The 143,046-nt window shown below is 43.8% G+C and overlaps 3 protein-coding genes and 2 long non-coding RNA genes across 8 annotated transcripts; 3 read left to right on the top strand and 2 right to left on the bottom strand.

The window, feature by feature from the left end:
• The first annotated feature begins 60,878 nt into the window (after positions 1-60,878).
• On the top strand, positions 60,879-86,917 carry YWHAZ (tyrosine 3-monooxygenase/tryptophan 5-monooxygenase activation protein zeta). 2 transcript variants are annotated; one of them, XM_053973727.1, is made up of 6 exons: positions 60,879-60,982; positions 63,192-63,495; positions 78,568-78,691; positions 82,064-82,227; positions 82,317-82,412; positions 85,856-86,917. In XM_053973727.1, exons 2-6 carry the CDS (start codon positions 63,202-63,204, stop codon positions 85,913-85,915), a joined length of 738 nt encoding a protein of 245 aa, XP_053829702.1. In that variant the 5' UTR covers positions 60,879-60,982; positions 63,192-63,201; the 3' UTR covers positions 85,916-86,917. The 2 variants fall into 2 exon arrangements, with proteins under 2 accessions (XP_053829702.1, XP_053829694.1); XM_053973719.1 differs by lacking the exon at positions 60,879-60,982 and adding an exon at positions 61,080-61,171.
• Positions 68,446-70,387, top strand: LOC128805198 (uncharacterized). The gene is made up of 3 exons (XR_008436324.1): positions 68,446-68,662; positions 69,703-69,773; positions 70,313-70,387. It is a non-coding gene; the product is annotated as an uncharacterized LOC128805198 (long non-coding RNA).
• An 18,152-nt stretch (positions 86,918-105,069) lies between the features above and the next one.
• Positions 105,070-109,882, bottom strand: LOC128814061 (uncharacterized). Its single transcript, XR_008439257.1, has 3 exons — positions 109,804-109,882; positions 109,475-109,629; positions 105,070-105,133 (listed from the first exon to the last, which is right to left on the bottom strand). It is a non-coding gene; the product is annotated as an uncharacterized LOC128814061 (long non-coding RNA).
• A 10,964-nt stretch (positions 109,883-120,846) lies between these two features.
• Positions 120,847-136,512, top strand: PABPC1 (poly(A) binding protein cytoplasmic 1). Of its 3 annotated transcripts, none has more exons than XM_053972796.1 (15): positions 120,849-121,538; positions 126,049-126,242; positions 126,335-126,450; positions 128,180-128,310; positions 129,586-129,680; positions 131,208-131,345; positions 131,442-131,537; positions 131,969-132,241; positions 132,429-132,522; positions 132,692-132,802; positions 133,613-133,767; positions 134,189-134,273; positions 134,426-134,556; positions 134,843-134,938; positions 136,072-136,512. In XM_053972796.1, exons 1-14 carry the CDS (start codon positions 121,346-121,348, stop codon positions 134,933-134,935), a joined length of 1,905 nt encoding a protein of 634 aa, XP_053828771.1. In that variant the 5' UTR covers positions 120,849-121,345; the 3' UTR covers positions 134,936-134,938; positions 136,072-136,512. The 3 variants fall into 3 exon arrangements, with proteins under 3 accessions (XP_053828780.1, XP_053828771.1, XP_053828763.1); XM_053972788.1 differs by having other exon boundaries at positions 128,180-128,319; XM_053972805.1 differs by lacking the exons at positions 129,586-129,680; positions 131,442-131,537; positions 131,969-132,241; ... (5 more) ...; positions 134,843-134,938; positions 136,072-136,512 and having other exon boundaries at positions 120,847-121,538; positions 128,180-128,319; positions 131,208-131,298.
• A 2,443-nt stretch (positions 136,513-138,955) lies between these two features.
• LOC128810026 (swi5-dependent recombination DNA repair protein 1 homolog) lies at positions 138,956-142,256 on the bottom strand. Its single transcript, XM_053982545.1, has 2 exons — positions 141,788-142,256; positions 138,956-140,802 (listed from the first exon to the last, which is right to left on the bottom strand). The coding sequence occupies exons 1-2, from the start codon at positions 142,210-142,212 to the stop codon at positions 140,763-140,765; spliced, it is 465 nt and encodes a 154-aa protein (XP_053838520.1). The 5' UTR covers positions 142,213-142,256; the 3' UTR covers positions 138,956-140,762.
• Between the last annotated feature and the right edge of the window lie 790 nt (positions 142,257-143,046).

The following is a 143,046-nucleotide window of genomic DNA, read 5'->3' as shown; positions in this document are numbered from 1 at the left end:
GACATTCAATAGTGATTGTTATAGTTTGAATTATTTCATAATGTTCTTGTCTAGCTTTTGCCAAAGCAAAGCTTCCCTATTTGTTACTGGGCTGTTTCTCTGGATGATTTTTGTATTGATATTGTACCTGATATTTTTAATGCCTCCAGAGCAAAGCCAGAAAACTCCTGCATCAGTGCTGAAGGTAGCCAGGGAGAGTGAGTCAGCTTTTCATTTCCAATCATAAAATTAAGACTCAGTAACCAATGAAAACCTGCTAATCAGGGTAATCACCTTGCCATTTCCTTAGTTCTGAGCATGTAATTTCTATTGAGATACAATTCTTACAAAAAAACATACTAAAAGAAGTATGTTTGGATGCTTCACCACCCAAAGGCAGGATGATGACCTTGCACCTGGGCACCCCTTCAGCAGAGCAGCTGAGCAGACCCCTGTGCAGCTGCATTTCTTTGCCAGCTTGCCAGCACACGTGGTCATTGCTGGGACACGTGCCCAAGGCCAGTTCATGGGAATGTCCTCAGCTGTCGAGCCTTGTGGATGGATTGGGGTATCCACAACCAGACAAGCCTGGTGTTGGGACCCAAGAGCATGAGGGAGGACAGCAAGTGTTCAAGACAGGGGTATTGACTGCCCCACATGACATGGGATGTCCTTGGAGTGAGGTGGGCACTGTGAGGGTTGTGAAAAATAATAGCTCTGATGGTTAGGCATGAATATGTAACATCATAAATTCTTTAACACATAAAAACTACTAGGAAACAAAAAAATGTGTAATAATCATGTGCACTAGTTTCCAACCTACCATTTGAAAGCTTTCCCTTTCAGTGTCTGAAAAGCAAAGTGCCTGGATTGAGATCTTCCTTTGGTCAATGGGAGAAGACACATCCCTGAAAGGTACAGCTTCATACCCAAGGTAGGGCTCAGGATGGGGGAAGATGTCTTCTCAAGGGACCTCACTCCTGTATGGATTTTGACAACTAGTTTAGAAGAGACATGACTTCTAGAAAGTCAGTGTGCATGAGAGCAGTCCTGCTCCTGAAGTCTAAATAGCTTTAGAGCATGCCCCAAGCTCCTGGGTTTTATGGATAAGCAGGAACACTTTATTTTTAAAATACAGGTAATTTTTAAAAAGTATTTTCCTTGCTAAAGTTTTTTTTTTAAGACTTTTTTTTAATCAGCTGTCTGGCTGAAGCTTCTCCAAAGCCAGCCAAGCTCTTGTTGAGCAGAAGCAGGGGATATTGCAGCTCTGCAGTCCCAGTGGCAGGCTGAAACCCAGGGCAGGTGGCACAAACCAGCCACTGATGACCAAAGCATGCTCAGGCCATCCTCAGGCCAGAGATGCCTGTTGCTGGATGTGTGAAATGGTGTCAGGCCATGCAGCCCTGAGGTTTGGGGAGCCTGAGGCTGGCTGGCAGGAGATTGGAAATGACAAAGAAAGCAGAGAGGGGACAAACCAGCAGCAAAAACTGGGACGGTAGGTGAGGATAGGGGGTAATTGACCTAGAGAAGAGCAAGGAAATGGGTACAGGTTGAATGACTAGAGACTGACATGAGTGGGGAGTTGAAGGAAGTGGAGCGTTCCTGAGCTGGGAGCAGGTCTTGGCACCCTCTGGGGATGTCTCCTCCCAAGCACAACATGGAGCCCCAGGAGTCCTCTGCTGTGAGCAAGCTCTAGTGAAACTGGGTGCCTGTGACAGAGCAGGGTGCCAGGACCATGGATTGGGTGCTATGTACAGTGGTCCTGACCAGCACTGGAGGGCTTGTTGAGTTCATTGTTTGGTGGTCGAGGGGTTAATTCCAGATATGAAACCCTGTGGAAAGTAGCAACACCAGACTCCCACAGCTGGGAAATACCACCTACACAAACCTAAATTCAGTCTCTGGAAACCAGTTACTGTGATACTGTCTCTAACGACAGCCCCGCAGGCATCCGTCGCTGCAACGCAGGGCCAGGCACACTCCCTGTGGTCCCATGGCAAAAGGAGATGCAGCCCCCCCACCAAGGACACATTATCTAGCTCAAGGAGAGAGGCAACCCCATTCTTCCATCACTGCTTCATTAGAACCTGATGTAAATTTGAAGTGATGAAACCATCAGGGGTTGACAATCATTCAAGTTGGATTTACTGCTTTCCTTTGTTTTCCCCAGGACACTCTCAGTTGCTGGTCCATCAACAGGGGAAGGCACAAGCCCTCCATAGATGCTGGTGCTCAACCCTGCCCTGGTCCCTGGCTCAGCAGCAAAGCTCCTGCCAGCTTAGGTGTGATGGATGGTACCTAAGCTAGATTTATGCTCAGGGGAGTTCCTGAGCTTAAAACCCCATTTGGTAGTACCCATGTTACTATATAAAAATCAGAAAGGACATGACCAGCAGATCACCAGTTTCTTCTCCAGCAGGCCTTTAGGTAGCTGACCACTAGCAGTTGATCCTCAGGAGCTGTGTGTAAAACATTTTTTCCCAGCAAAGGGCTGGTGTTAGTTTGTTATGAGTTCCTTGCATTTCACTCCAAGGCAAAAAAAAGCAGACTTGGCCATAAGGTGTGACAAACTGCTGGAGCGTTTGAAAAATCAAACAAGAAGCTCCTAGAGAGTTGTCAGATGCTTGAAAATGAAACCTTAGGTTTTATTTGGATATCTGAGGTTATGACTTGGTTCATAATTTCCATGTAGCATCCCCACTGCCTTGGGCTTGTGAAGTTAAGGTGCTCTGTCTGACAGAGGAGTTAGAGGCTGCAAATAAGTGAGCTTGGGTCCTGGTCACTGGCAGACCAATGCCAAAATGCTAATGGTGGGACCAAGGGCTGGTGCCTGCTTCTACACTTCAGTATCTAGATGGGTGCTGCCAGTTTTCTGAGCCCAAGGGTCAGAGGTGTAAATCTGACTGACCATCCCAGGGGCTGTAAACAAGGTCTGGCCTGTGTAACACGGTGCTTTTGGGGTGAGCCAGGGCCAGCACAGCCTGGCTAGGCACAGCTCTGAAATCAGGTATCCTGTGACACCATCAACCACCTAGCACCAACCACTGCTCATGCATTTAAGAGAGCTTGAACCTGGAGCTGGTGGATACCTCCAGACTAAGAAGGATATGCTCCTCTCACTGGGTACTCAGGGCTGGGCAGGAGAGATGAACAGACCAGCTGGAGAACCAAAGGAGAGTTTTGGCATCCTCTGGGAGATAGTAACAGTCCAAAAATTTTGGCTTGACACCCCTTTACATTATAACTCTGCTCTTTTACCAGCCAAAGGCACAGGGGAGGCAACACTCTCCAAGGGCTCCTATGGGCTGCACTGCTCCCATCTACCTGAGATCTCCTGTGGGAGCTGCCTCAGAAGGGGTGGAGGTTGTGCTCTGCACACAGTGAAGGGGAGCAGAGGGATGCTGTGCTTGTGGCTGATTCACGAGCTGGCTCAGCTGAGCTAGTTTGTTCCTCATTTAATGTTAGATTTTAGGAATGCTGGATGTATTGGATTGTCAGAAAATTAATCGTCGGGGTGATGCAAGACCTTTGTGCTCTTTACTACTAATCAAAGCTAAATATATAGAGAGTTTATTTCTTGAACATTACAACTTTAAGATTTGCCCAAGTTCCCTGAATGTTGCCATGATGTGGTCAGCGGCACTGCTCTTGCTGGTGTATTGGCATTCTTTTCTCATCCTTTCTTCTTCCCAGCTCATTCGTCTGCTGGGACCCTCATGGCCCCACTCCCTTGAGAAAACTTGTCTTTATGCCCATAACCTGCTCAAGCTTTTCTGCTTTTCTCTCTCTCTGCTTTTCCTCACACAGCTCCTGGACCAGGGATCCTTTCCAAGCTGCCCCAGACCTCTCCAGTACTACACTACCTTTCTGCCTTTCCCTCAGTGCCTCGGGTGCCCAGGAAATTTCCTTAATTATGGCATGCCCAAATCCCTCCTTCTTTCTGAAAACCATGAAAGAACTCACCTACATAGCTAGAGCACAGAGCCAAATCCACAGGGCAAACCAACCACTCAGCCAGTGTTCTGCCAACCAGAGTCTGCAGTAAGGCAGGACTTCCCCTCCTGCCCTCCCCTCCTTTCACACCCTCATTTGGCCTCAGAGTTCATTTCAGATGGCCCCAACATGGGCTGCACAACAACACAGCTCTGTGAACCAGCACCCATGGCACATGCCAGCATCTCTGAAGAACATGCAACATTCTGGCTGGCATCCCACAGTATTCCTGATATTTGCATGGAGCTAGGGCTCCTGCACTGTGTGGTGTAATGGAAGGCAGTGAGGGTTCAGGGTATCAGCTTCAAATAAGGTTATTGAAACTTTCCTGTTTTATGGCAAAAACTCTGCCGAATGCTACAATTTGCATCATGATGGACATGGACCAGATGCTGCAAATAGGGCTTAAGCTACATACCTATTGCAGACTCAGGGCAGTGAAGCAGAGGAGGTTGAAAGTATCCCTTTATCCTTTGCCTTCACTGGAGAGCTTTCACATGGTGGCATGCTCTGGAGCTTGCAGAGTGCTTCTGCTGGAGCCTCAGGTCAGGATCCCAAGATGCCAGTCTCCCTGCCCTGATGAAGAAGTCTCACCACAGATGCTTCATGCAGAAAGAACAAAAATCCACTGAAATCCACCTTCCTTTGGTATTCCTGGGTCATAGTGAACCTGGTGTGGTACTGGCAGAACAACCAGTAATAGACAGTGCTGTATAAATAGCTACAGAAAAACCCAAGAAAAACCCTTTTTTGGCTAGATTTGTCCGAAATGACACAGCCAGTGTCAATCCTGTCTTGCAGCAAGCAGCCTGATAAGCAGTAAGGTTTTCCAAGACACTGCCAGCTCTGTTTTCTGTGGATTCCATTTGTCAGTCCCTCCTGTAATTGTCTCATCTTCAGTCTGGGGCTCTGCCCGTGGTTGGGGCTCATCCTCTTGCATGACCAGTTCCTCAGAGAACGGCCCCTCTGGCTTAATGGGGCCAGGAGGTGCTGGCAGGAGGTCCCATCCTGCCGGCAGCTCCTAAGGATGGTCTTGGGTCTGTTGCTGGCCTTCTGGAGCACAAAGCCAAACTCAGGGGAATGTGCAGTATATCTTTCCTTGGTAAACATGTTCCTGGGGAAAATGGGGCAGCAGCACTTCAGCACACAGTGCCTTAACCTGGAGAAGGAACTGCGGCTTCGGGCGAAAGGGCAGCATTGGCTCGTGGCAGTCACAGGCTGCGATTAGCAGGCGAGGAGGGCAGCGGCTGCTGCGTAAGCAGGTGCTGAGCCAGAGGCAGAGCATCTCCACCTCTGCAGTGAGGCAATGGGCTGTGGTCCAGCCATTCCCTCAGCCAGCTCAGAGCACAGTGGCCCCAGCCCCAAAGCCCCCGGATCGCTGTGGAGAGGGAGCGGGAGCCTGCTTTTGCTCCAGGCAGTGACCAGCACAAGCTCCAGAAAGGCAGCTCTCTTCTCTTTGCATCCTGCCCTCACACTTCTGCACCATGTTTGACAGCTCGGGCATCACTTCTGAAGGCTGCCAAGCTGACAACAGCAGCAGAACCCAAATAACCCACGTTTGCTGGAGCTGAGCTCCCACCCTAAGTGCTGCAGAGATGCTCACTGTTCTGACTCACGTGGTTTATCAAAGGGTCTCTCCTCAGTCACTGTATTTCTGCAGAGCAAATACCTGCTCCCTGCACTCTCCTGTCTCTTCTACCTACCATCTCTTTACTTACCATATCTAATACATATTATTCTGACAAGATTATTTTCATGTTGCCAGAGGTCTCTGGTTTAAGAAGGCCTGTATATCTAGCCTTGGTCTACAGTAGCAGTTCTTCCTAACCTCACTCGCTGAACTGTTTATATAGCATAGCCAGGGTTCAGCAATATCAAGGCCTGTACAAATTTGTTTTGCCATTGAGTTCTCATAGCAGTAATTAGTTTAAAGAAACCAAGGGGTTATGAAGTGATCCCATGAGAGCAGAGGTAACTTGGCTTAGGCTGCTGCCATGATCTCTTGCAAACAGTTCCCTGGAATATCTCTGCCAGCAAAGCACAAGGCTAGGAAACAGGGACTCCTCCAGACTGGCTTACTTGTCAGGTGTCACCACCCCCCTTGCTGGCCATGGCAACATCTCTGATCAGAAGATGCTTCTTCCCACAAGACAGCTGAGGGATATGCAGGCTATGGTGCTGGGACAGCTGTGTCTCTTGGAAACCAAGAAGCTGAGTTTTATAACCTGTATTCAGCAAGTGCCTTTAGGTAAGAAGGTGAGGTTGATCACTCGGGGTTAGGCCAGCTGGGCGTGGGAGCTGCCTGCAGCAGAGCCCATGTGCTGACAGGAGCAGGGCACACCCAGGAGGCACTTGTCCCAGCACTCCTCTGATTTCCAGCCATTTTCAGGTGAAAAAAACAAGCCACAGTTGGCTGACATAGTCTTTTTTTTTACTTCGTGCAAATTTCCCCTGAGCTGCGCTGTTGTTAGTTATTGTGCAAAAAATAGAGCAAGATATGTATTAACTCTCAAAGGAAGGGAACTAGAAAAGCAAGCAGGAGAAGGGCGCCCTCATTAACTCCTTTGGCTGAAAGTGGGGCACTCAGCTGCAGCAGCAGCAGCCTCTGCCTGGGCTGGGGAGAACATGTTGGGGCCACTCACCCATCACCCATGGGCACTGGGTAGGTGAGAGGGGCTGAGGGTCATACTGACATATCAAGCCATAGCCCTGCTGCAATCCCAAAACATGAGGGACCCTGAAGGGCCATGGCCTGGCTGACAATCCCACCGGGTGCCACAGAGGGCAAGTCTTGGGTCTTAGGTAGGGATAGGCAGGGCTGGGTGTCTAAAACCATTATACCCTGGTTCTGGGGCACGTGGTGTTTCCATCGAGTGCTCCAACAACCTTTTCTTACAGCTGAGCAAGAATAAGGGGGTTTCAGTGTGATGTGGCCTCTGTTCTGTGCAGCCCCTCTGTGTGAGTGCCAGTGGGGAGGCAGCACGAGGGTCCCCCACCCCCAGGCAGGCTGAGCTGCACCAGCCATTAACCAGCAACACTGCTGCTGGCAAAGCAGGCTCTGCTCTGTACAGCATGGGGCATGTCTGCTGTTCCTGAGACACCTCCAGCACCCCATGGCCACCTGCCTGTTCCCTTGTCCCTCCATAAAGCACAAGCCCGGGCTGAAACAAGGCCAGAGACTCAGCTGACTCGAGCTGACTTCCCTGTCTCTAATAGTTAGGTGTTACCAATATCCTAAGGGCCTCTTCTAGCTCTGTTTCACATTGAGATTCAAGGGCGTGGTACTGCTGGAGAGCTGCAGCCAGCACCTAAGCCGGCTCAGCTCAGAATCTGGAAATCAATATGGGTCAAATTTTGTTCAGGTCCATTAGCAATTGCTCTGTTGGATGCCATGATAAAAATAAGGATGTGCACTCAGCTGGTGAATCCCCGCTTTGTTTTGTAGTGGTCTTCTGGAATCAAAGTTACTGGTGGCTGCATTTACTTTTTAGCCTAATAATGGCAAAATGTTTAGCAAATTTTATATACTCCGGACTCAGCTTTAGACTTGGGTGACAGACAGTGCTTCCCAGGGAAGCAGCAGCCTTTGAGCAGCCCAGCATGATGCATTGCTGCAGTCTGAGAGGGGATGTAGAGCAGAGCTGGAACAGCAAAAGAAGCAAAAGAACAGGAAAAATAATGAAGCTGTAGCACAGTTTCTGGTTATTACATAAGCAATATTTGGCTGGGGTATTCGAGCTCCCATATCTACCTCTGTGAGAAGAATTCACAGACATTTTACTCATACATAAACTACCTGTCTTGAATAAACCAGGAAAACTCTGCTGGGGCATTACAAGGGAGAAGAAAAATGACTGTAAACCCAGCAGAAGGTAACTGAGCACCATCTCCTCGTGTTCTGGTTTGCTCAGCCATCTCAGGGAAAAAGTGGCTCAAATACTCACAGGAGGGGCTTTAATTCCCCGCAGACTTGGGGATTGGAGCTCAGGGATGCTCAGCACTCTCAAGTGGAGTACAGGTCTCCAGCATGGGCACTGCAGCATGGGGAGATGCAGGAGCAGGGTACAGGGCCTGGAGACACCCTGTGAAGCACTGCTTTCCACCACAAAAGCACTGCTCTGCTTTTGCTTAGGATTTTGTGGCTCTCCCTGGCTATATGTACACAAACATTTAATGGGATTTTTGTTTGTTCTGACAGGAGAACATGATACCATGCTGGGACCCCTCAAAATTCATCCCCTGGCTAAAATACTGGGAATTATTGCTACTATCTGCCACCTTCCAAGGTGAAAAGATAGCACTGCTGGCAGCAGGGCCATGGGCTGACAGGGGGCACAGGCTGGGTGGCGTTGATAGGTATTAGCCCCTGCCAAAAAATACAGCCCAAGAGCTTGCAGGGCTGGGGCTGCAGTGCCTGCACATGCTGGGGAAGCCATACATTTGTTTACTGCAAATGTCTCCATAGAAACTCCTCCAGGGCTGAAGATGTGGATCCTGGAGCTGTGTGAAGCGAGCTTTCTGCCCCCAGCACACCTCGAGCAGCCTTGGCAGTCTTCATGGCAGGACTGTTTGGCAGGAAATAATTCAGACTAATGTATCCCCCTGTGCTCCTAAAATTGTATGGAATTTAAAATGCTAAATGAACTAAATCATTCTAAGTGTGCAAGCAATGTAATTGTGAAGAGAGGCAAAGTATGCCTGCCTGTTTCCAGTGCTTTCCAGCTATAATTCTTGAAACCATCTAGCTTCAAAACAGAGTAATCTGAGAAGCAGAGGAACTGCACCCACAAAGAACTGCTCCAGGCTCTAAAAAGGGACAGCAAACGTAGGACTTTCAAAGGACAGAAAGAGCTGGAATGGTTGAATTCCTACCCCTTCCTCAGACAAACAGAGTGTGCCATGCTACCAGGAAGGTCCCAGTTGCTGACATGGGCATGATAAAAGTGCCATACCACTTCTTAGCCTGTGATTGACCCAACCAACAAGAGAACACATAAAGCAAAAGAAAACAGATGAAAATGAACAAGATATCTAGAGAAGCAAAGGTGGTAACTGAACTGAGAAGTAACTTTTCAAGAGGCTGCACTGGGAAAGGGAAGATGAAATGTATGAGAGCAGGAAATTTGGTGAGCAAGGCACAGCCTTGGGTGTCAGAGGGTGCTAGGGGCTGCAGTGCCTCAATGGGATCATGAGAGAGAAGAATGCAAAAGCCGAGGGCAGGGGAGGGAGGCAGCTGGCATCCCAGGTAATTAACAAGCAGCAGGAGAAAGCACAGTCCAGTTCTCCTTTGGACTAACTCTTTTAAAAATAAAAGAAAACAGTTATGGCCCTGTTCCATGGCTTCTTCCTCCCAGGGGAAGCCCTGAGGACAGGCAGGGTCCCCGAGGCAAGGAGCAAAGTCCAGGAAGCACATAACCCTCTTTCCTGGGTTACACAGCCAGGTGGCTGCTGCAGCACTGTGCCTTCACCTTCACCCTTCACAGGGCCTTGCATTTGGAAAACTGCTTTCCTGTTTTAGACCCTTCTATTTCACTGTCTGGAGAAAGAAAATGAGGAAGCTTGTAATGCAATAACCCATAATAGGGCTGTGCTCTTACACCAGGCTGTACTGCATGATAGCTTTAAAGATGGTACCATGTGGCAGCCCCGAAATGACCTTTTAATTCTGCCTCCCTCTGCTTAATTACTTTATACATATATATAGATCTGGATTGTATCTGCTTTGAAGTCTCAGTTGCCATCATCTCCTCCTCCAATCCTCCTGACCCCACCCACCCAATGTTGTCTCCCCCTGAGCTGGGATTTCACTGTGCCATGCCTGCTTGTGGACCTCCCTGAGGAGCCAGAGCTGCCCAGCAGGAGAGATCACACAAACATAAATGCTCAGCTAAAAATAAAGCAATAAAAATTAATAATGTTAACAAGAAGTTTTGGCCTCACACAAGTGCCCACAGTAGATCACAAGCTTGTCTTTGCCACATTTGGGAACAGGAGCTGGCCCTGGATACAGGTCTTTCCCACCAAGCCTGACAGACATCTCATGGCAATTGGCAGTGCCCAAGCCCTGTCCTTCCACCTCCAGGGGACAAATCCTGCCTCCAGTCCCTGGGCTGGCTGCTGGCAAGCTGTGAGCAGGAAGGAAGGGAGGAAGGTGAGAGCCAGGGAGAGGCTCTCCTTTCCCTGCCAGCCCTTAGAGCAGCTCCACCATCCTTGTTGCCACGACCCCTCACCCACCCAGAGTGGCACCTGGGCCTCAAATGCCCCTTGCCCAAGAGGACAGCAGACCCCCACCACTCTGTCCACATAGAGATGCCAGGCACAGGGAACTGAGGGGGAAGGCAGCTAAAGTGACACACACTCTGCCAATGTCAAGTCACTCCTTGACCCCTCCTGGGGCTGGAAGCATCACTGACACAGCAGGTGCTGGGCCCTGCTGCACCTTGGGCACCAGAGACAAAGGTGGATTTGGCAGGACCTGCTGGGGCTATGGCAGGTGCCACTGTGAGCAGCTCAGTGGGTGCAGTACAGTCAGTGGCACTCAGGCTTGGCCCCATGTCCCTGGCAGCTGCCAGCCTGAGGCAAGGAAGATGAATGTGGCTGCTTTTATTTTGGTTCCTCATGGTTCCACTGCTTTCAGCCTTCACCCTGACCAACATGGGCCTACAAGACAGAAATTAAGCCTGTCTGGGTGTTGTCTTCCCCTGCTGTAGGTTATGCACCACCAGGTTTTCCCAGGCTGGTCCCTGGCCATGTCCAAGTGTGAATCTCTGCACCCCCAGGAGGTGCCACACCTGCCTGGTGGTTCTCCCATAGGTCTGCAAGCTGCTGCCGGTGACAAGTTTCCCCTTTTCATGAGCCACATGGATGTTGACAGCATCACACACACCCTGTATTGCAAATAGATTCTTTGTGGGCCCAGCCTCCCTCTCATCAGGTACTAATGAGGTTTTTGTATACAGCCGCAGTGCCTCGCGTGGCAGATGGTGCTGGGTTAGATTTGGATTATTCCTGTTCTGCTGGTTTGTCTCTCCAATATGCTAACTCATGGATAGCTTGACTGTGCTTATTGCAGGAGCTGCATCAAGGATCTTTGCAAAACACATCTGCCCAGGTGTTTGCTGGGAGCTGCAGCTTTGTCTAAAATGGAGAGCAAGGCCTTCTGGTAGTGCTGAAAATAACTATTCAGCTCAACTGCTGCCTGTCTGTCTGTTGAGGCACTTGGAAAATATTGATTTTCACTTCTGCTAAAATAAACAGGTTTTATTGTGCCTTGTGATTTCCTTGTCTGGAAATCACAGGTGGGCCACCATCCCTGTGCCCAGCTCTGGGGCTGAGTCAATCACCACATGTCCATTCCCACTGCTGGCAAACAGAGCATGGGCAGAGCACAGAACTGTAGGGCCCACATAAACACACCATGATCTCTTGCTTTGGAGTTCAATACACATGCTAGGGCATTCTGACTCTTCTCTCTCTTCTGTCTTTAAAAATAAAAGAAAACATAATCCTGTAGCAGCCTGCTTGAAGTGTGGATGAACAATCCTTCAACACAACCTTGCTTTGCTACCCAATAGAAAACACCCAGAGCACACCAGGAAGCTGACCTGTGGCTAGTCCTCAGTTGGCTTTGTCTTCCAACACCGTGACACTAAAGCCTGGCATTGAGAAAGCTGGGCAGGAGGCCCTGGGCTGTGGCCAAGCCAAGGGCAGTGGGCAGGATCCCCCCAGGCACCAGGCTGGTGGGCAGCTCAGCTGCGCTGTGCTGCAGGCTGCCCTGCAAGGGACAGGCTCCCCGAGCAACTGGCAAACTGCTGGCATCTCAGGTGATGCCAACAGGCACTGTGCTGTCCCCTCGCCTTCCCAGGGGCACCATCCCCACATCACACTGGCTGCTTGCTCGTTTCTCAGCAGATTGATTATGCTGCTTGATGAATTCATCAAATTCTTCTGTCAGAGTCCTTATTTTTTTCTGTCTGCTACTGCTACTGACATGGAGAAAGGCTTTATCAGTCTCAGAGACTTCACCTGTCCCATAGCTCCTGCACCTTACAATTAATTAATACTCAAATTGTGGTAACTCTCATAGGCATCAATCTTGTAACTAACACATAAACAGAATTACCCCAGTCTTGCAAACAATTAGGATATTTGAACCAAACACATTTTTTTTCAGGGCCAATTAAAACTGTGCTGTAAACTGATGGGTTCCCTCCAGGACCTGGGAACGTCTGTGGATGGCTCATACCTATCCTGCCATGAGGCTATACTTTGCTTTTTAATTTGCCTCCAGGTTGAATACTGATGGCTAATACACAAGAGGTTTGGCTCCTAAAGGGTGCTATTCAAACAAGCAGTGTGATGTGCAAGACACAGGTGCAGATTCTCAGGAATCTTAAGTCCCTGCAAAAATGCTTTGAACAGGTCATCCCTCCCTGTCCTGTTTCCCTACCTATCCCTCCAATAATGATTGTACAAACACCAGCCTTGCTCTCCAGGCTCCTGCTCTGTGTCTCTCTGCTGAGCTGGCAAAAACAAAGGGCAGGATTTGTGTGTGTTGCTGGGAAGATGGAGCTCCTATTCCTTGAAATCCACACCACCAGATTCACCACAAATCAGCAAGCTGCTGATGCCTGTGCTATGTTCAGTGTAGGGACCCAACCATCCAAGGCCTCAGGATCACTGGTGATCTGCCAAGCCCATCCTCTCTCCTTTCCTCCATCCACCTCTCATTTGAAAGTCCCATTCTGGCTCCTGCCAGTACAGTTCACAGTCATTTCAGGATAAGCATCTATTCGTTATCATTCATTCCAGGTTGCTCACTCTAAGAGGGAGGAGAAACAACTTCTGCATCAAGAAATAGCTTGCTGCTGGGGTCACATGCCTTACAAGGCAATTTTTCTTCTGTAAAAGTAACCAGAAATTCATCTGAGACTGCTTGACCTTGATTGCGTAAATCACCTCCACTTCAAAATCAAACAAATACTCCCATTTAAAATGAAAAGTTTCCTAAAGACGGTCCTAAAGCTGCCTATAGCTGGAATAAAGCAAGGCACCCATGCTCCCAGGGCCCTCAGAAGTCCCCCTGGTCACTCTATTTGTGTTATAATCAGTCCACTCAAGAATAAGTTTTGCAGGCTGAGTATCAAGATAAGAGGTGCTCCTGACTGTGTGTGGAGGTGAACTTCAGTTACATGCCAAGCACTATCTCCATGGGAATTCTGCAGACTGCACAGCAACAGCCTCTGCCTCCTGCACAAGAGTGCTTCCCCCAGCACCTTCTGCTCCAGCACAGCCCCAGAGACCAGGCAGGAGAGCACTGAATGGGCCTGAGGCTGCCCATGCTGGCCAATACACCGTGCCCTGAGAGTCCTAATGTGCAGAGCTAGAAAGTGCTATTGTGAAAAGAATCTGCTGGCCCCAAACATGTGCTAGAACTTAATCAAAGCCAAACCTGATTCAAAGGGCTGCATTATCCAGCCTGTTCAGATTAAATATATCCCACCACACTGCAGGCTCCACAGGAAAAAGTCAAATAGCAATTTTCTTTACTCCTACACAGGCAAAGTCAGAAGGACCTGCAATAAAAGCAGCTGATTTGCTCCAGTATAAGTAAAACCAGCCTGGTACAGTCCCACAGCTTGAGAATTAGGTGGTATTTCAGTGTCCAGAGGTTTCTTCTGTTCATGGGAGGAACCAAGGTGCAGAGTTGGGCAGCTGTGGTGCAGCTGTCGCAGCAGCTGCTGGCCCTGCTGCATCCCTGGCCATTGAGGGGGCCCACAGGACAGAGCTGCTTCCCTCAGCAGCACTGAGCAAGGACTCTGTCCCCCAACTCCCTCAGCTCCTACAGACCACTGCTCCTGCCTGTGTGTTCACCTCCTCTGCCTTGCTTCTCCAGTAGCAGTGTCTCGTGTTCCTCCAGTGGCATCCAACACCCTCCCCAGTGCACGTAAAGAAATCCTATTACTCAATTTCTCCACATTAGTCTGCATGTTGAAAAAGGCCTTGATTATCATAGAATCATAAAATAGAGTAGTTTGGGTTGGAAAGTCATCTAGTCTGAGCCCCTACAATGAGCAGGGACATTTTGCAATATGATATTTTATTATATTGTTGCCCTTCTTAGCTGAAGTTCTGTACAACTGCTGGCTGCAGCCCTGGCAGGGATGGCTGTAATGCAAACAAAGGCCTAAGGCTGAAGTCCTTATCCAGGTATAGCCAGAGCTTTGATCCCAGCAGGAATTTTGCCCAAGCATCTATCAGGGTTTTCATTTGTTCATTCCTGGTGAAGCTCTACCAGTATTTCACATCAGAATAAACCTAAATTGAAAGCACATGTAAAACTCAAGAGTTGAGACTGAAGAGCAAATGGAACTGGGAAGGGAAGTGCAAGAGAGAGCAAACAGGAATAAGTGCAGGCAGCTGTTGTCATGATGCATCCCACATGCCTGTAGTGAGATGGTCATTGTCTACTCATGCTTTAGTAAAACATTGGAGACAAGACAGAGCTTGAGGAAATATGGAGGAGGCTCATTTTTTACTCCTGATCTACCTGGGAACAAATTATGACAAATAACTTCACCCCAGTCTGGTTATGGAAAACTGTATCTCATCCTGTGGCAAGGCCAGGCTAGCAGAGGGTGCTACACAGCCTCTGGCTACTGAGCCAGACACCCCAGGATCCTGGAAAGCCACACCGTGGGAAGCTCACTCCCAGTCTGGTCTGGAGAGACATCTATCAGACTCTGGGATGGAATGTCCATAGTTTCACTACTGCCAAGACTTGCTGCAAGTAGATTACTTGTGCTTGTGACTGACCACCATCCAGCAGCTCTGGGGCACTGTGAATGGGGGCACTGTGAATGGGGGCACAGGGCCATTAAAGTGAGGTTGCTAATTACAGCTGGTGGTTAATGACATGGCCTCTTGAGTTACTTATTTTAAACAATCACTGAGTGCAAAAATTACAGCTCTAACTATGAGAGACCCACAAAGCCATGGGTATCTCCTGCAAGAATCAGCTGTGTAACTCAGAAAAGGTGATTTTAAAGCAGCACAGTCAATCCAGGAGACTTAAAGCTCTCTGTCATTTTAGGAACACCGTCTGAGATAGACCAGGCCACTCTGGGTGAGCCTGTGTCCTTTTCAAGAGCTTCCACTTTCTCTTGAGGCTCATTCAAACTAACAAAAAAAGTATGGGAAAACACCTTATGGTTGCAAAGATATCTTTAAAAACAGCATGAATAAACACAGGGGTGCACACATGGAGAATACTGGTTTGCATACCAATGATCTGCCCAGTTCCCCTCATGCTGGTCAGCACTCTGCCCCTGGTTAATTATTTTTCCACCCTATTAACAGGTAAGGACAAGTGCTTTGACCTTGCTGTAAGTGGTATTTTGTTTCTCTCTCATAGCTTGATAGAGCTTGAGTCAATCAGTTTTGAGTGTTGCCACCCAGGTCTGACCATGGTGCTGGGGAACAGGATGCTGGGTGGCAGGAGCAGGAGCTGCTGCCCCAGGGCACAGCCCAGTGGCAACCCCAGAACACCCAGAGCTGGGGCTGCCCTGACAGGAGCAGTGACCTGTGTATGCAAACAGTGACGCTTCAGACTCTGGTTGGCAGCTGTGAGGAATACAATCACTGAATGTCACAGTGAAAGCTCCTTTGCTGCTGCTCTCAGGAGCTGGGTTAGCAGTGCTGCACACACACATGCATCCACATACATGTGCTTACCACCAGCTGTCTCTTTCACAGTTTTACCCCACCTGTACAACTAGGAAGAGCTGCGTGGAACATGCATGGAACATACCTGACCTCCAGGCAAGCTAACCTGAACCATAGCTTGACAACTATTTTGAGTTAAATTACCTCCATGATTTCTCTATTGTCCCCTTGGTTTTGTTTTATTGAAAAAATTAATGTTTTTCTTGTTAAACTGCAGACCTTGGATACAGTAACTCTGTGCTGATTTTCTTCTGCCTGTAGCACTTCTGCAACTTAATGCTTCCAGCTTTCATTCTCCCTTTTTGTTCCCCAGTGACTCATCTAGGCAGGTATTTTCTTACCATCCTATGCAGCCTCTTAAGAGAAGTTGTTCTTTCCAGGTATCAGCTGAAAAATGCAACTGCTCAGAATAGAGCAGAAATGGGAAGGCAATCTGTCAGTCTGGAATGAGTAATTCAGTTCTTTGCAAAGCAGGGGTTGTTTTTGTTAAAAGCAAAAAGAGGGTGAAAAGATCTTAAAGGCAAGACACCTTAACAGCAAGTTTTACATTCTTGCATTCAATTCACTCCTCAGGTGGAGTCAGAAGCAGCTCTTACTCTCCAGTACTCTGCAGTGGCAAAACAATAAGTATCCATAACTCCTGTGTCATTCTGCCTGCCTTAACATCCCAGGAATACAATTTTTAAAGAGATAGGTTCTTCCTGGAAATAAAATAAATAAATAAATTTCTTATAAAATTTGAAATGCCATTTCCATGTAGTTAAGACCACATATAAAGTCATCTCCTTAAGGAGCCATGCAGATGAAGAGTACAATATTCTGCTTTTACACATCATATTAAAAGAGGATCTCAAATGCTGTCTTCTGGTGTCCAGGTCTCAGCGTGAGCACTGCCACCCACAGCACCAGCCACAGGAGGTCTCATGCAGACTTCATCCTGGTTTTGAAGGATTTTTTCCTGTAAGATTACATCATCCAAACAAATAAAATCCCAATTATTTTGTAGTGCATGCTAACATAGAACAGGAAGACCAGGCCAGCCTTGAGCCCAGATTTGCTTGTCTCTGATCAAACAGAAATAAAAATTACTACTAAGCCATGGGGTTTTCTTGCTTGGGCAAATTCTCATGATGAACAACCAGCAGTGCTGAGGTCCCAGCCAAAGACTTGAGCTCCCACATTTGATTTAGGGCACATAAATCAAGATGGCTTATGTGATGAAAGCACTTGTATTATCTGTCCATGCAGAGCTGTCTTGCTTTTTTAGTTCTTTTTTATGGAGAAAGATTGTAAAGCCTCCCCAAGTGGAGAAAATTACATCTCTTATTTCCTGATGGCATCCAGAATGAAGATTTTCTCATAGTTTTTAAATTATAACCAAATCCTAAATTAAGCCTATCCATGGATGTTCCCAGTGTGGTATAGGAAGGCTCTGCAAAGGAGGTAATCCTACCTCACATAAATGTCTTAGAGGAGTTCAGCATATTTTCTCTGGAGGCACCTGACAGCTGGAACCAGTCCATCCAGTTGTGCTCTGTCTTAAATACCTGGCAAGTTTCCTGCCTCATTCACCATCCTAATGAACATCACACTTTCTGGAAAAACTTACTTCAGCTCTCTGAAGATGCAGGGGAGCTGTGAAAAACTTGAATAAGACTCTTTACATTCTTCAGAGCTCTGAAGAGAGGGAAGATTTCCAGCTCCCTGACTAGCAGCTCCCTTGCTGAGATGATATTTGGCACTTTCTCCTCTTCTTTCTGAGGAGAGGCAGCCAAGGAGGAACCAGCCTGCTTCTGCTTGTGCCCTGGAGATGTGTTCACACGCTCACACACACACAGAGATAGCACACTTGCACACTCTGCCATGGCTCCCCTTCCCCCAGCTCTTCCTGGCACTTTCCCTGTGTATGGCAAATGAATAAAATGAAGAACTGTGGCTGCTGTAGCCAAAATAAGGCAAAAACATGGGGAGGGAAGGAGCAACAAGAACAGAGGCAACAAAGGCACAGCAAATCCACGAAATCAGGCCAGGTAAGGGGAAGGAATGGGGCTAACCTGACCAGATTAACTCCTTTGACTCCCAGCAAAACAGCATGGCCTTGTTGGAAGCTCAGCAGATAAAAACCTTGCTCAGAATGGCATCGTTCTGAGAGGGATGTCAGGTTTGCCATGCCCACAACCACCACACATCCCATTTTTGGCCATGTTACCCCAAAGCCACCCCACCAGGGGCTTTCTGTGCAGCTCCTTGTTGTCCAGCCCTGTGGTCACCTCCATGCCACGGCCACACTCTGTCAGGTGGCAGAGGCCCTGCTGGGTCAGTGTGGCTTCCAGGTTTCTCATGGCTAGCACCCATCAGCTGTCCTGTAAGTGCCTGTTCCCACCCAGATGGAGAAACAATTGGCTTGCACAGGAGCACATGCCCCAGCCAGCCTCAGGCTTTCTGCAGGAATATGCTGCACCTGGCCATGCATTGTGGCAGCTCTTTTGGGTCGGAAAGCAACCCACCTCCATTTCTTTCACAAGCAGTTCTAATCAAAAAAACATGAAAGACAAAGTTGGAAGGGACCTCAAGAGGTCTTTTATCCAGTCACCTGTTCAAGCAGAACTGCCACTAAGTCTAGGTCTTTACAGTCCCTTCTAATCCAAACCATTCTATCATTGAGAAGCTCCTTGTTTAGGCAAGCAGTTCTTCCCCTGAAACCCTTGGTCTGACTACTCAACAGGAAGTTATGTTTCTCAGCTCTTGGTGTTTTCTTTAAAAGTTGGCCAGGCTCTTGGCACCTTTTCCCCACTGGTTTCCAAATTTATTCTGCCTAACAATTCCCTAAACAAGCCCAAATCTGCTCTCCTAATTCTGCAGCTTGCCTACTGAGTCTTCCTCCAGAGCTTGCACCCAGTCACCTCAGGATGAGGAGATGGCCCCATGGTCTCAGGTGTCAGCTCGCACACCATTAGTGATTTTCTTTCCTATTTTCATTACTCACTGAGTTTAGCTGCAACCTGCACTGATGTTTGGCATTTCAATGCTAAAAGAGGTGCCTTTCTGAGCACTTCTCAATGCACACTCACAAGGGGCTGTGTTGTGCTTTACCACATCCATGTAGCAAATAGAGACTGAGCAACCAAAGGTACAACACTAGCAACTCTGACAGAATGTTAAAAATGGGCAAGAAAACAAACCATTGGTGCAAATGGTTTGAGAAAAGGTGCTTCAACACTCCTTACCGGGGTACCTGGAGGGATCAAGACCTGGAGTCAAAGAGCAGCTCTGCTCTCCCCATAGTTTGAAAGGGAAATAAAGTCCCAGTATATTTTTCTCACTGGACTTCTCTGCCCCAGGAAGAAGAAGCATTTAAATTACAGTAATCCCACATTACAGTGCTGCCAGCTTTGCACTTTTCCTTTTGCTACCTGGTTGTCACATGCAGTCCTCAAAGACCTTACTCCTCTGGTTTCTGCTATGAGAGGGCTCCTGCTGCCAGAAGCTACCAAGGGTTAGTCTGACTCAGAATCCAGGCCCTGCATAGACTCCTCAGGTTTCTCTCTGAATCAGCAGACTTGCCCTTTCTCAGCCTTCTCCTTGCAAAGCAGGACACACAGTGACTGTGTGTACAACTCAGTATCCTCCCATGGGGCTGCATCATCTTTGCTGCCTCCTCTTCCAGGGATCAAGCCTGATGTAACTGCTTCCACCTGCTTTTATGCCAGGGTAAATCTGGGCCATAATTAACCTATTTTCTGTTATGTAACTAGCTACACCCATGAACAAGAAATAAGATGGGTTTTATTCAGACCTCCTGCCTAGGAGCCTGGCCTCAAACTGCCCTCCCAGGTCTCCAGGAAGAGAGCTTTTGGTGGTGCTATGTTCTAGGAGGCAGTTCCAGTTGCTGGCTCTGAAGGAGCTGCTGTTGGAGACCCAGCCCTCAGAAACCCAACTCTGCAAGCCTGTGCAAACAATTGACCTAAATGTCTACTGGCATTTGGTAAGGCAGTGACTGAACCCGAGGGGCTGCAGCCGACAATGTTCACCCTGAAGACTAATAGCTGGGGACAGCGTGTGTGACATCCTTCAGACTTCCCCACAGACACCCACTGCAGCATCGACAGAAAGGGAGATGAGAGGTGTCAGAAAGACAGGCAGCCTTCTCCCTCCTGGGGAAAAGGTATCTCCTGCGAGTTTGGCATTGCCCAAGGCAAGGGGAGGCAGCTTCTTCTGAGAAACCTTCTAAAGGGTGGCAGGGAGGCTGGCCCCACGAACCTGCCTTGAGGCAGGGAGGTACATGCCTGAGCACCAGGCACAGCTGTGTCCATTTTTATTTTCCTGTTTATTAGACCAGCAGGTGCTTGATTTCACTATGCAAAATATGAGTTTGGGAGCACTTACTCTCTCTTCAATGGTAAGAGCTGATAGCCCAGTTGGCAAAGGGCTCTTGTAGCAAATAGGGATTCAAATTTCCTCCAAGAAGGACTTGCACTCCATTGGAAAAGGATTGGTGAGGCATCCCTTCCATTCTGAATGGCCTGGTAGTTCCTCTTGTCTAGGTTTTGAATAAAGGTTTTGGGATGTAACTTCAAGGGGAAGAGAGAGATAAGGGCAGCAAATTCTGAGTGCAGGATTCATATCTCCCTCAAATCTTGATAATGGGCAGAATCCAGCTTCAAGAGCTGTCCCACATGTTTCCTGCAGGTCACCACTGGGAAGTCACTGCTTGGCACATTGTTCTGTGGATCCTGCTTGGTGGACCCTTCTTCCCTGCCTCCAGGTGGTCTGTACTGCATATGTTAGAGAGTCCTGTAAGGGCAGAGTGCCCAGCCTTGGAGCATCGTGGCCTGGCACCAAGAGTTTCCAAGCCAGAGGCATGAATAGAGTAAAGCTGTTGCTGGTACCTTCACCCAAGTGAGCACAGCAAGGCAAAGTAAATGCTGTTCCACTCAGCCTGCTGAGGTTTGTCCCCTGTGCCCCACACAACACATGCTCACTCAGAGGGTTGGTGCTCCATGCTGGGCCCTGCAGAGACAGCCATCCACTACAGAGGCTGCCAGCATGAAAGAAAGCAGAGAGGAAAACCAGAATTGTACAGAAGTGCTGTGAGTTCAGGATGTGGGCTTTCAATTTTTCCACCCATCTCCAGACTGGGAGCAGTGTGCTCATGGCATTAACTGCCTCATACACATTTCCTCTGGGATTTTTGACAGTGAAATATGAGCATTGTGTTTATCATTAATACGTACTCACTGTGTTGGAGTTAGGTGAGCATGTTCAGTGCATAGCTCTGGGGACTCCCTCTTTTCCATGCAGGACACCCCTGTGCAGCTGAGTCTGCACTAACACCTTCAGGCCTTGAGCTGGAGTTCTGCATTGCTGCCAGGCCTGCAGGGAACCTGTTTTCTCCTCCTTCTGAGGTAGCCTTTTCAAGCCCACCAGCCACCTGGGGACTGAAATTTTCTCATGCTAATCCTTATGTTTGTACTGAATTTCAGCTGGATGATCACCAGTCCTTCTGGAGTTAAGCTGAGTTGTAGTACTGCTGGGATACAAGAAGGAACTTGTGTCCCTTGGCTGCCAGTTAGGTTTCTAGAGACGTAGTTTTCATTCCTGTCTTTGCTGCACAACATTAAGCAAGTTATTTGCAGTCAGGTTTTTCAAACATCCAGCATTCACCAGCAAAGCTCGGTCTTCAAAGCATGCAAGTTTTGCTAATTCATCATGATGGAGGGACAGATTTTAGTAGGAGATTTGAGGCATAGAATTTTTAAATTTTTAATTTTTTTTTTGTTTTTGCTAACCAGGGTACTGCTTTCTTAGAGCAGTCTGGCTCTCTGCATTCTGTTTTCCCTCTGGTTAATCCTATACATAAAGATGCCCTCATCACACTCAGAATGTGAAATAATACCGAGTCAAAAATACAAGTTCAGGCTTCGTTGGTTTGAATGATACTCTCAGGCTTTCCTGAATGTAATTGTTATTTGTAAGTGTTCTAAAACACTTGAGAAAAAAAAAAATTGTGCTGTGGGTTGTCTGCAAATGTTCATTTTGACAAGTTGCTGTCTGTTACTGGTATTGGACTAGTCACACAGTGTATCTTATGTTCCCTAACTGGATGACAAGCTTGGAAAACAGAAGAATAGCAAGTGACAGATACTAGCATGATTTCTGGTTATTTTTTATAGTTCCTGATTTCATGGGCATTGGAAGCTCTACAAATTTTATTAACAAGATATTAGGAATGAGGAACTTATTGGGAAATATGGCAGCCATCGCAACTTTGTCAGAAAATGAAAAGCTTAATGATGAATCAGGTAGCTTCTCTTCATACGATGGCATTCAGTTACTGAGATGTACAAGGAAAGGCTTATAGGAAATAATCAATAAGTTACAGTAAGGTTTGATATGTGAAAGATTTGTCTAAGTACTCCTGGCACATCAGAAAAAGTCTTTCACAGGTGTTTCGTACTTACTTAAACACAAGGGAGGAAAAAAGGAAACTTCCTTAGAGCTCAAAACAACAGCCTAGCAGCCCAGACACTAATAATCTTTTTGCCCTCTTAAGATGTTCTTCATACCACTCTCTTTCCACTCTAATAACTTCAACATAGTTTCAAGCTAGAACAACAATCTTACAGAGGCACCTTGTTCTCAGAAACTTCTACTTAATGTGTACACAGCGAGCACCTGGTTTCCCAATCAATTCTTGTATAGAACTGCAATAATTAACCATCTGATTCCTGGGTTGCAGTTCAGTGCAGTTTACTGGTCTGACAAACATATGCCATCCATCAATCAAACAAGCTATTTAAATTAACTGTAAGAGTTAATAGAATTTTAACTGATTTTTAAAAATGCATTTTGGAATAAAACTCGTGCTTAAAATATTAATGTTTAGCTAAAGGGATTGTAATTTGTTCCAAAGAGAAACTGCAATATGGCATATGTGGCTTTGGTTGCATTCCTTAACCACAAGAAATTTGGCTTGGTAGGCTATTCCCCAAGAGCTTCTGTTGCAGTTATTACCCAGACTCCGTTCTTCTCTGCTCAGTGCTTCATATACCAACCTGTCAGAATCATGGAAAGGGATTTTGAAGCTGAAGTATGACCTTCAAGTCAACACAAGAATGTGTCCAAACTGAGAGGTGGGTAGTAAAGGAAAATGTTCATTTCAGACCCCCTTTCCTTAATGCTCCTTATAAAGAAAACAGGCCTCCTTCAGAGGCTTTGGACTATGGCATCAGCACAGAGTGATGGGAACCTCTGGTTGGTATCAGTTGGTCCAAAAGGTGTAGGGTTGTACCACAACCTATAAGGTAGTAACAGATTTGGCCTGAATTAGGGTTTCGGAATAAGATCACTATTACCATGGTTGAAAGACCATGTCCATATTATATACACTGGATAAGAAGCATTCTTCCTATCATCCATGCAACTGAATTTTCTGGAACTCAGTCTTTATGGTTTTTGGTGATTTATGGAAGATGAAGGTAAGGTAAGAACATCCACAGATGTAAAAAAAAAAAAAATTCAAATTAGTAAATTTGTGACCATAGTGGTGAAAAGCTTTGAAGAACCTAAAATAATCTAGCTGAAAGGAAACTCAAGGCACAGGAAATGCAATGCAGATAAATGAAAGCAAGCACCTGCTAAAAGGAAAAAAAAATCTACACATTGCAGAGTCCTAAATGAACCAATTGACTGTGTTAAGACATGTGGATGTAATGCTACGTTTAGGCTGGGGCCATATAAGTAGCACATAAATTAAATGGGAATGTCTGCATAAAATCAGAACGCGATTCACATACCACATGGCCCCTGCTAGCCCACTGAATATGATGGCAACCAGCATGAGGAAACACCATGGGCCCAGCAACAAGGCCTTTCTGCCTCTGCTTGGCAGACATCAGCGATTTAGAAAGGACTTAGAAGGCCCCAGTAAAGAGCAGATCTCTCCTATAAATGCTTTCAGCTTGACTAACACTTCTCTAGGCAGCTCTCAAAGATGAACAGCACAGGCTTAGAGAAGTGAAGCGATTCAAATTTGTATATAAATGGTGAACAGAAGTCAGATGAAAAAAGAGGTTCCCCAAGGAACCATTTCAGCCTCTGTACTATCATTTAATTCAAATCTCATTAATCACTATGCCAACCATATAAGTTTAAAGGCAGAATTACCCATTTCTGATGGGGGATAATAACTAAGGGACTGCAAGTGTCATGTCACTCTCTGCAAAAGACAGAAAGGCCTGAAAAGTACAAAATTTACCTCAGTTGAGGTGGTTCTGGACTTCATTCCTGAAATGGCTTCCAGCAACTAGTGCTACCTTATCACCATATATTTAACAGGGAAGGATAGAGTTGTTATTCTTCTCTTGCCACCACCACAGACAAGGTGAAGTCACCCATCAGTAGAGGCAGAGCTCACCTAACTCCAAGCAGGGAGAAGCTGGTGGCTGCTTCCAGCAGGAAGAGAGAGAGCAGGCACTGTCACGGGTGACTCACCACTCCTAGGAGAGGTGTCTGAAGTAGGTGGGGTGACTCATTCCTTGGGGTGGTCCTCTCCACAGATGTTCACAGGATCCTAGATCACAGCATAAATTACATGCCTGCCTTTCTGTCCTGTCTTGCATGACAAAACATTTCTTTCTCTGTTACCTTGCACATACTTAGGACTTTTGAAGGAATGTACAACATTGTCTGGGACTCGATGCACTCAGTTAAGGCCTTATGTATGCAGGAGGCTAGAATTATAAAATGGTTTTCACAACTTTAGGCAATTTGTGCTTCAATTATGTAACATCTCGGGCCTTTCCTTTCATGTGATGGCAGTATCAGCAAGGTGAGGGTGAGAGTAAAGCCCAGACTCTGGTAGATGATCAGTGTAGAACAGGTAGAGAGGACACTGGTCATCATGTTCTAGCCAGCAGTGCAGAACATTTTATCACTAAGGTGGTAAAACATGGGACATTGAACACGGAACATTTTGACATCCTATCTTGTGTTTTCCATCTTCCCATGAATCCACAGCATCGTTAGCACACATGCTGAAGAGTGGATTGTCAGCAAATCTGTAATCTTATAAGAGCTTGTTATGTAAAGACTAAAACTGAATAAATTAGAAAAGCTTAATAAACAGCCATCTAGCAATATTAGAACCAAGGAAAAAGTTCTTATGTTAGGTCAGATGCAGAGAGAAAACCAGTGATTATCTGGAAACTGCACCAACTCAACACCTGTGGCCAGATGTCTTCTCTCCACTTAGAGGCTGGCAGAACTGCCTGCACAGGACCCAGAAAACAAAAAGCAGGACTCAGAAAAAGTACTAGGAGTTCCTTTTGAGGAAATCCAGAGATCTGCCAGTGGGACGTGTGCGATGCCACCTCTACTCTCTGATCTTTTGCTGTTAACACATCTCTGAATAAAAACCATAAAGTCCTTAAAAAAAAAAAAAAAAAAAAAAAAAAAGAATGACTTCAACATTTATGGAGTCAGGCCACAAGAAGCTTTGCTTTGCATCCAGATGTGCTTTTTGTTGATATCTTCCCTAAGGGGATAAACATTTTTCTGTCTGTCAGACTTGTGGTTATGTTAAATGCTTTAAACCCATGTCTCATAATGAACACCACTGAGAGCACTGGCTCTGTACAGCAGATGGCTGCAGAACATGATCACCCTGAGAAATCCAGGGAATGGTCTTGAGCTGTGTTTTTACGTTATCTGCCTTCAGCTGGCACTGGAAAACCCAATCCATCACTCTGACACTGAGGGTGCTAAGCCTCCAGCAGCAGAGGTGCTGCCTTCCGCGGCGCACGGCTCGCAAGTGTGATTTCACCGCCTGGACACACAGCAGGTGTTTTCACCCGTAAGGACGGGTAACTTCTGTGCCTCTTATGACTATCTGCTTTTTACTTGGCACATTTCACAATGACACCTTTCTGGGCATCTTGGAAATGAAGTGAATAAAGAAGTGGATCAAATTCCCTGTCTTTGAGGAGAGGGACACAAATAAGCACTGTATTTCAAAACTGGTTAATAATGTTCATGGAGAGCTTGATTCCACCAAAGTTAGTCATGCTGAGTAGTTGCTTTTTCAACAAGTAGCCTATTCATCTCAATTAGATTAGTCACAGCATAAGGAGAACAGAATTGGACTTTGAATAATTTCAATTAATTTTCTGCTGTAAAAAAGCACTATTAATTAATATTTCCCATTTCCTCGGCATTTGGCAAATATGTTTTAACTATGCATAAGTATTACTCATTTTCTACATTTTCTTCACATAAAACATTTTTGATAGTTTGTCAAGTTCCACTTAACTTTTTAATACAGTTTTTTGTCTAAGCATAATTCACTGCATGATCTAAACAGAAGTGCCAGCCCAGAGCGGGCATTGCTTTATTCTGCTAAAGTTTAGAGTACTTGAAATGAGGGCCAAATTTTTTGTGTACAGAATTAGGAGAATTATTTGACTGATCTAATGAAATTACTAACATTTAATGTTATATTTTCTATGTCTTTAATATTATCTTACCTATGTAGAGAAGTGCTGAGTTCTGCATTTAATCCTTATGGTCTAACAGGATGCAATTTTGAATCAAAACTCTCTTCTACTCTTACATGCTGTTCTGGGTCTTCTACCATGGAGGATAAGATGTCCTCCTCTGAAAACCACAGTGTGGTAAATAAATTGCAGAATATCAGTGTGCAGGTATCTCTAAATATAGGAGAAGGGGATCTTGTGGAGTATCTAAAGCATACATGCGGCCTCAGGATCAGAGGTGGTGACTTTGCTCCAAAAACCGAAGGAAGGACCTGTGCTTCCAGAAAGAGGTGTTACAGCTGGGTGAAATTTCTACATCAGAGGGCAGTGCTTCCCCTGCACTCAGGCAGGAAGGGAGGGGTTATTGACCTCCAAAAGCAGGGGTGAGATGTTGTTCCTGAATTTAGCCCTGCTGGTCTTACATGCTAAAGGGCTCCGTTTCTCAGTCTCTGCTTCTGGTCATAAGCAAGGGCATGAACAGCTTAATGGAAGGTTCAGCATATGCTTCCAGAGGGAAAAGGAGGGAGATTCATCTGCCATCAACAGCAGCAGTGGGATACTGAGGAGGTCAGGGCAGTCAGTGAACTTTGGGATTGGGGTTCTGACAAAGACGTTCCTGGACCACTTCTGCAGACAGAGATGTTCCATGACTTAGTACTGTGGGGAGGGGGTGGGGGACACTGGTTGTTTGCCTGATCTGCTGCCAGATAAATGCCAGTACTTAGTGGCACCTACACAGCTTCCCATCAGAAGTATCTTTAGCTGATGAAAATATCTGGCCAGTTCTGCCCAGGGGAGTCTTCTGCGAGAGCCTCTGGAAACCTCTGAACAACGAATTCCACCTGCTGCCCACATATCCACAGGGATTTTAGGTGGCATTTGATGAAGTCCAAATCTGTGCTCATGTCTAAGAGCTTGTCTTTGACACACAACAAGTGACTTATAAAGGTTAGGGGAAAATCTGAAAAAGGGAGAAACTGGTTTCACTTGATGCTTAGACATCTCTCTTTTTAACTTCTCCTGTGAAACTGATACCTGCCAGAAGTTTCATGCTGTTTTCTTACATAACTATACCAATTCTCTCCTCTGCATCACTGCTCCTGAGAGATACAAAACCATCCCCTCCCAAACAAGCAACTGATTTCCATGAGACTAACCAGAAACTTAAGGAACCAGATTGCAAACCACAAAGCAGACAGGTATCTCACTGCCGTTAATTTCTATGGCTATTAGGCTGTGTTATAGATCAGGACCTCAGTTATTCTGAATGCAGAGCATAAGCAAAAGAAAAATGCGTGTTATGAATACAAAAGAGGTACATTTGTTTCACAATGCTGCACTGGGTTATACAGATGACATTACAGAGGAGAAGCTTCAGGGAAAACAATGTTTGTCAGCATCCTTGAATACTAAAAATTTAAAATCCATGAGCAGAGAAACTAAAGAGATGATCAGACCTCTCCAACCAGTCATCCAGAATGCAGTATTAATTTGCTGCTCTACCAAACCCTAAAATGCCATTCTTAATAGGTGGGGAGTGATTTGCTAAGATCTGTGTTATTTGCCTCTGGGATTTATAGAGATAACAGCAAGATCAGATAGAATTAACACCTTATCCTATAATACCTCATTTCCCTGAGAACATCTGAAAACCCTTTACAAGTAGCAGTGCTCCTTCAGTGATGCATGGTACACTGAAGAAACTGTCACCTCAGAAAAACGGGCAAAGGACCACTGTTGCTCTCCTCCTTAGCAAATATAATCATTGGCAAGAAACAAGTACAACTTTTCTTCACTGCTTTGCTTCATGGACATTTCTTTTAGAGTATCCCTTGTAAAATAATTCAAAATAAATGGTGCATATAGGTACTATTTTTCCTTACCATAGAAAAGGTTTTCCCATAGGACCAGTAATGGCATACTACAGCAGTGATACTGGCCTCCATTATCTCAGAAGCTGCCTTTTCTAGTTGCTGACACTGAACAGCTGGTCTGAATTGTTTCATATAACAATGACTGTATAAATTAAGTTGTCATGTGAATCAAGAATGAATCCCCCCCACAAAAAGATATGCAATACCTTCTATTTAGCTATTTAGCACTAGAAGTGCTCATGATACTGAAACCTGCCATCCTGCAGTGAGGCAAAGATACATATTGGACCATTTTTTTTCAACACCAAAGACATTTCTTTAGGCTTTGACTTAAGAGTAGGTGAATCCATATAAAATATGGATTTTTTATCTTTACAGCTTTAAAGAAATTTCTGCTGTATAGCTGTGTCTTTCTTCAACAGTGTAGGTTTTCCTCCTATTTGTCATTCACACAAATACAGTTATATATGGAGGTTAATGAATATCCAGTTTGCTGATGGTACCCCAGGGACCTTTGTTTTTATTGTAAGGATGCTCCTTCAACAGATATCTCACTTAACCGTCAACTTGGAGGTGTAAGACTAAGGATTTCTGTATTCTCATTTCACTTATACAACTACTGCTTTTAAAAGAAATTGTTTCTGGCAGCAGTCCACTTGGAGTTTCTGAATGACCTAGTTCCCTCCTGAGGCATGACTCCTAAAACCACTTAATTCAAAGGCAGTTATCCTAAATTCTTTAAAAACACTGAAAAAAAAAAAAAAAAAAATCCCAAATTCAGTGTTATGTTTATCTGGCCAGCACTTTTGTCCTAGCTCAAAAGTACCTTCAAGACAAAGTTCATTTTGGCACATCCAATCAAGTAAGGGATTAATGCCTCTCATGTGGGAAAAAAACAAATAGGCAGCTTCAAAGAGTCATTGCACCACCTTGCTCTTCAACCATCCTTGCTTTAGAATATTGGCTTTTGTCTGCCCTTCCAACTGCCAGCAAGGGAGGCAACTGGAACCTCGCAAAGAGAATAAATTGAGCCTAGCTGGACCACCATCTCCTTTCTCTTTTTTGAGGAAAAGCCTCTGATCCCATCAGAGGGACAGGCCCTTTCTCTCAGATATTTGAGCACATATCTACATCATTTCCTCTTGTGGAACAATGCCATCACATTTCCCTTCTTGGAAGCATTTTCCCAGTGTGCAAAGGCCCTTACCGACGTGCAGCCCCCAGTGAGGCACGTGCTGCTGGCTGTACTGTCTGAGGAACAGCACGACTGCCGTCCTCCCCACAGCCAGAACCTGCTGCAGGGTGCCCCCAGCTCTCTGTGGGATCACAGGGAGCTTTTGTGGAGGGAAAATGCTCTCTAAATCCTGCTTATCTGGCAAGAAGACTTGCAAAGAAGGAGCCCTCTGCCCCCTCATCTTGCACAGACGGTCTGACTCACTGGACTCAGGATTCCCATCTGGATGTCTCTTTGAAAGATGGGTGCAAGCCAAGGAGTTTGTCTATTCTTAGCCTTATCTGTTATAAAGATAGTTTTCCCCATAAAAATCTACTGTCATTCAGCCATCTCAGAGAACACCTGTCTCTAAGCAAAACCAGCAGCAGTGTGAATCCTATTCCCTGCTCATTTTAATGCGGTGTTAATATCAGAGCCCCATGTAGATTATATAAGTGCTGACATAGCTGAGGAAAACCGTGAAAGAAACAAAAATAAATGGAAGTCAAATAATTTGAACCCTGTCACCATGCAGTGCCAGCTACAGGAATGTGAATGGCACTTGGAGACAGAAAAATCTTCTTACACCTCCTGTGCTCCAGAAATGACAGCACTTTCTTGCCAGCTTCTCCGACCAGCATCTTCCCACTTTCTCCTATGCTGCCTGAGGACATGGCATGTCCTAGCTGAGGTGATCCATAAAACCCTGCCTCACTCTGGTTCTCTGCAGCGCTGCTCCCCTTGCCTGGCACTCCGGATTGCTGCGGGAGCTTGGCCCCTGGCAGCCAGGCAGCAGCAGAGAGGGATGCCAGAGGGGGCAGTGTATATTAAAAAACAACACGCAGCCTCTTAAACCGCCTGGAACAAAATTGTGCAATAATTGGCTTGTGCAACCATGTGATCTTATCACTGTGAGCCAGGGTTTTCAGAGGAAACTGAAAGGAGTGAAACACCCACTAGATCCTGCCTCAGATCATCTGAAAAGCTCGGCTGTTTCTTCATCCTCCTCGCTTCATGTTTTACATTTGCTCGTGGTGGTATTTCTCCCTGAGCTCCTGGGAGGCCAGGCTCGTTGCCAGATCTGTTTGTACACACTCCCAGGGTGGGTTTGGGTTGTTGGCCAGTTTCCCTGTGTCCTGGCTTTCCCTGTAGCTCAGAGCTGAGGCAGCCCCGGTCATCTTCCAGCAAAAGGCTGGTATGGCCTGGTAGGGCCAGCCAAGCCCGGGGTGGGATTGGCCCTGTCCCTAAAGGGCTCTGCAGGCTGCCACCCTGACAGGGCCAGGAGCGTGGGGGGCATCTTGAAGAGTGCCTTGAGACAGACAAGATATGGAGACTTAAAAGGCCTCAAGAGAATGAGGAAAAAAAAATCTTCCTCACTGCACAGTTAGACAGAAAAATAAAGAGTCTGTGAAAACAGGAAGAAATTATACCAGAGCATACTGGTGTGCTATGTGGTTCCTATGCTGGGTTTATCAAGAGCATTCAGGACCACTGTGTTTCTAGTCTCTTGGCTGTCCATGACAAATACCTGAGTCTCTCCCTTTCCCGCACATGTATCTTGCAGCTTGCCCCACCTTCAGAAAGGATCTCTGGTCGCAGCACTGCGTGTTTCTGCCGGGGTTACACGGTGTGGCTCACTGTGTTTCCTGCCCACACGCGTTTCCTGAGGAAGCTACGATCAGTCAGGGATGCAGGGAGACATGAGTGGCAGGAGGAGCAGGAGGATTGGGTGCTGGGATGGCAGCTCGAAAACAAAACTCTGGACTCCTCTGATAGTCATGGGAGAGAAATCAACATATCCAGAACCTGATTCCTCTTGTTCTTGTGCACATGCAAAAAGAAGATCAGGCAAAACACCTTTTGAGTGCCTGTTTCTCTCTTAACTGCAAAGGGAGCCCAGTTGCCTGAGAGAAGAGATATGAAAAGCCCTGAAATCAGGTGGTATCAATCCCACCACAGCTTTAGAAATCAAGGTAATTTCACACAAGGACTTGATATATGGCACCTTTATGTGGACCCAATTATGTGTGGAGACACTTGCATGTGTAACATTATACCAGTGTGCATGAGGAACTGTCATCCTCAAGATGGTACCAACATACCCTTAATAGTTTTACCATCATATGGCCACTTAGTACTTAAAACTGTATAAAACACCAGAATGTCTTCAAAGAGTCATCAAGATAATGCCCAGGAGTGATCTGGGATCACAGTGACGCCAGAGCTGCCAAACCCCAAATTGGAAGAGTGTGGGGCACAAGGCCTCATCTAGAAGTCATGCATGTGCCACTTTTTTTTTTTTTTCTTTTTTAGTACAAACTGCCTTTGATTAGTCATTGACCTGGTTTAGAAGTTGCACTGCTACCACTCAAGCTGTGAGTGGAGTACATATTTAAATATAATAGACTCCACGATCATTTTAAAACTGGCCTAGATCTAGGCCCACGGGGAGCTCTAACTAATTTGATAGAAGCTGTAGCTTCTAAATAGAGCCACCTAAGACCTCTCCAGAGTTCAGCTATGGGGTTCACTGTTCCAGCACAAATTCTCAGCTCAGCTCCCCTGACTTCTTCATGGCCCTTCTCAGCAAACTGAGGCCGATTTGGGGAGCAGCAGAAATCAGTTTTCTCATGGGTATCCTTCCCAGTGGGAATTATGAACCAGAGGGAGGAGGGGAATTATGATTTCAACTCCCCAAACCATTGAAGGGTTGCATTTTTGCACAGTTTTGAGTCAAAGCCATATGCAGCTCCACAGTTTTGGCTGTAGTTTGCCTTAGGTTTTTTTGAGCTAACTGCAATAGTGACTGATCCAAAAGGTAGGAGGAAGTAAAGTCACCGTATGTTTTAAATATTCTAAACTGGGATGGTTTTTGCAGTGTGCAAGTCCCGTTTTTAATGTCAGAAGCACTTCCCACCTTAGATTTTCACTTCTTCAGCACTGACTAAGCACCTCTGAAAACTCAGGACTAAATATCTGCCTTTTATCTGCAAGCACAACACTGTCAAGCAATTAGGTTTGCGTATCTGTAGTGATTTTGGCTGAATTATTTGCAATAGGTGGTAATCCTGTACCTTCCAGACCAGAACATCACAGGGGCTGGCTCTACAGAGCGAACAAAACTTCAGCTGATGGTGGGTGGCACTTCAATGCTACTGAAGCAAAAGCAACAGCCTTCAGACAGCACCATAGCTGAGATTGCCTTGCCCATCTCTGATGTCTACTGAAGTGGAAATCAGCCATTGCCCCAGGCTTTTTATTCAAATTTAATTTCTTTTAAATTTCATCTGTTCCCTCTCCAAAAAAAAAAGGTTTAATGGAAGCTTTGTGTGAGAGTGCTGCTGTGTTTGCCTCTCTTTCCCACTCATGTACCATAGTCTAAATACCACAAATCCATTAAAAAAAAAAAAAACAGTAAAGCAAGTGTTAGTGATACTGAGTTCTAGGATAATTTTTATTCACAGAATCACAGAATGGTTGGAAGGGACCTCTGGAGATCATTTAGTCCAGCACCCCTGCTAAAGCAGGTTCACCTAGTACAGGTTTCATGGGCTCATGTCCAGGCAGGTTTGAATATTTCCCGAGAAGGAGACTCCACAACCTCTCTGGGCAGCCTGTTCCCCAGGTTTTCTGTCACCCTCGCAGTAAAGAAGTTTTTCCTCATATTCAGATGGAACTTCCTGTGTTTCAGGTTGTGCCCGTCACTGGGCAGCACTAGAAAGAATCATGCCCCATTCTCTTGACACCTGCCCTTGAGATACTTGGATACAATGACAAGATCCCCTCTCAGCCATCTCTTCTCCAGGCTAAACAGGCCCAGCTCCCTCAGCCTTTCCTCATAAGAGAGATGCTCCAGCTCTCTCATCATCTTCACAGCCCTCCACTGGACCTGGTCCAGCAGTTCCTTGTATTTCTTGAACTGGAGAGTTCAGAACTGGACCCAGCCCTCCAGATGTGGCCTCACCAGAGGGGCAGGATCACCTCCCTTGACCTGCTGGCCACACTCCTGCTACCACCCCAGGGTGGCCACAAGGGCACACACACTTCTGGCTCACGGACAGTTCACTGTCCACCAGGACCCACTGGTCCTTCTCCACAGAGCTGTTTCCAGCAGGTCAGCCCCAGTCTGTGCTCGTGCATGGAGTTATTCCTTCCTGTTTATCCCTCCCCAGGAGCAGGGCTCTGCACTTGCCTTTACTGAAATTCTCTCCAGCCTGTCCAGGTGTCACTGGACAGCAGTACAAGGCTCTGGGGTATCAGCCACCCCTCCCACTATGGAACCACCAGCAAACTCACTGAGGGTACACTCTGTCCCTTCGTCCAGATCACTGGTGGATCAGGTGACAAGCTGGGCCCAGCACGGACCCCCAGGAACACCTTGAGCCTCCAGCCAGCTGCAGCCCTCTGAGCTCTGCTCTCCAGGCAGTGCCCAAGCACCTCCCTCTCTGCTCACCCAGCACATGCTCCCTGAGCTTGCCTATGGGGATGTTATGGCAGATGGTGCCAAAGCCCTGATGAAGTCAAGGAAGACAACACCCACTGCTCTCCCCTCATCTACCCAGCCAGTCATGACATCTCAGCAATCAGATTGGTCAAGCATGATTTGCCCTTGGTGAGTCCATGCTGGCTACTCCTGATCACCTTCTTTTCCTCCACGTGCTTAGAGATGACATCCAGAATGAACTGCTCCATCACCTTTCCAGGGACTGAGGTGAGGCTGGTTGGACTGTAGTTCCCTGGGTCCTCCTTCTAGCCCATTTTGAATACTAAAGTGACATTGGCTCTCCTCCAGTCCTCAGGGACCTCTTGTGTTCTCCACAACCTTTCAAAGATGATGGTGTGCAATAACACTTGCCAGCTCCCTCAGCACTTGTGGGCACATCCCATTGGGCTCCAAAGATGTGTGAGGGACAAGTTTGCCTAAATGAACTCTAACCTGATCCTCCTCAGTGGGGAGTTCTCCTTTCTCCAGGCTTTCTCTCTTGCTGCCAGGGTCTGGGATTCCTGACAGCCACCTCTTGCAGTAAGGACTGAGGCAAAGAAGGCATTCAATAACTCCACCTTCTCTGTATCCTCTGGCATCAGGGTGCCCACATCATGCAGAAGCAGGCCCACATCTTCCTGTTTTCTTTTTGCTACTTTTTCATTGCAGATGATGCTACAACACACATTCTGAATCCAGAGCTACACAGATGACCAAATATTCCAGTGTAGGTAAGGTTCACCCACAAAAACCATAAATATCAAATTCAACTTATTTGCTAACTTTTTGAATCAAGTGCAAGCAGACATTCCTAAAATGTTGATTATGTTACACCCTCTCCACACCAGCACAATCAGTGTTGTAAAGTCTGCAATATTCATAACGAACTCCACATCCCTTAGACCCTTGTCATCAGAACTGTATCGTGCCCTTTCTTGCCTGGGGCACAGGAATTATGCAAAGGGGAGACTTTCCCCCTGGATTTGAATGAAGGATGGATGTGGCTCACTTGACATGCAGACAGGGTTAATTTTTTCTTCTTCCTGCATTCTTTTGAACAGCCATCCCAAGGAGAAGTGTCATATTACCTTACCTCTCACTCCTAGGCTTCTAAGTTGGACCTGGATTTGAATTTCCCTGGCATTAGAGAGGAGTCTCAGTGTTCTGGTTTGGGTCCATCACACAATGGTGGGTGGGAACTTCCCATTAAGGGAGTTTGATTTGCTTATTCCCCTTCCAGCCTCTCGTTTTACACGGATTCTCCGTCTAGTCTCCCCCCTTTTGTGCAGCTGTGGAAGATACGGGACGAATCACTTCTTTAAAGAGGAAATGAAGCATTGCCTTCCCACGGGAGAATTCCTGAGGACAGAAAGACAGGGTGGTTAGCACTGCAGCCTTGTCCTGGCTTGCCTACACATGAAAGTTATTTCAGAATAAGCCAGGGGTTGAATGTAAAGCAGCATGGGCATTCCACAACTGCTGTGTGCGTTACTGAAATCTCAGCAGAAGCAATGGGCTGAAGTAGCTGCATGCTGATTCACTGGGACTCCCCTGTGTCTTCGTTAGCTGTGTCCAACAGAAACTAACAGGTGGAGGTTTTTGGAACTTTGTGTGTGGTACAATATATACAGAAGCAGAAGTAAACTGTTGCAGAATAGTCAGGATTAAATAAAGAATTCTTATTTTCTGAACTTTATAATACTGAAGCAATGAGATACCTCTAGGACTTCTTTTCAGAGCAGAATGAGAAATCAAGATGCAGATACATGGAAAGGTGACTTCAAACCATTTTGCTCCTTCTGGGTCCCATACCAAAGATATTTCAGTCCTGCCTGTGTCCCCTTCAGCTGAACCATGCCTAGCTCTAGCACAGCCAGTGGGAAGCTCACAGGCACCCTTCACCACTTGAAAGGCACACTGTGGTGCATGATGCTCAAAGGAGCCAGATCCCAGTCCAGAAACATCTACTCCATTTCCCACCCAGGCACAGTGGGAAAGACAAACACTGCCTGGCATCAGTTTAGCCAGATTTCACCCAAGTATTTTATGCTAACCTAAAGCACCGGGTTTAAAGAGATGGCTTTTAACAGAAACTTCATGTCACCATTTCCGGAACAGTCTGGCACTGCACCTTTGACTCCACCTCCATCCCTCCCAGCTGCTTGCTGCAGGACAGAAGAAGGGCAGTCAAACTGATGTAAACCCCACCTTGAGAGTGGCAAGGCACTGGCACAGCTTGGCCAGAAAAGCTGTGGCTGCCCCATTCCTGGAAGCGTTCAAGCCAGGCTGGACGGGGCCCTGGACCACCTGCTCAAGTGGAAGGTGTCCCTGCCCATGGCAGGGGGTTGGAACTGGATGATCTTTAAGGTCCCTTCCAACCCAAACCATTCTGTGATTCTACAGTAATATGTTGGAATAAATGTTTTCAGAAGGGTGACTGCTGAAATGAACACCATTCAGTGTGTTCAGCATAAAATTAAATATATATTTTAACATACTCTCCTCCCCCAAATATGGTAGACTCCAAACTTCCCAGCCGGCTGAAACAGAAGCACTTTATGCCCCCCAAATTTGGGAAATATTTCCCCTGGATTTATAAGTAGGCACATTTTTGTCTTCCCTAGAATGTGATCAGAGATTAATGAACAAAATTTAATGTAACAATGGCTTAAAGATTTGTTTGGGGTTTTTTTTTTCCCCAAGAAGTCCTAGGCTATGTCTTTACCTGGAATAAGAAAATGTATTTTAATGTATCTATAAAGTCCAAATTGAAATAGATTTTCCTGCTGTTCTGCCATAAACTGACTGCTAGAACAGGGGTTAGGTTCAATTTTTAGAGGGTCTATCAAAAAAATAAGAACACTTAAGCATTTTTTGAGCTTTCATGGAGAAATCTGGGGAAACTGCATTATATTACCTGTGCCTCATTGTGTGAAACACCTCCAGCTGTGAGCAATAAAGTAAAAAATGTATTTGAACAGACAAAACATTTTTGGAGGGGGATGAAAGAAAAGCTCAATAAATCACATCAATTTGGTAAATCTGAACAACACTCTCCAGCACCTTTTACTTGGCACATTGGCAGTAGTCAGGGATATTTTATCCTCTAGCTGGAACTGCTCTGCAGTGAGCAGCTCCTGCCCTCTCCCTTCCCTGCTCTCCATAGTACTTTGTCTCCAGCTCAGAGAAATGCAGTCACGGAACATGCTGATGTCTTGCTCCTGTTTTCGGCAGCAAAGATATAATTCTTTAGTCAAACACATCAATTCTATAGAGGTAAAGCTTCAAAACAGACATACGCACAGTGCTCCAGAGAAGATGTACCATCTGCCTTCCCCTCTCCTCCTCCTCCTCAAAGGAAGGAAGAAAGAAATGTAGCAGAGGCTTAGCTCTTCATTACCTGCTTGCACTGACATTCATGAGATTCCCTGCAGGATTTTTCTTGCTAACCAGGCAGCATGAACACCCACAAAAATTGGCAAGGAGATGACTTTTAACTCATTTTCACAAACTGGCTCTATTTCAAGTAGACAGTGTCTCTCTGGTATCAAACCAGGAAAAAATTTGGTTTTGCTTTCCTCTGAAAAACAGAAAAGGCAAGTAGCCATCTTACTCTTTGCCTTGAATACTAACAGTGAAACATGATGTTTCAAGTATTAAAAGGAATTCAATTTCATCTCTCAAAGCCTGAGGATGAAGTTCCATGTTGGCCTGATAATATATTTTAGCTGAGCATTGTAAAAACTTGAAGTAGAATTTGCTTTCTGTACTGTCTGCCCCCTTTCCACTACTCTAGAGGTGCAGGCACTATTGCTGGCAGCAGGGAACATTCAGATGTCGAATTCAGAGCTTGGACATTGTGTCAGGAGAGAGCTGTCACTGCTACATCAGTCATTAGAGTGCAACATTATGCATCTACATGATATTTGTATCCTGGGAAAATCAGATTCTTGGTATAGAAGCAAAACCATAACTTTGTTGCGATAGGTTTTTTGGATTGAGAAAAGTTAAACCATCTCCTTCAGGAAAAAGAAAAAGAAACTCAGAAAAGAAAACAAAATAAAACCAACCAAACTTCTTTTATCCAATGTACCCTGAGTAAGGAAATTTACTCTCTTGGCAGAACTATTCAAGGCTTGAGATAGACTTGACAGATGACTCAGAACAGAAACACAAAGAAGCAGTGGGTAAGAAAGTACTGTTGTAGAAGTGTGGCTGCAGAGTTACTCAGTACAGGAAAGCATGTGTATTCTCAGATAATATTAATCTTAATTAGCTTTAATTTAAGTCAATTTGTTGTCTGGGTGCTACCAAGAAGTGTTATGCCAAATAGGTTATCCAAGATACTTCCCTATCTCGCAATGGTTACTTCTGGACTTTGAGTACAACTTGGCTGATTTGAGTCTCTTGGGGCAGTGAGATTCTGCAGCTGCATGTAGGAAGTGGCATATTTGAGAGACAACTACCAAGCTCTGCTTGGAAATGACCAAATTTGCTGTACACTATCTCTTTTGTATGGCCCCTATTGCAAGATGAACTAGCAAGGCTCTGGGAGGAAGCAGCACCCAACAGAACTACATGATTGAGGCTTTTATGAGTTACTGGAAGTTTTCCACAGCCTGAAGAAACAGTTGCAGTTTATTGCATCAATAAGAGTACAGTTTACATTAGAAAGTAAAAGTACATCATTTGTTCCAGGAAATTATTGCCATAGCTTGACACCACTTACTACCTTGAAGGTGAAGAGCAAGATCACTACCTTGTAGTCATTAGCAATAATTCTGAACAGCTTATCCACCTTAATACCTCCTGTGGCAGACAGGGAAACTTTGACTGCAATTGCTACCATTTACAAGTACAGATGGCAAGTAAACTCCTGAATATTGGCAACAATGGGATGGATGACACTTTTGTGTTGCTACAAATATATGCAGCACTGGAATCAGTTACCTTCCACCACTTCATCTTGATCAAGCATGAGATTTTAACTTACCGTAGGAATTTATATGGTTGCCTTTTACCTATACTTGTGAAAATATTATAAGAAATACTGATGTTTCCTGTTTAAATACCCTCTATTTCCTGGCTTCTTTTATGTTTCAATGCCAGGTTAGGTATGGAGTCTTGCTCCAGGTAAGCACCAGTTGAATCAGCTTGCCTTGAGTCTGCTTAGTTAGCTCCAGATGGTCCTGCCACTGCATCTGGCTGCTCTTTGCTTCAGATTCAAGATGGATTCAAGATAAATCCATTGTTCAGATTTACCACCACTTCTGGCCTGGACATGGTCTAGAAACAAGAAGAGATTCCTTCTATTTCATTCATCTGTGATGGAGGTTTGAACCTGACCTCCAAATCCACATACTCCAGTCACTGCAGATATTTGCATCTTGATCCTACACTACACTAATAACTATACACACAACTTGTCTGTAGGATGGAGAAACATTTTACATTAGCAATGGAGACCTGTTGCTGCTGACAGAGTTAGACCATCTCCCTGAAAAATTTAAGCTATCTAGCTTTTTTCACCTTTATGTGTTTGTCTGATTTGGCTTTGAGTTCCAGGAGAGGTGCCAACAAATCTTTGTTAGTGAGAATACTGATTTTTTTTCTACTCCTGAGCCAGTGGGGCTGTGCTGGGAAACCTTGGTATCCAGGACCTGCCTAGCATGACTCCAGTCCACTTTCACCTCTCTCTGGGCAGACTTTTCAACAAATAGTGTGCAATATCTCACTGCATACAAGTCACCACGTCTCCCTCCCCAGATCGCTGCAGCTGCTAGGAAAACCAGTATCCCTCAAATTAGACACCTACTTGAAAGAAGAACAGTGTGCCTCACAGCAACAGACATGATAAATGCTGTGAGTAATGACAGATCCATGTGTTAACAGCACTATCAGCCACCTACTGGCTCCTTTCTTCTTTTGATGAAGGCTTTTCTCCCTTGGTTTTGCATGAAGCACATACTTCTCGTGTCAGGGTGGATCTCTCTGCAGAAGCAGTGGGAACAGAAGGCAGAAGTTCTGAAGTCCTGACTGCAGCAGTGAAACAGGCTCAGTGCTGATCAAACAACTGGGGCTCTTTGCCTCAGTTTCCCCCCTTGTAATAGGAATAATGTCTGCATTGCAATCCTACTGCAAGGTGCAGTTAATATTTGCACAGTGGAGCTTGGGAGATACCAAACATCAGATATTCCCAGGATACACCAGTAAATCAATTGTATCTGTACAGTGAACAAAAGCAGGCACAGATGCTAGCATAATGTTATGTATTTTGGTACAAAGTGAAATAAAAACCTTGCCTTCTGTCCTCAGATTTCTTGTCAAACATCCGTTGCTTCAGATGCTGAAGCACTTAGTAATACAGAGCATATTTCTGTCTACTTTATTTTACATTAAAAAGTGAAGAACCACGATTGAATCTTAATACAAAAAAAGGACTTAAGTTACATTCTCCTGGGATCATCTGTAGCAAAGCATAATAAGTTTCTCAATATCTGACCTAATTATATCTGTCCTTCTAAGTTTTGTTTCCCATAAGAGCTAAATGTCTGGTTAAAAATAACATTTGAAATTCCTCCAAGTTCCAACAGAACTTTTTCAGCCTCTCTCAAATTTAATACCTATTTTTGCTTTAATTTTCACCCAACTTTAAAAGTTATGGTTTGAAGGCCAGCATTCTGCTCTACTATCCAGTTCCTAAATATGTTTGCATCAGATAAACTGAGAAATAGGGGGGAAAATCATATTATGTGTGCCTATTTCATGTTAGAAAAATATGGCAGCTATCAAAACAAGTGACAGATACACATGGGGAAGGAAGGATGTCTTTGTGGTTGGAAAGGAATTGGCTGTGTTAGAAATGTACCTTCTGATTCTCATCAAGGTCTCTTGACAGAAAACACCAGGCAATTCTGCAGTGGCTGTTTGTTATCATCTGTCCTACCTAAGCACTCAGTGTGAGTCACTGCCCCAGAGCAAAGGTGATGGAAGGTGATACAGGCCCCCGACCCTGTGACCCATCAGTCCTGTTTAGAGCTCCCCATATCCAGGCAAGAGCTGGCAACTTGTACTACTGTTGGGATGGCAGAATTCTTCATACTCGCCTCTTCCTGCTGGCCCTGTTACAAGAAGGCTGGTATAGACCTGAAGCTGGAATGCTTTGCATCTAAATCCACTTCACACAGCAGCCAGGGATGCCAGTGGCCATTTAAGGCCTTTGTACCTCAGTTTCCCACTTGTAACCCATGGATAACCCACTGACCCTCCTGCAGAGACATTGCAAGGCTAAAGTGCAAACATTTGCCAAGAGCTAGGAAATCAGATCTAAAGTGTTAAAGAAATACAGAGGATTATGATAAACAGTCCCACTCCATTCCTGGGGAGATTGATAATAAATAATCTTTATACAGTGCCCTCCACTGTGAGTAGGCCAAGAAACAAGAGAGTCTGCAAACAGAGATACAAACAGGATTTTTGGATGGGAAATTCAGATTAGCTCTTTTCTACTGAGAAGCTTTTTAGGCCTTGTGGAAGGAAGGATCTGGAGATCAGACTGACTATTTTAACATCAAGCTTTGTGCACCTGCAGGAGTTCTGCATCCATCACTATGGATGGGCCATAAAGCCCATCCCAGAGGTTTATAAATGGTGCTGCCTGCTCACAAGAGCAGAGCTGGTGTGAGCTCTGTTTTCACGGTTCAGCTCACGGGGGGGGGGGGGGGGGCGCAAGCTGAACAACAAATGCAGGTTATAATTGCCCAGTCGTTCTGCTTCAAGGGTCTGGGACACTTAAATGTCACATTATATAAATGGGAATTGTTGGAAGAAATAGAGCAAAGTGATTTCAAAGGCATCTGAGTCCGGGGCTTTAGCTAGTTCATAGTACAGGTTCAAGGCTGGAGCAGATTGCCTAAATTCCCTCAGAAAGAGGCAGTGAAGGGCTGGAGAATAAGGCAGCAGCTCCTCAGTGGGTCCTGTGGTGAAAAGGCCTGGTTTTGCTAGATGGGCAGCAGCACAGTTTGGTGGTTATGATACTCCTGATGGATGTGGACATTTAAGTGTTCAGATCCCTGCAGGCTGAGATGGGCTGAGATGGGCTGAGCTCTCCAGTTTCACTGACCTTGCCTTAGCTGTGAGGTTATTCTGCTGGTGCAAAACCTGACTGCAAGCTCTGAATCCTAACAGAACTTAAACATTTGGCTTTTCCTTAAGAATTCCTGTGGGGGACACATTCATACCTTTCCTGTGGGCTGCCTTAGGAACAGGGGCTGCTCTGAGTGCCCAGCTTTAACTGCAGCACTCTGCTATGGGGAACTCAGGGCAGAATCAACCAAAGGCTCCTCAGAAGAGCTGCTAGCACTAAGAATTGCTATCCTGAGAACAAGGGGCCAGGGCTGAGTCGTTCCTGCCACAGGAAAGGGGAAGGAAGGGCAGCACTGTGATGGAAAACCAGGCTTGCTACTGCCACCCCTACTTCAGAGATAGGAAGGATGAAGACAGAAATGCTATTGCAGGATGGGGCCCTTCCTTTACCCCCAAAAGCAAACACTGTCCTGGCTCCCTGTGCTCCTGTGCCAGCCACTGCAGCCATGAGCACCAAGCACCAAGCACCAAGCCTGGCTCAGGAAGTGTTTGAGCAATGCTCTCACACACGTGGTGTGACCCTTGGGGATAGTGCTGAGCAGGACCAGGAGATGCACTCGATGATCCTTGTGGGTCCCTTCCAACTCAGCTTATTCTATGATTCTCTGAGCCTTGTTTTCCAGGGCTGATGCCTTGTGTTGCTGTGACAGCCTGAAGTTCTGTGCCTGTGCTGTTTGTGCCCAGCACTCACCCTGTGAGTGGGGAGCATGTAGCAGTGCACAGTTCTCTGGGGAGCTGGGGGACTGCACCTGCAGCATGTCTGCACTTGGTGATAAAACACTGTCTAGCCCCTGCAGAAGACTTTGCTAATATCTAGTATCTGCTTGATTAGATTATCTCTGTAGGTCCCTTCCAACAGAACTATTCTATTCTATTCTATTCTATTCTATTCTATTCTATTCTATTCTATTCTGTTCTATTCTATTCTATTCCAGTCTAGCCTAGCCTACATCTCAGAGCCATCTTACTCTTCCCAGTGATAGGGTCCCATACAGCAGGCAGTTTGCAAAATGTCTGGAATCAAGGCCTCCCCTCCTGAGACAGAAACCATCATGGGATGGCTGGGGCTGGCAGGGAGCAGAGCATCCCATGTTCATCCCCAGAACAACAAAATCACCAGGCAAAGGAGAGAAGAAAACAAGACAGCAGAGCTGGGCTTTACTTACATGGTATTCCAGCTAGTTGAGGAATGGAATACAACAGTGGTACCCTGGCTCACTCTTAATGCAAAGGGGATGTATTTAATATGAATTAAATACATTGTGCTTCTGTTCTCAATTTTCTAGCTATTCTCCCTTGTAAAAGGTATTGATGTGACTTTATTTCTTTTATCCATTTTCTTTTTTTTTTTTAAGAGTAAAATATAGTAGAAATTAAGGATCATAGACAGTTCTGAAGGTTTAAGTAGCCCAAATTTTGGAAATTGGCGGGGGGGGGGGGGGCGGTTCACTAAGATGTTTTTTAATTAAAAATTATTTGCAAGCACTGAGCCCATTATGTTCTTTGATGATCTGTCATAGCTCTACCACTACCACTTTGGGAAGCAGTACAGGGGAAACGGCTGTTATAGAAAAGCCAGTGAGATAAATCTTGAAATAATTTTACCAACATTAGGCATCCTATTTTAGGAAGAAACTGAAGAGAGGAATTTTTTTTTTCACATAAAATATTGACATTTCCAAAAGCAAGATATTCATAGGTGATGAGACTGGTTTACAGCAATAGTGCACACAAACATTCACTTGCTCCTAGATTGTGAGCAGGAATGTCAGACTCATTTCTAAATTGGGCAACTGCACCTGTATGTATAACATTCCAAACACAGTAGGTACTTCTTACTGTTTTCCTATGTCTGATTTTGAAAAATCTGTTCCTTGCTAGATTGAACTCCATGACTCTCAGGTATCTTCTATAAATACAAGTTTGCACGTGACATTCATCCAGGAGTTCTCTGCAGATTCAGTTCTGATGCTGTACTTTCAGATGTTATTTGTTTTCATTCTTCCATAACATTTTTCAGTCCTCCCTTTCATTTCTATCTAGCTCTCAATAAACCTTTATAATCCTGATATGCTGTTTTCATAGTTTCTCCAATAATCTCTTTGAAGAGGTTGGACAAGCTAGACCATCTCTCAAATGATACAAAACATTTTCCTAATGTGGATATTATGTGTGCCAAGAAATTCCTGAATCAGTTTGAGTACTCCCATACTGCATTCATTATGTCAGCAGCAGTCACAGGAGCTGTCTGTCCTTGCTGGAGACTCCTTATTCCCAGGAAGGATATCTTGCACCTCTAGGTTACCACATCTGCCACTGCCAGTTCTAATAAAGAGTTTCCCATCCCTCAACAGGAAATATTCAATCACCCACCCAAAGCCCATCAGGACTAATTCTATTCAGTATCTAAGCAACAATTCAGATAGAAAATGTTGGGGGGGGGGGGGGGGGAGGAGTGGGGGGGAGGAATTTATGGCCAAATACTGTCCCAATGTCTCTTTTTAAACAATGACCTTTTTTTCCTGCTTCTTGTCTAGACCAAGTTCTGATCACCCAGAAAAGGCCAAAGCAAAGACACTTTAAGCAGAGACATAAAAGCAAGATCGTGTCCCATGGTAATTTTGGATTTCCAGCAGAGCTGCTCTTCAGCTGTTGCACGAGCCTTAACACAATCACTGCTCCTCTGCTCCTTTCCCTGCCCTGTAGGGAGGTTTCCTGCCCTGCCTCCCCAGCACCCAGGCTGTCACAGCTGGCTGGGGCCGTTTGTGGCCGAGGTGCAAAGCAGTGCTGGGTATGGGAGCTCTGCTGTGCCCTGGATGGGAGCAGAGCCCTGCCCAGGGCACTCCCTGCAGCCTGCAGGACCCTGTGCAGGGCAGGGCTCCTGCTGTTCTAACTGCTGTGGAACTGCTAAAGGGAACGAGGGCTTGCTCTGCTATCTCTATTTCTGAGAACGTTCAAATACCAAAGTTAAATCCAGGCTTATCCTCTCTTTTCTTTACATAAAAGCTTCCCCTCAAAGCAGATGTTCTCAAATCTATTATCCTCTATATTGTTCATATTGGTTCTAATTTTTCCCACGTTGCTCAAAGCTCTATCCTCAGGTGACTGTTCTCTGAGCTTTCCCGGCTCAGCTTTAACTTTCAAATAAGATTTATCCATTAAAAAACAATTCTACTGCTTTTTGCAGCTATCATTTTGTCACATATGGATTTATTCAATAAATGCTTTTAATAGCAACATTTCTAGGCTTTGTTTGTCAAGAGCTGCCAGGCTTTTACAAGCTAGGGTTGGCACAGATGCTGAATTGCCTCTCTGTACCCAGGGGAGAGCTTCCTGCTGGTCATGACAGAGGTCCTGTACACACAAGTAAATGAAAGGAAATTAAAAATATGTGTAGCTACGTAATTCACAGCCAGTAAATGGTAAGAGTATCAGACTTCCAGCAACTTCAGGACCTCAGCAAAGCTTCTAGTAAAAGCAGGGATATGTGATTTTAAATTGCAGTTCCAAGATCTACTGAGAAACCTAAAAGCCCAGTTTCAAGACAAGCACCAGCACAGGGAACTATATAAAGGCCATCAGCAAGAGCAAATTCAGCCAGCCCAAGGGCACTGGGAAGTAACAGCTGACAGGACAGAAGAGAGGTCAAGATCAGTATGCCAAGAATCTTTCATTCACAGGTCAGCCTGAAATTAAACAGCATTCCTGTTGCCTGCCTGCTGTGTGCTCTGGGGCAATGGGTGTCCAGGATTTGTGTCTTGGTGCACCCAGCATCCACCCATGCAGGCCTGCACAGGTATCTCTTGAGCAACTGTGAAAGGTGGTGGTTAAAAAAAAAAAGAGGGAGTATTTCCCTCTGTTCTGTTTCCCCAGGCCTGTCTGAGGTCTTCAAATGTCTATTGCTAAAGTGTCCTCCTTGAAAGTGGCACAGTACTCAGCTTGTCTAAAGCAAAATCAAAAGAGAAAAGACATTGCCTAATATTATTTTTTAGGTTTTTCAAGAACTCTAAACTTGTTTTGGTGCATCTTTTGCTTTCTTTCAATGAAATATTTAATACAGGCAGACATTAATAGGATTTCTTTTTGCTCATCTTCCTCCATTCTTTCCATACTTACCCATTCAGTCCCACAAGGACTTATTAATTTAATTCTCTTAGAACAGTGTTATCTCTCTTTGATTATCTCTATTTTCTGTACTGCAGCTTGTGTACATTGTAGAGAGGAACCAGAGAGAGCAAAGAACCAAATAAAAAGATCCCTCGAGGAATACAGTATTCGATTATACAAAGAAAACCAGCAGTTCCAATTGCTCATCCTTATTTCCCAGAGGAGGCCTCAAATGTCTTTGTTCTTTGCTTTTTAAAAATAATTTCCTGTTCTGGTAAAATCATTTTACCTGTGAAGTGCAGGCCAGGCTTTTGGTCACATTCACCTGCTTTTCCATTAGCAGCTGTTACAAATTGTTCTTCTCCATGCTCGGCCTCCAACAAACACCTTTGGGGTATTTTGCAGCTCCCCATGGCTTTGTGCCTGGGCTCCAGGACCTTCCACCAGACCTGGGGTTCTGGGGGGTAACATGGCCTCATGTGAACAACACAGTGGGTTCTTCTCACCAACATCAGAGTGTCATAAATGCATGATTGCTGACAACAGTCGTGATGAGATCCTGGGGAGGCCAGGAAAAGAATGAGCATGGAGCCCCAAGCCCTCTCTCATCTCCTAAGGGCTGTACCTGTTTTATGGACAAAGAACAGTTTCTGCTGCTGGAGCCATCAAAGTCAGCTTCCCCAGTGCTAAAGTGACCACAAATAACAGAATAACTCTTACAAACTTAAATGGGAAGTACAGTAGTATAATAATTAACTGAGCGTTTCAAGCTGTGAGCTCCCTGTCCACTTGAAGTCCACAAGTTGTATGACTCACAGCCATCACACCTAGAGTATATGTGCACACATGTACATGTCTTGATATGTTCAGTATTTTGTTCTTGTCTAAAAATAAGGTTGCAAAATTGAATGGGAAAATACATTTGCTCCCTTACACTGGGAACCTGATATTACCTCCAATTTACCATTTCCCAGCTAGCTAGATATCGTATAATTTATGTTGGATCTCCCCCAAGATTAATGGCATCATCTGTACAGCGTTAACAGCCTAATCTTGCTAAATCTCTTTGTTTTGAATTGATTGTGCCTGATCTTCATTATTTTAATTGTTTAATATATTATAATTAATTAGATCTAACAGATTCCAGTTCAGCCTGACATTCACATCTGTCTGCGAGCTGTGGGCAGCACAAGACAAACCAGGCTGATTTCAGGCTGGCTTTCCAGTCCAGAGACCAGGTACTATTTTTGCCACTGTCTTGTTTATCTGCAGGCAAGTCATCTATCTTTCTGTTTCTCCCAGGGATTCCAGCTTGCTGTGTTTATAGCCTAACTGGATCTCAGCACAGGCTGACATCTTTACACGGATTGTATGGCATGGGCTGTGGGTTGTTATTCCTACTTGGAATAACAAGTAGGAATAACAACCCACAGCCCATGCCATACACAGCTGCCTTCTAAGTGGGACTGGCTCCTGTTTAAACTGAGCACAGCAATAAAGACCGTGAACATGGATGCTTGTGAATATGAAACATGGAAACCTCCCTTTCCTCCACACCCACCTCATGTCAAGTTCTGGCAAGATTTGGTACTTCCCAAAGGACAGACTTTCTGCCTACACCTTTTACTTGCTGTGCATGACAAAGCCCCATCAGAGTCATGTGAGTTTTTTCCTGAAAATGCTGCTGCTGTTGCTGCTGCATGCACAGGCCTGGCATCCAGATCCTTTGCACCATCTCTGCAATGGTGTATCTTCATTCTGCCCACATCCAGGTTGAAGGGAAGAATTTTTTTTTTGCTGGGGATTGAGAGCTAGTTGTTTCCTCCAAAGGTGGAGCTGTGAGAAGCTTTCCAACAGTGAATGAAGTTGCCTATCTTCTCTTCCCCATCACCTTCACACAGCACTTCAGTGGGAAGAACACTCATCCAGGATATGGAGGACCCAAATTCAGTTCACTCCTCCACCTCAGAGAAGGCAAATCCATTTCTTCAGGGCACACTCTTGCTATCAGTCTCCACAAGGGGATCTTTAGCTCCTGCTAAATGTTTGTCATATTTGTCCGAAAATTAATAATTGACTGAAAATTAATAATTGATCCTAAGAGCAACAGCAGCCTGCTGGTCTGCTGTCCAGAGCTCACAAACAAGGGTGAAAAGATGTGGTTCTGCTCTGTGCCCTAAGGACTACTTTTGCATCTTATCTGGTGATTACTGTGTAAAATAGATTCAGGATATCTTTCTGAGGAGTATCAGGGTTCCCTAGCACTCTCCTTGCAGAAGTAAGCAGTATGGTGAAAGACCAAACCCCCCTCATATAGAACAAATCAGACCTTGACTGAATTCATCACGAAAAAGAAGATGGGAAGAAACAAACACACGCAGAAACTTGCCGCTGTCATCTCCACAAGAAAACCACATGTTAACACCCCCCAACCTGATCAAAGACATTCCCTTTGGCGTTGTGGACAGTCAGCTGCCCGGGGTCCCTTGACAGTAATGAACAGATGTTCCAAGGAAGACACAACAGGTGTGATGTGAAAAGAGCAGCATGCACTTGGTACAGCAAAGATGCTCCCACAAGGTTACAGAACAAGTGCCCACCAGTACCACACCTCAGAAACACTGTCTCTGCAGTGCCCACAGTTTTGTGGCAGCCAGCCTTCTCTAAAAATGTCTAATCTAAGATTAATTAAGACCCTCCCCCAAAAACCCCAGGAAAAACATTATCTTACTTGGGGACCTTGGTACAAAAGAGCAGGGAAAAGGATCTCCAGCAAACATGAAGATTGTTTTCAAAACACTAGGAGAAAAAAAAATGTACTTCCTTTATTTTTTAATCCCTTTAATAATTGTCAGATTGTAAAAATATTCAGTTAGAACAACTGTAATCAAAATAATATACTGTGTGTTTTTGTCATCTTGTTTAGGGATTCTTTTCCACTCCCAAAACAACACAGGCTTGGTTTTAGGTAGTGACACTTTCTTCTTGCAATTTATTTTTCCTCTGAAGAAAACACACTTTCAAATTATATGCAGGACGAATTAATGAATTTGAAGCAGTTTCCAGGCTGTTAGGGGTGCAAAGGGAGAGTTTGTGGCCTTGGGGCCAGGTATGCTCACATCCACCCCAGCAGCCATGACCACAGACTGGGAGGAACCCGGCAGGAGCTATTGTAGCCAAGGGAGAATTTGTCAGAGCAAGAAGCTTGCTGGGAAAGGAAGGAGCAAGACAAAATCACCAGCAAGGCTGGTCTGTGGGAGGAAGATCACAGCAGGAGGGAGAGCGGGAATTTTTGGTTGGTGGCAAAGCACCAAGGCACAGGAAAAGAGCACTTCAGTTCTGCATATATCCAAATGAATATATTGAGCAGTCCTCGACCACCCTCTGAGCTGCTATGCCATATTTACTTGGGGAAATGATCTGCTGGGGATATAAATTGTTGTAGGAATGTCAGAGTGATGCCAGGGAATGTGTGAGCCAGGGGCAGGACATGCCAACAAACTCCCAAATCTTCCTGGGAATGGCAGACTGTACAAGTGTCAAGAGAGGATTCATTTACAGCTGAGGTGAAGGTATGTCAGCCTAGCTTGTTAACCAAAAGCCTACAGGAAAAATCTTCCCTGAGTTGTGTCCAGATGCTGAGGAGTAGCTTTGGTGTCACAGATCAAGTGCTTATGCTCGCAGAACTCAAAAGCTTCATCAGAAAGAGAACTCCTAACTGTGCTTTCCTCATCACCAGCTACCAGTAGGAGATGGAGAAAACAAAAAGTTCAGAGAGTATCAGAAAGTTTCTTCATCAGTGTTGAGCAGCTGTAGCATAGACTGCATTGACAGACGGATATAAGCCTGGAATTCAGGACATTTTGAGAACTTCCTGCCTGAACATCAACCATACCTCTAGCTGGACACCTCCAAATCTCCACTTTGTCTTGTAAACTGCTTCTTAAAAAATCTTCTACCCCATGTGCTTTCTGATAGTTGCAGGATACAGTACAGATCTTTCTACATCCCATAAGATTATCTATGCATCTCATCTGTAGTAGTGATTTTTACTACTTCTTTTTCTTCAGCCAAATTTTGAAACTAGATAGGCTTCATTCTTTTATTACCCTCCTTCTTTTCTGTTTTCACAGTAACTGGAACATTTTCTTCAGCAGGTTTTTTTTCCTCAAATCTTGTCCCTCCACCTATTCTCCTTAGAGAGGCACCTAATCTCTGCTTTTCAGTTCTGAGCTTTCCTTGTGCACACCATCTTCTCAGAATAATTGGCTTAATCCATAGCCTAGCAAGTCTTCCTGTGCGCTGTTGTCTCTATAGAACTTTTTGCATTTGCAGGCGTGAGCTGTAACCAGTGACAGTTTTTCTGTAAAAGAAGAAAAATGACATTGTAAAATCTGGAGCTTATCAACAAATCTGTTGGTGAAGCTCAGAGCAACTCACAGCACTCTGAAGTTAGTCTACTGCTATTATTGCTGCTCACATGCTGCTTGTCGTATCATAGGGATCATCTGGTTACAGCCTAGTTGCACTCTTAATTAGCCAACCTAGAAGTCTGCCAAGTTTGAAAAAAACAAAATAGTTTAACTGAGAAGTGAGACATTAACTATTTGAGAGATAATATCATCTATAAACTTGGTAGTCTTGTTCAGGAGTTTAACCTTTTTCTCATTGAAACATCCTTTTCAAGTTAAGTAATACAAAAAAGAGAACCCAAAAGTTGGGAGAAAAAAAAGAGTGCCTGCCCTGTGAGACCTTAGGCCTGGATTTTCTTCTTCAAACATCTTTCTTTGAGGCTTAGGTTTCAAAGTCTGCCCCAAATAAATGACAAGAAAGATTGGCTTGGTAACTCTGACATTAGCTTGCAAATATGATCTCAGCCCCTTTTTCAGCCTCAGGTTTTTCCATATGGCCACAGGGAAATCATATGGCCATTTGCCTAAGAGCTCTGTCCCTACAGAGACTTTCCCTGCAGAACTGAGTGTAGATGTCAATTTGCTGCTGACCTCCAAATGACTGTAAAACTGTAACTTGGCCACATTGCAAGTACTCCCCCTAATTTTATACTTCCTGGGGCTTATCTATTATGCAAAACCAGTCAGGTTTCACAAGCTGGAAGTTGTGTAGAAGAGCAGCTTTTATCACAGCCAGTACTATACATATGTGTAGTCCTTGTTTTGACATCAGCTCAATTGTGTCCTGTTTAGATAATTGACCAGAGAAGAACTACAAACATTTCCAGGCTAAATAAGTTATTAATCTTGTGGAAGAATCTGACAGAAAAGACAGAGGAGGCAGGGCATTTTTCTTTGTTTCTCCAGCTAAGCTGATTTGTAAAATATACAACTCTCACATGTTTTTTAGAGTAACACACACCTGTGGGACAGTTGTAAAACTCCATATAAGAATATTATAAAACCATTGCAATGTACTATTTGAAATGTATGTATAGATTTAAAAACTAATAATTTGGCTTCATTCTAGTTAGCCTCTCTTAAACTAGATTCATTAGTTCCCACACACAACAGCTGGGTCTTCAAAATGTCAGGTAGCTGACAAGGGGGCATGATAAGAATCCACAAATGTTTCAGGAGTATAAATATCAAAGCAGGAGATTCTCCAGTCAGGATGGAAAAGGGTAAGTACCAATTACTTTTCTTACAACTATTGACAGGAGCACATCTTAACAGCCTGGTTGAACTTCTTGGATGAAGAAACAGCCAGCCATTAACTGGCTCACACCAGGGTATATTTGAGACCTCATTTCCAAATCAGACAGGATTCTTAGACTGGTTAAGTTACAGGAATTGATGCTGAGCCAGGAGAGCAAAGGGAATACAAAGATAGTAACAGACTCCAGAGATCCTGGGAGGAAAAAAGGTGTTCAGGGCCAAAAGGAGGAAGAAGAGGCAGGGCAAGAGAATCAAGTTGTTTTGTAAGCAATTAAACAAATGAGGTGGGGTTGATTGATTGTTTTTATAGACTTAAGTTCTTTGTCTCCTAAAAATCTCTTCTGCCATTACAACCTCAGGTTCTCTTCCAAGGCCCACTGTCTATAGGGCACATGCCATGCTCAATCAGAAATCTCTGAGCCCACTCCACCAGGCTGGGGCTCTCAGCTGCTGTGGAAGGGCTGCATCCACCTGCCTCTTCCTCAGCTCAGGCATTTCATTACATGCTTTGTCCTCTGTACAGCTGCAGTTTTTCACAGACCTTATTTATCTTGAGATTTCAGCTCATCTTTCAAATTTGCTTGAAACCCAGTCCCAAAGTTTTTCGGGGGAATTGCTGAATGTACAGAGATAAACAACACAATCTCACAAAGCTAACTTCAAAGGCAACCAGGCTAAAAAATGCCCGGTTTTAATTTCTGATCCTGTTCATGCTAAATGTTGTCTAACACTTCAGTAGCAATATGTGGCCCTCGGATCTTCCTTCAATATCCTACCAAGAATATAAAATAAATTCTGATAAATGTAGTCAGTATAAAATAAAGTGAGTTGAAATTGGTTGCTGGGATGCAAAACTGAAGCTGACAGGCAGTTGTGAGGGAACTTGCAAGAAAATGCTTATTTTATGGATTTCTTTGGGGCTTAGCAGCTTGGAGCTGTCAAGATGGTTTTGCACATGCTCGGCAGCAAAAACAAGGGAACTGAGCGATTTTACCAGTAGAAAATGTAAATTCCTACTGCATTAAGCAAAGCTTCAAGATTAGAAGTGCTATTAATGCCTGTAACTTGAATAAAGTTACTTTAGTATGTATTTAGGGGGCTAAGTTTTTCTTGTAAAACTACGTTTTCAATTTCTTTAGTAGCCTATTGTGATAATTTTGCCAAGGGCTTGAGGAAATCTAAGTAAAATATATTAGTAAATTTACCTCCATCCACAGCTCTATCAAACTGTTCAGATGCCAGAAAGTGATTCATGAGATTTTTTTTACTTCAGAAATTAAAAGGGATCACTAATGCGGCCTGGGGCTCGGGGGTCTGTCCGACCCCCCGCCACTGCCGCAGGTGTCCCGGATAGCGCTGGGCTGATAGGCTGTCATGGTTTGACACTGGCGCAATGCCAGCGCCCCCATGAAAATACACCTTCCCAAATAAATGCTGTGAGATGTTATCAGGAACAGAGCAGAGCAGGCCCAAGCTTAATAACAAAGGAAAAAAACTTTATTAAACTACTACCACACACTAAATCCAAGATGAAGACCCTCTAAAACACCCCTCCTCCTCCCAATTTCCAAAACACCCACCACGAAACATCACCCGGGATTCCTGATCAAATTACCACCCTTCAGATAATCAATACTCAATCTATCAAGGAAGAGAGAAGTCTCTCTTGTGCCACAGACCCCCCCCCCCAGGAAACACAGTTGCCACCTCCTGTGTTTCCATGTCACACATGGCAACTGCCCAGAGAAAATGACCTGTGTTCTCAGAGGCGTGTCCATACTTTCAGTGGTCACTCCAGGTGCCAATATCCAAACCTGACCACTGATTGGTTTGACCCAAATTCCTGAAAAAAAAAATTCACTTCCATCTCAAACCATGACATAGGCTCAGCCTGTCCAGGTTCCTCAGGCTCGGCTCCCAGCCACAGACAAACTTAGCAAGCAGCTCTGGAGGGATTTCAGCTCTGGTGAATTCAGCTCACAAGTGATTTCAGCTCTGTGCTCGCAAGTGCCTCGGCAGATGCAGGGATAGAGAGAGAGAGAAGGCTGGATGCGGTTCCACAGCGGTGTCCTTTAATTTCAGCTCCTGTGAAGGGGTGCAGGGACAGCTCCTCTGCCTAACTGGGCAGAGATGGGGGTTGATATGGGGTACAGAGGTGTTGGAAATTGTCCAATGGCCAGGGCTGAGGAGAATACAGCCTATAGCCTTACAGAGAGATAACGAGGGTCCGAGGGCGGAAGAGGGGCTGCTTTGGTCCAGTCATCATGACTTGGCATTTCTTATCTTAGGCAAGAGACCGCCGGGGAGGCCTTGCAGGGCCTCTGGCTGCTACAGACCACCTCATAAAATGACCTTTGAAGAGCTGTCTAATTTCATTTTTAACTTCAAATTATCATCTGATAAACAATTCGCTGTATTAATAATTCCTTGGATTACCTTATAGACATAAAGGTTCAGTCTGTTACCCACTGATCCTTTTAATGGCAAATGTTTAGAATGAGAGTTTAGAAGTTGGTGTGTATCCTATAGGAGCTATGCTGTTTCATTTTTTAGGTCCTCCAGAAATCCTCAGAACATACCCTATGAGACTTGCACCTTAGCATTTTTTTTTCTGATCCCTTCAATTCCAACAACTATGTTCTATTTCTAAAAAATGCAAAGAAAATAAATAATTTATCTTTAAAAAATAAGAGACAAAATCAGGATAAATGCATACAAGATGAGAAGCTCTGAAATTAAGTGGTACAAATTATTTGAACCAAGACATTATGGAGCCTTTTTCCTGACAATCAACATTAAAATAACATTAGCTAGTAAGAACAAATAAATAAAAAATAAGTCCAAAAATAAATCAAAGTAGGTATAATAGGATGATGTTAGTCTCAAGTTTGCTTCAAGACATCTTGTCTCTTCTGACTACACTTTTTAACTGTTATCCTGCTCACTCAAGAGCAGTTACACATGGTGGAAATGAATACAAGCTAAAGAGTTCTAAGTTCCCAAATCCCAATGGCCATTGTTTGAAAAAAGTAAAGAACTGTATTAATCCATAAATGAACAGGATTCTTCTGGATTCAGTAATTCAGCCCTGGGTGAAGGATTGGGATAAGACTGATAAGACTAATTTACCAATGCCATGCTAAGTTCACTCAAACTCATACTTGCAGCCCCAGAGGACTCGGGTCCAGTCAGTGCTCCCAAAGGAGCAGGTGCCAACCACCTTCCTGCATCCCAGGGCACAGCGTGCCCATTTTGGCACCATCCCTCTTGCTTCCTGGAGGGAGAAATGGTGAAGAAAATAGATGTGATAGGCTCTGTATCTTTGGAAGACACACAAATACCTCAGCATTAGGCAGAATATAATAAAATCATAATATATAAACCATGTATATTCTACTTGCAGGCCTCTATCTAGTCAAGTGTTTTCAAACATTCATGTTAAATCTCCTTCTTGTTGCTGATGGTGGGGATATTTCATTTGGATTCTTCAGAATTCTGATGATTGCAGCAGCATCCCTAAAACACTTGCTCCCTAGCTGCATCTCAAAATAGTCTGATTAATCAACCTTACTCGTGAGTGATGAACTTTGTTATTACGTGCAACTTTTGAGTTCATATCTAATATTGTAAGATCAGTGCAAGTACAGAAACAAACTGGATTTTCCCTGAGAAAACAGATACACCCAAGGCAATGGCACGATGCCTTTTTCAAAATGAGCTCTCAATAACTCAAGAATTTGCACACTTTTAGAATGTCCCTAATGTACTTGAGCACTACAATGGAAGGAAATAAATGAGATTCAGGACCTATGTATACATACAAACTTGCATATATGTATCTGACAGCCTCACCACCCAGACCTCTCAAACCTCCTTTCAGAAAATGGATTATTGGAAGTTATTGCAGCCCTGTAAATGCAGCCAGTTCCTGATGTTTTCCCCCATCTCATACACTGAGGGTCAGCAATAAAGTTCTTTAAAGTAAATTCAGCTCTCAGTGATCTCTCTGCAAATGTACAGTCTTTCATAAGTTTCAGGAACTTTTTCTAAACAAGGAAGACCAGCATCTAGCTTCCTTTCTCAGAAAGGTCAGTAGGAAGCAAAGAGCAGTGATGATTTATCTTCAGCACTTGGTGATGGGTTCTGTAAAGGCAGTTGCCATTTTACTTTTTTTTTTTTTTTCAGAGTCAGGGAATGTGGTAACCTACAATTCATCATTTCTATGCCCTTTATTTATTGGGTATCCTGTCCTCCTTGGATACTTGTCACTGTTGACAACATGTTTGCAAACATTTAAAAATAATTTTGGTGGAAAGTATCTTTGCATTGTACTGACAGGTGAATTGGAGGAATGACCCTTAGGGACACTTCCAACCATGCACTAACTCTCTAATATATATACACCTAAATCCATCCATATATAAAATCATTTAAGGATTTGAATCCAAGATAAAGTATTACTTACTCAGGAGTCACTGGTACGCTGATTCTTTGGCTAGATTTGTAATTTTTATAAAAAATTAGACTACAAACAGATGAGGAGACTACAGAATGTTTGATGAGGCAGAGAGAAAGGCCTTGTGAGATCCAGCAGCTCCAACTACTTTCCACTCAGTGATGGAAAATAGTAGCCTTATCCACAATTCATGTTTTATCACTGGCACCAGACAGAGAGTCAGAATCTGACTCATTTTAGAACACTGGGGATGAGGGAGGGAACAAAAAAGAAAAGAATACTCTAAATGCATGCATCCTTAAGTCTTTCAGGAGGGTCAACCTACAAGAGTGTCCTGAGGATGAAGAGTATCCATTGATCAAAAAGCACAATCAGAATACAAAGGAGGTGAACAAAAGATTTATTCCCTTCTGCAAAGCTTGAAGTTTGGCTTGCAAATCACAGGCAGAGGCCAAGGAAAAAAATAAAGATAGGTACAATATATACCAAAAAATGTCATTAAATGTTTTATTCCAGAAAGGCTGTAATAATTGAAGGATCTTACTTCTGCTATGTGGGAGAAAGAAATTCAAAACCCTGCAGAAGCACACAAAGGCTGCATAAAAATACACACATGTGCATATGATCATGTAGCCAGAGAATCAGCCCAGAAAGGTATGTAACAAAATCACAACAGTCAGGATTTTAAGCAAGCAGCTTTTGGAAATGTTGCTCTTAACATCAGGAGAGCACACAACAGAGCTGGCAGCTCTTCTTTTCTTCCCTCTGCAGGCCGTAAATGTGCAGAATCATCTCCTGGTCTCTGGGGAAATGCCCTTTGCTAGGCTGCTTTTGCTCATTTTCCTGTTCCCAGGAAAAGAAAAAAAAACCAAAACCAACACAAACACCAACCAACAGTAACTCAGGACATCTCCATATTCTAGCAGCAGCCTGGTTAACACCAAGAGTCACCACCATGGAGCCTTCCAGTCCTGACAGCATTCACCGACTTCTAAGAGCTATTCTTATGGATTTCCTGCCTGGGTTGTTGCTCCTGTCTATGTGAGGGTGACCCCCAAAAATCCTGCCATCCTCTTCTAGTATGGGGATAATCCAGTCTTGTACTCATCTACTTTTAATTAAATATGTTTAAGCACAAGAAAGAATAACTAAGCACTTGTGGAGAAAGGATGGGAGGGAAGAAGAACTAAAAGCTGGTTTAGAGGGGAAATAAAATATATCTGGAGTAATTTTTTCCCCTCCCCATCCCTCCATTTCTTCTTCTCATGTAATAAAGTAAAGTAAGAATGAGTGTAAATAAACACGCATATAGGTACTTTCATATGCAAATGTTTGTAACTCTACAAATGAGTTTTTGCTGCTGGCTGCTGCCTGACAGTCTGAGATAGTGAAAGTGCAAGTCATCGAACAAAAAGCTGTGAGTAGAGCAACACAGAGAATGCATCTGAAGAACAGGAAAGCTGCTTAAAGCCTAGGTTTTTAAGAGCCCGAGTTCCCTGGTCAAAACTGCAATAAGCAAGACAAACTAAAACATTCCACAATGGGGGAAAAGTGCAGGAAATGTAAGAATAAAAGACAGCAGGCGAGTATCTGCTTAAGAGACAGCATATGCAAAGGTGAGTAACGTCTAATTCTTTGGATCTGTTCCAAATGGCAGCGTTCATGAAATCCAGAGGAGTGGAAATGGTGTTTGGCAAAAATAGCCCACTTAAAGGGGAAAGAGTGCAGCGTCTATTGACGCACGGGGCTGCTAGCAAACAAAAACTATGGTTAGTGGCAATTAGGGTTGTTGCAGGAGATGTTCCGTTCACTCCAAAACCAAAAATAATGGAAAGGACAGAATGGAAAGGCTGATGTTTTCCTTCCACAAAATTATTAACGCTGCCTACAGTATTGCAGCCTACTTCACACGGGATTCCCCTATATTTCCTGGAAATATCAAAATGCAATACACACTTGTGCTTCATTCTAATGCAGGCTCCAGTCTCCAGGGTTCTTTATGCACTTTTAAGGATCATAATTTTTCTTGCATCAGTTAATTTTTTTATCATGTTACCAGAAAATATTCACGTACCTCTGAAAATGTATGCTCTATATTTGGGTGGTTGCCATTTCAATGATACTTTTCTACAAAATAAGGGTTTTTAGCTTATGTTAAAAATGAACTCTGTAACATAACTTGAAAGAAGATGCAGCAAATGCTGTGCCACCATACCATCTGTGTTCAAGTACAGCTCTAAAGCTCTCCTCCTATTGCTTCCTAAAGTGGAAAATAATGGTAAAAAATAAAAACATATAAAATGAAGCATCGTGTATTGGAATACATTATGAACCTGTGCCTTACAATGTTCATTTCAAAAACCTCCCTCTGTACCTGTATACTCCAATGAAGCATCATTAGGAAACCAAAGAGTAGGGTTATATTCTTCACATTTAAATTAAGCAATCGTGATGTTCTCACCTGACACAGCTAGTAAATTCTGGTGAGCTTCACTCTGCATAATATTGCCTATTTTGCTTTTTTTAGCTCTTTTCACAAGCTTTCCAACAATATTCCATAGGAACTTGAGTGAAATTCATTAAACATTGGAGTTAATTGAAGGAACTAGAACTGATGATAAATATTTTTTACAATATCCCACTGTTAATATCTAAGATAACAGAGGTTGATAGGCAAAACTTACAAGGAGTACATTATGACAAACTCCAACATACATCTTAGGCCACAGGGAAGGGTAGTAAGAAATCCAGAAACAAACTCTGCAGGTAAAATGCCACCACGGAAGAACTAACTGCTCTCTCTTAATGAAAAAAAGCCTAGTTCTTAAAAAGTCAAGTTTGACATGAGGATCTTAAAGTAGGACCTTTGTGATATTCAGTCAAAATACAGGATCACTGTTTTGATGAAAGTGACCCCGTTCTGATCACTTTATCTCACTCTCAGGTCCACAGTCACTTTGTCACTGCAGCGTGCAAGACTACACTGGGAAGCTGTCCTGAACTGCCTGGAAAAGACAGAGAGAGGCGTGCAGGCAAGAGCAGGAGGCAGTGCATCTGCGGGAGAACCTGAGGATGCTGTTCTCTCTGGTACCGAACCAACCTGCTCCCGGCCACTCTACAACACAAATACATCCGTAACTTCCTCTTGCTTTCCAGAAGCAAGCGCCTCACTCTTCCTACGCTACTCCCTCACTCTGCCCCACAGATTTTTATGGCTGTAGTCATAAATACAGGCCCGTCCTGCGCCGGGATCTTCCTGCGGGAGTTGTTCCGAGCAGTCAGCCGAGCGAGTCCCGCTGATGCGGCGGGAGTCGCTCCGGGAGCCGCTGCCGCCCGTTCCCGGCTGCGGCCGCACAGCCGGGACACGGTCCCGGGCACGTGACCGGAGCCCGAGGTTTTCCGTGAGGTTTGCACCGAGCAGGAACAGGGCGGAGAGCTCCCGGGCACTCCCGCAGGCGCGGCAGCCTGCAGCAAGCCCCGGGGAGGGAATCCCTCTCCCGCTCTGGAGATGCTCAGGGCCCATGGCAGTGCCAGATACAACGTGAATCTAAAGAGAACCTTTAGCCTACCTGGCCCTTTTCAGAAAATATATCGACGTGCTTTCTCTATCTTATTATTCTCCATTTTATTGCTAATCCTGTGAGACAGTGCTGATCCCAGAGCCCAAGAGAAAGCAGGAGAGGTCAGGACACCGCATACTTGAGACAAAGATTCAAGCTGGGGCATGCTGTTCAGAAAGGGGACAAGGGAATGCCGACTTCCAAGACCTTTAGGAAACAGGGTGGGATTTTTTTTCAGAAATTAAAAGGCATTTCCAACATCAGCAATATTTATTAATACTCTTCCTACTCCTGTCAGCATGTTCTCATCAACGTTTGGGTGGTGCTGTCCGAAATGCCCGCTTGCCTTCCCAAGGGAGAGGCTTCCAGGGGGACCGTTCTGCGACTGCAGAGCCGCCGAGCGCCCATCCGCCAGCCCCGGGGGCATCTCCCAGGGCCCTGCCGCCATCCCCGGCCTCCCATCCTCTTCTGGCCCTCTCGTTTCTAACCCCCAGCATGTGTCGCGCTCCCGGTGCAGGATGAGGCTCCGGGGCGCGGCTCGATGCGGAGCCGTCCCGCAGCCGCGCGTGTGCCGGGACAGTCCCGCTCCCCCCCAATACCCCGGAGGCTCAGGCACCAGCCGCGCACGGGGCTCGGCGGGGGTTACGGGGGACACCGGGCGCTCCGGGCGGCACAAAGCCGGGAGAGCCCGCCCGGGGTGCGCGGGGGGCGGCGGTGACATCCGCGCACACCCCGCGGCCGCACGAGGAGGCGGTGCTGCCGCCCCCGCTCCGCGCCGCAGGCGCGGGCACCGCTCCGGCGCCCACGGGCGGGTGCGGGGATCTCCCCGCCGGGCCGGGGCCGGTGCTGCGGGAGGGGCGGGACGCGGCCCCGAACCCGCGGCGCCCCCGGGACCCCCGGGACGCCCCGCTGGGCTCGGGGGTGGGGGCGGGGGGTGCCGCGCGCGCCCGCGGGCGGGGCCGCCGCCGGCTCCGGGCGTGACCGCGGGGTGGGGGAGCGGGGGGGAGGGGGGGGAAGGTTCGCGCGCGCCCTCGCGCTCCGTTGCCATGGCGCCGCTTGACGTCACGGGCGGCGCGCGGCCCGCGCGGAGCGGCGCGGTGATTGGCGGAGACGCCCCGTGCGCGGCGCCGGGAGAGGGAGGGAGGGAGCGAGGCTGCAGCGCCGCGAGCGCCAGAGCCGCACAGTCCGCGCCGGCCGCCCGCCCGCACCGACGCACCCGCGCCCGCCCGCCCGCCCGCCGCGCACAGGTAACGGGGCCGCCGCCCGGGACCGGCTCCCCCGGCACGCGGCAGGTCGGGAGCACTGAGCGGGGCGGCCGGGGGACAGCGCCCAGCCCGCCCTGCTCCCCCCGGCGCGGCTCCGCGGGGAGGGAACGGGGCGCGGGGGCCCTTCTCCGCCGGGGAAAAAGGGGGAAGCACCGGCGGAGGGGCCGATAGGTGAGGGCGACCCCGCGCCCACAGGGAGGGGAGCGCCGCCCCCGCCGGGCGGGGGCCGGGGCGCGGGCGGCGGGCGCTGCCGGGTGTGGTCGCCCGCCGGGAGCCCTGCCCGGGCGCGGAAGAGTCGCCGCGGCCGCCCCTCGGCCGCGCTCGCTTCCCTCCCTCCGCCCAGGCCCCCCCCAACCCCCCCTCTCACCGCCCAGGCCCCCCCGCCCATCCTCCCCGCCCCGGCCGAGGGGTCCGGCTGAGAGCGGCGTCTCCCCCGGGACTAGAGGGGGCTCCTCCTCCGCCGCTCCCCCTCCCCCGCACCGAATCCCCCGGGGATGGACCCGCGGGCTTTCCCTATTCCGGGGCGGGGACGCGGCATCCTCCCCCGGGGGCGCTGGGCGGAGGGGAGCGGGATCGGGGCGGGCCGGGCTCCGGCGCCCACCCGCCGTGACAAAGGCGGCGGGCGCGGCGCTCGGTGTCCCCGCGGCGGGCGCGGCGCGGGGAGGGAGGGAGGGAGGGAGGGGCGGCCGCAGCGCCCCGGGGCCGCCCGCCCGCCCCGCCCTCCGCTCCGCCCGCCCCCGGGCCGCTCCATTTTCTGCTGTCACCGCGCTCGCCGTGCCGGAGCCGCGGCAGCGCCCAGCCCGCGGGGGCGGCGGGCGGCCCGCCCGGGGATGCTACCGCGGCAGCCTGCGGTGCCCCAGGGACTGGCGGCGGGGCCGGCGTTGTGACCACGTTTGCCCCGGTCACGCCGAGTGGTAAATAACCACCGCCAAACGCTTGCTTTAAAATGGCTCCTTAACCCCGCCGCGCGCGGTGTGGGCAAGTTCTTCACCGGGCGTTTGCAAACAAACGCCGGGTTTGTGCCTCCCTGGTGGGGACAGGAGCCATTAAAATTTGCAGTCACCTGGAATATTAAAATGTGCTTCGTTTATTCCCAGAGACGGAACATAACCCTGCCATTGTTTCTCCTAACGTCACATAAAATGGCAAAAGTCTTAGTGGTTAAAAATGAAAATGCTTGGTTGGGGTGTGTAGCACATACAGAAATAGATAAAGCACTCATGACCAAAACTGGTTCATGCTTTAATAATCTTGTTAAACTTCAAAGGATAATGTATCCCCAAATCACATTACCAGTTCCTCCAAATGATCAAGTTAGGGTACGCAGAAGGATGGGAGGTGAGGCACAAGTATTTTTTCTTCCTGTGCCAAAAGAAATTTCTCAATACCTCTGCTTAGCAGAATTTGATTTTTTAAAATTATTTTTAAAGTGCTGATAAGACAGATTATGAAGCATTTCTGCCAGATTGTGTTATCTGAAATACTGACGTTGAGGTCATATTTTTAAGTTGTAAAATTTTCTTTTGTCTGTGAAAGCACAGCCTCCCGGGCAGAGCAGCAATATCTGACACAGAGCATCCCATAATGGGGATTCCCATTTTGGGAAGGGGAGTTAGCATTGTGGGAAGGTGTACAACTCACAATTTAGATATTTGTTCCACTATGACTTTTTAACATCCAGTGTGGGATTCGATTTGCAGATGTTTATGTCAAGTACCTCTGCATGTAAGTGATTCTGTTAAGGCTCAGAATGCTGCTTGGTATTCTTTGTCCAGCCTTTATTTGGTTGTCTCCTGTGGAAAGCTTACTGTTGGATATTTTCTTTGTCAGTTGTGCTACACTGATAATGTAGTCTTATGAAAGAGTGGCGGCAAAGAATTAGGATCATTTTTGTGCATAAGATAGAAATTATTTGGTTTCAGTTCACCTTTGGATGCTTTTGTTTGTGTTTATTAAAATAACATACTTTTAAAAGTTTACAGTTTTTCAGGAGGAAGCAGTGGCTTTAACTCTCTACTCCATGTGTCCATGTTTTTGAGCAGCCAGTGCTGCTAGTATGCCTTGTGTGCTGGATTCAGTTGTATCTCTTTCTGTTCCAAACTAGAGAATACACGTTGCACTGCCTATGAAGTTAAAACACCTTTGTTCTTGACCAATGTCTGAATAATGCCTCACTATTTTTCTTCTTCAGAAATATCAATATGGATAAAAATGAGCTGGTGCAGAAGGCCAAACTGGCTGAGCAGGCTGAAAGATATGATGACATGGCAAGTTGCATGAAATCTGTGACTGAGCAAGGAGCTGAGTTGTCCAACGAAGAGAGGAATCTTCTCTCTGTTGCCTATAAAAATGTTGTAGGCGCCCGTAGGTCATCTTGGAGAGTCGTCTCAAGTATTGAACAAAAGACGGAAGGCGCTGAGAAAAAACAGCAGATGGCTCGAGAATACAGAGAGAAAATTGAGACTGAGCTAAGAGACATCTGCAATGATGTGCTGGTGAGAAATAATGAAACTGTTGATCCATTTTTACTTAGAATTGCAGAGTAAATGGTGCTGGGCTCTCTGGGACTATTTCTAGTCTGTCAGTAAACCTGTGGTCTCCTATGCTATTTCTGTTAAAAAAATGTCTGAATTTTTCTTTCCCTCTAATGTGCTGATTATTTATATACAAATTATAGTTATGAATGCTAATAAACTTGGAGGCATGTAGAAACATTATTGTAAATAAAGTAGCAGTTATGAAAGGTTAACATATTTCCCTGAGACTGAACTGTATACAGGTTTAGTCTGGGGGTTTCTCCTCCCCCAGTGCCCCTTCTGCCTTAATGCAGTATTTGTATCCTAGATGTCTTTGATTTCTGCAATTTTAATATGCTGCTGTGGTTGTAAGAGGTAGTTCTTACTCTACGGAAATTGTGCCCCTCCCTGGGTAAGATGATGTAATGTTAGTCATGACTCAGCCGTGCAGAAAATTGCTTGCAAGAAGAGGCAGTAGAAATGCTGTGATACCCATTTAAACTTAATTTTTTTTGTAGCAAACTCAAAGGGTGTTCAAGTTAGGCATTTCCTGAGACATGTAGTTATGTTAAAATGTGCATGTGTACAGCAAGCAACACTGTATTTTCACTGGGAGGCTGGTTTATGAAATCCAAACCTCTTCCAAATGCTTATTCCAGATTGTCAGGTTTTTTCAACTGCACACGCCTGTGGTGCTTCAGTGAGCACACAAGGAGCAGCTGTTCAGTCTTACAGCCACTTGTGAGGTAGAGGTTATGTCAGCAACAGAGTTGTCCACCGCACTGTGGGTGCTGCTGGCTGGCATCCCATATGTGACAAGGGATCACCTGCAGGTGACAGAATGACATGCGACATGAGGGAAGTGTTAAATAGCTAAGTGCCTGAACGTTTGATACCAAATAAAAGTTGAGATCAATGAGTAGCATAAATTTTGCTTGATGTATGAGATAACTAAATGATATGGGTGGTGATAGCTTCTAGAAGACTGGTTCTCCAAGGGTTTCTAAGAGTCAGCATGGATAACTGAGTCTTGGCTTCCAGTTCAGGCTGGCTGCTATGGTTATTGTAACGCACACAATTTTGCATGCTTTGTTATCTTGTGTAAGGATAACTCTTTAACTTCTACTCTGAAAATGAAATGCACAACTTACTCATAGGAAATAACTGATTTACTAGTACTTATGTTGTAAAGTGGTGGCTCATCTATTCAAGCCAAGGAAATGAGGATCCAAATCTGGCATTCTAATTGGTTATTTCTTTAATTATTTTACTAATGGGAAAGTTGGGGTGGAGGTGGATGCTTCCAGTTCAGGGTGATCTGAAATTCTGTTGTAAGCTACATTTTGGTTTAAGAAATTATTTTAATTAAATCTGGGCTTAGAAACCTTAAAAGAATTTAGTGTTTGCAGTTAATTTTTTGTCTGATAATGGAAACCAGGTTAAGGTGAAACTAGCTTTTATTGTGCATGCTAAATACAAAAACTAAAAACCTAGCTTTTGAGTTTGCTGCAGCAACTAGAGTGCCTGGGAGGGGAGGAATATGGGTGGAGAGTCTTGTTAAATCTTTTGAATCTCAAAATGGACTTGAATTTCTCTTTGTGTTAATGAGACATATATCATTCAAAGAAGTTCCTGTTCTTCAACATGTTACTATTTTTAAGAAGCTAATGACTGACTAATTTTTAACATCGCCAGTCAAATTTTTCTTAATACATTAAAGAAAAACTACTGTCCAGAAGAAACAATGCCTTAGGCAGTGATTAGCAGTAATAAAACTACTTTTTTAGACTAGTGTTTAAAAAGAAAAAAAATAAAACTTTTGTATTCAAAGGATAGGATTTAAAAATACTTTCAAATGACATGTGCTACCCTTGATGTTGCCAATTACATTGAAGATTTAGATTTATATTTTAAAACATACTCTTGTTTTCTTTCTTGAAATATCCTATGCATGTTCATTCTTACCTAGAAACGTGGCTGACTGTATTGCTTTAACAGAGAAAAATAGAGCTGTGGTAAGATTCAGTTGTTTAACATGAACAGAGGAGTCTGTACAATGCTATATACAAATGTAGGACTAGGGTTTGGTTTAGTTTTTGGGGTTTTTTTCAGAAGGTCTCTGTAATTTTTATGCAGCATAATCTAATCTATAACTGTTTGCAGAAATGAAAAGTGAGGTTTACCCAATCTTAACTGGTGTGAAGTATGCCATTAATTAATAAGAACTGAAATGTTAAACTTTCAAAGCTTTTAATAATGAGTCTTATGAATTAGAATACAAAAGCAGCTCTGCAACTTTTGTATCTTTTATTGAGGCTGTGACTCTGTTTGAGCTATTGTTGTGTCTTCTATTGTCTGCTAGTGTCTTAAGTAATGTTTAATGCCCAGGGGTGTTACATCACAGCTGAGTAGGACTGCCGTCCTAACTTCAGTGTTGAAGGAGGAAAGCAATTTAGAGAATGTGTTTGTGACTAGAAGAGCGTGGCCAAAGCTGGCTCCTCTGCAGCTTCCTGCACTCTTGCCTCATTTATTGGAATGAAATCTAGTGTACTGGAAGAAATAGCTCCTCTAATCCTGTAGATACCAAGTATACTATACTCTGCCTGGGCTTTGTTTCCATCTCTTCTACTAATTTACAGAGAGAATAGGAGCAATTAATAATGAACTTCTTTCTTGCTTCATCCCTATTGGGCCCAGTGATAAAAGTTTTAATAGTTATGTGGTCAAGTCTGAATGTTTATTTTTCTCTTCACACTGACCTTGCAACAGGAAAAGACAGCATCTGCATCCTTGCTGCTTCCTGAATCTTTTTTCTTCAGCCTGCCATGGAGTACCTCTACAACTCTACAAAAGAGTTGAACTCATCCTCTTGTTTCCTGCAGCCTCAGAGTGCTGCTGTACAAAGAAGAGACACCTAAAATATCTTGTTCTAGCACCAGTTCTGTCAGATATGCATTTAAGTATATTAAAGCGTAATATAACCAGCTCTAGTTTGGAGTTGGTCTGGTAGTTCTGGTAAATATCAAATAACTGTGACACATTGAGTGTAGTACAAGTTCCTTGCACTGTTGCAATGAAGACTGTATTTTCAAATTCTTCAGTAGTAATATAGTGTGTGTGAGGCTGTGTGTAAGGAAGTACATTGCCATATTTGAGGACCTGAAAAGTGCTTTCAGTATTATAGAAAATTTCCAATTGATACAGGAAATCAGGCTTTTAGTTAAATACTTTTCCTCATGTTACCTAAGTGTGTACTTCACATTCTGTTTCAGTTTTTCTAGTAGAAAGGAGGGTCTGTCTAAAGTACCAGTATAATGATCTATAGTCATCTTTCATTTGTCATTTCCATAATAAAAATCGTTATTAATATAACAGGTGTGGATTTTCTTTAAACTGCCGTTAGCAGAGAAATGAGTTGTAACTGAAGTGATTCAAATTAAATCTGCAGTAAGCTGAATTTTTCAGCTAACAAGGTTTCTGAGCTACAGAGAGGAGTGGTGAAGTCTTTGAATAGCTAACACCCTGCAGTGCTTGTATGTTAGAAGTTCTCAGGAGCTCTGGTGGCTTTCAGGAAGTCTCTTACATGAGCTAAATGTAAACTAATAATTGAAAATGTGACTGGCTATCTTCACATTAGTATGGATATAATTCCAGACAGTGGCACTCTTCCCTAGGCTGGCACATACTGTAGCAGTCCCTGCATGTCCTTCAAGTGCGCACTATGTGACAGTTCCCATGTTCTTGCCCGATGCCCAGTCTTCTGTGTGATGTTGCTTCCCCCTCCAAGTTCCACTGCAGAAATGCCCTAAGTAAATCTTCTCTGGCAGTGCCCAAGCACCCTTTCACCATTTCTTTGCCCTTTTAGTTGTTAAGGTCTGGCGAACTTCTGCAAACCTTGGCTGCCCTTCAGCCTTTGGAGTTACTGTTACACATAGGTGCTACTCAGCACTTTTTCCCCACTCCTTTCCTGCCAGAAAAGCAGCCGGTTAAGGGTGTTCTTTAGGACCTTCCAGTAAGATGAATTGTTTACTTTCTTCACTACATTATTTCTTCCAAATTTCACCCTCAGAAGTGTAAAAATGTACAAATACTCCTTGTATGCTCATACTTGAGATTTCTTTGCACTTGTTATGGGTGCTTCACTTTTTAGAAGTGGTAATTGTGAGCACAGAAGGTTCAGTTATAGCTCAGATTCGTGACTTCAGGTTTACATTTCATTTTTATGTATATTGTTTGAGAGGGGGAATAGAATGTTTAGTAACCTGTCATGGGGCTGCAGTTCACTGGGGGAAGGGAGTAATTTCATTCCGAATGCATCTAAATGGCTTTTTAAAGAGCATACCACAGAATTAATGCCTGTTGCCATCATTCTCAAATTACTGTGGAATTATTTTCTAGTTGCCTGCAAACATCTAATAAGTTACTATGTTAAGTTCTATAAAATGTTTAATAGTTCCTAATTAGAGGGTTAGGAAATTTGGTGTTCTCTCCTACAGGAAGCCATATGGGTTTTGACATGCACATGTGTAAATTGTCTTTTTAAAACTCAGCCACTGTATGCTCAGTGTGTCCTCCTGATGGTTAAAGTGCACAGCTAACCTGTAGACTGACGGTGCCATACAATCTTCTTGCTATGATGATATCTGATACTAACAGAAAATTCAGTGTTCTGACTGAAAATCACTACCTTTGGTTCTGTGATTCCTTCAGGCTTGCTTAATTTTTTTATTGCACTTTGTCTTTGGGATCTGTCCCATTATTTTCAGAAAAAAAGGGGAGATGTTTATATATCCTTCTATTTGCAAAATGTCAGTCGCGGAAGGGGGCGATTAATGTGTTGAAATCTAGGTGCCCAGAAGAATTGAGGTTAGAAGGGAGGTCATTGTGTTCAACTCTGCTCAGAACAGATCTAGTTTGATCACTTTGCTCAAGGCCTTGTCAGTCAGATTTTTATTATCTTTACGCATGGAGATTCCACAGCCTCTCTGGGCGGCCTGTCTTAATATTTGTTCACGTTGTTAAGGAAAGAATACTTGCGTGTAATCAGAGCTTCTCATGTTCCAACTTGTCTGCTGCCTCCTGTGATGTCACTGTAGACCTCAAAGAAGAGTCTGGTTCCATCTTCTCTAGGCAGCTGTACACAGCAGTAAGATCTCCTGGTGTTCTCTGGGCTGAAGAAACTCATATCTCTCAGCCTTGTCTTGTACCTCATGTCCTCCAGCCCCATAGTATATGTCTTCAGTTTATCTGTGTTTTTCTTGTGCTATGGAGCTCAAGCCTGGACATAGAACTCAAGATGTCATTTCAAGTTGTTCAAATTTGCATTAAAAGATGGTAATTGGTAATGTGTTAGTGACATATGTGAAAATATGTGAGTACTCTGGTTCACAAATGCTTCTGTGAATATATTGCAGAGCAAAGTGTAGCCAGGATTTGCTAACTTACGAGGGTGGTTGTAATTTAGGCTTTTTCTGTAAGGGTTTGGTTTGTATCATTGCTTGTATGTATTGAAGGTAGGAAGCAGAGGCAATTTGTATCAACCTCATTATTTCACTCACTTCCCTGATTGTAGCTACACCCTTTCAGGTTTGGGGTTTTTCTTGGCTGTTGGTTTTTTATTTTGGTGTGGTTTTTGTTGTAGTTTGTTTTTGGTTTTGGTTTGGTTTTTTTGTTTTGTTTTGTTTTGTTTTTTTTGTTGTTTTGATTTGTTTGCCTGCAGTGAAAGCAGTACCTAAGCTAGAGTAATTTCCTTTACTTTTGTAAGTGATTAGACTGTTGCAAAACTGTTGAATCTTTGATAATTAAAACATCATTCATGGATCAGTTTAAATATGAGATTACTTGTGTTGTTTTTAATTTATTCTAATCTTAGCAAGAAGGGCATCCATAATGTTGACACGTATGTTTAATGCTCCCATTTATCATAAAATCAGCTAAGGTGCTCTGCATAAATGCAGTTGCTTCTTACTTTAGCTCTGCTTGCACATGTGTATACGCATATGTACATGTATCTGCATCCTCTTGCATTTATTGCAAGTAGGAGAAGCCTTTATTATAACCACTAGCCCACTGTACTGATTTCATTTGGCATTAATGTTTAATAATTTGTTTTGATTTACAGTAAAAAGGTACAGAGTGCTTATGCTGTTCAAAAGCATCAAAGTAACAACTTGCTTTATTTGACAGCAGCCTTCATTGTTCAAGTACTTTATGTACTTCACCTACTGCTGATACTCAGTTCTAAACAGCAGAATAAAGTAAGTTGATAGTTGACAGATAAATCTTCATCTTCTTTGTGCTGCTGAAGGAAGAACTTCATTGCTGTACTTGCAATTTTGTGAAGCTGCTAAGTGTATTTGTTTCACTGGTTGGTTGCTTAGAAATCTAAGAAGCAGAAACACTACATTGCTAATGTATCAGCTTCTTCTTGTGCCTGTGGAAGCTGTAAGCGGTAGAAACATAAAATTTAGAATATGAGCAGAGTTAGTGCATTATCTGTGCACATCTGTATGAACAAATACTGCACTATCTCTGGTTTTATCTGGAAACTTCTGTCTCGTTACCATGCACATTACAGAAGTGCATTTCTGAAACAGGTTCTCACTTTACTTGTACTTTGCTGTGGGCTGACATCAGCTCCTGCCTCTAAAGCTGGTTGTCCATTCAGGCAGTAGTTGACTATCATTTTTAAATAGTTTGAGAAAGCTTGTGCTATTAAAGTTGATTGAAGAGAATTAAGATTGTGATTATTTCTTAAACTTGTTTTTTGTTTTACTGAATGTTAACTCTTGTGCAGTGGATTATTTTTCTTGAAATCTGACAGAAGATTGGTGATGCCTTTTCAATGAGACGTAATAATAAGTCATGTTCTGTTGAGACCAACAGTAAGTTCTTAAATTTTTTTATCATATATAATGTGTTGGACTCAATGATCTCAGAGGTCTTTTCTAACCTACTTGATTCTGTGATTCTATAAGGCAGCTCACATGAGACTGAGAAAAGCTATCAGTTGATTTTTGTTGGTGATGGGGTTTTTTTCTGGATATTACCCTTTGTGATTATGTTACAAAAGATTCAACAAAGGTAATCTGATCTTTCAACTGGTTGTTTTCTCCTAGTGCAGATTAGGTTTACATTGCTAAAATGGCATTTTTCCTAATAAAATTGTTTTTTTAACACTGTGTGCTATGATGAACCCCTAGTCAATCCATATTCTGCTTCAGGAGGTTTGAAATCTGCTCAGAGTGCAAGCAGCTAAAAGATAAATGGCTCCTGCTTCTATTTCTGAGCAAGGATTAAAAGTGTTGCATCATATTTATGGGGAGTTTTATTAGTATTTGTTTAGAGACCAAAACTGTAGAGTCTTAAGACATGTTCTAGTTTGGAATACAGCTGCAATAGCTGTAGCTGAGACCTACATCCTGGGCAGAAATTCTCACCCAACTCGGTTGGTTTCAGTTTTTTATTATCTCAAGTTTTGCAGAGGATATTATGAAAAGAATAATGATTGATGCATCTGGTACCATTTTATTTTGATGCAAGTCCCCAATATTCAAGAAGCAGTTTGATGAGGTGATGCTGAGAAAAAAAGGCCCAGGTAAAAATTACATATTGACTTTGATACTCAGTGGAAACTGTTTGTTAAGATCTATAGCGATGCCTCAAAAATATAAAGACTTTAATCCCAATGTTTTTCTGTTGTCTTTACAGCTGCTGCCTTTTGTATGAATTTCCTCAGAGTGGGTTAAATTGGGGAGGTATTTTTGCCTGTGCTTCAGAATTTGGTTCCCTCACTATCATGTTTGTTATGTATGCTTTGGTAAAAAACAATAATGATTGGCATGAAACACATGAGGAATCTTTTGAATTATCTCAAGAGTGTATCCTGATATGAGGCACACTTGCCTCCCTTGCCATAAACACTAATTGGAAAGCAAATCAGTAGAAGAAACTAGCTAGTAAAGGACATGGTGGTCTAATTTGGGGAAGGCAGATCTGCAAAGGGAGCTACATATATGGCTGTAAAAGTGTGAACTGAGGTGCTGCTCCTCATTGCCTCAGGTGCTCTTTCTTGTTTTGCTGACCAGTGGTGTGTCCATGCCAAGCACCCTGGCATGGACACACCTACATGTCTACACCTACTTCTTACTGACTTGTATCTTTCCCCCAGCATACATCTCAACATGAAGATCATTTTTCAGGGTGTTCTACTTCTTCCATGTTTCCTTCGCCTGCTCATAGTGATGCTGCTTTTGTTCTCTTTTCTAAGGGAGCATATTTAGACTGTTTTAGTAGTATTTTTATGTATAGACTAAGATTTCTTGCCGTTGTTTCTGTCATACGGGATTTTTTTCAGTCCTTTAGTCTTTTTAGATGTTTTTTTAAGTTACCATCTTATAGTCAGACTTCATTTCCTCGTTTCCTTTCTAGATCTTCCCTAGGTTGACTATAGCAAAACTGCTAATCAAGTGTACCCTTTCTCCTGCTCTTAGCAATTCCACATGTCCCTGTGCACATCATGTCACATCTCCCACTGTTGCATAAATGCTGTAAATTACTCCATAGTCAAATTCTTCCTTCCCCCTTTAAGATCCATTGTCCCAAATTCTGAATTCCTCCCCTGCTGAGGGTCATGCTTCTCACTTCATCTCTTCTAGCCAGCCATGTCACCTTTCTCAAACTTGTGCTGCTTTTTCTGCAGCCAGTTTGCTGGGAAGACAGACTAACTGGTACTGAGAACAGGCTGCAGGCTGGTGTCCTTCTTCAGTAGATGTTTCAGCAGAGATCTCCAGTGTCTCAGTAGCCACTAATACTGACAGCTTTTCTTGTACTCCTGCTCTAGTGAGCAAACTAGTAGAGAGAATTCTGTGGGTGACTTTAAACTGTAGTTTCATATTTTTGGCTGGACTCGGAGGCTGAGAACAGTCCTTTTGGTTTTCACAAGAGGGATGGAGGTCACCCATGAGGCAGCAGTTACAGAGCCCTTAATCCCAAACTCTGGGCAGAGCTGTAAGCAGTAGCAGCATAGTAAGACTGGGTCAAAACAGGGTTTGGGAAGGAATTGTCTAAAAATATACCTCTTAAAAATGCAAATACCTGTCTCTTTTTCCACCAGTTCAGATGGATGTGTGTAAATAGAATGACTGGCCACAAATGGTTAAATTAAACCCTCTGCAGTGTGTGTCAATCTGTGCAGTGCAGCTAATTGCATGTGTTGTTTCATAGCTCGTAACTTTCTTAATCCTCATGTGGAAAACAGACATGGAAAATCACTTGCTAATTTCTAACGGGAATTGATAGGTGTCTTTTTTTTAAATGAAACTGAGAAGTAGTTTAAAGACAAAAGTAACACTCATGTACAGGTAGAAAGGTATCTGCAGCTTCTTCTCTGGTGCATTGTGGGCATTAAGGTTGTTTCAATGTAATGGGAGTTTGAACAATGTGTGGAATGTGGACAAGAAGCTTGTTGAAGGTTATTGCCTCCAGAGAAACCACATCTGGCTCAGGAAATCCCTGGGCATTGATGGAGGCTAAGAGATGCATGAGACTTTCTTGCTTTGTTCATGTGGTTTTTCTAGTGGCATCCTTTGGGCCACCTCACTGTCTGCTGTGAGGTTAGCAGACAGAGGAGTCCTGTCAGCCAGTATGATCCCTCTTGTGTTCTTCTAATATCTTGGAGAAGGATAGTGGAATGCTGCTTACATCATGAAAATATCAGGCTACTGTCATTAAATATTAAATTAGTGTCAGGCTGAGCTTAGAAAAAGATAAGAGTTTCTTTCATGTCTTTCATGAATTTAAAAAACAAGAGTTCTTCCATGTCATCTTCATCCCTGTCATGTACCATGGGTGGGCGACAAGTGAGTTGAAGTACAGCTAATACTCTTGTGTAATTTATTCTCAAAATTAGAAAAAAAGAAAAAAAATCATAACTATTGTTAGATGTCTTTCAGTACTGCATGAAAACAAAAAGGCTGCTTATTTATTAAACAAAAAGGTTATTTCAGAGAAGAACTGATACTATTTAAAGTACCTAAAGTTTATCAGTGTATTCTCTTTCCAGTTTTCCCATTCTGCGCCTTGGTTCTTTTGTGCAAGAATAATATCTTCTTTTTTCTCCTATAGTTCTAGTGTTTTTATTCAATTAGATATCTTAATAATTAATTTTTCCATATTTAAAAATATGGCTTCTTGTTCTCAGTACTTTAACTGTGTATTATCCACTATTTGCTACTGCATTTTCTTAGAATCTGATGACTGTTCTTATTTTCCTGCTTGTCTGGAAGGAAATATATAAATAGAAAGTAGAGTTGTTGCTGCAGTCATCTCTAGTGCATTAATAATTACCTAAAGTTTCTAGGCTATAACATGTACTGAGACCAAACTTTTAATAAAGGGAAATAGGCAACTTTGAACTAGAAGCAACAAGGCAAAACTGAGCATGAAAATAAAATTAATTTAATGCTCTTATGGTTGATTTGGGAATAGATTTCTGGCGCACAGACATCATTTGCCAAAGATGCAAATGCTTTTAAAACAAGAGTAGTTTTAGGCTTCAAGTGTTAGGAAAGGACTCTTCAAGTTGTTTTGGGGTTTTTTTTGTTTTTTTTTTTTTGTTTTGTTTTTTTTTGTTGGCTTCCTGTCTTCAACTGCAGGCCTCACCACAGTTTGACAACTGAAGCATGTCCACTTGCAGTAAGAAGCAGGCAGAACTTTAGGAGAGGGTTGGCTATTGGGGTTTACTTTTAACTACTTGTTAGGCTTCATTCACATTCCTAAGTAAGTCTGATAACTCTTAAACTTTCAGACTTGATCTTGCAAAACCACAGGAGCCTTGATGGAAAGCCTTTCATCAAAGTGGCTCAAAATGTGATGTGCTTCATGTTGCCACCTGTTGATTGTGTCCCGTTCAGGCAGTAGAATATGTGTAAGAATGAAGGAAGTCCATTTCTTTCCAGTTTAGTCTTTAAAATAAGCCAGGATTGACGTTCACCTTTAGGATAATGCAAGTTGTGTGCAGACAACTTCTGGTATGTCTTTGGAGACAAAGACTCTTCTCTAGTACTTGCTGAGGGTGAGGGAATGTACCAAATCCTACCAATGGTGTGTGTGAGCACAGATGACATCTCCTGAGTTTGAACATATTTATTGGCCAGTCCAGGGAGCCAGAAAGCTGTTGGCTTAGTCGTAACCAGAATTGCAGGTGTGAAGTGTTGAAGCCTGATCTTTGAACAGCCAGCATATTAGTAAGAGTTGATATTCAGATTTAGTACATCCTTTTTTAAAAAAAGTAATTCCTATTAAATCTTTCTGAAAAGACTTACAAAAAGTGCTAGAAGCAGTGGTACAAGGTGTTACAGGTTTGGGCTGAAAAGTGCTCTAAAATGCTGCTGCATCTGCCTAGTTGGCTACAATGGTATGGTTTGTTTCACAGCACTTAGATTCTTGCTGTCAAATTAAAAGCTCTGACAATTACTGCTGCTGGGTTTCAAAGGCAGGGACTGGTTGTTTAGTTTTGTTCAGAAAACTGTTCCTACCAGATGCTTATGAAGATGCTGTAATTAACTGCCCACGTATTAGTATGTATCCAACGTGGATGGGAGTTCGACGTGATAGCGGGAGCATCATGAACAAGCATGAGACCTTAACTACATCTAATGTAATAATAGACATGTGCTGTATGGACTGCAGTTGTCAGGGTGCTGTATGCATTGCACTGATGCAGATCACATCAGCTTAGTAAATACAGATCACCTAACTGATCCAGTCTTGGACTAGCTGCTCCCACTTCAGTGACCTGTATGGTGATCAGCTCTATACTGATAAACACTGCCCTATCAACTGGTAAAGGAGAGAGAAGGTGGGCATGTATTGCTGGTACTACTAAAGCTATATACAAACAACCTGTCAATAGAACTTAAATACTTAGATATTCCTCCTTGTGGGAAAAAATGTATCCTCCAGAGATGCTTTGCAGTTAAAGCTATTAGAAAAATCCACAAGATAAACAGTATTCCCCATAAGCTCGTGTGTTGGCAGATAACAAATTGTTAGATTTGTTATGCTTTTGATTCTGCTATCTTCTGTAATTGAACTTTAAAAGGTTAGTAGTTTCATTGGTCTTACCTGTCTGGCTTTCTGTAGCCATACCACGTCCATGCAGGTTATGCTTTCACAGCCACTCTCTAGGATAAATCTGTGTACCCTGAATCTTCAGGCTAACTTCAAAGGAGTGGTCTGTGTCTACTTTTGCCAGTTAAAGAAAATAGATCCTGAAGTAAATGGACTAATACAAACAGAAGAAACTGAATTTATAAGACTAAATAAATAATAGGGTAGAGATCTCCTTTGAATCATTTCACATGCTAGCTTTTAAATATTCATCTGCTTGCAGGTTTTATTGTCGCTGTTTATGAAGTATTTGGCATAAGTAAAATTCTTCCAAAGATACGTGGCACACCAGTCCTACATGTTGTTTGTATAGAATAGACTCTTTCATCCAAATATGAGTAAACTCCCAGTGCAGTTTGAGTTGGAGTCTCTGCATTGGCTATATTCTGTGAATAGCTGTTCAAAGGGATTTTTCTCAGTTCATCAGTCTTTGAAATTCAACATGGCTTTAGAACTTCTTGCAGTACAAGTTTTACAGTGTTCAAGTTCCTTTTGCCCTGCTAGTGTTGGTCTGTTTAAGAAGACAATTAGTAGTCTTTCCTCCTATCTGTCTATGGGTTCAATTCACCCATTCCGTTTGCAAGCAACTTCACTTCATTTGTCATCTAAGTGAAGTTTAAATCTTGGAGCTTGGTTGCTGTTGTGTGAATGAGTAGAGCTGTACATTTTAATAAAATGACCTTCTGTACAGATGAGTACAGATTTCTGTGTCTGGAATCACTAAAAATATTTTCATTTGGCCAATTTATGGGGGATGCAGGAGGGCAACTCCCCACAGTGCCAGAAGTGTAGGTGCAAACTGACACACCTGGCTTAATTGAAGTCTCACAGAGAACTCATAAGGAGCCTTGTTCTCAGTAACTGGCAACCTTCAGTTGTCACTGGACGTCCTTGGCACTCACAAAAATGTTGTAATTTCAAACCTTGAAGCTCTCTAGTGGTGAGGACAGTGTGAAAGGAGTTACAGGGAGCTGAGGTGTGTGACCCATAAATCTGCTGGCCTCCTGCTACATCCCAGTCTCATTGGGACAGAGCTGGCTCTGAACCCTTCTCCTGGTGTGGTGAGATGCCCTCAGAAGGCTGCCCTCAGCAGCCCTTTTGACTGTCTCCAGAAAAATCCTTCTGCTGCTGACTGACTTGTGTTGAGTTCCTTGTGTTGCCAAAGAATTGTCTCTGCTGTCATTTGGATGGGAAGTGAGGACATGCAGTATTTTTCAGTGTTTCCCTGTGTGGTTATAAAATGAAGTTATGTACCAAGCCCCACAGTACTGGAAAGGCCTAATACTGAAGATGAAGGAATAAATCCACTATGTTGAAGCCACTAAAGAAAGGTTTTTATCTCATTGCAGCATAGGCATGGCTGAACCTTGTCTGACTTTCATGTCTGTCAGCCTGATGTCTTTATTATCTGTCTGCAGGAATAGAAATGAGAGAAATGCTAGGATGGGTCGCTTCATTTTGAGGAGTTACACGCAAGTTTGAGTCCACCAATAAATATTCATTATTCATATAAATGAATTAGCAGTTCTTCAAATGAAGAAAAAAGCAACCAAAACAAAAACCAAGACCAGACTTGCTCTTCTTGCTCTTTCTGTGAATGACAGTTTTCTGTAGCTTAATAGTTGGCCTGTTAAGCAGAGCAGGTACCACAGATGCCCGTGTCACAGTGCAGTAGTTGCAGCCTGTCCCAGGATATGTCCTGTAAGACATTAATTTAACCTGCTGGATGGCCTTGTGAGGAAAGTGCTGTAGAGCAGCAGTCATTTCTGTAAGTTGGAACTAAATTAGTTTTTTCTGTTTCTGTGGTATCCTTGGAAGTAAAAGCTAAAAAAAGTGAAGCAAAACTGCAATATCAGTCATCTAATTTATAGGGGGGAAAAATGGCCAAAAATCTGTGCTAAAACATCTTTTAAAAATTATTTTCTGCATAGCCTTCACCAAGTATATGTAACAGCTTCTGATTGAATTCTGACTATTCAGGCATGGTGTACCTTTTTTGACTTTTAAATAAGTGGCTTTTCTTTTAGAGTCTGACTTCAAGCACTCAATATCACAAAGTTTGACAAGCTTGTACATTAATTTGACTGAATGTGTTGGAGCTAGTGATCTTTTTCCTTTTTTTTTTTCTTTTCATCATAATAGAATTCTTGTTAAATTACATTACTGCCTCAGCTATGTTAACTTGCTATGATAACAAGCAGTTAGAATAATCTAGAAAAACCTGGTCTTAAATGTCAGCCCATGGGGAGGATTTGGTGGAGTGACTCTAGACTCTACCTTTGCTTTGGAAGATAAAGGAAATACCTGTTAGGGCAGCACATAAAGTCAGAGGTGCTACAGAGCTGAATGTCAGATTGTTAGCTGTCTGGAAATGCAAGAATACAGGTTCACCTTGTGGTTTCCTGCTGGGAATGCCAGTAGAGCATTAAAGTTAATGGGAGCTGGGCTAAGGAAGCTTATTTATTGCCTGTGTATGTAAAATAATTAGGTCTCTGATTTGGCAACTGATGTAATCAAATCCTTTTATTGTATTTTGTGGATACGAGCTTTCTTCCGTGATACGCCCTCTGCCCAGAGTCTCTGGACTACCTTATTACTGCTAGGGTTCTGTATAGTGGCTTATAGAAAGCCATCCTTTGGTCATATAAAACTCATCTAAATTGACACAGCCTCCTTCTCCCCATCAAGGCACACAATGCAGCATTCCTTTTATATCTAGAATTGGAATCCAGAACACGTTCTCTAGCTGACTATGTTATGTAGGATTTGAAGAAAATAAGCAAGAAGTGAAGCTGTCTTGACTTTGAAATAAATTGAAATACAATTGAATTGTTGGTTCAGCATATGTTCAAAACACTGTGTTCTTTGTTTCCCTTTTAGTCTCTGTTGGAAAAGTTCTTGATCCCTAATGCTTCGCAAGCAGAAAGTAAAGTTTTCTATTTGAAAATGAAAGGAGACTACTACCGTTACTTGGCTGAGGTTGCTGCTGGAGATGACAAGAAAGGTATTGTATGTCAGCTTGTGGATAAACATTGTCCAGTTAGATTGCTTTTGGTGGGGTGGTGACACAACCCTAATTTTAGAGTATTTCTGATTTGCATGTAAATTTTTTTAGTAATAGGCTTCCTGTTTTCTGAAGGAAAATCATACATTGTTTGCTTTCAAGTGAATTACAGAAATGTCCACATACATGCCTATGGAAGCATGAAACAGACACTGAGTCACAAAATTATGAAATTGTCTCCAACTTCCACATGCATGTATCTGGTTTACCACTGAAGTACCAGTTTATGCATTTCTGCGTGGCTGAATCTTAGGGGTTTTACCTCTTAGGCTTATGCTTGCCATTCCTCCTGCATTTCTACAGAATATAAGAAGCCTGCATAGGTTCAGTGAGCAAAGAGATTAGAAACAACCTGGAGGAGAAAAGGTTTAATAAAGTTAATGTTACTGTTAGGAAAGATTCTTCTGTAATCATAGTAGTTTAATGTCCAAATGTCTTCTATTTCCTCAAATTACTTACATTTTCGTGTAAGCAGCTTATGACAATTGCCAGTAAGTTGCCTTCACCTAATTTTAGTTTGAAAAGTTAGTATTAGGTACTCAGCATTTTGAGTTCCTTACCTGCTGTGGTGGGAGACACCCCTAACAGCATTGCTGCCTCCGTGCAGAGTCCCCTTCAGTTCAGAGCAGTGCATTAGTTGAGATCCAGCTCGCTGCAGACAGTGCCAGGCTGTTTCCTGGAGCCACTTCAGGGCGGCTGGCAGCGTGCCCTGAGGAGCAGCACAGCAGCCCAGAGCCAGCCTGGTGTGTCAGACTGCCTTGGGCTGCCCTGAGCCTGCAGGCACTGGGGTGCGGAGCGCTGAGCTGTGGGCCCCGCTCTGCCCTCAGCACTCCTGCAGCCCGTGGCTAAACCCCAGTGTGGCACAGGGCGATGGCTGTGGGACTTCAGAGACTAGATTGAGCTTGGCATAGATGTGGGGAGATGGATGTGTCTGCTTTACTGGCATGTGTTACATCCACATTACACAGCGAAGCCCAGTTTTCCCAGCATGCTGGATAATAGAGTTACACAAAGATCCTAAAACACTTAGTATGTAAGGCTGGATTTGATTTCTGTTGTTTACTGCATGCAAACTGAGCCAGTCTTGGTGACTGCAGAATTGTATGTGTTACCAGTACTTTGGATCTGTTATAGAGAGTTACCTTGTTTTCCTTTGGTAATTTTAGTGACCTCTGTTCACATGCACAGGAGGTACAATATTTTGAATCCCAAAGTTTCTTTTTCTGTTGAGGATTAAATTGCAGGCTCTAAAGTTAGACTGTGAAAATCTTTGTTTAAAGTACATTTAAAGTTTATTTAATGCAGTCTCCTGGCTGAGCAGTTTTTGGTGGGTTTCCATTTTTTCAATTCATCCCCCTCCTCCAGTGTTTGATGTCACATGCTTTTCCTGTATATTGTCTGTGACCTTGAAGAAGAGCAGTTGATAATTATTGTGTAGGAAAGAATGGCTGTTGAGTTGGACACTATTCTTCCAGCCATTTGCAATAAATACAGCAACAATATAAAGCTCCAAATACCAGGAATTGGATTTTCATAGTCATAAACCACATTGTTTATTTTATCGGATGGAGCTTCCTATAGCAGACAGGAATGTCAAGCAGGTACCTCACTCTATTGTATCCTTTAAATTTGGAGCTGTACTTCCTAAAGAATTCAAGGTTAAAAACATTTTTATACTGTTTGACTGATGTAAAAATTAACAGAATACATCAAATTATGCACCAAGTGCTTCAAATTGTTGCTCAAAAGGTAACTTTTGAGCAAATAAGGAGAAAAAATACTTTTTGCTTTAAAATTATGTTAAAGAAAAAGTACTAGAAAATAAAACTCTCAGCTTCATTCCCTGAAGTTACTTGTTTTTCATTCTGCTTGTTTTGCCTTTCATAAACAGCACCATTTTCTAAGGCTTTTCCATTATGAGAGGAGTTAAACATTTCTCACAATTTCTAAATTTAATCTTGCAGTAAACCTAGTTTTTCTCAACTGTAAAATACTAACTTCTGGTCATTTTCAAGACATCAGGGCAGCTGTCTGATCTGAAGCATTCCATTTTTAGTGATGAGTGCAGAGAGAGCAGTGTTGAAGAACTGTGCAGTGCAGTCACTCTTCCATGTGGAAGAGAACAATATGGTGCTTTCATTTTTGCGACTATCTAAAGGTGAACAAATAGTGATTGCATAGACATCCTGAGTATTGGTATTTAGTTGTTTTCAGACTTGGAGTCTGAAAACTTCTTACTTAAATCCTGCTGTATTTTTGAGTCTTTACCTTAAAATTCCTTTATTTGTTTTTGAATACATGTGACTGCACTCTTGCAGACATCATAGTGGATGCATTTCTGGTTTGATCCAGAAATGTTAGGATTGGAGTCCTTTGTTGCATCTGAATTGGATGACTTTCTGCCCACCTTTTTCTCAGATGCTGATGGAGAGCTGAGGAACAAGTGCCCCTTTGTGCTCAGCATGCAGCCTCCCTGGGCCCTGCAGCTTGTGGGCTGTGTTGGGCTGTGATCTCTGACTTGTGCAGGCAGAACCTGCTCTAAGTTCAGGTGCCTTCAGAGAGAAAGGAAACAGTTGAGCTCTTCAATCTTCATATGCATATTGCAGTTGCTGGTTTCTGCCAAGCATTAATAACTTGTACAACTGAACCAATTAAGAGTGACGAGAGATTAATCTCTAAAATAAAGCAGCCAAATTATTAATTTTTCTCCCTTCAAAGTTTATAGGTACTAGAACTTCTAAGTTAGGTAAAAATGCTGTCTGTATCTGGTCTGGAAATAGAACTATGTTGGAAGCTTTTAAAAATATATATTTAATTTGATTTGAGATATGCCACACTATCTTTGCTGAGCAGTTTGAATGGAGACTCAGAGATGACTTACTGAAAGGGTTCAGCATGACAGGCAAAGGTCATCAATGTTCCCTGTGACTGAAATGTGGCTCTCTAATGCACTGCAGTGTTTAAAGACATTGAAATTGTGGTACTGTATCAAGTAGATGGTGGGTTTTATCTTCAGTGCTATAAAACTGCTGCAAACATTTGTAAATATGTAGTCACAGGGTGTTGGGAAGAGACTCAAACCTGTGATTTGGTCAGTAACAACTTCCCTCCTTTTTAATAATTTGAAAATGCAACTTAATAAAATCTTCATTAAATAACGACTTGTTAGGTAAAGTGCTCATTCACAGGCGTTCACTCCTGACATGGTTTCTTCATGCAAATGTGAACACAGTCCTGATTGTATGTCTGGATACAGTGTGTGAATTACTTATTTGTTGTGGGTTTTGTTTGTATTTGTTTTTTCCCCCAAAGGGATAGTGGAGCAATCACAACAGGCATATCAAGAAGCTTTTGAAATCAGTAAAAAGGAGATGCAACCAACACATCCCATCAGATTAGGTCTGGCTCTGAACTTCTCCGTGTTCTATTATGAGATTCTCAATTCCCCGGAGAAAGCCTGTTCCCTTGCAAAAACGGTAAGTCAAAGAGGGGGAAATTCCATTTAAATTATTTGCATAACCTTTTGTCACATGGCTAATGGAGTTGTTTGTTTTTCTAACACTAGGCTTTTGATGAAGCAATTGCTGAACTTGATACATTAAGTGAAGAGTCATACAAAGACAGCACGCTAATAATGCAGTTACTGAGAGACAACTTGACAGTGAGTATCATCAAACTTTGCATATAGGTTACAGGATTGGTCTTCTGGCACTTGAAGATGTTTTGGTTTTTGTTCCTGGCCATGGAACTGTGTCTGTCACTCAGAAACAAGTCCATAGTACATCATCCTTCTGAGCTAAATATTTTTCCTGCCTAGTTTTTTGTTTGTTTGTTTGCTTGCATGCTAATTAACATGATTTTCTGATAAATGATGAATTAACCACATTTTTCAGGTTATTTTATTCAAGGAATCTAGCATGTTTAAATGATCAGTCTGGACTGTGACTAGCAAACATACTACCCAATGTTAAGCAGCATTTGAGAATACAGTTGCATTTGCCTCTTTAAAGCTTATGTCAAATTTCATATAGCTTATTCTGCATTAATGTATCTGCAAGGAAGAGATTCTATGTGAACACTGGAAACAAAGCTAGCAGCTAACAAGTCCATTTAAGGACTTGTGGTTTAGAGGTTTTTTGTTTGGCTTTAATTTTGGTAAAGCTGAAATGGAAATCGATGCTAGCCAGGCTATTTCCACAGCAGTTGTAACATAACTGTCTTAATTACTTTTTTTTTTCCTCCTTGGACTCACAGCTGTAGTGTAAGTTGTCAGAATAATCAAAATCTTCATCTTGTGTGTGGGATTTTTTTATTGTACTTTGAACTTTAGAACTGACAAGGATAAACATCTAAAGTAAATGAAACTTAAATGTGAGCAAACATGCAGTAATGTAATTAAATGGCCTAGTTCACTCCTTGGTCTGTGGGAAGAAGAGCTGCAAGCTCAAGAAATGAAAAAATAAGAAACACTTCTTGTTGCCACATGTAGCCCCTTGGTAACACTTTGTGCTTCTGATATCAGAGGCCTTTGCAAAATAGCTGCACTGTTTTAAAAATAACTACAAGTAAAATCGTGCAGTTGTAAAAAATTGGAGTTGCCATACTTTGTGCTTCTGCATCTAACATTTAATTTCTCTTGTCTTTTTGGAGCCTTTTCCATGGGAATGGCAACTTAACAGTGCTGCAAAAACTACTTGTTATTGTTCCATTTGTTGCTTACAAAACACATGGAAGTGATTTCTCAACCTCTGTATTGGAGACAGATACAGGGTTGGCATTGCTCTCAGTGTCTGTGTACTGTCCCTTGACAGTACACAGTGAGATTGCTCAAGAGCTGCCCTCTGAATGAGTGGTTTTGAAACAGAGGCTAGAAGCTGATTTTAATTGCTAACTTCCCAGTAAAAATAATGTAAAGCTTGTCATAGCAGTTGGAAAGCAAATTGTTTCACACAAGAACAAAAGTCAGACTGAGCTACTATAGTGTGTGAATTAGGGTAGTAGGCCTGATAATTGATGTGAGCTTTCCATTACAAAGGAGAAAGCTGTAAACAGATGCAAGATTCCATATTCTTGAATGAATGATGTGTCTTGCCTTAAATGCTGAGTGTGATCTGTATGAGTGCATTTATTCCATGTTTATCTACAACTTCTTGACGTAGAAAATAACTTCTGATATGTGTGTGACTGACAAAGACTGCAGTGAATTTCATAAATGTAAAAATGGTCTGTTTTGCTAGTAATGCAGGTGGTGAAGTCTGAGGTAGGTGGGCTTTAGACAGTGATTTAGTATATTGATCAGTTCTGTGCAGTAGCACTTTTTATCAGTTTTTGCTTCTGTTTGACCTTGAGTCTTGTATGGCTGAAGAAGTCTGTGTTCATTCTCTGTGGGGACTGAAGGCAGAGGTGTTCTGAGGACTGTTTAACATATCATCAAAATCTGTTTTACTAGAATTGCTAGATGATTTCTTTGCTCTGTTATGAAATTTTGTTTTCTTTGTTAAATAAAAGACAGCCCTTCTTCCTAAGCATTTCCTTCCCACCCCCAGCAGATTTGTTAAACTGATCTCAATGTCTCAATTGGTAAAATTGGTAATGCCCCTTTCATAGCAGTCGGGGCCTTTTGTCTTAGTGAATGTATATTTTAGATTGGCTATGAGGAAAATTCTCATCACTAAAAGGGTAGTCAAGCAAAGTGGCCCAGGGAAATGGTTGAGTCACCATCCCTGAAAGTATTAATTTGTGTAGATGTGGAATTTGGGGACATGGTGCACTTGGCAGTGTTAATGGTTGGACTGTATGATCTTGAAGGTCTTTTTCATCCTACAGTCCTGTTGTGACTGTATTCTAGGGATGTTGATTTAGGATAGAAACCTCTGAATTCTGATAAAATACGATAGAACTGTTCTTACTAACTCTACTTACAAGAATAGCACTGAAATTTAGACTAATGTAGTAATACAATAATACACTAAAGATTGCAGTGCAGATCTAGAAACAGACTACTGGTGTGCTGTTATCTTCAGTAAAATAACTTGCTGCTTAATGCCTTCAGCAAGGAAGATTAAGTGCAGACACCATGCGTTATGTTCAGAGCAAGGATAAGGCTACTGGTCTTGTACTGGTCTTCGTTTCACTGTTGCCTTCTGCTCCTGAAAGCATCAAGTGTTTCTGATGGATTTTAAAAATAAAGGCATTCTGTAAGACTTCAGTGTTAGTTGGTTTTGTGTTTTACCACCTTATACTATGGAACATGAATGATTTGGTTAATGCTTCTCTAACTCCATAAAGTGAGAGATGACAAATTTTATTGGGCTGGGAATAGTTTGGAAGCAGCCAGCATGGAGATATTTGGTTCACTAAATAATTTGTTGGCCCTGACTGTTGCTCTGGAACTGATGCTCAGTTTTCTTAGCTGGTACTTAATCTTGATATATGGTTCCTTAGTATGATTTTATGGAGCTGAAAATAACATTTTGTGCATAATGCATGCTTAGCCTGATTTTCTTCCATCCTTGCCCTGCCCACCCAAGTTGGCAGCTCAGTGTTCTGAAAGTTGCTAAAGGAGAGCACAACTATCTGAACAGAGCCAAAGGGTAGAGATTTTGATGAAATATTTTGGGGTTTAAAAAACAGAGAAAACCTTCAGATGCCTGTTCTGAAGAAAAGGTAACATTTGCTGTAGCATTGGATGTGGAGAGATACTTTTACTGAAGCTTTTCCTTGAGAAAGGCATGTAAAACTTGCTTGAGGAGAAAGAAATTGGTGTTAGTTCCTGATTCTCACTTACCTGCTCACTAGGTCTGATTCTTGCCTGCTTGTTAGTTGTATTTTAGTGAGCCCTGTGAGTAAGATACTTGGGTTTTGACTGTTGATAAACTTGCTCATTAAATGCAGTGTAGGGTTGGGTCATGTAGAACTGAATTTCCATCTTGCCGTAGCCAAGAAATAAGATTCAGGTTACTGTGTGCCTTTTCTTTCTCCACAGTGCTTACTAGGACCTCTTAGAAGTTATTAAGATAAAGATCTTCTTTCTAAAAATCACGTACTAATTATTAGTAATAAATGTGTAATAATGTACCTGTTACTCTTTTCTTTCCTAAACAGTTGTGGACATCGGATACCCAGGGAGATGAAGCTGAAGCAGGAGAAGGAGGGGAGAATTAACCAGCCTTCCAACTTCCATCTGCCTCATTCTGAAATTTAAACAGTAGACCATTTGTCATCCATGCTGTCCCACAAATAGTTTTTGTTTACGATTTGACAGGTTTATGTTACTTCTATTTGGATTTCTATATTTCCCATGTGGTTTTGTTTAATATTAGGGGAATAGAGCCAGTTAACATTTGGGGAATTTATCTGTTTTCATCTGAGGTGGCCAATATAGGGTTGTGAAATTTTTATACAAGTTTTACATGTTTGGCATAGTACTTTTGGTACATTGTGGCTTCCCACAAGGCCAGTGTTAAAACAGCTTTCTATGTCAGGCAAAGATGACTGCTTGCATATTGGTCTGTCACGATGGAAAATAAGGGATAATCAATGTTGCAGCCACAGGTGTAGTTAGTCTGAATATCCAAGCTGGAGCACACATGGCTGCGAATAAATTGATGTTCCATAGATATTTCATGTCAGGGGAACATGTGACATCTGTGGAATATTCCAATCAAGTGTACATCTTTGATTGCAGCTGAAGTGTTCCTTAAGATAGTTCGATAACCCAGTCAGCTTTCTCTAGAGAAGGACAGAGAAACGGTTCACATTCCATTATTTGTAAAGTTACCTGCTGTTGCTTTCATTATTTTTGCTACACATTTTATTTGTATTTAAATGGTTTAAGCAACCTAAGAACAAATGTACAAGTAAAGATGCAGTAAAAAATGAATTGCTTGATATTCATAATGACACTGTATATCGAGCACAGCAGTAAAACAAAAACCCATGTATTTAACTTTTTTAGGTTTTTTGCTTTTGTGATTTTTTTTTTTGATACTTGCCTAACATGCATGTGCTGTAAAAATAGTTAACAGGGAAATAACTTGAGATGATGGCTAGCTTTGTTTAATGTCTTATGAAATTTTCATGAACAATCCAAGCATAACTGTTCAGACCATGTGTATTAAGTTGATGTAAGTGGAATAAAAGTTTTATGAATGGACTTTTCAACTACCTTTGGTGTAGATTTCATGTCATCTCTCTTCCTACACCTTTAAGAGGAATGGCAATACTAGACAGAAATTCAATATGAAAGTGTATTTCTGTTATGGAAAATTTTAATACACACTTAGGTATTTAGTTCATTTTAAGGAAATTGAAATTGAATACCCCAGATGTGATTTTAAGATTGCTCTAATTAGTTAGGTTACAACTTTTAGGTGCCTGAGCTTTCTGACTGTTCCTGACTGGAACTCTAGCGATACCTTAACATAGATGGTCTCCAGACTCACAGCAAAAGGCATAAAAACTTCTTTAAGAGCTGACTTTTTGGGATAGTTTTATTTATATGGAAAGCCCTCACTTGCTACTGTTGAGTCTTTAAAGGAGAACTGAGCAGGAGCCTCCATATTGTCCAGAGGATTCTGACACTACAGCTCAGTTTGTGGAAAAGCCCAGAGTGATGAAGCAATGATGCTCTTGTATTCCCCATCCCCAGGGAGGTGTGCACCTGTGGTATTCAGACTAACTATGGCATTTGTGGATACTTAGTGTGAAACTGAAATAGTTACAGGGAAATTGAGACTGATTTTCAAACTCTGTCATATCCCTGTCAAGTACTGAGGTTCTTAGAAAGTAATGGCACTGTATTAAAATAGTAATGTTATACTAATGTAGTCAACATGAGGGAAGTTTCAGTGGCTTTTTCTTGACTGAGCTGCACCTGTAAGCACAGTGTAAGTATTTTCTAGGTCTACATAGTCTTTACTGGGTGAAAAGTTACCATGTTAATCTTGATACTTAGAGGAAACAGTTGAACCACCTCACTAAACATGAACTCAGTGGACTTACCCGTTTGCACATGAAATTGACTTAATCAAGTTACAGATCTTACTTTTACAAATTAGGTATTCTTGGGTTTTTTTTTTTTTTAATTTACATCATTGCATTTGGATCATGATGTTCCATTTCCAGAAGCATCTGACCCCTTTATTCTGGTATTTAAGGATCAAGATTGGTAGAAAAGGTGGTTTAGGATAATTTTACACCTTTATAAAAGTAGTTAGGGACATATTCGCTATTCCTGGAATTGGAAGGTGATAATTAAGTTACAGTACATAATAAAAATTAGAATCTGATTAAGACCAGAAGAAAGGGAAGTGTATGGAGGGCAGAGGTTAACAAGGCTTTCTGAGGAGAGACCGGTGCATCTCTCAGTCACCAGGGAAAAAGTAACAATGACTTCTTTAATACATGAAAGCACTTGTCAAAAGGAAAAAGCAGTAATCCAATGCATTTACAAAACAAAGGGCTGCATTCCAGACTGGAAGCAAGGGAAGTTGACAGACCATGACTAAAAAAAATTCCAGTGGGGATATCTGATCCACTTTCAGAAAGGAGCACAGCTCTGTAGCATATGTGAGTTCTGCCTTAGAGACACTTTAATGAAGATGTTGCCTGATTCCCTTACTGAAAGGATGTGGCTTTCAGCTAGCATGGTAAATACTTACACTGGATGAAACAATGTGCCTTTTTTAGCCTTTATCCAACTGTAAGAAAGTTTTGAGTAATAGGGTTCTGTGAAGTAATTCCATGTGCCTGGAGAAATTAAGGTATTCCTAAAAATTAAGAAGCACATACAATCATGCAAGTGGAACACAGAATAAGAAATATTTTACTCTTGTGCCTTTAAACACAAAATACAAAGGTATTTTCACATAGGTCACTGAATGGTGTGGTGGGTTTTATTTAAGAAAACCTTCTCTGATCTCGGCAGTTATGCTGATGTTTTAAATACCACAGAAGGTTCACATGGAGTCTTCATTTCCCCCATTCTTCCACTCAAGTGATCTACAATATGTGATGATCAAAAATGTCCTGTATTGAGTGATCAGCCTTCTCTTACTACAAACGTGTTTTCATGTGTTTTCAGTCTTTATTCTCACTCGAGAGCCCCTGGAGTGTGGCACTGCTGCCTCCTGCTTTGCTGAGCAGAAAATGCTTCTGTGGGCCTGACATGCTGTGAGTGCAGGACTGACACCACACACTGCACACCCTCCTGTGGGATCTGCACAGGGATAAATGAGGGCTGGGCAGCACAGCTTGAACAGGTGAACCCAGGAGGGACTGGGGGGTCTGCATGGAAGCCCCGCATTGCACCTGGGGCAGCCAAGCCTCTCTGGCAGCCTTGTGCCCCTCTGATGGGGAAACCTCCCAGGATGACGGCGTGGCCATGCAGAAGCTTTAAAGGTGCAAGTTCAGGGTGCTGCAGAAGCAGCCCTGACAACCCAGGTAGCACTTGTGGGAAGGCAGGTGACTCAGCTGGCTGCACCTTCTGCTGAGGCAGCTGTGCAGCAGGCAGAGTGTGGGGGTAGGATTCCTTATTGCCACTAAATCACAGCTCAGCCAGGTCCTGGCAGGCTGGCATGTCCTGATTCTGGACAGAGGATGGAAGGAAGGACAGACAGCCCTTTGAATGAAAAAATTTATTGAAAGTCAAGATGCAGCCACTTTTCCCAACTCTCTTGGGATTTTTTTTTTTTTATGGTAACTAGTTTTATTTTCTTCCAAAGTACAGTTAAAATTTGTTGAAAGCTAGGGAATTTCAACCTTTCTGAAAATGATTCCTCAAAATACCCTTTAAACAGGGGAATTTGTTTGCTACTGGTATGGTTTTAAGGTGCCTCAAAACTCATGTGAAGAGAATTGTTCTAAACAATCAGTGTTACCTTTGAACTGTATTCAGAGACCTTGCCTTAATCCTATGGATTTCACTGAAAATAATGTTTTGCCTACCCAACCCTTTGAAAAACTGGCATTGCCTGTTAGATGTAGTAGTAGGAGCTGCTAGTTGTGATGAGTGAGACCTAAGCACACTTTTCAACTCTTGGGGTTATGAATTCTACAGTAAAGGTTGTTTGTTTATTCTTCTGTAAAAAAATAATTTGTCCTAAGGATTGTTCTCTTTTTTTTTTCATCCTCTTGTAGCTGGATTTGAAATAACAGCAACAAAAAACTTTTTTTTAAAGCTACCAAGTGCTAAGTGCCATAACAACTACTTGATTTTTGAAAAATACAGAAATATTCATGATATGACACAACTTCAATATGAATACAGATAATTAAGCTCAATTCAATGTTCTTTACATTGTGCTCTGCTGTCTCCAAACTCTGCTTTTGAGAGATGAGTGACAAAAAAGTGTTCTGAAGACTTTCTGACCTGTGTAATTCAGTTTCCAGCTGAAAGCAGGAAAGCTGAGGCAGCTCTCCTGGTTTAGTCTCAGGGTTGGTGTGATTTTCCTGGAGTCAGCACTTCACATTATCACCAGTTCTTGGGAGATGAGAGTCAAATTACCTTCTCTCCTCAGCAAGGCTGAGGTGTAGCTTCAATAGATGCAAAGCACTTCTATCTTTAACAATGTGCTTGAAACAGAACAAACTGTCCTAGAGGGGTGGATTTGCTTCACAGATGAGCAGGGACACAAGGGGCACGAGCCATCCCATCAGCACTGGCTGGAGTGGGAGGACTCCTGGATCCTGGAGTGAGGCTCTAACTGGGCATCCTTTATCTCCACTGTTTAGGTGAGGGATGCACCTCTGGTTTTCCAGTGGCCTAACAGTTATTAGCAATGAAATACAGGGTAGAGCCAAGTCATCCATGCCACGTGCCAAATTGCTTTTTTAGGACTAGGGAGAAAATGACAACTTCAGATTCTGGTCCCAGGCAAAATACAGCAACAATTATGGCTTGAAAGTAGGAGTTCCTAAGGGCTTTGGAGGTTCACTCTGCGAGCCACACAGTTTTGCTTGGCCTCTCAGGAACCCACATTTCTGGAACACCCAAGGTTCGTGTAGCAAACAAGGCAGTTTTATATATCTTTGAAGAACTTTCTGGTAGAGCTGTTCTGCAGAAATTTTTTTTTTTTTTTTTTTTTTTTCCCCAGAAAATTATTTTTTTTCCAGAAACCTTTTAAGGTCACTGCTCAGATGGTTATTTTGCCTTCCTGGCAAGGCCTTCAGATGTTACCAGACTGTAGTGGCTGCTGAAAGTAGCCTTGAAGGAAGCTGAAAACAGGTTCCCACTAACAGCTAATGGATGCTGGAATGCTGTAATTCATTGGAGACCCATTACTTTGTGTGACTCCTGACTGGGAGGAAGAGGGGAAAAATAAAAGGTTTCAAGGACAGAACTTAAAATATGTCATGCCCTGGATTACATGTCTGAGGCTTGTCTTGAAAAGGGATTAGAAAATAGTAGTTTCAACCATAGACGACCTTCTTTTTGTTTTGTTCTTTCTTACGGTTGAGTTTGTTTTATGGTGGTTTCTTTCTTACTATAGATGTGCTTCTCTGAAGCAACTTAGCAAATTATTTTTGTTGACCAGACATTTCTTCTTGCCTGGCAGGAAACATCATTTTGAGTGGGAGAAATGTCTCCTTTAGTGGTTGTTTGCTTTGTGGTCTTTCTTCTCCTTGCTTTTAATCCTGATCCCTTGTATAAATTGTACTGTAGTGCTTTAAAGTTGGACCATTTCATCAATCAACACATTTTGGTGAGTAAAGTGGTATCTGTGTACTGGAAGCATCCACTGGTGGTGCCATTAGCTGTAGATGAGTGTGCCAGCCACATAAAATCTGAATATCATACACCTGAGCAGACCATCCCAGGCAGGCTGGCGTGGACCCCAGGTGACCTGTAGGACAGACACATCAGCTTGTCAATGTGTAAATTTGCAAAGTCAAGTCCCTGCTGCTGAATTTTTTAGGTTCCTTAAAGAGGAAAGAATTGCATAAGTACAAATCAAGGTAGAATATCCTTATTCTTAGATTAATGTCAAATTTAATTCCATTAGGGTTTTGGTATAATTTGATAATTTGGTAAATTTGATAATTTTATTTCTTTATATTTCAAAAGTAACACTTGGAAATGTTTTCCTCTGATGCTGATGCTTTCTGCTGCTGTATAGCCACACAAGGAGGTGAGAGGAAGACTGATCCCCAACCTTGTGCCACAGAGCCAAGTGCTTGCCCATTGCACTGAGAGGTTTTTAAGAGGCTCATTGCAGTTTAACCTTCTGGGACAGGGTATTTAAGCTGTTTTGCTGCTAATGCTAAGCCATTTAGCATCAGCAGTCTAATTCCACTCCTGCCAAACAAACTGGAGAACTCTTCTAGGTCAGTGAGGTTGTCTCTGGATTGCCAGCAAGTGGCATTTCATGAATGAGATTTTTCTGGCCCAAGGGTGTTCCTGGGGTGGCCAAAGGGGATTCCAGTAAGCTTTGTAAAGAAAACACTGAACTTCAGCACAGCATCTTTCTGTGGTTTGAGACCTGGCAATTTTTCTTTATGTGGCTTCACAGTTCTATTCAAGGTAGAGGAAGGTTAACTCCTCAGTGCTTACAGCTGAGCTCTCACACAAGCTGAGTGATGTCAGGCATTGCAGTATGACTCCAGACCATTCACCTCCATGTGCTCATCACACCATGTGTGGAGGAGCAGTGACCATGGAGGGCTGACAGGCTCTTGCACTAGAACAGAAAATTACTGAAGCAAGGTGCCTACCCTGTATCAGGGAAACAGAAGTGCAGGTCTGTTATCTAAGGCAGCAAACATCAGCAATGAGCAAGTTCCTTCTCCAAAATGAAGCAGGTTGATGGTCATTCTGCAAGTCCAGCATAGCTTGACCTGCCAAGGAAAGAGGATGGATTTTACTTCCTGCTGCCTGTCAGTAGTATTAAAGAAGTCTAACATTTGCATAGCAAATTTTGTAGACTATCCATCTTTTTCCAGTCTATTTTTGTCATGCTTGAAATTCATTTTATGTTATAGCCCAAACAAAACAGCAGGTTGCACAGCTGGGCTATAGAAACAGTTTATGTTTAAGTTTTAGGGAAGATAAGTCTGTGGTGTTAAGTATTCTGAAAGATAAATAGTTATTTTCCAAAGAATGCTAGCAGGCACTATGGTGAGGTGAGCAAAGAAAATGCTGATGGCAAGACTAAAACAAAAGGAAGTAAGAAGACGTGCTGAGAGAGATAGGGAAGTGAGGCAGCAAAAAATTCAACCTCAAAGCACATAAGAGATTACACAACCCAACTTCCAAGCCAGTCCTCAGAACTGGGACCATTCAAGTAGCACATACAGTGGGACCTTCATGTTGTAGGACTGGGAGGTGTTTCACAAGCTGCTCACAGTGGACTTGACACATGAGAATTTTTATACAGAAAGCAACCTAGAAAAATGGTCTGGACTTCATGCAAAATGGGATCAGGTTCATTAAATGTGACCTTCAAAAGCATGGTTAGATTTGTACCTTTTTTTCTTTTTTCTCACCTTTTTCTAAATTAAAAATTTATCTGCTAATCATATATCAGGCCTGTGTTACCAACAAAGCTGAGAGATGTTGATGAAAATCTGGTTTTGGTTGTACTGCTATCCACAGTAGAAATGTAGGTCACAATTAAGGTCCTAGGGGAACCAGTAAAATGACATCATCATTGGAGTGAAGATACCAAATGCTGCACAGATAAGAGTTTTAAAGGGAATGCCTAATTGATTTGGAGTTTTCTTAGCTAAAAAACCTGCCAGTGCCTGGTGAGTGCTGGGGCATGTCATCACAGACTGAACAGTTTCTCCTTTTCCATTATTGCAGGAGCTCAAAATGATTATCCTGAGGGGCTGGTCACTAGGGGAGTTCTGCTTCAGCGACTGTTTCAGTGGTACAGTACACACCTGGAACAATTCTTCCCTACTCTGGAACCTGCTGTATATACAAGGCCCAAGGTTTTGAATAAGCTTGTAAAGTAAAAGGAAAATTGGACTTGACATTCCCAATTGCAGCCTGCCCAAGCCAAGGACAATCTCCAGCCATCATGTGGGAGCTACCTGCCTGCTGCCCACCCAGCTGCCTTCCCTGGCTCCTGCTGTCAGGAGCAGCTGCCCTGGCAGACAACCTGCCTAAGGAAGCCCTGGGGCTTCTCAGCAGCATTCAGCAAACTGAGAGAGAGGTGTGGAGTTAGGAAAGCAGAAGGTGATGGATTTTCAAGAGGTGGAAGGAAATAGTTCTAATGGTTGGGGTGCAGTGGACAGTGTTCCTACAGTGGGATAAACATAAAAATAGCAGGGAAAAAAAAAAATCTCTGAAGTCCCTTATTAAATATTTTTGTAGTACCTCATGTTCTAAACCCATGGAAATGTAAAGGATTGATCCAGGATCCTTTCTAGTCAAACTGCACTTAATTAGGGAAACCCCTGGAAGTCAGATAAAAAGTTAAAATTGATGCCTAGATGGCCATTTGGTGGTGACAGAAAATGTATATGGGGAAGGGTGGCTTCCAGTGATCACCCAGATGAAGTCTGTGATGAGTTCACAGCCCCTCAACACTGTGCCTCATACCTCTAAAGAGCCACACTGATTCATGAGTCACCTTCTCCTTTATCCTATAATACCTTAGGATTGATAACAAAGGGAAGAGAAAAATAAGTTGCTGTGTTTATTTTAGCCTATTAGTTGACTTAAAAAGAAACTTTACTGTAAAAACTTTAGACTAAAAAAGATCTGGATTTTCTATCTCTGGATTTCAATATTTTTTTCTCTTTTCTTTATCATATGGATGAAAGAAGGTGGCCAATTACTGAATTGCCTGTTCACTGGTAATTCTGTATATATGGTATTTTGTTGTAAAAGGATGAGGAATCTTCCCCAAAGAAGTTCAAGAGCTCATTCTCTTGGTTCTTCTTCTGAAGTTGTGCTGCTTCTCTGTCTCCATGAGCACTTGGAGTGGGCAATGTGTGTGCTGAGCACCTGCTGCTGACCACAGGAGAGCCCCAAGGGCTGCACCCCCAGCTGTGCCTCACTTCCCTGAAACACAGAGCAAATTCCAGCAAAGCCATGAAGTTCCCCTCCCAGCAGGCCAGCACAGTGGATGCCTGAGGCAGTTGTGCAGATCAGCCAGTTAATGCATTATGGTCATTAATGTCTGGGACATGAACATCCTGTCCAAGGCTGGCAGTGTGAATGACAAGTCAGCCAAGGAATGGAGAGCCAGTCCTGAGCCGTCAGGAAAGCATAAGGGCATGGCCATCACTGTCATCACTGATGCAGTGTTCCAGGCTGGTCCCCCAGGAATTCAGTTTGTTTGAACCTGGAGTGATAATGTGACCAACCTCCTTCCCCTGCCTGTCAGCTCCTCCTCCCCTGGGGAAGGCACTGTGAGGGATAAACCCCAAGGAGCTGGATGGATTTCCTACAGGCCTCCAGTGCTGACTGCAGGTCACCCACAGAAGGCCAGCCAGAGAGAGGGGCCAGCTCTGTGCTGCAGTCACACTGACCCTCACCGGTGCTCCCTGTGTTTTCTGGGATGATAATAGGAAATTATATTTTCTTGGTATGATAATGAGGAAGCCTAAACTCTTCTCTGCCCTTAAAAGCTGTCCTTAAAGGTCACACCTGAGACATTGGCAGAGAAATTCAGTGTGGCTGACTGCCTTGCTCCTGCTCCTATTCCCTGGCTAAAGAATGGAATTCTGTCTGCAGGGCTGCGAGGTTTGACTTAAGCTTATGTAAGAGATCTTTTTAATTGAAATGTTTAATTACAGCATTTATTATTCAAACAAGGAACTTTAAGATGTAATTAAAACCTATACAAAATGACAGATATTTTTGAGGGTGCGTAAGCTGAATTTGGAACAGACTCAATGTCACATATGGAGCAAAAGCTACATCACACCCTCCCTAACAAGGTTCCTGGAACAAATTAAAGAATCAGTTAAGAATCCTTCATGATGAAATGAAATGTCCAGGAGATGAGCCAGATGACCTTCTCTTGATTCAAGAAATGTCTGTTACACTCTGATGATACATTTTTCTTTTATTTGCAAGTCCTGCAGAGTTGACTCTGATACTGGGGTTTTTTTGTGATAAGATCCTCTTTAATTATGTCTTTTCTATCATGTGGTGTGTGCTAAGGCTTCCAGTTGTGTCACAGACTGAAACCTCTTCTTATAAGACCACATGCATCTGACAATAAAACACAAAAACCACCAAAATAACAAATCGAGAAGTTACCAGATTCCCTAATGCAATTTATGGTGTGTTACAGCAAGAAATAAAATCTACATTTCAAAAAAATGAAAATGTTGCCTATTGATGAAAAACCAAGTGTTTTTGTAGTTACTCAAGAGCTACTGTTGAAAGTATTTGACACCCACCTTCAGCTGCCTCTGTGAGGAGAGCCTGAGGATGCTGTGCACAGGTCTGACTATTCTGTAGCTGAGGAAAGAGCACTGAGAAAAGGGTGTGTTGTTTCTCAGAAGTCTCAGAAGATGCAGAATTATCTAAGAGAAGAGGAAAACCTCTCAAGAAATGCTTCTGCTGTTGAAAATGGTAGCAAATGATGTGCTGGGCTCTACAGGGCATATCAAACACATGCCCTGGGGGCTTGAGATCTCAGCTGCATCTGCAGAATTCCTCCAGAGGCTGAATATGATGCTGAAGTTCATTTCTCTGTCCATTATTGTCTGGCAGCTCCATCTGCTATGTGCAACCTCAGTGGAGAAATGTCCAGAGACCTAAGCACTAAAGCCTTGATGCCTACAAATGAGCACTGTTGGCAGTTCAAACTGAAATTTCATTTTCTGTATTCAATAAAGAATTCTAGCTCTTCTGGTAGAGCAGCAGCATGTTTTCTGTCCAGAACACCCAAAATCTTTCTTTTTGCCATGCTTATAGGACAGCATCATTATCTGTCTCATGGCAGCAAGTAGTTGGTGTGGTAGGTCATGGACTAGAAAGATTTCAGGCTCCACATTTCAACACCACATCCAGCCTAATGGAGTAGTTTCGAACCCAAAGACCCCTGGCCAGTATTCCTCAGCATGGAACAATAGAAGAGGCCATGGTGCTGAACTGTAAAGCATCTAACCTTTGGACTTGGTACTGTAGATGGAGAAGGCAGAGCGGGAGTGTCCCCTCCACCTGTCTGCAGGAGCAGGCTTCAATGTGCAGGGTTATCCCTGTGGTCCCCTCTAAAGCCAGCAGAAGAGAATGGGTCCCTCTACATGGGTGACTAATGCTGTGTGTAACACAGTGGCATCTCCTGGAGATGCCCTTCCCCCATGTGATGGGCAAGTGAAGCCATGTTTCTGATGGCTGAAGTCAGAGGAGCTGCCCCACTGCATCTTGCTCGTGCCTGCTCTGTTTTGTGTGCGCAGCCTTGTCCACTGCCCTTTGCCCCCCATCAGTGCCAGGCTCCCTGTGCTTACAGTCCTGGGAGCAGCGGTGGCGGGGCTCCGGAGCTGCTGTGCGTGAGGCGCTCCAGAAGGGCACCCTCTGCAGGGCTGGAGGCGACAATCCGAGGAGCAGCGGGATTCTTAGCGCTGTTGTTTTTATAACAAATTCCCTCGCTTCCAAGCAGTGGGGAAAGAAACTCCTGCAAAATCCTCCCGGTTTCTTTCAACTCTGTGTTTCTGTGGCCGAAGCAGGAGATCAGTGGAGCCACCCCTTGACAGAGTTGGTGCCTGCAGTGACCCTTGTGCCTACAGACAGCCCAGGACCTCAAGAAGCTGTTTCTTGCCAAAATCATGATCTCTAGATAAACAGAGGAGCTGTGCAGACAATAAACTTTTGATTCAACCTGTCATACACGCACATCCAAATGCTGCTGAGAGTCAGTATTGAAGCAAAAAAAGCATTTGGGAAACCTGCAAATGGGACCTGGACACATTTTTCTTATTAATTCAAAGCTGTCTGCAGCATGTGGGTGCTACCTGCATGGAGTGGTGCTTGCCAGGACACTGACCTCCTCTCCCCTGCAAAATGAGGGAAAGGAGCGCTGGCGCCCCCCGCAGCCCCCACGCAGGTGAGGGGGAGCACGGACAGGCCAGGGACAGAGGCTGGTCCTTGCGCTGTGCCACGCCACGTCCCGGGCAGGGAACCGGCTGTTCCTGAAATCAGCACAGGCCGTGCTGTTGTCTTTCAGAGAAACTGTATTGGAAGCTCAACAAGGCAGAAAGTACATGCTGCAGATGGAGAGCAAAAGCATCATGGCAAAAATTGTAGTTTACATTGCAAGGTAAGATTTGCAGTCCTGCTGTTTCTTTCCCAGGAGGACTGCGCTATCCTACACATCTCTTTGTGTGGTTTCATAATCAGAAAACTGATGTAGCTGAAAACCGAGCTGTATTTTCTATGGTGAGGTCCCTGATTGTGAGGGCATGAAGCACAGCATCAGCACCAGGAGTGGAGGAACACCCTTTGTGATCACAACCCATTAGGGAACACAGCCTGCATGCAGAGCCTGATCCTGCTACCTTGCAACAGCCACATGCAGTACTCGGCTGCTCCATCCCGTGGAGCAAAGCCGTATTTTGTGTGAGCATTTAGGATCTAAACCAGACTGATTCATCCATGAGCCACTCCTGTGTGAAGCAGAGGTCACTCAATGCTGGATCCTGTCCCACACACACTCTACTCCTGTGTAAGAAATAAATCAAGGCTAAAAATGTTTACAGTTTTTTTCTATTCCTGAAAAGAAATTAGGTTAGGCAATAAAAAAGCACTTTGCTTCACCATTTTTTTCTCAAAAGGAAAGAGGAAGGTGAACTTTCTGTTTATAAACAACACATGTTGAAGGGTTTTCTAAGAGTTTATCTCATCCTCATGTTGTGTTGTTACTTAATGAAAACAACATGCTGGTGAGATCTCTTAGCATTTGCTGCAGGATTATGATTTTGGGGGCATGCTGCAGTAACCAGCATGAGCTGGAGACAGAAGCCATGAAAGGTTTGTAGGGAAACAACTCATGCATTGTATCAGATCAAGTTTATATTGTAGATGTTGGGCACAGCATCTCTTGGTGCATTTTCACTTGATAATCTCTCCACGACACATAGCCAGGATCCTGGGTGAATGAAGTGAATTTTACAGTGTTTGCTATCTCCTACCAGCTCAGTTGCAAGAAAGGGGATGGGAAAGAGAGAGTGGGGGATTAATTTGGTTTCCATTGCCCTTCACAACACCTCACCCACCACAATGAGGGCACTGAGGTGCCCCGACTCCAGTACCTCTTCCAGAAACAACACAGGATTGTTCCCACCTGCCCTCATCAAAAACCAAAACTCTGGCATTGCCTGCAAGTGAGGGGGTTGCTGCTTGTCGAGATGAACCATGGTAACTGAAAAGAAGGTAGTCTCTAGGGGTTCTTAATATTCCTAAATTCCTAAAGTACATGTGCAGTAAGATAAAAAAAGCCTAATTCATTTTGCATTTGAATAAGTTCTTTGGTGAAGAACTTTCATTTCACTATCAAGAAGACTGGCAACAGCAAAAATTTAGTGGCAGCTCTCACCTGAGATCAAGACAGTCTGAGAAATTGCCTTTGAAAACACACAGCTGGAGGGAAAGGTACAATCCAGACATTGTTTTTCATGCTTTATAAACATGATGATATAGCAGCTTCAGCAGTTGATGTTAGGATTGCAGCTGCTTGGCCGAAGCCGTGCTGAGCCGCTGTGACCTTGGGCAAGAACCGCTGTCCTGAACGGTACCTGTGGGAGGCACGAGCAGGGGCCACTCTCCTGCCCAGCTGTTTGCATGGCAGAAGTGAATGTCCCAGCTCCTGCAGCCCCTCTGCTCCCCTCACCAGCTGTCAACCACCAGAGCCCCCATGAGACACCGGTGGATGCTGAGGCTGAGGCAGAGCCCTGGGAGGCTGCCAAGAGTGCTCCTTCACTGGCGAGAGCAGCAGTTGTCTTCCCTCACTGAGGTCTGCTGAAATGGACACGCTTATGTTGGAGTTAAATCCCAGGCTTTGGGGTGTTAGCAATAATTTACGCTGCTGAAAAGGAGACCATGAGATCATCTGAAGTTGTCTTTTGTGAGTTTAAAACTACACTGTCTGGGATGTGATGAATACTGCTCACAAAGACTCAGGCGACCACCCAGGAGTTAATATGATTAAGATCATTTATTCCTTTTGCAATTCTAAGAAAGCTTTCAGGTTCATCAAGTGAGTGGCTTCTGTTCCTTTTATCCTGAGATAGGTACACCTACTAGAGCTCGCTGTGTGTCACTTTGACAAAACACATTTTCTGAGCCTTATTTACATGAAAAAAAAAATCCAGATTATTATAAACATTTCTATTCACATCAAAAGCATTTTTATTTTGCAAGCATTTCTTTGTTATTTCCTTTGCTACTGAATCACAGCTGCTGAGAGGGATGCTGGCATGTTGCTCAGCCTTCCTGCCCACTGCTGCTGCACCAGTGGGGTTTCCTTTCCTGCACAGGGATGTCAGGTCCACCACCAGTGGCCCAGGGACATGTGCATGCTCAGAATAACCCCTGCACCATCCAAGCTGAAAGCTTCAGCCCCAGGAGAGTCAGGAAGAGCTGCAGGATCTGATGTCCCAGAATTTTCTGCCCAGGTTTTCCCATGCACGTGTGGGGTGAGCATCCCTCCTGCCCCACCATGAGCATTGATGACCAGAGGTGAGAGGCAGACACGAAGTCTCAGCAGGGAGCCAGGAGGAGGAGCGAGAGCCTACAGCACCCAGCCCCTGCTGAACCGCAGCTCCTGTTCTGGGCACTGGGCAGCAGGGCAGGGGCAGCAGGAGAGGTGCTGCCTGAGCAGGGCCTGGGAGACACAGCACCTCGATGCTGAGTGCTGTACTGCTGGGACAGGGCCTGGCCTGACATCTGGAGAAACAGAGGAGACCAGGAACTCCTTTCCAAGGTGAGAACTGGCTCTGGTCAGCCCTGGGAAGAACATGGTAATGTGGCTGCTGGGCCTCGCCTGCAGAGCTGAGCTGCAGTGAAACAGGACATGGCCCACAGGTACAGGTGCCGCGACAGCAGAGTGGCATCTGGCTTTGCAGTGTGATTCCACAGCTGCAGTGGGGTATGTTCTTTTTATTATTCTGCTGATAGCATGCTTGTTCTCAGTTGTCTCCCTGTGAAGACCCTGCAGTCAGTCACACGAGATGTTACATAAGCCAGTTACTAATTTCTTCAGTGACTGAAATACCAGCTGGCCCCCGGAATGGCTCAGCTAAAGAAGAAAACCTGGCGGGGGTGAGAGGAGGGGACAAGAAACCCCCCGCAAGCCCAGCAGAGCGTGGGATGCAGGTAGCAATGGCAGCTAAGCTGAGAACGGGAATTGCACCTGCCCAGCAGAAGGAAAACTTAACCCATGCAGCGTGTTTTCAGCACAGCTGTGAGCCGGGCCGATGCCCAGCTGCTCCCTGCACCAGTGCACCGCTCTCCTCCCCCATGCCCTAAAGAGTCTTTGGCTCTCACTGCAGTGACCACATAAACTTCTCAGTCCTTCAGGTCCAAGCAAGGCAAGCAGGCTGCAACCTGCCTGGGCAGAGGTGATGCCACCTCCTGCCCCTGGGGAGGAGCAACCCCGGGCACCAGCACAAGCTGGGGTCAGATGGCTGAGAAGCACAGGGCTGCTCACAGCAGTCTTCTGCACCCTTTCATTCTTTCTGTCTTAAGTAATTTGTTTTATAAATGCATTCGTTTCTCAGCCTATGCCCTCAACAGTTTGATATTGCTGTGCACTGCAGCGCTAAGCAATACCCTCTGGCAGGAGCCTGCTCCCAGTGAGCATGGGGTGTCAGCATGGTGGGGCCTTGGAGCTGGGAAATCCAGCCTGTACCTGTACAGGTGAAAGAAACCAGACTGGGGGCACTGGGGATGCAGGATGGCGATGTCTCAGCAGCCCAGAGAAGCTGAGCTAAAGTCTTTTGGATGGCAATTCCTCACTGCTGGAGGTCATCCCCTCGTGCTTGGAGCCTCATGATGTCCTCGTCCATGCCAGGTTTGTGCATGGTCTCAGTAGTAGGATGGGGAAGTTTTGTCAGGGGTCCCATCCAACCCACACAGCCCTGTGACAGCCTGCCAAGGGTTCTCCTGGGTGTCTGCAGCGCCAGAGACTGGCTAACAACTGAGTAATCATACAAGCTAATTACAGAGTTCCTTTTGCCCACTACAATAAAGTGCTACCTCATAATTAAAAATAAAGAGAATGGCAATCCTAATTATTAGGCTTTCATTAAGCTGACAGAGGGATATATGGCACTGCAAGGACTGTTCTTGTGACCTGCTCTCAGTCCTCACCCACTCCTGCCCATGACAATCCTGGAGAAGCCCAGAGCAATTTCTCCCACTGAAAGCAGAGGGTGAGTAATGCATATCCATGTAGACCTCACTAAATGCCATATAGATTGGAGGATCAAGAGGAATCTGCCCTTGAGCATTCCTCAAACTTCAATGCCTGCTTGTTGGCCACCTTAGCAGCTCATGCATTGCAGGTTTAACATAACCATAAATTACACCATGTTTCATGTCTTCACATCCACATGGAAAATAACCACAGCGTGGTGTGTCTTTGTGCTTAAAATACCACAGCAAATACACTGTGTTGTTCTTTCCAGCTTTGCCGAGCAGCCTTACGCCCGGCGTGCTGGGGAAGGAAGAGCTGTGTGGGGCTGTCTCTGGCTGCCTCTGCCTAAGTGCCAGGTACAGGCAACTTCTCTGGAGGTAGGACAGCTTACAAGCCTAGCAGTTGTAAGTCTTGCTCCCACTAATAATGAAGTGGTATGAAAAAGTTAGCACTTCGGCGCTTGTAAGGCAGCACAGAAGAGATACCAGTTATTCCTATTCAGCAAACACTGAACTCACATTAAGATGCCCCCATTACAGGAAAGACACTTTCACAAGGTCTGTCTCAACCTTTCCCTTGCAAGATACAACTTTAGCCAAAGATTTGAAGGCTTCAGATGTAAGCTGTGAGCTGAGGAAGTGCTGCTGCAGTCAGAGCTTGGGGTGCAAAGGACAAAAATTTGGCTCTTGGAGGCCTCTCAGTCTGGGCAGACAGTGGATTTCCCCATATTCCTTAATGGGCCTCTTCAGGTATGCATACAGGTCCCATTCATCCAAGCAGGCAGCACTTCCCACCAGCAGGGCCTTCAATTTCAACTGGACAAAACACACCAGAGCTCCCTGCTGAAGAGAAGTGTGTCCCAGCCCTCAGTCCATAACAAAGTGAATCTGATACCATCTCAACAGACAGGGCCAGACCTGCAGAGACAACTCTGTTTTCTGGGAGCTGGGCTGAGCACCTGAGGTTAGAGCAGCCCCATGGTTTTGCACTGCAACCAAGCAGCTCTGGGGTCTGTTTGCCACATGGCACTGAAAACAACCAAGCAAACCTGAAGCTGCTGCAGCACTGCCTTTGCCACTGTGCAGGTTGGAATGCTGAAAAAGAGGAATCAAAATGATGAAGTGTAAATGTCTGAGAACCAGGGAGAACTAAGATAAGGTATGCCTTATCTTATGCCAAGGCAGTCCTGTAAGCCAGCAACCTGTGGGGTGACTGTGCTTCACTGACCCTGGCCCTCTGCACCTGGTCCCTATTCCTTCCTGCCCAAGGCCAACCCTGCCCAACCCTGATGATTCCGTGCTTGCTGTCTACTTAGAAGCAGCCAGGAACAGCTTACTCCATGTGTCTGAGGCCCTGACTGAGGAGCACCCTGACCTGAGCACTCTGTTCTGGTACTCAGAGTGCATGGATATGTTACCTGAGCCAGATTTCCTTTCCTTCCTTGTTAATCAGTGCTGATTGATTGATTTGGCCTCACTCGCCCCACATTTGGAAGATGAGAGGCAGCATCAGTCTTGATGGAGCACACGTATTTGCTTTCAGAAAGCCACCAGCACCCTTTTGAACATAGCCAGATATGTTACCCAGCATAAAAAAGAAATCATCATGTAAAAGAGATGGAGAGTTGCCATGTGCCTGCCCATCACTCCAGCACCTCTGCTTGGAGCAGGACCAACAGCAACGTGCCCAAGTGTTGTCAGGAGCCCTGAAACCCTCTTCCCCTCGTGCCACACCGAGACTTCTCTCAGTGCATTTAGCACTTACCATCTGGACCAGCTTTTTCCATTGTCCTTCACCTGGGGATGCAAGAGATTGGGAGCACAAAAATGGTGTGGGGACTTGGTATTTCTGCATGGGGCTGGAGGTAGCACTGGGGAGATCAGCAGGCATCCAGCTACCCCAGGGAACAGGACAGGGCAGGGCCGGAGTGGGTTGTGGAAGGAAGCAGTGGTTTTCATCAGCAGCACGAGGGGAAATCCAGCAAGACAGCTGCTTCTTCAGTGCTGGAGCCTCCCAGGGGCCACATTGTCTCGCTGAAAAAGGAGCTCATGTGCTGGAATAGCAAAAAATTGCCTCTGGGGTTATATATTCACTGGCCACAAGCTGGTGGTGGAGTTACGAGCATGAACACAGTGACTTCCCAGCACTCATAGCACAGTGCCTAGAGGACAGGCTGTCTTTGCTCCCACATATCTCATTCCCTCTCATCCCCAGCAGTGTGATGGTACAGGGGACATGCAGTTGGTGGCCTCTGAAGGGCAACTCCAGCCAGCCAGGAACCCTATGCTGAGCTTCTCTCACCACAGGAGGGGTAATGTCAGCCTCTCCTTTGCCTGCACCCAGCCCAACTCTGGCCCAGGGGCACAGGTGCCCTGCAAGCACTGGCAGCCTGCAGAGAGAGGGGCTGTGCTCTGGGGACATGCCTTGGGGACATGCCTGGGGAACATGTCTGAGGGGATGGACCATGGGCTGGTGGGAGCAGGCTGAGGCTTTTTGATTCAGTTATTCCTATCCAACTGGGAGCAATCTTGGACATTCCTTCAGGGCATCACACGGTTTAGAGGAGAAGCTATCCTCAAGAGTAATAATTTTGCACATTTTAACACAGAAAGAAGAGCAGCCCCCCACCCTCTGCCACAAGAAAGTGGATGGCAGGAGACCCAAGAGATGTAAGCTTCCCCTGGGCAGAGGAACAGTGCTGCCAGGAAAATGAAGTGAGTTTAAAAGCCTGGTGTCATCTTCCTTTCTCCATGAAGGTTGCAGAACATGGCCATTTGGAGAACAGCAAAAGGAAATCAGCATTTAAGGGCAACCTCTCCTGTTCTGCTTTTACCTTCTTTCTAAAACCTCTAAAGGGTGTGAAGCAACAGGAAGGAAGCCAGAGGAGCAGTAAAGGCGGTGAGATCTGTGTGCCATTGATTCATTACTCACAGAACAGGGATAACAATCAACTGTGAAAAAAGTGAAGGCTGAAGGAGAGCTCAAGAAAGGAGTAATCAGCTGCCACTGCTGGGAGAAAGGTCCTCTCAGGATACTGACTTGTAACCATCAGCTTGAATTCAGCCTGTCAAATAAACATAGATTGGATTCAAGCTGGAGTAATAGTTGTACAGGTGAAAAAAGAGAGGTGTCCAGACCCATACAACTTGAACTTCAGGGGAAGCAGAGCCCATCCTCCCACATTCAGTCCTGAGATACAGTGAAGTGGAAACCAGCAGCAAATTTTGGACATGAATCAGATGTTTACAGAAACATATGCAATTTTTGAGATCCCAGCTTCTGGATCAAGCTTCCGTGTAAATTATAGTTCTGCTTTTCAAAAGACAAGGTAGGGAGTGTTAATTAGCCAAAAAGTTCTTGCACCAGTCTTTTGTAAATGGTGTTATAGGGCTATAATTTTCCGTTCAGCTCTCCAGGCAAGCTCTTGCAGATAGGATCTCATTCCCTTCTGGATTGTTACTGGATTTCAGAGAAATGTTTCAATTGCTGTCAGAGAAACAAATGACTAGACAGGTCTACCTGGCAGGCTCTGTCATATAACACACAAAGAACTCCAACCTTGGTCCAGCAAAGGGACCAAAAAGCACATAAACATTCCCACAGAAGTCAGTGTAAGGAGTCAGCAACCTCTGGATCAGGCCACCAACAATGCATGAAGGAGGAGCCACCAAGTGGCAAATACTGCCATCTCTGGATATGGTTCTTCAGAGGGATGAAGTGGTGAGTTTCCAGTCTCTACACCTCTGCTCTGTGACACTGGATTTCACTGAAAACATTTTAAGTTTCTCCAACATGGGCCTCACCCTCCTTGTTTACAGAAATTCATGAGGCATTTAATTAAAAAAAATAAAAAAAAAGCTTCTTATTAAAGTAAGGAAACCATGACAAAGAAAGGTATATCATTGGTAAAAACAAATACAGCTTGCCTGGCAGAACAGCTATCCTGTTATGTCATCCACATGGCACAACCAGGGGAAGTCATAAATAGCAGCAGCAGTAGTGCCTGGGAGCTGCATCTTGGCACCAGTGCCTCTGGCCACCTCCTTCAGGCTCCCAGTGGTTGACAGTGACATAGAGGGCAGGGCACAGCTAGAAAATCCCCATGAGCCCTCTGCCCCCGGCTCAGGCAGGGCAGGCCCCAGGCTGAGCTCTCATGGGGGTTGCAGCAGGCAGGCTACCACCAACCTATTCCTGGTCAAAACAGCAGTGGAGAACAAAGCTCTATTGAGAAACACAGATTTTCCTGGTGCAATAGCTGAAAAGCACAGAGGAAGAGATGGAGAAAGTAACCAGTTTTAACTGGTTGACCTGACACTTAAGATAATGGTATATAAATGTAGCCTTGGGTGTGATCATCCCTGTTCACAGCAGGGAGAAAGCCTTTGTACCACTACTAGGATAGTGGACTAAAGAATGGTAGGAAGGGAGCGAGCAGAGCCAGCAGAGCCTCTGTGGGCTGTCTCTCACACCAAAGCTGGGAACAAAGGGTACCAACTATTCATTTATTTTGGGACAGCTTTGTTAAGGGTGCAACTATGTTCATGGAGAATAGTGAAGGAAACAGCCTGAGCACCATTCTATTACTTGCACATTTTTACAAAGGTGTTGAGAGACATGGATGTACATGAGCACGTAATTGTAAGACTCTCATAATAAGGGACAAACAGAGATCCAGACCCTGCCCAGTACTCTTGAGTGATTCCCTCTTTCTTTTGGGTTTCAGACTAGCACACTTCACTGGCAGCATGAAGAGCACGACAGTCACAATTAATGGCTCAGCTGATGGACAGCAGTTTGGGAGCTTTGGTAATCTGAAATGTGTTGCCTTGTGTAGGGTCAAGCCCAGCTCAGCATATGGGATGGAACTAAAGATATAAAGATTTTTTTTTTTTTATGATGAGGGTAGCAAAACACTAGAACAGCTGTGGAGAGAAGTAATGGATGCCCCATCCTTGGAAAGATTCAAGGTCAGCTTGGAGTTTTGAGAAACCTCATATACTTGAAGATGTCCCTGTCTGTGGCAGCACGGTTGGACAAGATGATTATAAGAGATTCCTTCTAACACAACCTATTCTGTGATTCTAAGTTGCTAACTTGACTGCTTCAAATCCTGTGTCCCTAGCCTAAGATCTGTATTTAGTCAAGATACTCACTCCTGGCTCAACAACCAAGCCAAACTTCATCTCCACCACCTGTGTGAAGGTCATAAAGAGGTAGGTGTGATACCTACTGGTTTTCAGTCCGGGAATTGTTCCCAGGTGGAGATTCAAAGCACAGTCTAGTTCATGAGCAGCACATGGAGGCAGCATTTGCTCCAGCACCTTGATGAGGCAGGGGGCATTCTGCACCAAATAAAACTAAGCTGGAACCTCTCTGCTCCCAGTTTGTCCTTCAGGTGATTTCCTCAGTGACTGAGAGAAAAATCTTGCAGAATCTCCACAATAACAATAGGAAATGCTTAAAAACCAGGCTGTGGCTTCAAACAACCTGTATGTTAAATGCTTGTAGGAGAAGGACTGGGACACAGGAAACTGTGCCAGGCTCTTGAGAGCTGGTGATTCATGTTCAGCAACCACAACCTGGCCACAAACTTCTGTGCCAGCAAAGAATGGGGCAGGAATCAAGGGGCTTCAAATGGTCCAAGCAAACAGCTAAGGATCTGTCAGGAGGCTGAGCGAGAAACAATACAATAATTAAAAAAAAAAAAAAAAAAAGAAGTAACTTAGAGAACAGAAAACTCTTGGATGGGACTCTTGTTCTGACCAATTTGAAGAGGGGGGAAAGGGGGATAAAGAGAAGCAATTTGCAGATGCATGTGGTGTGAGCAGTGCAACAAGGGAAAGGGGAGCTGCAGAGTGCCTCACCACCAGCAGCAGGCCTGGCAGTGAGATGAGGGAGGGGGGTCACCCACACAGGCAGCTGGGTTCAGCTGGGTTCACTTCTCCCCATGGCTCTTCTGCTGGCATCAAGTACTTCCTGCAGGTTGCTCAGAGGTGCCTGGAGATGGCCCAAATCTGTGCCCTGCCTGCACAATGTGCTGGCAGCCTGTTGTCTTAGCTAGGACTCAGCATTTCCAGGCCATCCTCTTCCCCATGTTTTCCTCCCCCACAGCACAGCTGGGGGACAGCAGTGTGGAAGGAGCACAGGGTGCTGGCTGCTTGGACTTGCTCTGTTTAGGTAATGGCAAACTCTTTCCTTCAGGGAAGGGAGTTGCACAACCGGTTGTGTATTCCTGCCTGCTACAGTTTCTCACCATACAACCCTGCCTTCTGATAAGCCAAGCAATACATGTCAGGGCTCCTGTTTGCTCCCTAGCAGTCAGAATTAGTGGTATATTCCTGCTATAAAAAATACTGGCTTTGATTTGGACCCAGCAATAAGAACAAAGATGGAAAGGGGATAGGAAGGAAAACTGAAGAGCGGAGATGAGTACCAGGGACAAGTAACTGGACATCGGGTAAAGCATGGATATAAATCCCTTTCCAAGGGAACAAAAAGCAGAAAAGAAAGCCTTTCATTTTGGTGCTCCAGTCCCAAACAGCCACCATTTGGCTACAGTGGCAGAAGGCTTCATCTATGAAGGTGGGATAAATGTAAAATTATACAGAAAATCAGGAAAGCCAAAGCTAATTAGCAGCAGAATTTCCTGTGGAGTGGTCTGTTTTGGGACACTCATGCCTTCCTAGGGTTGATGCTTCTGGAGCAGAATGCAGGATTGTTTCCACTCTCAAAATTACAGAATTACTCAGAAAGGGAGAGTGAAGAGCCATGGGAAGCCAGCCCTGTTTTTCTGTTCCACATTCCATAGCCAAGGGTAGCTGTGGATTCTTCACAGAATCACACAATGGGTAAGGTTGGAAGGGACCACTGGAGATCATCTAGTTCTACCTTGTGAATGAGCTGTGTCTCCAAAGCACATTACTCAGGATTGTGTCCAGGTAGCTTTTGAATCATTCCAGGAGATTCCACAGCCCCTCTGGGCAGCCTGTTCCAGTGCTTTGTCACCCTCATAGCCAGGAATTCTTCCTCATGTTCAGACAGAGCTTGTTGTGCACCAGTTTCTTCCTGCTGTCTCTTGTCCTATTGCTTGGCACCACCAGGAAGAGCCTGGCTCCATCCTCTTGACACCCATCCTTCAGATACAGACATTGATGAGGTCCCCCTCAGTCTTTCCTTTTCCAGACTAAACAGGCCCAGCTCCTTCAGCCCTTCCTCATAACTGAGGTGCTCCAAACCCCTAATCAATTGGACTAGATGATCTCCAAAGGCAACTTCCAACCCTAACCAACCCTGTGATTCTGTGAATCACCTCCATTACCCTCTGCTGGAGCCTCTCCAGTACTTCCCTATCTTTCTTGAACTAGAAATCTCAGAACTGGACACAGAACTTCAGGTGAGGCCTCACCAGGGCTGAGCAGATGGACAGGATCACCTCCCTCGACTTCCTGGCACCCTATCCCAATGCACTCCAGGATAAGTTTGGTCTTCTTGGCCTCAAGGGCACTCCTGGCTCACAGACCGCTTGTTGTCCACCAGGACCCCCAGTGCAAAGGCTTCCTCCTGGATTTGGGAAATATTTGGATAATAATCTGGCAACATCTTGTCTGTGCCCCAGGGAAGAAATTGAAGCTGTTGAGTCTGAACTGCCCAGCCAGCTCTTATGAAGATGGACAGGGAATTGCTTTTATGCAAAACAGCTGAAAAAGTGACAACTTGTTTTTGAAGACCAGTAACCTGGCTGCAGTGGCACTATTGCAGGAAGCAGAGGCTGTTGTTAACCTTTTCACTCCATGGAAGCTGTGCTGCTGCCACGTGAAGCTGGCTGCAACACTAGGGAGAACGGGGATTGCTGAACAACACCCAGCGTAAACGCCACGGGGCAGTGATGTCAGAAAAGACATGAAGGAGTTAGAACTCCCCCATCCCTCCCTTGCCAGCTATGCTAGCTGGCATCAGTGCCCTTGGGCTTTGTTCTTTGCCAGCATGAGATGGAAGATGATTTTGGATCACCATGCTCACTGTTTGCTGCAGATCCCTTGAGAGTCTGCCAATGTGCTGTACCTGCTTATTCATGCCCATGCAGCATGTACCACAGGCAGAGAGCACAAAAACATCAGCAGCAGAGCTGAAAGGTGCAGCTGGGTGAAACAGACTTGTACTTACAGAGAAAAATACCTGAAAAAAAACCCTAGCCAACTAGAAGACACCAGTCTATATCCATGAGTAAGTCAGATCCTTGTGATGATCAAAGACCTGTTATTTGGCTTTGCATTTTTGCCTCTCCAAATCCAAGTACACGTTCATCAAGACTTTCACACTCAAGATCACTGAAATATGTGAACATCCCTGCTCTCAGCACTGGGGCATCTGACCTGTTGAAGGCCCTCACACCTCACGTGCAATAGGCACAATCCAGGCTGAGAGCAGCAGAAGACGGCAGCAGCAAATTCCCATTAGGAGATCTGCACTGGGATGCCCATCCCTGTGCTGGTTGGACATCCCCTCTGGTGCTGCATGCCCAGTTCAGTGTCATGTTTGGCAAAAGTACTGGGTGCCTCCGTGCACAAAGCACATTGCTCATCTCAGTCTCTGGCACTCTGTAACAGCCAGAGGCATTTGCCACTCTTCTGAGCTCTGGATGTATTTTCAGTCTACGTTTCATAAAGGCAAGAGACTTGTATAATCCCAATGCCTGACTACCTGTTTTCTTCCCCAGTATCCCTAGGTAACCTTGATCAAATTTGGCCAAGATACCTCAAATACAGTGAAGTTCTGAAAAATTTACTGAAAATTGGTAGCTGGGCATAGAAGAAAGAGATAGCAACAAGAGACAGCAGCAGCCCTGCCCATGGAAGGGAGGCTGAGCTCACGTGGTAGGAGCTTGGTCTGGTGGCAGATGATGTGCCACTCAGCACATGCCCCCGCCTGCCTCTGGCCCAGAAGCAGCATCACTGGCAGTGAGATTTAATGGGCCAGGCAGCCTAGCAGAGCTGCATTTTGGGGAGCCTGGTTTTACCCATTCCACTGCTAAACAGCTTGTTTTGTGATGCTTTCAAAAACTGACAGCTTGCAGTATATGAAAAGAACATTTTTTTCTATATTTATATATTTCTTTGGATTGCCTTTGCAATGACATTTTAGTAGCTGTTTCGATTTCATTTTCCTTTTGTTTTGGGTTTCACCCTCATTCTACTGTAGTTAAAAAATGCCAGCCTTTTAATGGCTCATCTTTCATCTTAAGCAGTATTAAGATGAAACATTAAGCAATGTTTCAAGTATTGCTTGTCCATAGGCCTTTGCCACATCCTCAGAGGATGACAGCTAACATCCTATGCTTATTCAGAGGGTGCTGTCATTTGCATGGACAGAGCAAGGATAGATCTGGGGGGAAGGCTGCATGCGAGTGTAGTGGGAACCGGGATGGAAGGGTTTGCCTCAGAACAACTCAGAATGTCCCCCAGACTATGCAGGCCAAGCAAAGAGAGTATTGGAGATGTTTCTGAAGCTGTTATTTTGAGTGAAGTCTGTAGTGCTGGGCTAGATGCAATTCCCTCTATGCTCCTTTTCTTCCAGACCCTTTTTGGATGGGTTATACACAACCTGGTGCCATGCCTTGCCCTCCCCTTCTCCTCCCAGTCATCAGCTCATTGTGGAGCAGAGCTCGTGCAGCACTGTACAACACCCTTGGCACCCAGTCCTGGCCAAGGCGGAACAAGGCTGATGTTGCAATGAACCTCTGGTAACTCACTTCTCTGGGCCCAGTCACCAGTGGCTGGCTCTCTTACCACATCCACCAAATGCACCAGCCTGGGGGAGGAAGCCCTCACCAGGCAAGCTCCAGTGAGCTTGCATGGGAACAACAAACAATCATAACTAAGGATTTGGGATTTCTCACTAGAACACCCATAAGCTGGGCAGGTGCATACAACCTATGGATGGACATTGAGGTATTGATGCTTAGAGCAGGTTGAACATTTCTAGAAGCAAAAAAGCACCAAAACATTCAGATGCCTCTCACAAGCAGGCAGCATGTGCCACAGGCTCCAGCAGCCAGTGCTGTTGCTGTGCTCCTCTGCAGGGATGGCTGAGACTCAAGCAGTCCCAGTTCAACACATGCTTCAAAATAACAGTCCAATTGCTTCAGCTCCCCAGTCAAAGGCAGTGAATTGTCATCTTGCTTAGGAAGGGTGGGGAATTTGTATATTGTTTCATCTTTTGCTAATTTTTGCTTTACCTGGCATTTTGTTACCTGCCCCTTGGGTCTGCAGGTAACTGGACAGGTTTGACTCCCTTGCACCAGGGGAAGCAGAGTCACTCTCAGCTGGGGAGAACAGCCCCAGCTGCTGAGGGTCCAAGGACCATCTCCAGATGGGTCCTTTGCCTTGGTGGTTATCTTGGTTGGAAGGAGAGCTCCTGCTCCACTTCCAGCCCAGTGCTCCTCTTCCTCTGTTCACTGACTTCCTTTCTTTGCAGACTCATATAAAGCCCAAGGGGAAAGGTGCAAACTTGGCAAGAGGAATGGAGGCAATTCTAGGAGTCTAAATTGATGACTATACATGACAAAAAAAAACCTAAGTGTGTTTTATCTAACACCAATAATGTGGCAGCAGTGGGAGAGGAATTCAGGTCTTCAGAGAGACCCAGGTGCTTAGCTAGAGATACATCATCTATTTTCTCCACCAGTTGGGCCCTGCCCTTCTGTGAGGATAAAGGGGACATGAGCCAAACATGTTAGACATTTAATCCTGCCCTAGGCCCCTCTTACAGTTCTTAGTAAAATCCCCCTTGCTCTGGACAGTCATTGAAATCCTCTTCCCATCCCCAACCCCAGAACCTGAAACTCCTCATAACATATCATCTCTCTCTTCAGTCCTTTCACCAATACTCATCCCTTAAATCTGTCTCTTTCCCTTTTGCTCTTCTCCTTTTTTACGCAAAACAGGGTGACAAAAATTAGTGTTAATTATTTCTCCAGAACTGTGCTGCAAATTACATCATTCCACAGGAGGCCATAAGGCCATTTAGCATCTTATCAGCACTGGAACAGTTTCCCTTTGTCTCTGGGCCACCTGCTGCTATCTTGTGTCAGTTCTGACTCTGGGAGCAGATCTAAATCACTAAAACATCAAAAATCATCTCAGTGCAAAAAAAAAAAAAAAAAAAAAAAAAAAAAACCAAAAAAACAACAACAAAACAACCCTACAACCAACCAGCCCTTAAAAGGGAAGTGGTCAGGACAGCATGGGCTGGAAAATGAAAGAAAGCCCTGAATACAACAGAAGAAATGAGCAGGAAAGGAGAATGGTCCTTCTCTCGGTGGCAACAAGTCCCTGGGTATGTTCAGCAGATGATGGAACCACAAACAGTCAGTCAGTGCCCTCTAAAGGATGGCCAGTCCTGTTCTGTGAGAACACCAGGTTTGGCCACAATGGGTTCCAGCTGTAGCCCAAAGTGCTTCAGAAGCCAGAGACACCACAAATCATACCTCAATAGAACAGATATCACAGCATATAACAATGGCAGCACCCTGCTCCACACCTCACACAGGTAAGAGCTGTATTGCAGGGCAGTGGCTGATGGCCAGTCCCATCCCTTTGAGCCAAGAGAACTTTGCTGTGGTGTCAGAAGTGGAGAGGGGAACAGGGTCAGCTTTAGCCACAGAGCCCATGTCAGGCTTTGGGCAAGCGGTCTGGGTCTTTTCACAAGCAAGGCCCACAGTTTGGCAACACAATAAATTGAGCTGCAATGTCCTAAAATTGGGTTAAAGGCAGAAGCGTTCACTGAAATAAACTCCTCAGGTGGAACATGTTTGTCCAAACAATTGTGTTTAACTTAAATAAGCAGGGGCTATATGTAGGTTCTGTCATCTGTGTCTGGGTCAGAGTTTCATGGCACTTCCTATACAGAACCTTAGAATATCCTGACTTGGAAGGGACCCACAAGAATCAACAAGTAAAAACCCCTGGCCCTGCACAGGACCTTGGAGGTTTTATTGCCTGTTCCGTTTTGTTCTCCATCTGCCCCTTTATCCTCCATGTCACCAGCTCCCTTCAATCACAGATCCTTTCAATCCTGTTTACACTTTCTCTCTGCTATTTGCAGGTCTTCCTGTGTCAGATCTCAGGTCTTGTGTGCAGGTCCATAATAGGCTTGCCCAGACCCTCCTGCCACTGATGCAAAGTCACGCTGGAAATGGGAGATATTGTGCACAGATATTGTGCTGGCAGTGGGAAAAGGGAGCCTGGCAAAGAGATCCACAAAATCCTTGGGTGGGTGCAGCATTGTGGAGCCAATACATACTGACCAACATGAGGTGAGAGAGCTCAATCAAGCCAGCAGAGAGTCAACAAAATCTCATTCAAGTATGTGTCTCCATGCCCTGCACCCTCCTTCCTCAGCAAGCACATTCCTCCCATGCCATGCTGCCCCTACAGACTCACCCCAGTGCTGAGCACCAGGCTGCAGGAAACACACAGCCCAGCCCTGCCACCCACTCTCTCTGCCCTCTCTCAGTTTCACACAGGCCTGTGAATTACCTTCTACTTCAGTTTCATTTTGACTTTTCCTCTCTGCACTTGGTTTTCAGATGGTCCCTGCAGTTTTCTTTGGCTCACTGTGTGAACTGAGATAATTAATCACAGGCTGGCAGGGCTGCGCTAGAGGAGCTGCAGGCTGGCGTCTCAGACCAGCAGGATTGCAGCACTGGGTTAGGAGATTACAGGCTACTGATTCAAAGGTGGCAGGACCATAATAAAATGATCAAAGAGTCTGGACTGAGACCTGTAAGAAAATTTCAGGGCAAAGCATTATCCATGGAACACAGAAATTTGTCCTGGATATGGGTAATCTCAAATCACAGTGAACAGCTGAAGGACTTTTCTGTTGAAACTGACCAAAGCATCCTTTGCTATTTGGTCCTTCTGGTTCTCCTGGCAATTGAATGACCTGCAGCTGGTCCAGTGAAAGTCCATGTTTTCTCTCTAGCAAGACACTCTTATGGTTCTACCATCAGCATTTGTAAAGGGAATAGCCACAAAAAATCCCCACAACATGAAAGGTTTGGCACTTCATCATGCACAAGGTGCGCACATAGCACAGCAATAGCAGCTTCCTTTGGAATAGGGAATCACAGATTGGCACATGCTGGCACAGGAATCACGGTCCCATACACAATTCAGCAATGCCCATCTGAAACTGATTATCTGTTCATGCCAGAGGTCACTCCAGTCTAACCCACTCCCTGAGTCAGCATGCACACCAGAACATTTTCTAGTGCATACCCTGGAAGAGCAGCATGGCTCTGCTAGAAAAAAGTACTTTAAAAGAAAAAAAGAAAAACCAAACAAAGAAAAGAAAAAAATATTCCGCACTTCCACTGGAGACAGAATGAGAAGGAACTGCAAAAATGGAAACTTGGGTCAGACATTAGAAAAATCATTTCCAAGTTAAGGAGAGTAAGGCCCCAGAATAGGCTGCCTTGGAGAAGACTGAACTGCCACCCTCAGAGGATTTATATGAAAAAAAATATTGAAAAATCTCAATTGGGATGATACCGTGTTCTCACTTGGGGAGAGAATGGAGTTGGATACTTAACATGCTTTCTTCCTGTCTCTTCCCTACTCCATTCTCCCCTCCATCAAAATTCTGCATCTTTACCAGTCTACAATCTAGTGCTTGCATAGAAATATGGCAATAACTTTGTTTCCCCAAGTACATAACAATTAACAGTCACTGTGTGGCACTTTGAAGACGCTTAGGAACAGCAGCACAATACTCAAATGTTTTTGATTCGAGTACTTCAGCTCTTCAGGAAGAAATACTACAGCTACTGGTGAAGGGAACAAGCCTCAGAGATAAAAAGCTCTGATTGCAGCTAATAAAGGGCAGAGGGAAACACCAATCTGTTTTTCACAATCCCTTGATTTGGTGGTTTCTTAGTGAAGGGGGCCAGATTGCGTCAGGCAGAGTGAAATGGAGCAGAGGATGTGGCTGAGAGGAGGTGGCTGTATTAGGGACAGGGATGGAGCAGCACGGAGCTCACTCTTGGGAAGGAAGAAAGGGTGAGAGAGAACTGTCAGAAGACCCAGAGCAGCTGAGCCTGCCCTCAGTGCAGCCAGTGACAGTTGAGCATGGACTTGCCCTGCTCCTGCACTATCCCTCTCCTCCAGACAGAGCCTTCCCAGAACAGCTCCTTGCCCAGCCCCAGCTCTAGTACCTCTTCCTCTGCCCATCTATCTTTCCAACCTTGACAGTACCTCCCAAGGTTCAGTAATTAACCAGTAGAGTGAGGAGGGGGAGACAAAGTATTGCTCAAGGCAATATTCCTGACCAAACTTGGTTCAGTACATTCCTATTTCCTCACCTGCACTTGGCATTGGGGAAAACAATCCCACTGCACAAACCTGTTGCTTTGTTTGCTTCAGGCACACTACAAAGTAATTAACTATTACCTTTCCCATGTCATGACTGCCTGAGAATGATACTTCTTTCCTTGTTTTGTTGCCAAAATTATTTCTCCTTCACAAGTTCAGTAAACAGACATACAGTTCTTTGTACAAATGAAGAACAGTCCCAAAAACAAGAAAGCAAAATTGCTTTTGCCCACATTCAAGAAGACTCAAAATACAGAGCTCTGAGGTCTTGACATATTTTTTCCCCCATTTTTTATTAAACAAATTACTCAGAACTTGGGTTTGGCTGAGCTCAAAAGATTATCTAGTGCTGAAAAGCCTATCTGGACTAAGCAGGCTACCAAAAGCAAACGGAGTTATCAGTCAGGCACTTAGTTTAAAGAAACTGGCACTCCCCTTCAAAAGGTACATGTTCTTCCTTATCTCTTTAACACAGACCATCAAGGTTTTAGCTTTCACAGTGCCATTTTAGCACATGGCAGTGCCCTGCAGCTGAACAGAAAAGGAAAACACTGAGATGTGAAAATGATCAAGCAATTCCTGAACTCAGAAACAGTGTGTGTATTCTAAACAATAAGACCTTAACTATCAGCTGTGTTAATTTAAAAAAATCTTCAATATTAGCACTTTACAGATACTGTTTTAAAATGTTTCCTGTGGCTAACTATAAAGCTAGGTAAACAATAAAACCTTTTTTACATTCAGGCTGTGTTAATTAAAAGAAAATCTTCAGTACTGGCACTTTACAGATACTATTTAAAAATGCTTCCTGTGGCTAACTAGAACTGGGTTTGCATAATGCCCAACAGTTTAGTGCAATCCATCATGTATCAAAAAGTCAATAAATTTTCTCTCTTGCCTAGGAATTATGGAGTCTGAATGAAATTCAATAACTTCCCTATTTCCATGATAGCCTAGAATAAAAACTAATTGCATTCACAAATCATAATATCACTGGAACAAAAGAAAAATCTTGTATCTGCTTAGAGGTTTAAGTTACAAAGGATCTTTATTTAACTTTAGTAGAGTTTATGCTTAGAAATAATGTATCTGTGAACTCTGAAATATTTCTCAGTTGCTGTCAGTGAAAAACATTGTCTACACTTTACTTTTTTTCCTGTTTGTTAGTTCTACGAACATAGAGCTGAAAGGAGGGCAACATGTCCAGGTAACTTATCTGGATTGCAAAAATACTTAAAAGATTTATAATTAAAATAATTATTCCCCCTCATTCAATTCCTGTTTGACTGCAATTCCCTGAAGCTGACAAGGAAACATTGAGCTATATATTCTAGCTAAATCTCAAACCTGGGGTTTCAAAGAAGTGGTTTCTGCTAAGAAGGCCAACTTCCAGGCCCAGCCACCCACACATAACACCTGCAAGGACAGGACACGCACCAGGTCTGGGCAATAAGCCCAGCTGACAACACAGGCTCTCTACAGCAACTTTTATCAGACACCATGTAGAACTTGAGAGCAGCAGAGCTAAAACTGATCTTGGAGAGACACAGATGAGAATATTAGGTAATACTCAACAAGGGCTCTCCTGCCAGGAGCCCTCTCAGACCCCAAATCTCACTCGGGGCTCTGGACTGCAGTTCTGGTGGGCAATCAGCAGAGGCAAGCACTCAAACGTCCAGGTCCTTTGGAAGGTTCAATCCTAAATCACTAAGAGTATTTTGCAACACCAGAATCTAAAGTTTAATGCAAATTCTGTGCCTCAAGCATGAAAGCATTCTTTCCTGTTGCCCTAAAACACTTAGGCCACATCTTGAAAAGTCAGATTGTTACAGGAGGAGGACAAGATACTTGTTTTGAGCACCATCAGAGGGGCTATACCTACCTCCTACTGTGACAAGGCTTTTATCTAAAGTTCCATTTGCTGCTTTGAGGAGGCCGGTGGGGAGGGAATAGACAGTAAAACTTTTACCTAAGTTAGATCCTTGCTTCAGGTCAAAGCCAAAGGAGTGCAATCTATGAGGACAAGACCAAATAATATATTATTTTGCTGAAAACAAACACTAGACAAGTTTACTTAGAAATCTACAGTGCTTTTAAACAATAATTTGAACTCTTTTGGATATCCATATAAGGCTGAGAATACATTTTTACTGCCTTAATTGCATTTAGTGTTACAAAACTCTGAAATCATACCATGTTAAGAGACAAGATCTTCAAAAAGTCCCTCTCTGTGCTGAACAAAACTTGCAAATATGATTCCTTAAATTTCGTAAAAGAGAAATGCCTTACCATGCTCTGGGCTCTATCTTGACATTGTCCTGGAGTGCCAAGGAAACAGAGCAACTTAACTCACAAGAAAGAGTAGGAACATGCCAAGTGAAGAAAAAAACATGTAATAATATAACCTAGTGCCAATGACAGAAAAGTGTGAAAGAAGCAGCAAGTATGAAAAAGAACAGTTTGGGGAAAGGAGACGAGGTGAAGAACAAAACCATGTAAGGAAAGCAGAGACCAGAAACAGTACATAGTACATCCTAGGGAGGGCATTATAAACCAGTATTTAAACGAGAGAAATTTTATTTTTCTCTGAAAACCACTGTATAAATTTTAACAAACATATCAAACCTCACTATTAGGTACTGCTGGTGCAGGCCATCTGCTGTACTCGGCTGACATAAGCCACCACTGCCACCTCAGGATGTGTTCATTTGTCAGCTGCTTCAGATTCCAGAGGGTACCTCAGTTTACCCCACCCCAGGGCAGGGTGGGGGCTGAACAAAGACGTCACACTTTGCCACGGAACACACGGGGAGATGCCAGCTCTGCCGTGGGTTTGGTCACCTACAACAAGAGGCTGTGAAACTGCAGCAGCTGCTGAGTGCAAGTGGAATCTTCACACTTGACAGCAAAATTCCACAAGTACTCCCCCCTACGGCTCTACTTAAACCCATAACTGCAAATGCTAGTCAAAGAAAAATAAAACATCACATAAAATGTAAAACAAGAAAACAAAACAAGATGCAAAACTGCAGACCATTTTTTTTTAATGTTGAAACTGTGTAAAGAACAGTGAGAAAGCAGTAAGAAAAACTACTTTAAATATAAAACAGCAGTTACCTCCAAGACTTCTGCAAATCCATGATCTGGCATCCTGCCTCACAATGGCACTAATGTTTAGTGTTTGGCGCAAGTACTGTTACGTTTGTTTAGCAGGAATGAAGCACATTTTATTTGATTCTATTATTTTGTGAGAATCTGAAACACGATTAATTAAAAAGCCCCCTAGAATTCTAATTGATAGGAAAATATTTTCCTTTCTCTCAACAGGATTAATGGTTTTTTCAGACTAGAGAAGCCAGCTAAAAGTAAAGCACGTTTTCCAAACGCCACAGGACTGCTCTGGTGTTTAAGTACCAGAGGCAGCACTAAGCCACGGTGTAATTGACACGGTGGTGTTCAGTCAAAGGTCGGACTCGATGATCCCACAGGCCTTTTCCAACCTAATTCGTTCTGTGATTCTGTGTGTGATTCTCCCTGAGAAATTCTGTGGATGGTACAAGTCACGACACTCAGTTGGCAAGTTTCCAAAGGCAAGTTTGGAATGCGGCCTCACACCACCACCCCAAACCGCCCGGGATGACGGTGGTCACCTCACCTCACCTCACCCACCCACCCACGGAGCTGCAGAGATGCCCAGACAACTCCCAACACGCTTCGACCTACAGCTCGAACTCCTTTAGCACAAAACACAGCGCTAGAACACGCCTAACTTAAGGAACGACCAGAGCAGCGCCTGAACGCTAATCCCGCTTTATTCCCGGCCTAGTGACAACATTCCTCCGGGAGCCGCAGCATCTCCCAACTTTCCTCCGCCGCCGCCCTCCCCGCGCACGCGCCGGGCGGCCGCGCGAGCCCCGCCCTCTTCTGGCCCCGAGCGCGCGACCTGCCCCGCCCCGCCCCGCCCGCGCGCGCGCGCGCGCGCGCGCTCCCCCGCGGGGCCCGGCCCGCGGCGGGTGGGGCGCGCGGAGCTCGCGAGCTCGCCGCTAACGTCCCGCCCCGTGCCGGCCGTTGGTCCGCTCGGCGCGCACGCGCACTTCCTCCCACCCGCCCTCCGCCGACCGCGCACATGTGCGCTCCCTCCCGCGCGTGCGCCCTGCCGCCGAGCCGCCCCCACACTCACACCGCCCCCCGTGACGCCGGGCGGGCGCAGGCGCACTCCCCGCGCGGCCACTCCCCCCGACCCGTCCCGCCCTCGCGCATGCGCCGAAGCCGCCGCTCCGAGTCGGCTGCCGCGCGTGTCCCCACCCCCGCTCGCAGGTGCGCGTGCGCGGTGCGCGCGGCGCGGTGCGTGGCGCGCCGCGCGGCGGGGGCGGGGGGGCGGGGCGGGTATATATAGAGCGCGGCCGGGGCGGCGGCCGCCCCCTTGTCCCCCGGCCGCCGTCGGAGCTGTGTGCGCAGTGCGTGTGCTCCGGACCACCCGGACACGCCGGCCCGGCCCCGCAGCACCATTTATTACTAAAAAAATATTTAAAAAAGCCAAAAAAAATCCAAAAATTTTAAAAAACCTTTTAAAAAAATAATCCTCTTTCCTCATCCAACCTTCCCGACAACCTTTCTGCAAACGGCCGGTTTGATATAAAATAACCCGGTGAAGCGAAGTCCCCGGACCCGGCGCAGCCGAGAGGAGACACACAGCGAGCCCGACCCCGCCGAGCGCAGTACCCGCCGCCGCCAGCTCCACCCGGCCCGCACGGCGCGACCCGACCCCCGCCCGCCCATCCGCCGCACCCGCCGCAGCCGTTGAGTCCGAGCGGCCCCGCGCCGCCTTCGCCGGCCCCGCTCGCACCGACCGCCGCGGCCTCCGCCTCGTCAGCGCCCCCCCCGCGCCGGGAGACGGCGGCAGGATGAACCCCAGCGCCCCCAGCTACCCCATGGCCTCGCTCTACGTGGGGGACCTGCACCCCGACGTGACCGAGGCCATGCTCTACGAGAAGTTCAGCCCGGCCGGGCCCATCCTCTCCATCCGCGTCTGCAGGGACATGATCACCCGCCGCTCGCTCGGATACGCCTATGTCAACTTCCAGCAGCCCGCCGACGGTGAGTGCCGGGCCGCGGGCGCCGGCGGAGCCATGTTTGTCCCCTGCCCCCCGCCCCGGCCGCCGCCCCGCATCCATTTTGCCGCCCGGGACGGGGCGGACCCGGCGGGGCGCGGGGGGAAGTTGGCGGTGGGGCCGGCGCTTACACGGGGCCCGGGCCGCCCGCGCCTCGTGGCGACCGGAGAAGCGGGGCGGAGGGAGGCGCTTCCGCGGATCGAGAGCGGCCGCGGGGCCCCGGCGATGGGCGGGGGAGCGCCCGGGGAGCCCCGGTGGCCCGGCGGGGCTGCCCCCGCTCCCGGGGAGGGGATTGTGGATGAGAGTGCGGGCGACTCTTCACGTCCGTCCGAGATGAAGGGTAGCTTGAGGAAAACATCGCAGTCATTAGCACCTTTTAATAACCGCGCAGGAGCTGGGTGTGTGTGAGTGCGTGGTTAAGAGGCCGGGAGAAGGAAGTAGGACGCACTGGCGTGGCTGGGTAGTTTCACAGGCGTCCAGGCCGAAGCGTTTGTTAAAACACCATGGCAGGTCTGTCACGTGCAGGAGGACATTAAACTGCTCGGGCCTCCTTGTGCTTTTTCTTCCTCATGTAACTGGAGCCCGAGCTGTGCTCCCATTCCTGTCTCTTCGCAGTAAATTCTCTGACATTGTTTCCTCCAAGTCGCGTTTTTATGAAACTTGTTTTTTCATGAAGCGTTTTCACACTGCTTCTCCAAAGTTATATCAGTAAAGAAACTTTCTGTGCAGTTCTGGTCATGTTGGGAAACACGGTGTGATCCATTTGGAGGGTGTTTCCCTAAAAGAACCTACTGTTACTGGTTCTAGGTTTTGTGGAGTCCAATAAAAAAAAATAATTGGCCAACTGGAAGATACGTGTTTTCAAGTACAGTTAAGTAAACAGTTTTCCACTATAATGGTTTTATTTTTAAGCATATGAAAGTGAGATACTTAAATTACAAACATTTCAAGCAATTAGATTTAACTGGCTTTGAGAGTTAGCTTTAGCATACAGCCATTATCAGATCAGACTTTGGTGTACCGATGGTATCTGTATGTACGTAGTAAAAGTTACTGTCTCATCTTCTTAATAGGCAGATACTCCACCTGTTATCAGCTCTCTCAGTTCAGCGAGCTTTTGATTTATTCAGCCGTTCTTTAGGATGAGAGTGTTTGAATGCTTGTTTTGACATACTTTGCTTTCATTAAATAAAAATGTCTGGTACAGTTTCTCAGAAAAAATAAGGGGTTAGCACAGGTCAGTACTGTAATCTAATTATATCAGGGTATAAGATAAAGGTGATGCAAATGCTGCTTGTCCTTAGTATTGACAGAGTTCCGTAAGGGCTGACTTTATTATTGTCATTAGTTGAGCAACCAGTGCATTTTGTGACTGGGTTTGTAATTTGTCAAATGTGGGAACAAACAGAGCTTTTTTTTTTTTTTACCTGAGCAGTGCTTAGTTCAGTTTTTGAATATGCCTCTTAGAAAGATGCTGTTACTCCAAATGTTGTGTTTTTCAGGCTTTGGGAGGTACACATATTTTAGTCTATAATTAGTCCAGTTCAGCTAAAAGTATTTCTCATCTTTATCAAACCTGCATCTGGCACATATCTGGAAGCAGTTGTTTAAAATATACTTCAATAGTATTGCACGATTATACTTCAAGATTTTTCAAAATTTTGTAATTTTGGCAAATACCTAGAAAGCATTTGCTAGGATCTTTTTGTAGGTCATTATGTCCATTTACAGAAATCTTGAAATATAAGTTTTGAGGATGAATGGTTATTCTTACAATCATCCTGGTTTTATTCTGATTCCAGACTAGATAAATTTTATTGGTTTGGCCAAATTTTTAGCTACATCTCAGGCTATGCCTATTAAGTAGCTAGTAACGACTACCTTGGGTTTTGAAAAATAGCTTTGAAGGTGTGTTTGACATCACCAGCTATCTGTAAACGAGGGATCTCAAAGCTCTTCTAAAAACGAATTAGGCCTGATGACACATGTGTGAGGTATGCACACATGTCAGAGTTGTGACTTTTCTGAATTTGAGTCATAGTCTGGAGTAGAACTCGGGCAATCTTGTTTAATCACTAAACTAGAAACATTCTTGAGTAATCTGAAACTGCATCAGAATTCTTTGGGTTTTTAGAACGGTCATATTTCCAGAGGTTTTTTTGTTTCATAGCTATTGCTGTTTACCTTTGGCATAGGTTAGCATTAAGTGTATATTCTGAGTGATTTTGAAATTGTTGAAGTGGACTGTCCAGTTGCTCACGACTAAAATGGGAGCTGGTGAGTCATTCAATGAGAGTTCCGGCAGAATCAGCAGAAGTACAGCCCGGGTAGGTGTGTCCATGGGTAACAAGTTCGCTGCCGAATGGAGCTGCCTCCTGCAACTGGCGCAGCCTTTTATGACTGAAATGTAATGAAAGTGAGCCAGTTTCACTCGTTGGGAATTTTAATGAGAGTAGCTTGTACCTGGTTGTAGATAGAGTCTAGTAATGTTTTAAAAATCTACCATGGAATGACAATGTGGTGTCGATTCGGCAGAAAAACTTAAATTTCTTGTATTTCTGCTCCAGAGGGGAGATGAGGAGAGCTGTTGAAGTTTCCATGCTGTCTTCGGGAGAAATTGTGCTGGTCTAAGACACAGGCTCGCTATTTGTTGAGAGTGGTAATGTTTGCAAAGGACCCATGGACCCACTTTCAGTCAGATGGATGGGAAATGTGTCTAGGAGCACACATTTGTGAGGACTGTCAGGATTATTCTAGAAGCAATTAGCATGAATTAGAAAAACCTCTTTTCAAGTAAAGGAAGCCCTGTTACTACTTCTGGAAATAATGAACTATTTGTTGCTGGCAGATCTATTGGTGCTGGCAGTAGTAATTCCAATGACTTCCAGGGCAGTAGTGAAGTATTATTACAAGTTTCTACTGTGGCCAGTCTGATATCCAATAATTTTTCTTTCTCATTAATACTATCTAGGTTGCTTTCTCTCTCCTGCTTAATTTATATTAAAGTTTTTGAAAGCTTTATTAACTTATTTAGAAGACTGGCATGTAATTTTTGTGGCTTCAGTTTAAATAAGTTGCTGAGTTGCTATTGTCATGTGAATATGGTAATAGTATCAATAATCTTTTTCCCATTAAAATATTAGATGTCCATCTCTTTATATGTCTTTTGGAGAATATAATCTTAAAATTTATTTTTAATATTAAAATGTCACAAGAAAGGTTATAAAACATGGTACATCAGCTGAATCCCAGGCTCACTGCAAATTGTCTTTGGCCATGGCATGCAACAGTATAGCTCAAGACAAAAGCAGCAATTAAAGAACAAAAACATTAAATAAGGGTTTTCACAATGTGATTGGCCCTTGGTCCTCCCAAGAAAATTTTAACTAACACAGTTGCTGTATTTAAACTATCACTAAGCTGATTTCAGTCTTGTTAACATAATATTGTTTTGATATTTGCAAATTACAGTGAAGTGAGTTAGCACCCATGGGAGTAACTTCAGGTATTTTTTGGGACTTTTTTCAGTGTTCTTCCAGACTTACAGGAGGAGGGGTGAAAAGGAACTGCTATACTTGAGAACTATTGCTCTCTTGTGCTTAAATACACAAGATGAGTTATAACATCACAGACATGTCTTGTGGCTTTGGAGAGACGTGAGAAAAATGAGCAAGTCTTGATACTTTCCCATCTAAATACACAAGAAATTTTACATGCAGGATTTGAAAAGTTAGTTGTGGAGTTCTACTGGAAAAACCACTCCATTGGAGTAACAAAACCTGGTTTACATTACCCTGATTTGCTGTTTTAATGCTTGCTCTTTCATTGAGCTCATATGTATTTCATTGTGAGCTTTTTAAAATGAAATGCATCATTTCAGATTTTCTAAACTAAGTGCTAGTTTTGAATCTCTTTGAACTGTCTCTTGCCCAGAATTTCATTACAGATCTTTTTGGTCAGTGAGGAAGTTGTGTGAAATAGCTGCCTGAATGAGGCTTGAATGTTCACTTAGCAAAGAAATTTTGTTAGTTGAGGGGTATTGGTGTTGTAGGTGCTCTGATGTTAATATTTGCAAAAGGCCTCCTATAGGCGCAAGCAGTACCCCTAGAAGCATTCTCATTGACACAATATACATCTATGTGATATGGGAGATGCCAGCTGATTTTCACAAATTTTAAAACTTTATAACAGCTGCCACTTGCTGTTTTTCCTCCTGTCACCATAGCATCTTTTCTTAGATCTAGTCTATGGGCTTATGAGATTTCTGCAGCTTTCTCAGCTGACTTGTGCTCCTTCCGAAGTGCAGCTTTTGCTGATGAGTTTCTGCCAGTTCTCCCTTGCATACAGCAGAGTACACTGGAGGCTTGGGTTTGCAGCTTAGTGATGGTGCTGGATTTGAAATAATAAAAATATTATTAAGAATTATACTTCAGCTGGTATTTGTGTGCTTATTAAGATAACTAGCATTTTCTACTAATTCCATAATGTTTTTCCAGCTGAAAGAGCTTTGGACACCATGAACTTTGATGTCATTAAGGGCAAACCAGTGCGCATCATGTGGTCTCAGCGCGATCCATCTCTACGCAAAAGCGGTGTAGGAAATATCTTCATCAAAAACTTGGACAAATCAATTGATAACAAAGCTTTGTATGACACATTTTCTGCTTTTGGGAACATCCTGTCTTGTAAGGTTAGTGGAAAATAAAATGTATTGACACACAAACTCATCAGTTTATGCTGGAAAGATTCCATGGGTATTACAACAAGGTTTTTCATTAATAGGTGGTGTGTGATGAAAATGGATCCAAGGGTTATGGATTTGTGCATTTTGAGACACAAGAAGCTGCAGAAAGAGCTATTGAAAAAATGAATGGTATGCTGCTTAATGACCGCAAAGTGTAAGTACATAAATAAGTATTTGGGGATCAGCAAACTGAAATTCAGCTTAGGGCAGACAAAGATTTAAAAGCTTACCTAGGAAGGGAAGGTTGTTCTGAAAATTTCTAATTTTAAGAAGATGTAGAGTTTTTAGTGCTAGGGATTTTAAGAATTGTATCACCTGCTTGTTCTGGAGTCAGTAAAAGTTCAAAAAGACAAATAATGGACTCTGGAGGAAAAAAAATCACTGTATGAATTCTCTTACAAGCCAATACTGTAATGAGGATTTGGGATCTTCCCTGGTTTTCTGATCTTATTGGTCTGAGATAAAATACAATGCATTGAGTATTTGTAAATAATACATCCTTTATAAGAGTTGTGAGCTAAGTGTATTATCCATACACTTGGAGACAGCTGATACTTAGCACTAAAGGGTGCTTACTTGGCACTAAAGAGTGGTCAGATTAGACTCATATTTTTGTATGAATGTCTGTTAGTAGGCATATCTAGGGAGTTGGAAATAAAACTTAGAGAAGTATAATGTTTTAAATGTTATCACTATTCTGCATTGTAGGAAAAATATTATTTGGCAACTTCTTTAATAATATTTAGGCTGGGGGAGTGACCGTGCCTCACAGATCTGCCTAAGGGATCATTATGGTGTTTGGTATAATTGCAAAAAACAGCTTTCTAGATACTTAGGAGGGTTTGGAAAAAGGATAACAGAGATGTATTGATCAAGGAAAAAGGATAATAGAGATGGATAGATCAAGACATGTACAGGGAAAAGATATGTTTTGAAACTTTGGTTTTCCTGCTTGTTCGGTTCTTGACTGACATATTGTGGATGTTTTTATTCAGTTAATTTTGCTTTTAATTTCTATTCAGACTAGTCTTTTAGAAATCAATTTAAGCACTTCACTATCAAAGTCTGCTGAACACATTGCACTTCTATTCTTACTATACTCAATTGCTATAAATTAGGTGAAATTGTCAAAGTTTAAAAATTACTGAGGTACCGTATGCTGCTGTATCGCATTTGCCAAATTTGTAACTATAAAGTTAGAGCTTACAATAAAATTTGAAAGTGGGAGTCTGCTACAGTCAAGAATCGGTCAGCCATGTACAGCCTGTGCTAGGGCATGTCCTTGGACTGCAGAATGTTATGTTCAGGTTCTGCTCATTTTCTGCCAGTATATAACCATTGGTGTTCCCAGCCAATTTGCAATGGCATTTGACTCAAGAGCAAGTTGAACTATTTATTTCCCTGTGCCTAGAAACAGTGTCTTTGATAAAGTCTTTGAGAGGTGTGTTGGGGGGGTGGGCAGTTAGTTCAATATATCTTGCTTAAAAACTGAATCAGAGAGCAGTAACTGTTTTTAGGCTACCATGTTTTTAGCATGGCACAGGGATTATGCTGTTATCTAGAATTTCTGTTGAGCCTCTTAGTACTCTTTCCATTGTTGAGCTCTTGTTGTCAAAGGCTCTTTTATAAGAGTGAACAATCTCACCAATGGCTTGAAAGCATTTTCATGCCTTGTAACTGGGATAAACATGCTGGTGTAGCAAAGGACAGTGGAGTTGTTTTTTTGACTTGAGTTTTATCATAAATATTTTATCTGAAGAATTTCATACCTATAGTGAACAAGACTGATTAGGAATAAAATACAATGCCAGAGGATTAAAGTAAATTTTTAAACCTTGAGACACTTGCTTTAATCTGTATTATTCTGTTCTTCATGCAACCAGATTTGTTGGAAGGTTTAAATCCCGCAAGGAACGTGAGGCAGAGCTTGGAGCCAGAGCAAAAGAATTCACCAATGTTTACATCAAAAATTTTGGAGAAGACATGGATGATGAGAGACTTAAGGAACTCTTTGGCAAGTTTGGTAATGTCTTAATGTTTATATAAACACAAGTGAACTTCAATTTACTACATGCATCTTATCTGTACAGTGCCTTGAAATGCAAGAAATCAGGGCTGTGGGATGTTGATGTAGAAATGTAATAAAGGTTACTGAAAAGTTAGTACTTAATTCCAGCTTCAGATCCAAAAATGCAGTAATACCTGAATTTTAAATAGGCAGAATATCATATTTAATCCTGCCATCAGAACTGTTTTCAGTAATCTGGAAGTAATGTGTCCATGGGTTCTCCAATGTTCTCTGGTTTAGTAGAGATTGATTTTATAAATGCACCTACAGGATGTGTGACTAATGAATTTACTACTGCTTTCATTGACCTGCAAACTTACCCCTGTTATTCAGTTGCATTGTGGTGGTTGACCTAGTAGAAAATTACAAGGAGCTATTCCAGCACCAAGCTATGAGATTCTACCTTGATCCTCAGTTACGCACAGGGCAAAATTATGGTGGACATTATGACCATGATGTAGTAATGTATATGATGTGTTACCATCAGAATAGGAAATGGCAAATCCCTTAAGGCCATTAGAGATTCTTCACGTTTTATTTTCAATCTCACCTTTTTTTAAATTTATTTTCTTTCCTGTGTGCTTTTGCTGTTCTTCACTGGCTATTATGTAAAACAAGGGAAAGCCTAGTAAGAGAGACCCTGTAGCAGTCTTAAACAGCACAAACAGGAAATTCCTTTCTGCTCTTCAAGTATCAGTGGTTGAAACAGTAGCGAATTTAGCTGCTACAGCTAAATAGGCTACTTCTAAATGAGTCTGAACTGCAATTTTTCAGAGGTTATGAAATAGCTGAACTAGGATGGCCTTTCGCCAGGATAAATAGTGAAATGTATACCTCATTGCAAGGCCTTCCTCTGGCTTTTTCAGTACCTGCTTCAAAGCATGGAAGCACTAATACTTTTCAAGTGTCAGAACTTATAATGATGAAACAAATTTCTTTCACTTTGTGGTGAAATTTTCTTTCACTCTGAGGTGAAATTTTGGTTGAAAATGCATTAGAAAATAAATTCAGCATGATGAACTTCAGCCATAGCTGCTGAAGTTCATCAGGGCAAATCAGTAATTTCATACTAATGGATGACATTTACTTGATACTATTATTAGTGCAGGAGTCCTTTGTAATACAAGTGAAATAAACTAAGTACTGTCTTCTAAAGAGAATGTCCAAAAGGTGAGAAGAATACACTGTATATGAAGCATAAGTATTTCATTCTCTTTTAAGGTCCTGCTCTAAGTGTGAAAGTTATGACTGATGAGAGTGGAAAATCCAAAGGCTTTGGCTTCGTTAGTTTTGAAAGACATGAAGATGCCCAAAAAGTAAGCTTTTGGACTTAATTTTAGGAATCCTGTAACTGAGACCCAAATAATATGTTTCATTGAGTGATTAAGTTTTTTTAATTGGTCAAGGACACTGCAAAAAGAGGTGCTCACTGCCTAAATTATTTAGCAGAGTTTCTGTCATTTAGAATGTTTTCCTATGAGCAGATGTCAGTTGGTCTGAGAAGCCTATTAAGTCAAGATACTCTGGTACAACTGGAACTAGTGTAGAAATGGGAAATCTTGAATAATTCTAAAACCTGTTGTAGTTGGGCTTAAAGATCTTAGTGATATTTGGACTCTCGCATGCTGAGCAATATACAGCATAGTGAATTACTACATCTCTGAATCACTGGATCCAGTTTGGTTGCACAAAATGTTTGTGCCTTTCTGCCTTTTGCACAAAAGGCAGAAAGAATTGTGTTTTCTGAAAAGTCAGCAGGAAAGCTATTAGTTTTATAAAGCACATTTGGCATAACTGTGAGAGAATAGTCATAGAGCCCTGTAATGTTGCTTTTACTCCAAGGGGTAACTTTGGAAAAAGGGTCCTTTTTATTCATGTAAATGTCTATATCATGCCAGTATGCTGTATAACTTAATTTTTTGTCAACTGGTGGCTTTGATATGTCAATTTACTGTGACAGTAGGGACATTTTTTTCCTTAGGCATCAGGGAAAAAAATGCTGTACAAAACAAAGTTTGCTTTTCAAAAGGCATTTTGGTGATTTGTCTATACTGCAAGTGTACAAGCAAGAGACTAGAACAAATCCTGTCTGTCTTTAGAACATCTCCATTTTTCAGTCTTGCATACATTAATTGATGAATAGTTTCTCTTATTGTAGTCAGAATCACATGTTGAGTGTTTTAAATAACATAAAATTCCAATATCTGTAAAAATGTCTAATGGCTTTGATCATAAACATATACAATAAACCTGGTTTTAAATTAATTGAGTAAATACATGCCAGAGTTTTTGCATCTGAAGAGCTGTATCTCAAAACAGTATGAAGGGAAGAAGTTCACATTTTCATACTTTTAATTATTTCCCTAATAAAAGACTAAAAATGAAAAAAAAAAAGTGTACATATCATCTGTAGCTTAACATTTAGTATAGAAAGATCTGGTAGCTATTACAGTTTCAGGTGTTACTTAAAGACAGAACTAGGTGAATTAAAGATTTTCAACTTTATTTGCTTACTTTTTATTTGCTTTTCTCTGCCATTAGCCAGATAAGGCTGGAGAAGTAGTTCTTGCAACTTGGGTTTTTTCCTTCAGCTCCATGTAAAAAAAAAAAGTGGTTTGCATCCCTTGTGACTTGTCTTCAACAAGACAGAAGCATACTTGGAAAACTGTTTTCATGTTACCATAAGTGAGGAAGTCTTGGGGTATTTTGTTTCAATTAGTGGTATTTCAAGATGGATTAGCTCTTTCTCTAGAATATTTACATAGATTTTTAATTTTAATTGCATTTTTTGTGTGTCTGAAAAATGCTGGAGTACATTGCTAACTTCTTGTTTGTCAATGAAGGCTGTAGATGAAATGAATGGGAAAGAGCTCAATGGAAAACAAATCTATGTTGGCCGGGCTCAGAAAAAGGTGGAAAGACAGACGGAGCTGAAGCGCAAGTTTGAACAAATGAAGCAGGACAGGATCACCAGATACCAGGTTCAGTTTTAAATCAGGAGGTTTGACTCTGTTATATGATGTTCTGAGATTTACACAGAACAATTGCTTTTAAAAATAATTTGCCTGTTTTCTTAGGGTGTAAACCTTTATGTGAAAAATCTTGATGATGGGATTGATGATGAGCGTCTCCGAAAAGAGTTCTCCCCATTTGGTACAATCACTAGTGCAAAGGTAAAGTTCATAGATTGTTCATAGAGTGCTCATCTGTTCTCTGAAAATGAGTAGTGATCTGTCACCAGAAAAAAGTTAATTTCATTCAGTAACAGACGTGACCCACTGTAAACGTGGGCATCATCTTTCTTGATTATTGTACATGTCAGGTTAAACACCATATGATCATCTTTTCTTGAAATTTAGTGAACTAAAGTGAGAAAAATTGCATCTTTCAGTGCAAGATTGTGCTCATTATTATTTTAATGAGATTTTCATCTCTATTCAGGCAACAGTTAGCTATTTATTACACAATAATACTCATTTTTATAAAATACCCGGTAAAAGAAACCTGTGGTCTCATTTCTAATAAGCTGAAACAAGAAACTCATGCAAGTTGTATAGGTGCGGCACAGAAGATTTAGTTTTAAAACTAAATTTTGTACTGACAGGTGATGATGGAAGGTGGCCGCAGCAAAGGATTTGGATTTGTATGCTTTTCGTCACCAGAAGAAGCCACCAAAGCAGTCACAGAAATGAATGGTAGAATCGTGGCTACTAAACCATTATATGTAGCTCTAGCCCAACGTAAAGAGGAGCGCCAAGCTCATCTCACCAACCAGTACATGCAGAGGATGGCAAGTGTAAGAGCAGTACCTAATCCTGTAATCAACCCCTACCAGCCAGCACCTCCTTCAGGATACTTCATGGCAGCTATTCCTCAGGTACGTGTAGAGATGAGTAACTTAATATTTTGTATTGCATATAAAACCTGCTTAGATTTAACAGTAAATAGAACGGTTAGCATGTGTCTGTGATTTCAGCATTTTAATCTCCTAGTGGGAGGGTGCAGGGCTGTTCAGCATGCCCTTCACAGACAGCAAAGTTAAGGGATGTTGTTGTGTTTGGCAGACTCAGAACCGTGCTGCGTACTATCCTACTAATCAGCTCGCTCAACTTGCTAGACCTAGTCCTCGCTGGACTGCTCAGGGTGCCAGACCTCATCGTAAGTCACTTCTTTACCTCTTTCCAGTGATTGCTGTAAACTCCGTAGCATCTACCTTTGCACTTCCAGATAGATTTTCATGGCATTGCTGTATTAGTCTTCTGTTTGTCATGTTGTCATCATCACTCAGTGTTTCAGCATCTAACAGTGTATTTTTTCTAAACCATAGCATTCCAAAACATGCCTGGTGCGATCCGCCCAGCAGCACCCAGACCACCGTTCAGTACCATGAGACCAGCTTCTTCCCAAGTTCCACGAGTCATGTCAACGCAGCGTGTTGGTGAGTTTGATTTGTGCAAACTTTAAGTATTGGACTTCTGTTCCAATTTTGCTGGTTCAGCATGGTGTCACAAAATAAACATTTGTCAGTTTAATATCGCATGTGATATTCCTAATGAATAAGCTAATATCACCTTCTAGTAATTGCTATAAATACTGTCCCAGCAAAGACTCCAGCTGTGATCCCATCTCTTCAGGATGAAGCACTTACTCTTGTGTGTGCTTCAGTAATGCTGTACGATGGCTTCTGTCATTTCTAAACATAGTTGCAGCAATTGTAATCATAGGTTGCATGTAGAAATATTGAGATGATACAATTTTAGCTCTTAGTAATTTTTTTATATTTTACCCTCCACTAGACTAGGGTACTCAGAGCCCCATCCAGGCTGGTCTTGCACATCTCCAGGGATAGGGAGTCCACAACCTCTCTCTGAAGGCATAATTCTCCCAGAATGTTATCAGCCAGCCATTTACTTCCTAAAAGTATCTGTTTTAGAATGACTGACATAATGTGCTCAGGAAATCAAATGTCCTTTAGCTTGTAATGAAATTATATTAATACTCAAACAAAGTGCATTTTTTCCAGTAGCATGTAAAAAGGGCAATTAATGAATGAAGTGACTGGAAATCAGCATCCAGTAAATTTCAAGATTTGAACCTTTGTATGTGACCAGTGATGTGACAGTTGACAATATTATTAAGATGAATCTATAACACAATACCTAAATTAGGTGTTTGATTCAAATTGGTTTGTTAGGCAAAATAATTATAATAATTATTCACATATGGAATTCTGTTACTATTTTTTCAGCTAATACATCAACACAAACGATGGGTCCACGTCCTGCAGCAGCAGCTACTGCGGCCACTCCTGCCGTGCGCACGGTACCACAGTACAAATACGCTGCGGGTGTTCGCAATCCTCAGCAGCACCTCAACACGCAGCCGCAGGTTGCTATGCAGCAGGTATGTGATCTGGGGAACTGCTCTGTGCTTTTACTGATGTTCTTTGCAGAGGAAGGTCGTGAGGGTGATGGGAGGGCAATTCAGGCTCTGCACCATGGCAGTAGAGTAAAAGCACTAGGGAGTTAAGTATATTTTAAGTTCACCTGGGACAGGATGTGATCCCATGTTGCTTTGTGCTTTTCAGTTCCCTCATACCTTAGCCTAAATTCTTGTGTTTGCTCCTCAGTGGAGCAGTTTCTAATAATCTTCAGCATCATCACTCAGCTCTAACCAGTAATATTTGGTTAAATAGGCATAGTTGTTAATTTCTTTGATGTTTCTGACACTGTAGGCATTGTGTATGCTGAGTTGTGAAATACTGGCTGTTTGAAGCTGCACCTAATTATGAGCCAGGGTTTAATTTTCAAGTATTAATTTGCAGCCTGCTGTCCATGTGCAAGGTCAGGAACCCTTGACTGCTTCCATGTTGGCTTCTGCCCCTCCACAAGAACAAAAGCAGATGTTAGGTACGTACATGATGCATTGTAGCAGGACAGTTAAAGTACACTTTTTCAATCTTGAAATGCAGAGTAAATGGTTTTAGCAGTAGAACAAGTTTGTTTCCCTTATCCCTTAAATTTAGGCTGGATTTGTCCCTGACTAACTTTCTTCTTTCTAGGTGAACGTCTATTCCCCCTTATTCAAAGCATGCACCCTACTCTGGCGGGTAAGATCACTGGTATGTTGTTGGAGATTGACAACTCTGAACTCCTCCACATGCTGGAGTCTCCTGAGTCTCTTCGTTCGAAGGTAGGTGGACTTTGCCTTGCGCTGGTTCCGTAGGTGGTTAAGTCTACACTGATCTAACAGTTGTTCGTGCTGGCACAGTGGAGTAACAGCAATGCAGTGGTGGCTCAGGGCAAGAGTATCCTCTTTCAGAGGGTGACAGCGACTTACTTACTTACTGGAATTGTAATGTTCTCATTTTTCAACAATGTAGGCATTGTTTATATGCATCATTTCCACTTTATTATTAACTTAAATATACAAAAATTGCTGAGCTTCCCTTAATTAATTTTTCATTTGTACTTAACAGGTTGATGAAGCTGTAGCCGTACTACAAGCCCACCAAGCTAAAGAGGCTGCTCAAAAGGCAGTTAATAATCCCACTGGGGTTCCAAGTGTTTAATAAGTAAGTTTGGCTGCTGTAGTTCCATAGGTTGACTAAGGCAAGTGTTTGGTCCGTGGCCTTGTAAGCAGCATGTGTCCAGGCTCTGTGCCGTGTGCAGCCAGAGGAAGTAGCAGCGATGATAAAAAAATTTCCGTGGTCACTTGGTTAGCAAAAGCTACTGACATGTCATTGTTTCTAACAATACATTTAGCATGTGTGCAAAAATAGCCAGTTCTGTCAAATGCTGCTATTCATACTATTGAGAACAACTTGTGGAATTGAAATTATCTTAAAATGGTACTCCAACCCCCTTTCTCCTTAGAAATTAAAGAGCTTATTTACACTGTAGTTTGTATATACTTACCAGATTCTAAAATTGTCTAGTAAGTGAGAACTAAACTGTATATTGTCTTGACTTTGCATTTGGGTGAATTTAATATCAGTTAAAATAGTGATTTTTCTTCATTGCCTTCTGTGGGGTTGGTATCTTAACTGTGTGTGACAGAGGCAAATGGTGGTACCTTAACAATTTTGTCAGGGAAAAAATGTGAAGTTCTGGATAAAAAGGAATCTATTATCTCTTCTGTCTAGTTAGGTTTTGCCTGTGAACTTGCTTTCCACATTTGTAGCTATCATTTGAAGGTGCCTGATTTAACATTTGATGGAATAACATTTTTCTTTTGGAGGAAGAATTTCAGTCATGACTTTTACACATTTCTGTTTCTGGAGATAAGTGCTGAATAGATTGTCTCTCCTGAACTAAGATGCCCATACTCTGAGACTATTACTCCATCTGCTCCATGATGTTTTAGTAATTGGAAACTGAAGATACTGCTAGGGTAGTTATTTGAGGAGCCTCAAGAGTAGAGGTGCCCCGCAGGCAATCACAGTAACATTGTGCTTAAAGCAGTGCTGTCTAAGGGACTGTCCAGTTCTAGAGTCAGGGTTGTCTTGCCAAGGATCACAGACTTCTGAATACTTTTGTGTCCCCTAAAAACTGGGAGGACCTCTCATACTCTGTTTCTAGAGAACTTTGGTATCATTGAAACAGTGAAAGCCCAGAGTGTTGCATGGTATACAGTAGTGAACGTGTCAGAAAACATACAAGGTGCTGCTTTTGTTTTAAAACATAACAGCGTTGTTTTTCTTTGCAGAGCTATCCGGGACTACAATCTAGAACTTCGCTTCACCGAAGAAAAAAAAATCTAAACATGGAAAAACTATTAAATATTGAGAAAAACATTGCAAAATATAAAATAAATAAAAAAAGGAAAGGAAACTTTGAAGCTTACGTACAGAGCAACGCCGGGGCTAGCAAAACAGATGCTAGTCCTAGATTACTTATTGATTTAAAATTTAAAAAAAAATAGTAAAATAAAAAATACAAATTAATGTTTTATAAACCCAGGGGAAAAGAATTTTCAGCACAGTACAAAAATTTAAAGCATTCCTTTCTTTAATTTTGTAATTCTTTACTGTGGAAAAGCTCAGATTATCACCACTGTTTTAGTTGACAGTGAGAATTGATAGCTGAGCAAAGAAACATAATTTGGATTATAAAATTCTTGGTTTAATAAAAATTCCTTAAACACTGACTTACTTGTGATGGTTTCTTTTGTACAGTGTGCTTTTCATAAGCTTGTCATCTGGAATGCCAACTTAGAATCCCACTCTATAGTATGTTTTAGTGGATTGTAGAGAAGACTACACCTGTGACAGACTTGTCTTCTAAATAATAGAAGTGAAGGGAGAGGGGAAGTGTTTGGGGGTTTTTAATAAATTGCTGCTTGATCTGAATCTGGTCTAGTGTACAACAGCACAGAAATAATTCTGTCTTCACTCAGGGCTGATGGGGTCTTCAAGTCAGTTTGTGTCCCTAAAGGGGTTTGCAGTGAAATGGCCAATGCATAAACAAGAGACAGTAAAATCGCTTTTGTTGTAAAGCAAACTTCCACTGTGTGAATTAGCAGATACACTAAAGTTTGTCCATCCACAGATGGATTATCCTACAGTTGCTGCCTTTTTTGTTTTCCCCTTTCTGCAGACCTGTGGAATAAAAAAAGGATATTTTCTACCCAGTTTAGCCCATCATTGACTCTATAAGTTGTTTTTTCAAAATCAATAATGCAAAAGGAGAAATGAGGCAGTGAAAGTGGCATGTCCTGCTTTTACAAAGAAGAGGGTAAAACCTGGCTGGCTGGGGTGGGGAAGAGGCACAAAGATCTGTTAGTCATGAAGGAAGGCATGACTGGTAGCCACTGCAATCTGCTGGGTTTCAGTTGCTATATGTAAAGAATACAGATTCTATGGAATTCACAAGAAGGGGTTAATTTGTTCTGGAAGTCTCTGAAATCTGTTGTGTGGTGGGAATGCTAGTGTTCTCTGATCTGTGATCTGTTGTTGCAGTCAAAGCCCTTTAGGATGCTTTCCGAAGTCCCCTAAAAGACAGTTTAGGAGCTCCCTTATTTTTTCCCTCTTGCAAAGGGAAAAATTTCAGGTTTTCTGTTAAAGAATTTGAGAAATAAGCCTAGCATAATGAGGTGAAATTTGTCTGGTGTATCTAGAATCTAATTAAAATTCTTTGCTGTAAAAAGCATTAGGTTAAACGTATGTAATTCTTACACTCAGTCCTGTCCTGATGGCAGCAGGCTGAGATAGCCTTTAATTTGCAGTCTTGCTGAGGTGACTAGAATTAAGAATTTTTGAAATTGGGTGGTAAATCCTACAAAAAAGGCAGTTCAAGAAAGATATGTCCATGTTAAGAGGCTGAACGTGTAACCTTGATTTTATGTAATGTCAGCTATATAAAGCATTTAAACTTTGGAGACAGTTTTAATGACCTAAAATTACTTAGCACCATAAAATGGGAGTGCTGAAGAATCTGATGATATTAAAGGTTTAATGGAAGATCTAAAGGATATCACAAAACCCTATTTTCAGGATTCCCAGGGCAATATCAGGAAAGTAAGAGGCCACCTCACTTCTGCTTGTTTTCCTAGATAAGTTGTGTGTTCTGTGAGTCTGCTGGAGTTAACCAAACTAATTTTTGTTTTGTAAGAATGAGCAAGTTAGTTGATGTCTTGCTGATGGGGTAGCTGCAATAGAAGAACAGGAAGTCTTTTGAGTTGCTACAAGACTTCCTGTAGGTCTTCCATGCACTAGCATCTGCACCAGCATGAAATACTGGGTAACTTCTGTGATGGAAGGAAACAGCAAGGCAATTCTGCTAAGGTGATCATGACAGCCTAAGAAAAAAAAGCCATGGGTTGATTTATTTCTTCACAGTCTTGCTTACATAATAATTCCCTACTGTATACTGCAGATGCCTATTCAATAAATGTCTTCTATTTAATTTCTAAATCTTAAAGATGGCAAACAAGGCATTTGTTAGTGCCTCTACCAATGCATCTCTAGAGTACTACTGTAAAACAATGCAGAAAAATCAACTTTTTCAAATGTAGAGAAGTGTTCCTTTGAGTTAATAGGCAGCCTCACTGGCAGGCACTTCCTGCCGCCACACGTTCCCTCTAGTATGTGTCAGAGGCTTACACTGACCCTCTGCACCCTGCTCAGCCAGTGCTAAGCTGATTTTACTGGATCCTCTGGCATTTCACTCCTTAAGTCTTTCTGGATCTTCCATTCTGACCACAGCAAACACTTCAAAGTTTAGCATCAGCCAAAAGCCTGCTTGTGAAATAGATGGTGATTTGAATGAATGCATGAATGAATGGTATTATATTTGCCACCCAGTTTCCCAGGCAGGACTTGGTTTTATGAGCAACTAAATCAAAGGTTTGGTGCAGAGGTAATCTGGATTGCTCACATTCTCTTTGCTGCTCTGCTGAAGTCTAGGGAATTCAGAGTTCACTGGGTCTAGGGGACGAGTGGGCAAGGTGCTGGAAATAAAGATGTTCTAGAGTCTGGCAATGTCTTGTTGCCAGTTTGTGCTAATTAGACATCTACCCTTTAATAAATGGTGTCTTCAGTCCTTGCATCTTGAGTCTCCTTCTTGGTAATATTCTCAATGATTGTGATGGACAACTGGATGTTCAAAGGTAACTCAACATTTTGAGTTAGGAGTCTTGGAAAAAAAAATTCCTGAAATGTACATCTAGTAGACATATTCATGCTTGGGATAACTGAAAAATAAAATCCAAAACAACTTACAATTTGTATTTTTTTACAATACAATTTTTATATATTTTTTCTATAGGTTTAGGAGTTGTGGTCCAAACTAATATGCTAGAGAAAGCTGCAGTCCTTGGGACCACAATTCTCCCTAGACTTTCATAGTTCTATGTGAGTCCATGTGGTATGACTGCCTCATTGAAAGAAAGCTTTTAGTCTCACTTCTTCTACAGAACATGGTCAATGAGAAAGAGTAGCTGTATGGAAATGAAAATGCAGCTGGAGGGGCTACAAATCCTTAGGATATTGCATTTGAAGTGAATTCAAATTTAAAACAAATGTTTCCAGCTACACTAAGAACACAAGGTGCGCATGTAATTACAACTTGGGCAACAAGAACAAAGGAAGAATATTTTCAAAAAAGTAATTTGAAATTTAGATTTCTCACTTGTATTGCAATTGAAAGTAATCATTAAGAAAAAAAGAACTGACAAGCTAGGCCACCATAATGGCCCTTTTGTACATTAAGCACTAACAGCAGTACATCTGCCAAATGATCTCCTATTTCCCATGTCACCTGCTAAGGAAACATCCCTAATCCTGTCGTGTTCCAACCGGCTATAGCTGGCCAGACATCTGTACTTTTTTATAGCTCTGAGTGGTGTATTTTAAAATATACCACGTGATATCTGAGCACTCAAATGCCAAAAATTATGCCCTGGGCAGGCTAAATGGCTGTGTCACATTTCAGTAACTGGGACCACATGTGTTCTAGGTTAAACCTGAAGTCACCAGATGACCTCAAACAGAGATTCAAATGCTTCAAAAGGTGGGCCCCAAGCATATTATGTTGTCATGTCTGTGAATGGAAGCTTACTTAATCCTGTCTCTTACCACTGCTCTGTCTCAGAGAAAATAAGAGGAGATGGACAGTAATGGCAGAGGATGGAGTCCTCAGGGCTGATGCTGACAGCCTTCCCACTGGGGAGAAGGAGGCAAAAATGGTGCACTTGTTGGAAATGATACAACTTCTAAATTTTTTTAATGTAACTTTAGTCAGGGGATTGCTCACCTTTGCCCCAGTAAAAGGAAAATTGCAGTTTCTCTTCAAACAACTCTGTTCACCAGTGCTGGGTGAGATGAGGCCTGATGAACTTAACATCTACAGTTTGGGAGTAGCCACAAGATACACAGGAGAAAAATATTAACAAACATCACCCTGTGGTGTGGTCAGAGACACCTGGTCTGCGGAAAGATGGATAAGAGAACTACAGAATAAGGACAGAATCATTTTATTTACATCAAAGGCAAAGGGATCAATAACCAATAGGAGATTGAGTGCTAAGAATTGTATAATTTAGGACCATTTAATGAGAATTTCTTTGGGTTTTTATATATAAATATGTGAAAAGTCTGGTAAAGAACTATGTGTGATGGAGTGATTTTCAGTGCTGAACCCCGGCATATATATGGACAAAATTATTTCTATTGCATATCCAAAATAACATAATGCTAATTCTCTAACACTGAAAAGATGTTGTTAGAGAGTTTCTGTTTTCCCTGCAGTTTCGGTGACACACTCACTTTTGCTTCCCCCCAAAACCATGTCCCCAGCAGTGACATGTGGGTGGTATAGAACAGCAACAAAGCCATACCATGTCCCTACCTTGCAACCAGGACACCACCAAAATTAGCCCAGTTTCCCCTCCTACAGTTTTCAAGAACCAGATTTAGGCAGATGAGAAGAGACCAGCAACCTAGAATGACAAAAGTAGAAAATTCCTGTGACCTAGAGCATAGATCTTTCCTTTGTCTTCATATACCTCACATGTTTCCGTTAAACTCATTCTGTAGGTGCTTAACCTCCCAGGTTACAAAAGTGGAGATATGGATTGGCAAAGTGTCTTGGGATACAAACGGATACACACAGCAGCCTTGCTCAGGAGTGGAAGAAAAGCTCTTCCAGAGCTCCTCAGGGTGTGTGGAGCCTCGTCTCCCAGGTACACCAGAGCAACTGTGACACCAAGGCTACAAAGTTGGCTTTGTAAGAGGATTGTTGTGGGGTCCTCCTGAAGTCACTGGACTGGTTACATCTGGCTGTGCCGATGAAAAATAAAAACAAATCAAGTTATGAAACACATTATACAATTTTATTTTACTCACTCTCCTCCATTTCATTCACAATGCCCACAGTTAATCCTGTTTCTTGAAAAATATGTATAAGCCTTATTTTACTGGGAAAGGGTTTCCCCCAGGTCATCCAGTCAATCACAGCCTTCACAAAGCAATTTTCTTCTGAGAAAGGGCTTTTTGGTGAGGCTAGCATAGCATGCTTACATCAGGCCCTCAGTTGCAGGGCAGGCATTGCAGTGGCATCATTTCCCTGTTAATGAGCTCATTCCACATCTCCAGCAGTGCTGCTTGTCTAAGTCTACAAGGACTTTCACAAGAGAAGACCCAGTCCTGCAATGCCTTTCCCTCAAGGGTACCAGAAACATCCGAAAGGAAGCTGTGAAAAACAGCAAGAATAAATCACCCTTATTGTCTGGGAATTAGCCATAAATGCAAGTCCCAGGCCAGAGATAGATGTACCATTTTAACTCCACTTGACCTCCAGTGAGGTACTTTGTGAAAAAAGGATTTTGTTTTCTTACAAACCCGCTGTGTGCCCCTTTCTCCAGATGGTTGCTAGGTCATGTTCCTTGAGAAATAGTGAATTACTATCACTTCATAATGAATTACCACTTCGTAGGCTCCTTCTTCGAGCTATTCTGAGCTCCCTCCCTGCCCGGCCCCGGCGCTTCAGGCGCGGTCGGAGGGAGCGGTGGGGCCGGGCGCGGTCTCAGGGCGCGGTCGGAGGGCCCGGTCTGAGGGCGAGGTCTGAGGGCCAGGCGCGGTCGGAGGGCCCGGTCTGAGGGCGAGGTCTGAGGGCCAGGCGCGGTCGGAGGGCCCGGTCGGAGGGCGCGGTGCTGCTGCCGGGCCCCGCCGGGCCCGCTGTGCGCGGAGGGGCTCCTGCTCTGCAGGGCGCGGCGCGGCCGCAGCTCCGAGCAGGTGAGGGTGCGCCTGGTGCCACCCCCAGCCCTGGCTCCCACCTGGCCCTCACACCCGCCTGGTTCACCTGATGCTGTCCTGTCGGAGGGGCAGAGCGTTGCTTGTGGAGCACACATTTGCAAGGTGAAATCCAGCAGCGACTGAGAGGCAAATCCAGGAAAAAAAAGCCAAGGCTTGCGGCAGAAGGGTATGGTAAGCCGGCTAAATGGGAAACATTGGCCAAGCAGCAGCAGCTGTGTGCTCCAAGTGCCTCTTTTCCTTGGCCTCTGGGAGAGAGGTGCAGCTGCTCAATTTTGGTCATTAATCCCATGAACAACTCTGGAAGGTTTATGGAGGTCAGTCCAGGCAAATTGGAGAGTTGATTGCAGGATTTTTTTTTGAAAAGCTGGGGGTTAACCAAGTGTTGGATCTTGAATTGCCTAAGTTGATACCTCAGGAGTGACCCTTTCCACACAGAGTTACAAAACAGCTGGAACACAGCCTTGAAGTATTCCAAGGAATAGTGAGCTTCAGAGAATAATGTATGACCCCAGGCAGAAGTGGATGCTTTCAGGGTGAATCTGCCTGTTTATCTCTACTTTTGCTTTGTTCCTTGTTGAGTTGCCTCTGTCCTTTTGCTCTCTAGCCTTCCTCTGGATTTCGTAGGAAAGTGAAGGAAAGCATGTGATGCTGAGTTTTTCTGTGAAAGCAGAGTGTCTGTCAGCCTTCTCTTTGCTGTCCTTCTCTTTGATTTTTGGCTGGCCTTTGACAGTCCTTGGCTCCAAGCAAAATCTCTTCTGGCTTTTCTGTAAGTCTGGGTGCACACTATTATCCCTTCCGAGCAGCATAATTTTACCTCACCAGCCCTATTTTAGGGCCCTTTTTGGTGAACACTTATGCTGGTGGCTTCTCTTGGCAATTTCCTTGCTGTGCTCTTGGTTGCAGTGATGGGACCACTCTGAAGCAGTTTT

This window comes from Vidua macroura, chromosome 1, assembly GCF_024509145.1.
Source record: "Vidua macroura isolate BioBank_ID:100142 chromosome 1, ASM2450914v1, whole genome shotgun sequence".
NCBI classification, from domain to species: domain Eukaryota; kingdom Metazoa; phylum Chordata; class Aves; order Passeriformes; family Viduidae; genus Vidua; species Vidua macroura.
This window is presented reverse-complemented; position numbering and strand designations above follow the sequence as displayed.

What these genes read in the sequence shown, in the direction of transcription:
- LOC128810026 (XM_053982545.1), bottom strand. Translation starts at nt 142,212, where the DNA reads ATGTGTGCTCCACAAGCAACGCTCTGCCCCTCCGACAGGACAGCATCA. An exon ending in AAGAAGGAGCCTACGAAGTG is followed by an intron (nt 140,803 to 141,787) that starts GTAATTCATTAT and finishes TTGTCATTCTAG; the next exon opens with GTTGCTGGTCTCTTCTCATC.
- PABPC1 (XM_053972788.1), top strand. Translation starts at nt 121,346, where the DNA reads ATGAACCCCAGCGCCCCCAGCTACCCCATGGCCTCGCTCTACGTGGGG. An exon ending in TCATGGCAGCTATTCCTCAG is followed by an intron (nt 132,242 to 132,428) that starts GTACGTGTAGAG and finishes TGTGTTTGGCAG; the next exon opens with ACTCAGAACCGTGCTGCGTA. An exon ending in AGAACAAAAGCAGATGTTAG is followed by an intron (nt 134,274 to 134,425) that starts GTACGTACATGA and finishes TCTTCTTTCTAG; the next exon opens with GTGAACGTCTATTCCCCCTT.
- YWHAZ (XM_053973727.1), top strand. Translation starts at nt 63,202, where the DNA reads ATGGATAAAAATGAGCTGGTGCAGAAGGCCAAACTGGCTGAGCAGGCT. An exon ending in TGCTGGAGATGACAAGAAAG is followed by an intron (nt 78,692 to 82,063) that starts GTATTGTATGTC and finishes TTTCCCCCAAAG; the next exon opens with GGATAGTGGAGCAATCACAA. An exon ending in TACTGAGAGACAACTTGACA is followed by an intron (nt 82,413 to 85,855) that starts GTGAGTATCATC and finishes TTTCCTAAACAG; the next exon opens with TTGTGGACATCGGATACCCA.